Below are 125,774 nucleotides of genomic sequence, written 5' to 3'. Positions count from 1 at the left end.
TTCTGGCTTCAATCCACAGTACTAAACAATAAAATAAGAGATGCCTCTGCCCCAACTCCCTCCATTCCTGCCCCTGCCCCTGCCTCAGGCCATTAGGGGCAGACCCCTAGGAGCTATAGTTTGAGCAAGTTCTTGAAGGTGGTTCTGACACAGACATATACTTGCCCTCACAACTGCCTTAAAGCAGATATTGGAATCATCTGGAGAGCTGACCAATGCTGAGGACTGACGCTGATGCAGGTCCTGGTTGGGGCCTGAGAGTCTGTATTTCTGATGAGCTTCCAGGTACCACCTGTGTTGCAGTTAAAGAAAACAGGCGTTGCTCCACAGTATTGCAAGTGGTGTGCTGTTTCAGCCTAGTATTTATATACTGTGTGCTTCTATATATAAGAAAAAGATCAACTGAAACTCTTACATGAGTAGCTGTCATTAATTTTGTTATATTTATTAGAGTTTTTATAAGAAAAATTAACATAGAACTCTTTAAATAGTTTTTTTCCTGAGAATACATAAAAACTAGAATACTGTGTGATTTTAAATTCTGGATTTGTAGCATACTTAAGTGAAACCTAGCAACCAAATTTCACTTACAAAGATTAGCTAACAAATGGATATTTGTGAGGTTTTATAATTTGATTATTCATTCCCTAATGATAGAACTTAACTTGTACTTTGTCTTCTCTAAATTATCAGCCTCTGGAGAAATAGTATTTTCATTTTCTGTGAGTGATGAATGAATTAAGACTGAAATACAATGTTATAAGTATGGAGCATTAACCATTGTTCCCAGTTTAACAGAAGACCCAAAGAGAATGGGGCTAAGGATTGGGGTGGCATCCAAGTGCTCCTGTGGCTCCCCCACCTCCCAGTATTGAAGAGTAAATACAGGGCCTTGCACATATTAGGCAAGCTCTCTACCACTGAGCTATATTCACAACCCTTTTTAATGTATTTTGAGACAGGGTCTTGCTAACTTAAGAGCTTGTGCAATCCTCCTGCCTCTGCCTCCCAAGGTAGCTGAAATTATAGACATGCGCCACTGTAAGATTTTTTCCTCCGGCTCATTCAGTCTCCCTTAAGGATAACTTTTTTTTCACAAATATCTTCAGTGTTCTGTTGGACTCACCAAAATAAAATCAGCTTTATTGGGCATATGTAATATTGAGAACAATAATACAAGTCTCAAAACTCTCCACTGGGATCCATTTAAAGGAAGTCCTAAAGAGTGAAATAACCCCAATACCATATTTTCATCCAGGATGACCACGTGGGTACAGCTGCAGGCATATTGCTTACTATAGAACATGGCACAGATTCATGGTCTCTGATTCTCTGTGATTTGCACTTTTACATGTAAGTGTTAAACTGCAGATGAAATAAACTAAGATTTAATATTTAAAATATTCAAGATAATTTAGCTATAGAAAACTTCCTCCTCACCTGAAATTGAGAGAGATTTTAATGTAAGCAGAGAGGGGAAATAAAACCTAATCCTTTATTTTCAAATTTTAGTACATTCTGGTAGGTTCAAGTAAGACATGACTCTTAAACTGCTAATTCACTAATTCTTACTGAGAGTTTAAGTAGTGCTAGATTTTGAGACATTATTTTTCTTTCTTAAATAAGGAAAACTGTGCCACCCAAAGAGAAAAGTAAATATGGAAACATTTTCATAGTTTTATTGCACAAAATATACACATTGAGTCAAATGACTTGAATGTATGGTATCTTTGGGTAAACAACATTTTCACATGGCTGTTAAGTCTTGGTTTTCTTTTTGTTTTTTGTTTTCCAAGTAAAGTTTTATTTCTACATTCAGTGTACTGTAAGTTTTAAGACTAAGGAAGAAAAACAGACATGGTGGCACACAACTGTACTCCCAGCAATTTGGAAAGCTTTGGAAGGATGGTGACTTTAAGGCCAGCCTCAGCAACTTAATGAGACTCTCCGCAATTTAGCAAGACCCTGTCTCAAAAAGAGTTGAGGATGTAGCTCAGTTAAGTGCCCCTGGATTCAATCCCCAGTATCAAATAATAAGTAAGGAAAATGTATGGTTATATATTCCTCAGTTTTCAGATTTCCTTTTATGTTCCAGAAAAATTATTTTCCCTTTCCTAACTTTAAGTCTATGTTCTTGCAAATCATTGATTCCTATATAGTTGATGAATTATCACCAACACATTTGGCATACAATTAGCAAGTTATAACAAACTAGATTGTATGGGTGGTGCCTACACTGTTCAGGAGTTAAGTGTTCCAAGCATCTTGTGTATTTAATCCACAAAAAACCTGTTTCTGTCCCTGTTTCATAGACAAGGAGAGGGGCACAGAGAGGTTGAATGACTTACAGAATATCTCATGATGAGTGGCAAAGCTGGGACTCTTAGTTTATACCCATCTTAGGAAAGAAAGCCCTCTATAGGTGATTTTATCTGAATCTTCAAGAATTGTTTCAGTTTAGCTGAGTGTGACAGCTCACTCCTGTAATCCCAGCAGCTTGGGAGGCTGAGGCAGGAGGATTGGGAGTTCAAGACCAGTCTCAGCAACTTAGTGACCCTATCTTAAAAAATAAAAAGGGCTGGGGATGTGGCTCAGTGGTCAAGCACTCCTGGGTTCAATCCCTGGTACCAAAAGGGGAAGAAAAAAGATTTCAGGAAAAAATTCTTAAGTCCTCCTTAGTGCATTTTACCACTTCACTTGATTTTTCTTTGTTCCCACTTATAATTTAAATACGATGTAAACCTCTTACTTTGTTAATCTTTAAATTTTAAGTATTGGCTGTATAAGGATTTGGTTTTGAATGTGATAAATATCACTAAAGATTTTAATAGTTGACTAATACCTTTTATTTAGTAGTAGTCATAGAATTGCCAACCACTATAACTTCTGTGCAAATCAATTTGAAATGCACTTACATATTGTACTATTCAGTTTGTTAATCTACACATCAATGTACATCTGCATTGTAAGGTGTATTCTAAATGGTATCTGTTGTGCTATTTGCATATATAACTTCTGTTAAAAAGGTAAGAACAGTTAGAAAGTAGTAATAGTAAATTTGTGTGTGGAATAAGAAACTTCTAGAGAACTATTTTAGGTAAATATTTGACAAAATTTCTGCCCAATGTTTTATTGTATTTCAAGGAGCTTTAAAATCAACTGAAATTAAAAACATATATTTTTTCAATTGATAGTATTTTCTCTTCCCTTTGATAACATAGCAAGCATTAATCATTGACTTCAAGGAAGCCACACTTGCAACTCATTGCTTGGCCTTTCTCACTTTTGTGTTTAAGATAAAATGATAGAACAACTAGGTAATTGTGGGAATAGTAGTTTAAGAGGAATGCCTCTCATATAGACATACCAGATTTTCTTACAGATGGTTCCAAGAATCAGTCTAAAAACATCATAGTTATGTGAATTATTTTTCTTTTTGTGATATATTACTTGTAATGAGATGTATGCTCTTATATTTTCTTAGTAAAATTTTCCTATGCATAAAACATGCTTGATGACCTCATTTTTCAAAGACTACTATGTAGAGGACTTTTTAAAAACTTGGCATTATCCCCTTAAAACAAATGCACACTTGACCTGGGAATTTATTATTAGACTTAAATTCAGACATGAAGTATTCCTTGTGCTCCTCATCTTTTCTCTTTATTTTCTTATGTTCAACTTCCTACTCTGTTTGTTTCCTGGCATTTTCCTATCAGGTGAATCTGAAATCTTTGCTGTCAAATCTCTAACATTTCTTCTGCAACCTCAAGCTCAGCAGATGCCTTGTTTCCAATTTCCAGAAAACAGAATCATCAGAAGAGAACTCAGGCTCTCCCACCTGCACTGGCCCAGCTGCCTTGATAGAGTGAAAGGCTACAACCCTGACAGCACCAGCCGCCCTCACTGGTGATGAAAGCCAGCTTGAAACTTGGCTGGGCCTTGGTGTCCTGTTGAGTGTGAACCATCTCACAGAACACCAACCTCAGGCTATTCTGACCAAATGGGTTCAGATAAAAATGGCCACTCTGGGGCTGGGGTTGTAGCTCAGAGGTAGAGCTCTTGCCTAGCACATGTGAGGCACTGGGTACGATTCTAAGCACTACATAAAAATAAATAAATAAATGTATTTTTTTTAAATAGCCACTCTGCAATCCACATCTATAGATAAACTATGGATGCTGTCCAAACCACAAAAGTAAACAGCATCCCCAGAATCCTGACTAGTATGATTGACTGCTGATTTTTACCAATAACAGTTCTAGCCTCACTCTAGTTAGTAATCTCTATAGTTTATTGAATGTGATAAATATCACTAAAGATTTACCAGTCATAGAATTGTTCCTAGTCACCCACTAGTCCGTTCCAAAATAAATGTCAAATTCCATGGCCCCTCTGCAAAATCACTAAACCAAACAAATCCAAATCCCACAAAAGTATTTTCTAACACCCACTTACAGAGATGCCCCACATTTCCCCATGGCCTGTATCCTCCTCTGCTGCAATAAGTAATAAATACCCAACTTGGTGATAAACCCAACCTTCAGCTCTCCCATCTCCAGCATTCGGGGGTGGAACTCAATGTCCTAACCCTCTAATCCTGCCTTGGTCTTTCCTGTGATAGCCCCTATCCTTAAGATACCTTGAGGCTATAGGTCACTTTGCAGGGTCACTTTTAGCTCATTATTTAACTCATTATTCTAGCTGAAGTAGGTAGACCAATAAAAACCTTCCATCGCCTGTCAAAGTACTAACACTCAGAAACAGTAAGAATGGTGGCTCAGTTCATGAACACTAAACAGTGTGGATCTTAAGTACCATCTGCTCTGGGTCTCAACTGGAAGGCAACTTTGAACACAAATAATTTTCTTTCTCAAGCTGGTCTAAAAATTATACATAAGGATCAGATGTGGTGACACATGCCTGTAGTCCCAGTGACTGAGAAAACTGAGGTAGGTGGATCATAAGTTCAAGACCTCAGCAACTTAGTGAAACCCTGTCTCAAAACAATAAAAAAGCTGGAGATGTCACTCAGTAGTACAATGCCCCTGGTTTCAGTCCTCAGCAACACACACACACACACACACACACACACACACACAAATACACACACACAGTTAAAATTACACTTAAGTCACTGAAAAGTAAGCAACCATAAGAATATGCCTCTCTAATCTCTGACTCCTAGGAATGTAACTTACTACCAGCCTAAAGTGCTGTGCTCTGAAACCCATCATCACATCAACTAGGACACCAAATAGCACCACAGGCCCATTTCTGGAATCCAGGGGATTCTTTCCAGGGTCACTTTTAGCTTGAGGCCTTCCTGTGGCCTTGTGACTCAGAACTGTACTTCTATCTAACAGTTCTTCCTTCCCTCTCTCCTCCTCTTTGAATCTGAACTCTGAAAGCTTCCCTCTTGATTCTCACATTTATTTTCTCTAATAAATTACTTGCATGTTTAACCTTACTTCCTTGTGTGCTTCTGGGGAGACCCAGACCAGCACAGCAGGTTATTCAGGATGTAGACCTGTAGAGTAGAAACATTGAAATTATTAGAGCTATTGGCCAGGTAATTAGATTGTCTGGATTCCCAGATAGTGTTGTTTTTGTTTTATTTTTTTCTGGATACAATTCCCAACTCTAGATCATACTAGGAAATAATTTCAGCTAATTTGGACACATACCCCCCAAATAGGTACTTTCAGCTCATTAACAGTACCAAAGAGGTTTGAGGTGGGCAAGGATTAGCTACTCCCAATAACCTTACTATTAGGTCTTAATAAAAACAAGACTCAACAAAATTCTGTCATATATGCAAATATTCAATAAGCAAATGTTCTGTATACAAGCAGACACAAAACCATTCATATTATGCTACTGTCTTAGTCTTCTATCCAAGACAGGAATTTATTTTCTCACATTCTGGAGGCTCGAACTGTAAGATCAAGGTGGCAGCATAATTCTGGTAAGTGTTCTTTTTGGCTTGTAAAATAGTCTCCCTTTGTCCTTGAAGATACATTCCAAGACCCCAGCAGATGCCTGAAACTGTGGATAGTACCAATTATCCATCTATGTATGCATCTATTTCCCTCCTAATATGCCCTGCAGCATTGTCCCATGATAACAGAACAATTCTGTCCTTTCATGGTCTATGCTCTGGTTGCTTCCTTCATATCACTCTCTTGTGCTTTGGGGCCATCACTAAGCAAAATAAGGGTAACTTGACCACAAGCACTGAGATATCATGATAGTTAATCTGATAACTGAGTGACTAACAGGCAGGTAGCAAATTCAGCACAGCACAGACACATTGAACAAAGAGATGATTCACATCTCAGGTGGGATGGAGTGAGACAGCATCTGATTTCATCGTGCTACTCACAATGGCTTGCAGTTTAAAACTTATGAACAGCTTATTTCTAGAATTTTCTATTTCATGTTTCCAGATCGCATTTGGCTGTGGGTAAGTGAAACTACAGAAAGTGACGCCTTGGATAAGAGCACTACCATGTGCTCACTATGTGCTCATGACAGTTTTCTTGATGTGTGCATGCAGAGAAAGAGAGAGAATAGGGAGAGGTACACAAGAGCAAGCATACTCTGGTCTTTCTTCCTCTCCAAATGAGGATATTAATCCTGGGTATGAGCCCTGTGCTTGTACCCTGACTTAATCATCTTAATTACTTCTGTAAAGGCCCTATCTCCAAACAGTCACATTGATGTTTAGGGCTTCAACATACACATTTTGGGGAGATACAATTCATTCCAGCATGATGACTTTCTAGCTCTCTGTCCTTTTTAGGGCCACTGACCACACCTTCTAGGAAAGGTCCACTCAGGAAAAACATTTAAGAGACCAGGAATTTGTGCCCTTTAGCTGGTATAAAATCAGAAATGGCTCCACCCAGGAAAGATAGGGAATACTGTCTCAGGTGACATCCTAAGAGTATAGATTATAGGTATATGTTTGTCCAAGTGTGGAGGGAATCTGAATTAATCCAGCCAATCTGCCCATATTGAATATCTTGCATTTATCAGTGACATCCCATTTCTAATATTCATCATGATAATTAACAAGTCACTAGAGTCACCAATAAAGTCCATTTCTTATATTCAATATGATAATTAGCAAAGTGTTGGAGTTTATTTTGGTGTTGGGGGTAGTACTGGAGATTGAACCCAAGAGTGATTTACCATTGAGCCACATCCCCAGCCTTTATTTTTTATTTTTTGAGACAGGGTCTCATGAAGTTGCTTTGGGCCTTGCAAAGTTTCTGAGACTGCCCTTGAACTTGTGATCCTCCTGCTTCAATTTGCTGAGTCCCTGGGATTACAGTCATGTGCCACTGTGCCTGGCTATGTCTATGTTTTTTTTTTTAATTAGTGCATTATAGTTATACATAATAGTGAGATTCATTTTGACATATTCATAAATGCATGCAACATAGTTCCAGTTCTTCCTCTACTGGTCTTCCCAATTTATTTTTTAATTTTTTTAATTGGCACATTACAGTTACGTATAAAATTGGAACACACTGTGATATGTACATTCATGCATATAGCATCATTTGGTCAACTTCGTTCCCCAGTTCTTCCCCTTTAAATGGTATTATTTGGGGGTGTTTCCTATGATGAACAGTGTTGTAGGGGATGGGGCGTACAAGTATGGGAAAGATCCTCCTTCTCCCAGCCTCATGGCAAACAAGAATAGTGGCAATGGCCAAAAAAGGTCCTTGTCTAAGAACTTGGCTGTGATTCCCACAGCCCCCATTAACCCTTGTTTTCTGGTAATTCTGTGAGCTAACTAATCTTCTTTTAGTCTGCTTAAATTAGCAAAAATTAATTTCTAGCTTAGTAACCAATAATTGTACCTGACATCCAAAGATGTCAGCTACTTCTCTCTCTGTGTGTGTGTGTGTGTGTGTGTGTGTGTGTGTGAGTGAATATATATATATATCCCCATCTAACAACACTAAGCAAATTCAGAAGTGGGGGTCAAGTCTTATTTAGTAGTCTCAAAATGACTTTCTCACCATGTTCAGGACTCTTTCTCTACATAGGTATAGAAAGCACTGGTTTCACATAATCAGACAGTCAACAAATGTTTTCTGAATATAATTTAAAAAAGGAAAATGTAGTTATGTTAGCACTTTGTTGACTCTGAACTTGCCCACTACCTTCTACTAATTTATAATCATTGGCACTGTCCTTCCCCCTTAATTCCAAGTCTGTTACTCCTGTGGAAGAGGCAATATGTAGAAGACCACTATAATCATATATAGATCATCTCTAGGAAGAAAATGAGAGAAAAGAAAAGGCAGCTCTTTCTGTGGTATTAGGTGTGTGGGTATCACTTAGGAATGAGTCACACTTGAATAATAATAAAGAATTTTCAAAAGGCAGCATTTAGTCCTTGTAACAAAAGTTTGAGACAAGAAAAGCACTATTTTCCTAATTTTTTAAAAAATATTTATTTCTTAGTTGTAGTTGGACACAATACCTTTTATTTTATTTCTTTATTTTTATGTGGTGCTGAGGATCAAATCCAGGGCCTCGCAAGTGCTAGGCAAGCGCTCTACCACTGAGCCCCAGCCCGAGCCCTATTTTCCTAATTTTATCAAAGAAAAAAACAGAAGCTGGTGGGGGGGGCGGTGCTGGGGTTGTGGTTCAGTGGTAGAGTGCTTGCCTCCCACATGTGAGGCACTGGGTTCCATCCTTAGTACCACATAAAAATAAATAAATAAACAAAATAAAGATATTGTGACCACGTATAACTAAAAATATATATATATAAAAAACCCAGAAACTCAAAAAGTTCAATGGCTACCTGATCACCCCAAAACAGACGGATAAAATCAAGATTCCTGCTCTCTTTGACTCAAAAATTCATGTTGTTAAGCAATGAACAGAGACAAATGAAAAACTGGGAAACATATTTGCAAAGAGTTTTTATCCCTGACATGTAGAAAGTGAGAAACTAATGTGACTCCATTTTTGAGAAACCAGACTCTACCTCAGAGCAAAGCCTGTCCAAGGAAGGGGGCGTGATCCTTGTCCTTGGAAAAGGACAGAGCTCTCCTAAGCACATACCCACCCTGCTGAGTTGTTTGTAAATAACAGGAGAGGTCTGAGGCTCCAGGTGTCCCTGACTCAGCTAGGTTAGGTGAGGACCCATAGCAACCCCCCTAGCAACCTCCAATCAGCATGAGACAGGGAAAATTCCTGGGATGCCAGATGACCCCCCAGTAGTTTATGGTGGTTGATAACATGTTGGGAAACCATGTAGTTCAGCATGTACACCCCTCGTGGCCTAAACCAATCAGTTCAAAGGAACCCCCCCTCTTGTACTAGCCAATCACCCCTACCCAACTTGTTCCCGCCATTGAATGTGCTAATCAATGTTAAGAGTTGTTGTTTGACGTTCCCGTATGGAATGATTTGCTGTGTGATGTTGTGACGCATAGAGTATCCCCCCAAAACCTATAAAATCTCACTTGTCAAAGGACCAGGACTCATTCCCTGGGACCGCTGTGTCCGGAACGGTTTTGAGTCCAGGCTCGAGCTTGCAATAAAGACTCTAGTGTGATTGCACCGGATTCGGCTCCTGGAGGTCTATTGGGGTTCCATGAATCTAGCATAACAAAAGCACCTAAAAATCGAGAAGAACAAGCCCACAATGTAACAGAAAATTGACCAAAATATAAGCACAGCAGTTCACAGAACCCTTGATCCCTCTTATTCTGGAGCTTCAGCCTCTTGGACTGCACAGCTACTGGCTCTTCCAGCTCTTCAGCCTACAGGAGGCCATTGTGAATTATCCAGGTGCTGGTCTATAAGCCAATCTAATAAATCCCCTTTTCATAATCATACTTCCTGTTGATTCTGTTCCTCTAGAGAATCCTAATACAAGGCCCTATAAAACTTAAGATTCTCAACATAGTTCATTTACCAAAAATAATTGCAAATTTATACTACACTAAGATATTAGATTGTCAAGAATCCAAAAGTTTGACCATATGACTGGTGATAAAGCATTGAGGGAAAAAGTGCTCTCATAAATTGATAATAAAAGTCAAAGCCAAATTATAACGCATGGCTATAACTCAGGAGGCTGAGACAGGAAGATCGCAAATTTGAGGCCAGCCTCAGTAACTTAGGGAGGCCCCAAGCAACTTAGCAAGACTCTGTCTCCAAAAAAAAAAATAAATAAATAAATAAAAAGAGGTTTGGGGATGTAGCTCAGTGATAAAGTGTCACTTGGTTCAATCTCCACTACCAAAAAAAAAAAAAAAAAAATCAAAATTTTAGTAATGGCTAGCAGAATTGAGTGTGTGTGTGTGTTTGTGTGTGTTTACCTTCAGCCATCAATCCTACTTGTCCAGAATCAATGCCAAAGATATACTTGTAAAACATAATTTATGCACAAAGCCATTTGTCACCTCACTTTGACAAAACAACAACAACAACAACAACAACAACAACAAAAACTGGAACAACTCAAAGGACTGATTAACTAAACTATGGTATACAACCGCACAGAAAGTACTAGATAGCTATAAAAAGGAATGAGAAAGACCTTTGTATACTGATACTGCGTTGCGTCAGCCAAAGCTGTGTGTTATCTGGAACTTCCTTGCTGCAAGGAATGCACATTTATTGTTTTTTTTTTTTGTTTGTTTGTTTGTTTTATTGTGGGTTTTAATTACCATCTGGGGTTGCTCACTTTTAGGCTGAAGAGCTTTATTTAGTATTTCTTACAAAGCAGGTCTGCTAGCAGTAGATTTCCTCAGTTTTTACTTGGCTGGGAGAGTATTTTGCCTTCATTTTTGAAAGGTAGCTTTGCTTAATATAGGCTAATCATTGACAGATTTTTTTTTTCCTTTGGGCACTTGGAATGTGTCATCCCACCTGCCTCCTGGTTCCCGTTGATGAGAAGTCAGTATGTTGATCTTCTAGTTCTCTTCTAAGTAGTGAGTGGTTTTCCACTTGCTGTTTTCAAGGTTTTCTCTTTGTCTTTTTACTATGATATATCTGTGGGTCTCTTTGTGTTTATCCTGTTTGGAATTTGTTGAGCTCCTGACGAATGTAGAAATTATTGCTTTTCAATAAACTGGGAAGTCTTTCACGCATTATTTCTTTTTGATATGCTTTTAATATGTTCCTTTCCCCCTCTACTTCTGATTCTCCTCATATACCCCTGTCAGTATTCTTTTTCGTTGTTGCTGTTGTTTGTTTGTCTTTTTGTTATGGGGGTGGGGGGTATTGAACCTAGAGGTACTGAACCACTAAGCCACATCCCTAGCGGTTGTTTCATTTTTTACTTAGAGACAGGGTCTCCTAAATTGCTTAGGGCCTGTCTAAGTTGTTGAGGCTGGCCTTGAACTTGAGATCCACCTGTCAGTCTCCAGAGCCAGTGGGATTTATAAACATGTGCCAGTGTCCTAGGCTCTTTGTCTTTTCCTACTCTACCCAGCTCAATTCCTTCCTCTTCCTGGCTAGTGATCTCCCTTTTCCTTGTCTTTCATTTTCATGTGTGTTCCCACCTGCTAGTGATGAGGGCTGAATCCAGAACATCTCACATACTGGGCAAGTATTCTACCACTGAGTAACACCCAACCCCATTCCCATATTCCCTCCCTCCCTCCCTCCCTTCTTTCTTTCTTTATTTCCTATACAGTGATTTAACCTTGGCTACATCCCAGCCCTTTGTATTTTTTTTTTTTTTTAATTTTAAGACAGGGTCTCACTAAATTGCTGAAGGTGGCCTCTAACTTACTATCTTCCTGCCTCAGCCTCCCTAGTCTTTGGGTTTCCCACCCACCTGCCACTTTCATAAAATCTTAACCACTCCTTTGCTTTTTTATTTGTTCCTCATATTGTTATTGCTTGCCAAGGCATTTTAAAAATTCCCTCAGCACCAAAATTAATACAAACCACAGATTTGGAACTTCATTAATACATGAATAAATAAATCTTCCAAAAGTCCAAAAAGTTTTGTTTGTTGGTATGGAAGATAGAATCCAGGGGCACTCAACCACAGAGCCACATCTCCAGGTCCCTCTCCCCTCTTTTGTATGTTATTTAGAGACAGGATCTCACTGAGTTGCTTGGGGACTCGCTAAGTTGCTGAAATTGGCTTTGAAATCCATCCTCTTGACTCAGCCTCCCCAGCCACTGAAATTACAGGGGAGCTGGTTTCTGAATGAAGTGGGGGATGGGAAAATGGGAGTTCTTGATCTTTCTCTTCTGGTAGTTTCCAAAAGCTCTACAATTTTTAAAAACCCCACTCCTATTACTTTTTTTCTCTGTGGTTTGTAATCACTATGTGACCATTCTATACATTGCGGACTCTGGCTTTTTACTCCCGCGTGACGAAGAGAAATGTCTGCAAGGCGTGGGACAAATACACACAACCAGCTTCAGATTCTAAGCAGATGCTAAGGTTTAACGTTGAAATAAAGGTACATGATCATTCTGTTAATGAACTCTGGTTCAAAGGTCCCTGAGTCTTCTTGAGTTATTACAAGCTTAAATTTTCAGGTTTAGTGTTGAAAGATTTGTCCCAACCAAAGACAAAAATTACACAAACACAAGTTTGGGCAAAACATCAGGAAGCACATTCTTGTCTGAAAAACATGACACGGGAAACAAAAGAAAAAAAAAACAGAATAAACATTTTCACTTTTGATGCAGTCGTTTTGGCCTTCATGCGTCACGGCCACCATTTTATAGCGACCTTGACTGAAGGCGGGCACCTGCTGGCATTTGCCCGGCGACCCCGCCAGGAGCGAGAAAGCTCTAGGAGCTTGGCCCCGGGTGGGCGCCATCGAGTGCGGACCTCCCGCGCGCCCTAGAGCGGCCGCGTGGGACCCTGTCGGCGGCGCACTTCCGCCCGCACGCGTCGCTGCCCCGTGGACTGCTGGGCCTCGGAAAGGGCCTGCACCTCCCTCGGCTCTTGCGCGGGCCTCGGGGAGAGGGTGAGTGTGGTAGGGTGCAATGGAGCAGGGCGGGCGCGCTTCCTCGGGACTCGCGGGCTCGGCTCGGCTCGGCTTGGCCTGGCCCAGCCTGGTGCTGAGGAGCCGGGCCCCGGTAGCGAGGACGCGCTTCGTCACTATCCCCGCCGGAGCCTCGGCTGCCTAGCTGCTACCGCCGCCCGGCTCGCCTTTTGCGAAACTGACGCGCTCTGGTAGGGGAACCTGGGCTCGCTGGTGTCCGGAGGCCTGGCCTCTGCTTGGCCACTCACTCTCCCTCAGAGCCACAGTTCTCCAACTTTAAGATGGAGGACGGCAGTATCTGCCCTACCTACACCACTCGGTGATTGCAGGGGTGACAGTGACTGCCTGGAAACTAGGGAGCGCTGGTTCTCCACTGGGCAGCCAGTAGAATCACTTGGGAAGCTTTCCCAGTGTGAGCCCCATCGTCTCCAGGGATTTTGATCTGCAGCCGGGACCGGGAAACGCGGGCCCAGAGTGTCAAATGACAACTGTGATCACCACCAGAATGTACACTTCGTCGAAGGTGGTTCACAGTCTTGACAAGGCCAACATCTGTTTTTGTTTTTGTTTTTTGTCCAAGAAGACGGCGACCTAATCTGATTTGGCCGCCTTTAATTCCTGGTACCTGGAATGGCGCATGTCGCAGAACATGCATCATTGATTACATGAATTTCTAATTGCTTTCTGACCTAGTGGGAGGGTTTTGATTATTTGGTTTGTTTTTAAACTTTTTGTTATGGAAACTTCTAAATATACATGAAAATAGAATAATATATTCAACTCCTAACTCATGATCAATCTTGTTTCATCTCTTACCTCCACTGTATTATTTAAAGCAAATCTGAAATGTATCATTCCATCGGTTAAATAATGAAACACATATTTTTTAAACATAAAGCCATTATCAGTCATATTAGCATTTCATATTATCATCTATCTATCCAGTGTTGACATTTCCCCGATTGTCTCTTCCCTGTCTCTCCCCTTACCAGTCTGTCCAAATTAGGATCCAGACAAGCTACACACTTTACATTTGATTGATGTCTCTAAGATCTCATTTAATCTTTTTTTATTTTTTTCCTTGTTTTTCACTTGTTGAAAAAGACCAAGTCATTTGTCCTGTAAAGTTTCTTGCAGCCTGCATGTTGCTTTTCCCATACTGTGGTTTCCTTTAATAAACTGGTATTTAGACCTACAGGCTTTTTCAGGTTTTGATGCTATTTTTTGGCAAGAAAACCTCATGAAGGCTGCTGACTATATTTCATATTGCGTCATCAGGGGTTAGATAATATCTTGTCTCTTTGTAGACCTTTTGTGTACAAATTACACTGCAGGATAACTAGTTAATTGACCAGGGATTTATAGAAGGATACCAGCTAATAACTGTAGAAGGAATAAGAGAATAATAACACCTTTTGGCAACTCCTAATGAAATGATGGATCCGATGTTGATGTCAGAAAGCCAAATGAAAGTACCTCATACCAATTATCAAGTGTTCTTGGAGCAGTGGGGATAGGGTGGAGGAATAGATGAATCAAGATTGCCCATGAATTGATAATCGCTGAGGCTCAGTGATGGAAATGTGACAGTGCATTCATTATGCTGATATATTTCCATATGTGTTTGCATTTTTCTTTTCTCATTTTTAGTTCTGGGGATTTTATCCAGGGGCACTTTACCACTGAGCTACATCCATTTTATTTTATTTTTTTATTTTAAGACAGGATCTTGCTAAGTTGCTGAGGGTATTGCTAAGTTGTTGAGCTTGACCTTGAGCTTATGATTCTCCTGCCTCAGCCTTCCAAATTGCTGGGATAATTTTTCTTAATAAAATGTTTTTTTAAATTAAAGATTAACTAATGAGTTTAGGTCAGCATGATCAATTAATTATAGTTCTCCTTTGTCCTTATTTCTAAGTTGTTAATAAATCTGACTCAGAATTACAGGGGAAGAATATCCCTGCCCCTTTTAAAAAATATCAAAACACATGTCTCACAGAATTTACTGTTAAATTGTTCTAAGATGGAGCCTAATCATTAATATGTTTTAAAAGCTCTCCAGGTGATTCTGATATGCTCTCAGTTTTACATACTACTAGGTGCATTGTTTATTAGGGATTGCAAAGTGACTATATTCTGTTATTCCTTCTACATTTTATTAACTGTAAAAAGTTTTAATTTTGTATTTATTCTTACCTTTTACAATCTGTAGTCCAGTAGGGAAGCTGCTTAAGTGTTAGATTGAGGCTTAATCTTGGAGGTGAAGACGTGGAACATACAGACGGCCACTAGCAATAACCTCAAGGCTTTGGTCCTGGATAAAATGTGCTGCCTTGTGTGTAAAGGGTAAAGGGAGTAGAGAGCTGACTGTTTCCTAAAATGAAAGGAAAACGAAATGCTGTCTACTTAGAAAAATATGTTTGGCTATATTACACATTTTAAAAATAGAATCACAATTAAATACAAAATAAAAAATAAAATACTGTCAGTTGTAACTGAAAAAAATCCAAAGATTTGAAAATTAGTATCTCCTTTCTCTGCCCCAGCATTCTAATCACCCTGGAGATAACCAGTATATGTGTATCCTTCCACACCAGACTTTCTGTCTTACATAAATATAAGGGTTTGGAGAATATATTACAAAAATGAGATTATACCATAACTTTAACTTTTATCATTCTTACCCTTCTAAGATGATAGTTACAGACCTGAGTTTTTATTAGCTATGGAATAAATAGTTAATCATATATTACTAGGAATATTAATAAAACCATTTCCATAATGGCATATATTTAGATTGCCTTCCTATTTTAGCCACCTAAAAGCACCACAGTAAATAAACATTTTTTTTTTTGGATATAGATCCTTTATTTTTGTAGGGTAGAAATGAGATAACTGGGTTTGTTATCAACAGCAACATTATTATCGATAATATGTATTCTCCCATTGTTCTCCCAAGTCTTAATTGTCATTTACACCTCCACTGTCAGTAGCTTCTGAGAGCACCCATTTGTCCATCTCACTTCATCCTGGATAATGGATATCAAAGCCAGCATTGCTTCCTTGATATCTGCCATCTTCTATATGGAAAATGGTGTCTCTTTATTTCTTTAATTTGCATTCCTACTACCTACCTAGAGACTGAGCATTTTTCATGCTTATTGGCCATTTGAATTTCTTTTGGGATATGTCCTTTACCGGTTTTTCTTTTGTGTCAGTATTTTTTTTAAAAAATCCATTTGTATAAACTCTTTAAAGGGACATTAATCCCTTGTCATAAGATATGCAAACCAATTTTCCAGCCACTATTTTTCCTTTGACTTTTTGAGTCTTTTCATATATAAAGTTATAAAATGATATAAAATGCAATGAAAGAGCTGGGGTTGTGGCTCAGTGGTAGAGCACTTGCCTAGCACATGTAAGGCCCTGGGTTAGATCCCAGCTCTACATAAAAATAAATAAATAAAGATATTGTGTCCATCTACATATAAAAAATATTTTTAAAAATGCAGTGAAAATATCTTTCCTTAAATTTTTTGGCTTCTTGTCTTGGTAATAAAAGGCTTTCCCATCCCCAAAGTTATATATATATATATATTCTCTTGTTCTGTTTTTTTTTTCTCCCCCAGGTGCTGGGGATCAAACCCAGGGCCTTATACACATGCTAGGCAAGTGCTCTACCATTGAGCTATCCCCTCAGCCCTTTCCTAATTTAAAAAAATATATATATTGGATTTTTAAAGGTTTGAATTGCTAACCCATGTGGAATGGAATTTTATATACAATGTAAAACAGGGACTTTGCTTTTTTCTGCAAGAACAGCCAATTTTGTTGGTGCCATTCAATAAGTAAACCACCCTTTTATGCCTTTGTTACATATTGATTCCTGTACATATTAATTTATGGACTTCCATTTCCTTTTACCTGTGTTTTTATGCCAGTATTATTCTTATTATATCTGTTTAACATAATAAATTATTATGAAAAGACAAGTCACTCCTCACTACTTTTTGCAATTTTGTTTCCCATTCTCAGACATTTATTCTTTTCCAAGTGATCTTTGAATTGTTTTTGTTCTAAGACAATCTCTTGGAAATCTGATAGAAATTACACTAAAGACATCCACATTAATTTTGAAAAAAATGAACATTTATGTAATATCAAGTCTTCTTATCAAGGCACATTTATTTGAATCATTTAGGTCCTGGTCCTGCTAACTATTTCTGGTGATTTATAAGGTTTGGTTTTTTTTTATGCCCTTATGACTGGGATTTTCTCCCTCCCTTGTTTCTGTTTTTATCTGATTATTCCTAGGACCAAGAAAAGCTATCAATATTTTCTTACTGTAGTAGTTTTTCTTTAAATTATTTGTTTTCCTCTCCACCCAACAATGTGGATTAATGTGGATAATCTATATTTGGTTATGTTTAAGTGTCAATATTTATTCTATTTGACACACATCTTCCATAATAGAAATATATCAGAGATGGCAGTTATGCCCATAAATAGTGAAAGCAATAGTACCAGGAGTTGGTAGAAATCTAAATATTCACAGGTTATTGATCACTTAAAAGATCAGAACCCCATAACCAGTCACTTACGGAAGTGAGACATTTGCTCAGCATTCCAATGAAATATCAACATTACTGTAGAGTAATATAGAACATTACTGTTCATAATAGTTCAGAGGAAGGGCTGATCACCATGGGCACCAGAAGCACTGCTTGTGAGTATATTAAATACCACCTCTTAACCCAGAACCTCAACTAGATTATTATTGTTTAGTGTTTATTAGATCTTTAAAAAAATGAATGGAAATTACAGAATTCCTATAGGCCCTCTCACTACTCACCCCTCAGTTTCTCTTGTATTAATATCTTGCATTACTATGACATATTTGTTACCTTTGATAAATCAATATTGTCACACTATGATTAACTAAAGTTGGCTTTATTCTGTGTGGTACATTCTGTGTACAAGTGACCAATGTATAATGACATGTCTGTTCTTACTGTAGCATTCAGAATAGCTTTGTTGTCCTAAAAAAACCCCATGTACTGTATTTATTGATCCTTCCCTCCTTATTCCATTGTATTGGCAAGCACTGATCTTTTTACTGTCCCATAGTTTTTCTTTGGAAATGCTATGTAGTTGAAATTCAGGTGTGGTGTTTGATTGTTTTCAGTGCTAGGGATTGAACCCAGGGCCTCATACATGCTAGGCAAGCACTCTACTAGTAGGCTATACCTCCAGCCTCTTAGTTACAGTTTTGAATTGATTTACTTTATCTAGGTTTAATTTTGTATATGTAAACAGTCAATATAAGGTTTGTTGACTTGTTTTAGTTCAATTAGGAGTTATAACCAGGGCTTGGGATGTAGCTTAGTGGTAGAGTGCTTACCAAACATGTATGAGGCTCTGAGTTCGATCCCCAGCACCACTCAGGGTAGGGAGGGCTCATAATCAAAAAAACAAATAGGATTTGAGCATATAGCTTAGAGAGCGGAGCAACTTTATCGAGTGCAAGGCCCTGGGTTCAATCCCCAGCGCCCAAAATAAATAAATAATAGTAAATCACATGGAACAGTAATTTGAAATAATCAGGTGAACTTTCTGTTGCAGGGTGGAAGATGTCTATGGATGTGACGTTTCTTGGGACTGGTGCAGCATATCCATCCCCTACTCGGGGTGCCTCTGCTGTGGTCTTTCGGTGTGAAGGCGAATGCTGGCTCTTTGACTGTGGAGAGGGGACACAGACACAGCTTATGAAAAGCCAACTGAAGGCAGGTTAGTGTGCAGTCAGTATCTCATCAAGATTATTTTTTGTTCTCTGTCATTTTCTTAGTTCTCATTGGGCCTGTTGTTCAGAAACAGCCCTACCAGTTGTGATCCTACTTCGCGCTAGAGCTCTGGCCAGACTTGGGAGGCCCCCAGGCACCCTGCCATTACCACTCCATGTACTTGTTTATTTGCTTTTCATTTAGTCTATAAATGTCAAGAGCAAGAATTTTATAGACTTGGGGGGTGCAAGATGGAAGAGCTACCTGAGACATATTAGATGGACACTGCCCTGGCAAGGAACAGTGGACATATTCAGTTCCATGAGGGGACAGTTGTCATGAGAAAATACAAAGGGCAGTAGGTGTTCAGAGGAGGAAGATGCTCTCAGAGGCTTTCTGGACCTTCTGGGTTAAGTATTCCCTCTCTTACCCCATTCTATTATTTCTTCCTCTTTTTATTAACTTCTTAGCATCATCAGTATCTGAAATTAAGTTATTGAAATAGTTTTTTTTCTGTGTTCTTTATCTTCTATATAATAAACTAAGTTCACTGATCACTTATGTACCTAGTAGATGCCCAATAAATATCTGTTCAGTTTGTGAATGGATAAGACATTGAGCAACCTACATCTTATTTTTTAGGTCTTGATAAATAGTTAGTGCAGGAATTCCCACAACTCATCACAGGGTGTGGTAACTTGATGACAAAAGGAAAGATACTTCTAGTGTCCCAGGATCTCTTAGTGACAGAAGTGGAGTGACAGAAATGGAGATGCAGATAGTCATCAACCTTGTAATTATAATAAGTAGAATAATGGAGGTATTTTTCAAGTACTAAATGTGGTAGAGCACATGCTTAGCATGCAGGAAGCCCTTTGTTCAATCCCTAGCACCACCAAAAAACTCCAACAGAATAAAATAAAATGATCATAAAATAATTATTCAAAAGTATTACAACTGGGCACACAGGTACATACCTGTAATTTCAGCAACTTGAGAAGCTGAGGCAAGAGTATTGCAAGTTTGAAGCCAGTCTTAAAAATTTAGCAAGACTGGGTCTCCAAAGAAAAAATAAAAAGGGCTGGGAATGTAGCTAAGCAGTAGAACACTCCTAAGTTCATTCCTCAGTACTGTGGGAAAAAAGGATTTCAAAAACATTTCTTTTAACATGATTATAAAAATTTAAAAGGAGTTGTGGACATAGCTCAGTGGTGGAATACTTGTTTAGCATGTGTGAGGCCCTGGGTTCAATCCCCAGCACCAAAAAGTAAATAAATAAAATGATAATAATAAAACAATAATAAATGTATAAATATGCTTATTGTACAAGTTTAAACAAAACAGTGTAAAGAGGAGAAACCCAAGTCCTCTTCCCATAGGTAAATTTTCTATACATACAGATATTGTAATGGTATGGGTATATTTGTATGTATGTATGTATGTGTCGTTTTGCATACATGGAATCACACTGTACTTTGCATAACCTTTTTTTTTTTAGCTGAGCAATATATACATACAATCTGTTGCAGAACTTTTCCTGTGAAAATTAATGACTTTGATTGCTGTAAGAATAATTATTTCAGAGAGTGTTTATTATCATTATTTTCTGGGGATGCTTTGTATTCCACTACTGTTTTTGGCAGTATTTCTCCATCACTTCCTTGTTCTCAAATGAAAGGGAATGCATGTGTTCTTCATTTGATAGCTTCCTCATACCTCTGATAATTGTGGTTACTGTTACTTCTTCCTCTAAAATCAAGTTTCTTGAAAAATGAAATGTTTATCTTCCCTGAAATGGTGATAACCGTGGGAAGCAATTTTCCACTTACTTAATTTGTCTTGCTTGCTTTGGGTTCACAGGCTGTTTTGGTGTTCCACTCTGGCTTTGTTTTGGAGTAGATCAGGAGAGGACCCAGAAAGTCTAATGTTAACAGTTTTGAGGCCAGCGTGTGATCTGGGCTTAGCTGCTGCCATCCTTATGTCTGTGTAGTCTTCAGGTCCCACTTGGAGGTGGCTTGGCAGCCTAGACAGGTAGTTGAAATGAAAGGATTCATTTCATAAACAGTGACAACAAGGACTAAAAAGAAAAAGGAGCATTTTGAGATTTCTAGTTAGAGAGTGCCTCCAGGGGGTTCTCAGGGTCCAAAATCAACTTCTGCCCAATCCATTGTTCTCTGCCACTACAGCCTGGGTTGGGCGGAGCCGTTCTAGGAAGACTCTAGAATGGAGAAACTGGAGATCATTTGCTGATGTAGCACAAATCACATTGCAATAAACAGTTCCTGTTCTTTTATAATATCAATAAAGAGATCCTGTACTTTTATGGTATCAAATGTTTAAAATAGGTGGGTCTTGAAGTAGACCCAAAAGCCTGTTATACTGGAAATGTGCTAGTTGTGATTGTTACTTTCAAAATGCCTGTGGTGCACCTCAGAAAATGGTGATGTGGCATCCTGCCACATACCAGCAATAAATTCAGTTTACTATTGGCTAAATAAAGTTATAACCTAGCCAATAGTGCACTGAAAAAGCTATTGTATTAGTTCAGACTAAAAACAAGAGATAGGTCCAAGATATAGGTCCAGAGGACCTGCTCTCCAGTCTACATTGTGGCATCTATAGTTGCCCACCTTCTTCTCCTGTTTCTCACTCGGTTACTCTCTTCCTCCGTTTCTCCCCCTCCTGTACCCCCCACCCCCATCCTTTTTCTCCTTTCCTACAACCTCACCCACATAGGCAGGCCCTGACTTGGTTGGCTAATCCCTGTCCAGTGTAGAGTCCTTAAAAGGCAGTTTTGGGTTCGGGCACTGGTTCAATCATTCAGAGTAGTCGGTGGAACATTTTGTTTTGTTGGAATACACATTCCCTGTTCCCAGAGAGGGCAGTAGGGGGCAATGTGACTGCCAAATGCTTTTGACACTTAGTCCCATCTAGTTAAGTGAATTATTTTGGTACACATTTATATTTCATTTCTTTCTTGTTTTTAAATGAGATAACATATATAGGAAAATACTGTAAAACTTATGTAATTTGAAAATGTTTTGTGGAAAAAAAAGTTCATCTTATTTAAAACCATCCAGTGAAATAAAGACTGTCTTACTTCTGGAATCATGTTGCATAATGTAAAGGAATAAGTTTATGATGGTAAATAGAATTGTAAATTCAACTTCCTGCTTTTATGTAAGTCGTTTGGTTTGTTTCAAATAGTTTTGTCTGAGGTTTTACTTCTAAAAATTTCCAAATATATTTCTTTGTCTTAATCAAAAGGGAGAATTACCAAGATTTTCATCACGCATCTTCATGGAGATCATTTCTTTGGCCTTCCCGGCCTCCTCTGCACAATCAGCCTGCAGAGTGGCTCTGTGGTCACCAAACAGCCAATTGAAATCTATGGCCCTGTAGGACTTCGAGACTTTATCTGGCGAACTATGGAGCTCTCTCACACAGAGTTGGTGTTCCCTTACGTGGTCCATGAGCTGGTGCCCACAGAAGATCAGTGTCCTACAGAAGTACTAAAAGAATCTTCACATGTGGATAAAGCAACAGAGAGCCCCCCCTCTCCCAAAGAGGGACAAGGAAGAACTATCCTATTAGATTCAGAAGAAAACTCATACCTTCTGGTTGATGATGAACAGTTTGTTGTAAAAGCATTTCGCCTCTTTCACAGAATTCCCTCCTTTGGGTTTTCAGTTGTAGAAAAGAAACGCCCAGGTAAACTCAATGCACAGAAGCTGAAAGACCTTGGTAAGTGGTTTGTTTTGCTTTGTTTTTTCTTTCCTTCTTTCTTTAGCTGTAGATGGACACAATACCTTTATTTTGTTTATTTAGTTTTCTTATGTGGTGCTGGGGATCGAACCCAGTGCCTCACATGTGCTAGGCAAGCATTCTATTACTGAGCCACAACCCCAGCCCGTGTTTTTTCTTTTTTTATCAATTGAACTGTTTTTTACTGAAGCCATTAGAAGTATCATAGTAACTTCCTTTCCTGTGTCTCAGGCCTGAAACTTACATTTTCTGTACTCACTTCCTTTGCCCAAAGTTTGTTTATTAAGGAAAATCCTTGGGGCCATAAGATTTTATTCAGAATAAAAGTCAAATATGTAGTATATTTGAATCCTTCTCTCTTTAACTTTCTGGATCCATATTCCTTTGTTTTTCGTTTTGTTTTATTTTGATACTGAGGAATGAACCCAGAGTTGCTTTACCACTGAGCTACATTTCCAGCCCCTTTTATTTTTTATTTTGAGATGGGGTCTTTCTAAGTTGCCAAGGTTGGCCTTTAACTGCCTTAGCCTCCTGAGTTACTGGGATTATAGGGATCTGCTACCATACCTGGCTGGATCCATACTCTTAATCTGTCTTGTACTATCTTGGTTGGTAAGATGGTTTAGGTGGTGGTAATGGTGATGGTTTTAGGTCTCTTGTCTTCAGTTTTTCTTTTTTCTTTTTCTTTTTTTTTTAGCACTGGGGGCCTCCCATATGGTAGGTAAATGCTGTACACTGTAGCACTAAGCTATTCCCTAACCCTCATGGCTTCCTTTTGAAGTATGTTTTCAGTGACATCTTTGATCTGAGAATTTTTTTCCTTGGTTCTTAACCTTACAACTTAAACTGCAACCAAGTACTTCCGTAGTTTCCTGCTCAATCTGCTTTGTCTACTCATTCAACCTTGATTAATTTGGTGTTTAGCACATTGCACCTCAACCAGTTTTACATACCAGGGTTCATCATAGTGGGGAGGATGGTCTTAGGGCCATGGAAGTCTTCACACTTCCTCCACACTAGCCATCATGCATGAGGGGATCCTTAGTACCTCTTAGGGAGCAGAGGCCCAGTCCATTCTGCCTCCATCTCTACCTTCCTTAACATGGTGTGACCGTGCCCATAAAAAGCATGGTGATTTTTATTTATGTTTGTCTCTTTACATATGCAGTCTCTTCTCCACTCTAAACAAAATGCTAGATAATGAGGAAAAGTAACTTAGGTCAAAGGTATTTTTATTATCTAAAAGCCTATGAAAATACTGTTATATTTGGAAATTTTAAACATGATCAGTTTTGGAATTGGTTATCACTATCATGACACTTGTTGGTAAGCAGTTGTCCAAAATAATGATCAGGTGTTATTCTAGACTGATGTAAGATTTAATTCCAGGTTGGTAAACATAGGACTTCACCAACTTATGAAGAAGATTGATGTGTACAGTTGTCCAAATGCTCATTGATCTTGTGATCCAAACAGTTCTAACACATTTTTATTATGTTACTTTGTAGGTACCTGTCTTGACTAGCATTGATTATGTCATTATTTAGATGAATTTTCTAATTTTACCCAAAGATGACCTTATTAAATAAAATACCCTGAAAAGCTGTAATTCCTATGCACAGCAGAGAATCAAAACTTTATCTTGACTATAACAAAATCTTAGAGGGACTTAGGAGTTTAAAAGTCATCTGGTACATGTGCATGAGAAATGTTTTAAATATAAAGACATTGAATTAGGAGTCAACACTGAACTTTTAAAATGTATAAATATTCGAGTTTCCACAGTAGTAAAACATTTATAATAATTATGAAAAGAATTTGATGCCTTTTTCATCTTCTATTTGCTATGCTATTAAAATAGACTCTTAAACAGTCATAAATTCCATATCCATGATGTAACATTGTCTGCCTTCATCATTAGGTGTTCCGCCAGGTCCTGCCTATGGGAAGCTGAAAAATGGAATCTCAGTTGTTCTGGAAAATGGGGTTACAATTTCTCCCCAGGATGTCTTAAAAAAGCCTATTGTTGGAAGAAAAATATGCATATTGGGTGATTGTTCTGGGGTTGTAGGAGATGGAGGAGTGAAACTGTGCTTTGAAGCAGACCTGTTGATCCATGAGGCAACCCTGGATGACACCCAGATGGACAAAGCAAAGGAGCATGGCCACAGCACACCTCAGATGGCAGCAACGTTTGCAAAAATGTGCCAAGCAAAGAGGCTGGTTCTTACTCATTTCAGTCAGAGGTACAAACCAGTTGCCTTGGCCAGAGAAGGAGAAACAGATGGCATTGCGGAACTGAAAAAGCAAGCAGAATCAGTGTTAGATCTCCAAGAAGTGACTCTAGCAGAAGATTTTATGGTGATTGGCATTCCAATCAAGAAATGAAACAGGTGTACATATTGAGATGTCTGTAAATGTTACTGAACCTACAGTCCAGATTTTTTTTTTCTTTGGTTTTTGTTTTTGGTCTGAAATTATTTTGGCCCTGATAATCCTAAAAAGGATGGAGCTGCATTATTGAACTGACTCATTAGTGAGAGGGAGCAAGCTTTTTGATAATAAATCATTTTTAGAAGAAGAAAAAAACCACCCAGCATCCTTCTTAAAGTGCATATTTGACAAAAAGATAGATTTTGCAGGTATTCTTCTCATTTTCTGGCTACTGCCACAGATGTAAGCCAATACTCCATGCAGTCCTGGGCTTAGCTTTTACCCAGCTTTATTGCTGTAATTGGCAAAGTACACTGGAATCGGCCCTCTTGGCTAGAAATGGTATTTTGTCAGTTTGTGTTGAATCTGTTCATGTTATTAACAGAAGAGAAAGAGCAAGTCACAAGACTTTGTACATGCAATATTAACAATAGCATGCAGTGGTTTTACTGGATTACTGAATTCAGGGCTGGGCTAAGTGATTATGTTAGTGCTTTGCTAAACTTTTTGGTTTGCTCTTAGCCCACAGTTCTCTCATCTGAGTACTGTCCTAGGAATTTGGAAATTGTGGGAATGTTCTCTTGTCACAATGACAGAGGGGTGGTAGTGATAATATTACTGGTATTTAATCTTCAGGAGTCAGGAATGCTAGATGCCCTGTAAAGTTTGGGTTAGTCCTGTAGAATAAAGAATAACCTCATCCCCAAATGCAAACTGCAGGCCTGTTGAGTTATATAGCAAGTTAAAATGTATACTTCCAATGTGAATATGCTTTACCAAAAGTGACATATTGAGTTGAATTACTAGGTAAGTTGATCCAACAACAGATCCTGAAGATTGAATATGTCAGAATTGGAATGCTCTATCAAATATTTTTTGAAAGAAATGAGTCATCAAGTGAAGCTTATGAATCTGGAGGTAAAAAGTGGTATTTATTACTGAAATTTAATTTATATGTCCCCATTAATAAAAATTCTTTGAGCACAAACTTAATAAATGTTCCTTGTAGAATAGCCTTTCCTTATGATCTTATGTTCTGTGGAAAATTAATATAGAATGCTGATTCATTCAAAAGGGCTCCCTAATTAAATCAGTGTGGGGAATGTTTTATGCTCTATGTCCCCTCTGGGACTGGCCTTGTGCCCATCAACCTATTAAAAACAGTATTCTTTGAAATGATCACAAACCAGGTTGGGTGCAAGAAAGACCTGATTTTAGAATCCCATTTTGTACTTTGTGTAGCACCTCTGTGTGGTCTAGAGCAGATTACTTATTCTCTTTTAACTTCTGGAGCTTGTTTATCTCCAAAATGAGGATGGAGAGGCTTACTTGACAGGATTGTTGTGACGATTACATGAGACAGTGCAGATAAGGAGCCCATTGGGTAAAGGCATTGAGGAGGCCCAAGGTAGAGGGCTGTCAACTTTTTATGAACTCCTTTCTCAATGCTGTGTATTAACATCACAAGAACCTAAAGAGCTTTACGCTACACAAATTTAGAAACATTGTCAGAGTGTGTTCTCTCAAAATTCTTTAGGTTCTGGGGTTTCGCTGGTCAAAAATTTTGACTCCTGCATGGTTATGGAGATGGCATAGTAGTGATGATCAAGACAGCTCTGCTTGGGACTGGGGCTATAGCTCATTTGGGAAAGTGCTTGCCTCACATGCACAAGGGCCAAGTTCAATCCCCAGTACCAAAAAAAAAAAAAAAAAAAAAAAAAAAAAAGCTCTGCTTCAGTTTTCAGGCATCTCTAGAATGGTTGGATTCTGACTACACTTTTTGCCCCCCAAAGTGCCCAAATTTGATCAGCATAGTGTATCTTTGTTTCTAAACAAGCATTAATTAGACATCTACTATGAGCCCAAACCTGTACATAGGGAAAGCCTAGGACTAGGATCTCCACTGCACGAAACCCTTACGGGTAGAGACTATGTCCTGGTCACCTCTATATTTTTAGTAATGCTTACCTACAGTGAGCGCTCAGAAATGTTTTCTGAATGAATAAAGCCTTGATGTCATGATAGTGCACAATATAGAAAGTACTTACGTGCCAAGCTCATCTCATTACTGTACTTTTCAGGAACTTAAACCACCTGGTAGGTGCGCCCACTTCACTGAGTACCAAACAAGTGCTAAGCTTTATTGTGTTGGGTGTACATAAAATGAGTAGACAAAAGGAGACACATTTCTAGCCCTGACCTCATAGTGTAAGGGTGGATAATAAACAAAAGTAAATATCTGGTAGCCTGGTGCTTAGTTTTGCTGCTTCTGGGCTTTATTTGGTAGCTGGCTTGAGCGATGCTCTTAGACTCAGGCTTTATAAATGTATGTGGGCTGAGCCCTCCAACACCAAGGAAAGGAATTGAGATGTTGGGGCAGTATCAGTCCATGGTGAGAATTCTTTCTAGACCCTTTTTTGGCCTTGAGTTTGTTTTTAATGCTAGGAGAATTCTAAGAATTTTTGGAGCTAGAATTAAGAATGAAGTGTATGATAGACTTCTCAGAACCTGTAATCTACTCCTGGTGATATATTACTAGGAGGGAAGAGGGGTAATAATGTGCCATGTTCCTTCAAGCTTATTTGATCACGGAACCCTCTTTTTGCCAAGGAACATCTTGGGATATTGAGAAATACTATTCCTTATTACTTCTAAAATGATTATAGTTTTATGTTTTACCAGCTCAATTTATGGAGGTAATGATTTCCATATCTACACTTGGTATAGTGCTTTCTTTCTCCTACATTGACTTTCAGTTGCCAGGAATTCATAGATATCTACTTATTTTAGGTTAAAAAAAATGCACTTTCTAGTTCTCAGAAGTTGTTTAGACTTGTTCAAATGGAACCTAAATCAACTGTTGCTAATACTCATGCCTCATTAATGTGCTTTGAATAAACTTTGAATCATAAAAGTGATGTTTGCTCAGTAAAGAATTGTTTATTAAGAATCAAGAAAAAAAGGCAATTATTCATAATTCCACTGCTCAGAGAGAGCTAGTGTTTTGGGTCCAGGGGTCTCAAACTGAGGTGTGAGTTGGGTCTATAGGTAGACAAAGATCCTTAGGTTCTGCTTCCTAAGTCAATAGGGAATTTTCATTTTTAATAAGCCCCCCAGGTGATTCTGAAGTATATGGATGGTGGGCCAGCCAGGAGAAAAAAGTTGCCTTTTTCCTATGAACTTAAGTTGGGGTGTGTATAGATATTTTATATATACTTATACATGTATTTGCATATGTGTATATATTATATACACATGCATATTTTTACATGTAGGCTGACCTTCCTTAATTTTTTTTTATTTATTAATTTTATTTATTTATTTATTTATTTATTTATTTATTTATTATTGGTTGTTCAAAACATTACAAAGCTCATGATATATCATCTTTCATACATTTGACTCAATTGGGTTATGAACCTTAATTTTGTTTTTCATGAGCATTTTCCCATAGCATTAAGTATTCTCTGAAAGCATGAATTTGGTGATTTTATATAATTGGATTCTACAGATCTAGTATCATTTAACAATTTTTCTATTTTGGTACATAAAGATTGTTTTCCATGATTATAAATAATACTACTTGTGAATGTTCTTGTCCACAAATCTTTGTATTTCTGAGTATTTCCTTCCTTGGAATTGGTTTCTGTGAGGTTCAAAACATCTGGCTTAGGTTTTTAGGCCCTAAGTAGAAATCACTTGCTTGTTTTCATGTTCATTCGCATTCCTAGAGACATATAGCTGAGGCCTGTTTTCCTTGCTTCATTGATAGATTACATGGATTATCGTTGACCATAACCTCTCTGATACTTCCTTCCCAAGACATCAGTCCTACAAAGATTACTTTTGCCCTCAGAGCACAAATAACTTTGTTATGTCTTTTAACTAAGCACATATAATTTATTGTGATTTCCTTAAATATTCTTAAGCCAACTTAAGATTTTGCTAGTTTTTACTATACTAAAAGGATAAAAATGCTTTTATTGCTTCAGGTATATTGATGAAAAATGTACAGTGATGGTACTTTTGTCCTCACAAAGATATGAATTTTTAGTGAAATATACTAGTTCTATCTTTACTGATTGATGGATTTTTCAGGTAATGAACGAGTGAATGTTTTTATTAATGTGGACATACTAAAAAGGAAGAGCTGATTATGGTTTTATTGATAAAGTAAGAATAGATTTGGGGGGCTGGGGTAGTGGCTCAACAGTAGAGCGCTTGCCTCACATATGTGAGGCACTAGGTTCGATTCTCAGCACTGCATATAAAAATGAACAAAATAAAGAACCATCAACAACTAAATAAATAAATAAATAAATAAATAACCAAGAGTAGATTTGGGGATGGGAGTTGGATAATAGAGTGAAACTCTTTTCTTTTCTAATAGGAAATAAGTAGTGTCTGAAAAACAAATAGCACTTTTAGTGTATTATGTTCTAAAAATCAAGGGGAGGGGCTGGGAATGTAGCTTAGGATGCACAAGACCCTGGGTTTTGATTCCCAGCACTACCCCCTCCCCCCTCAAAAAATAAAAAATTTTAAAAAAGCAAGAGGAAGGGAAGAGAATACCAGTTTATCAGATGAATGGTTAAGAGTGGAGGGGGGCTTTTTTCCCCGCCCTGGACTGAATTTAGGGGCTTGCATGGTAAAAATCCCCAACCCCTAAGAAAAAGGGCTTTTTAAAGGAAGGAGAGGCCATGCACAGTGACACATGCCTATATTCTCTGCAACTCAGGAGACTGAGGCAAGAGGATTGCCAAGTTCAAGGTCAGCCTCAGCAACTTAGGCTCTAAGCAACTTAGCAAGACTTTGTCTCAAAAGATAAAAAGTGCTGGGGATGTGATTCATTGGGTAAGCACCCCTGGGTTCCATCCCTAGTACCAAAATAATAAATAAAAATGAGGGAGAAAGGGGCTTGAGGAGGCCTGGACTGCTGTTTGGGGCGGCGGGGGTGGGGGCAGGGATACTGGGGATTGAACTCAGAGGTACTTGACCACTGAACTATATCCCCAGCCCTATTTTGTATTTTATTTAGAGACAGGGTCTCACTGAGTTGCTTAGGGCCTTGCTATTGCTGAGGCTGGCTTCAAACTCACAATTCTCCTATCAGTCTCCTGAGCCGCTGGGATTACAGGCATGCGCCACCATGCCCTGCTTGGACTGCTGTCTTTTATAAGGCTTACAGTACTAGTACTACTGGATAGTTTGAATTATTTGTATATATTCATTTACTGTAAAAATTACATTAAAACACATGTAAGACGCTGCTCTCAATAATCATCAATAATCATTCCTTTCTCCGTATGGTCGCTCTAGGCAGTTGACAGTTCCTCTCAAGTTTTGTAACATTCCAATCCATTCATCCTGTAGCCAGAGGGATTTTTTTTTTTTTTTTCCAAAATGCAGATTTGAGCCACCTCACTTTCCCTGCTTGAAACTTGTTAATGGTCTTGCCTTACCCACCTTTCCAACTTACTCCACAGTGCTGCCCATGTTTGCAGCCCCAGCCACATGGGCCTTCTGTCAGTCTTTTGTCAGGGCTTGCTGTTGTCACAAAGCTTTGCATGGCCTGCTTCCTCAACCTGGAATGCTCTTTCCCTTCTTCCTATGGTGACTTTCACTGGGTCTTCAGATCACCACTCTGCTGTCACAGTCTCACAGAAAGCTTGTCAGGTCCTTTACCAGGTAGTATATTACTCCACAGCACCTGCACTTGACCTTCCTGGTGCTCATTGCACATAACTTCATTTTGCTTCTGTGAATATTTGACTGATGTTTCTCTTTCCCACCAGCTCTGTAATTCTCACAAGAGCAGAACTATGTCTGTTTGTGTTTCCCTTGGTGCCTGGAACAAATTAGGCGCTCAATAAATAGTGTTGACTGGTTCAAATTTCCTTGTCATTCTGTTATTCTATCAATATGCAACACCTAGGAATTTTTTTCCTGATTAATATTAAAAACAAACAAAATCCACATCCCTAATCTCTGAACTAAAACTGAGGAGAAGGAAAATGGTTGCCTGTGACTTTATGGGACAGATCCTTATAGTTTAAAAACTCTAATTTAGTGTCCTAAGATAAACAAGACAGAACTAGAGCTGGGGAGAGAATGGGAAAATGTTTTCCTGCCTAAAAAGTTGGATGTTGACTTTTGCTATGTATGGGAATATCAAAGCAAATGTAAGAAAGGAGTGGAAAGATTTGGGGCCTCAGTAGGAATTTGGAGCCCTAGGTGGTTGGAGAATTGTGGGAGAATCTTTATACAAATTAGATTTTATGCTGGTCCTATTGCCTGGAAGTAAGTCCCCATTCCTCATACTTTCTCCAAAGTCTGCTAGGCACATGATTTGGGGCGGGGGGATACAACACTGAACATCACCAAATGAGAATAACTTCTGAATTCCATGGCTGGGTTGATCTGAAGGCATGGACAGCAGGAGGGAAGAGTGGATAATTCCTAAAGGCATACAGTTCACAGAAGCTGAAGCCAGCGGTGACCAAGGAACTCAAGACATTTTCAGGAAATTGATAGGAGGGCACTGAAATTTATATAGCCCATGGAATGAAGGGGAGTCGAGTTGAGCCAATTTTAAGTACATCTTTTTTTTTTTTTTTTTTTTTTGGTAATAGGGATTGACCCCAGGGGTGCTTTATTCTTTATCACTGAGCTACAACCCCAACCTTTTTTTTTTTTTTTTTTTTTTTAATTTTTGAGAGAGGTTTTCACTAAGTTGCTTAGGGCCTTGCTAAATTGCTAAAGCTGATCTTGAACTTGCGATCTTCCTGTCCCTCCCAAGTGGCTGGGATTACAGGCATGAGCCACCTCGCCCAGCTCATATTCATTCTAAAGGACAAAATAACTCCAATCAACACAGATCACAGATCTGTTTCCTTGGCATATTCCAAGGGTTAAAATTCTGTCATATTCAGGACAATAAGGAAGTTGCAGGAGGGGTAACTAAGTTATGCAAAGTAAAAAATATTTCCACCCCTAAATAAAGCTCACTGAGAAACACGCTGCTCAGATGTCAGCATGCTAATTATACACTCAGCAGACATGGCAGGTACAAAGATTAAATTCACCCATGAAAAAAGTAAAAGCAGAAAGGCGAGCGATTGAGTTTTTCAGCTATATAAATCCCCCTTTAATTGCCAGAAGCTTCAGGCAACCTCAGGCAGAGCTAAGCAACATTTAGTTCAGTGTCATCAAATGAAAATGAGGTTATCTTGTCTAGGTTGTTTTCTACATTGTTGTGGCTTCCAGAGATGATAGGCTTGTCTGACCATATGTCTGTCACATGTTTTGAACTGGAGCTGACCTTGTAGAAATACCCAGGACTGGGGATGCAACCTGAGTGCTGACGCTAAATGACTTGCCAAGCGGCAAACAGACTAGAACATGATCTGTTTCCTCCCCATATGCCATCCTGATGGACAGTGCAGCCTAGTGCAGTGGGCTTCAAACTTGCATATGTGCTTCTAGCAATGTGCAAAGTCTTTTTTCTAAGGATACACAGGCATACTGTCATATAGAAGATTTCCTAAAATTGATCTTCCTGAGAACTTGTGTAGTCAGTATCTTGCTGATACTATTGTGCAGCATTCCAGAGTGAAACACCTCCAGGATGTCAAAGAAAGGGATAATTGAAATACTGGTATTGAAGTTGAAAAAAAACGGAATGATTATGTAACAAATTCTCATGCAAGTTAGACAGTTTTCAATTTGTTGTTGTTTTTTAATAACTTTATTTGTTTATTCTTTCTTTTTTGTGTGGTGCTAAGGATAGATCCCAGGTCCTTACACGTGCTAGGCAAGTGCTCCACCACTGAGTCATAATGCCAGCACCAATTTGTTGTTTTGAACAAAACTGGGAGAGGAATTTATCCAACAATAAATGTTTTATTTTTTATTTTTATTTTTTTGCGGGGGAGAGGGTATTGGGAATTGAACCCATAATGATAGATTTTTAAAATAACTTTATTCAGCTATAATTCACATACCACAAAATTCACTGTTTTTTCATATATTCACAGAGTTGTACAGCTATCACCACTACTAATTTTAGAATATTTTTATTATCCCCCACAGATATCCTCCATGCTCTTTGGCAGTCATTCCCATTCTCCACCTAGCCCTAGGCAACCACTAATCTGCTCTTTTGCCTCCACAGATCTATCTATTCTGGACATTTCATATTAATGGGATTGTACAACATACAAGCTGCTCCTTTGTAACTGACCTTTTTCATTTATTAGAATGTTTTTAAGATGTATCCATGTCGTATCAGTACTTTGTTTCCTTTTATGGCTAAATAATGTTTTATTGTGTGGATATACTATATCTATTCATCAGTTGGCATCAGTTGATCCATTGATAGATTATTAAAAATATTTTCTTTAAAATACCCATACTGGAGCTGGGCATGATGGCACACACCTGTAATCTCATCAACTCAGGATGCTGAGGCAGGAGTATCACAAATTCAAAGCCAGCCTCAGCAACTCAGCAAGGGCCTAAGCAATTAAGCAAGACTCTGTCTCTAAATAAAATATAAAAAAAGGTTGGGGATGTTGTTAGCGGGTAAATAATCCCTAGGTTCAATCCCAGTACCCTAAACAAACAAAACCCCCCCAAAACAAAAAGCACAATTTAGCCAGGAACAGTAGTACACAGCTATAGTACAAGTAGCTTGGGAGGCTAAGGCAAGAGGATTTCTTGAGTCAGGAATTCAAAGCCAGCCTGGGTAACACAGTGAGACCCTATTTAAAAAAAAGAAAACCAAAACACAGTTTGCCAGACTGTTACAAGAAGAAAAAATAGTATACAAATGTTCTACTTAATAATTGAATTTGTAATTAATAACTCTTTACACACACAAAAAAGTCAGGAATGTTGCCACACACCTATAATACAAGCAACTCAGGAGGCTGAGGCAGGAGGATGGCAAATTCAAAGTTAGTGTCGGCAACTTAGTGAGAACTTGTCTCAAAATAAAAAACAAAAAGGTCTGGGAATTCAGCCCAGTCTTAAAGTTCCACGTAGTGCATACATAAATAAATAAATTCTCCATCCCTTAATTAGTAAATCATTCTAAACAATTCAATTAAGGAAAAAAACACTCCTCCTACAGACACTTCCGGAAAGTAGAAAAAGAGGGAAAATGATCCAACTCATGAGGTCAGCATAACCTTAATTACAAAAGTTGAGGACATTAAAAGAAAGAAAAATTACATACAAATCTCTCATAAATCTCTAAAGAAAATAATTAGCTAACTGAATCCAGTGACATAAATATAAAAATAAAGTGTAAAACATTTTATATTTTATAAATATAAAAGAATAAAACATTTTCATAAAATTTATTCCAGGATTTTATTCCAAGAATGCAAAGTTAAATTTTAAAAATCAATATTATTCACCACATTAATAAAAATAAGGGAAAAAAGTGGTAGGATAATCTCCACAAATACAGCACATTTTTTGATAAATATGATACTCATTTATAATAAGAACTCTTACATTAAGAGTAAGAGGGATTCTTCACCTTATTCTGATATATATCTGCAAAAATAGAGTAAATGTTATACTTAGTAATATTGAAAGCTTTTCCTCTGAGCTAGGAAAGATGGGGATGCTCACTCAGCTCCACTTAGGTAGTATAGTCCTTGAAGCTTTCAGTAAATGCAACAAAGCAAGAAAAATGAATGAAATATACAAGGATTGGAAGGGAAGAAATAAACTCACTATTAGCAGTAATATGATTATGTACATAGAAAATCCAAAAGAACAATCATATAACCTGTCAGGATTTACAAATGAATTTAGCAAGGCTGCTCAATACATAGTCAACGGAAAGAAAATGAATGTTTTCAGACACCATGGCACATGCTTTTAATCCCAGCTACCTGGGAGGCTGAGGCAGGAGGATTCCAAGTTTGAAACCAGCCTGCAACTTAGTGAGACCCTGTCTCAAAGTAGAATTAATGACTGGTGGTACAGCTCGGTGGTAAAGTCCTTTCTTTATATGCATAAGGTCCTGGGTTCAATCTCTGTATTTCAAAAATAAAATAAAATTTATTCCTATACCTCAATAATAAACATTCAGGAAATTGCATCTTTTGCAACAACTATGATTTATGATGAAAAGTATGGATCATCACCTTTAAGATACCTGGGGTGGTCTATATTTAAAAAATTCCTTCTGAGGGCACATGCACAAGAAGTGTAAGGGCCATTAGTGTAATAGATTAAAATACAGACCGAAATAAGACTGTAATGGGACCTTGGAAAAATCTCTGGGTTTTTTTGGGGGGTGGGGTGGGGGTGGGTAACAGGGATTGAACTCAGGGGCACTCTACTGGGCCGAATCCCCAGCCCTATTTTGCATTTTATTTAGAGACACAGTCTCATTGAGTTGCTTAATGCCTTGATTTTGCTGAGGCTGGCTTTGAACTTGTGATCCTCCTACCTCAGCCTCCCCAGCTGCTGGGATCACCGGAGTGCACCACTGCGCCCAGCTGCTTTCTCTCTTTTATTTTTGTGAGTGTGTGTGTGTATATGTGTGTGTTGCTGGGGATTGAATCCAGGGCCTTGTGCATGCAAGGCAAGCACTCTACCAACTGAGCTATATCCCTAATCCCTGCTTTCTCTCTCTTATGCTTCAATTTCTTCATCTGTAAATCTGGAGTAGTAATAGTATTTTATGAATAATTTATATGACAATCAAATGATATATCTATATATAATGCACTTAGAACAGAAAGTGCCATATACAGATTGAACATTATCATTATTCAGTTTTGAATAGTTTTGGATAGCCTGGAGTATTCCTTCATCATTTAGATGAGTTTTAATTCATGGAGTTTTGGAAACTGCTCTTACAATGTTCCACCAGCCCAAGTGTGGTAGGGAGTACCTATAACCCCCCAGCTCTGGGAGGCAGGACCAGGACACATGGTTTCTATATGTGTTAAAGCCATCAACTACACCACATGTGGCTACTGAGCACTAAAAATATGGCTGGTTCAAACCAAGATGTGCTGTAAGTGTAAAATCATCACTGGATTTCAAAGACAGTATGAAAATATGAATGTAAGATAGTTTAATCATTTAAAAATATTTATTATGTATTAAAATAATAGCTTGGATACATTAAGTTAAATAAAAATACTTTATTAAAATTGATTTCACCTGTCGGTTTTTAGGTTCTTCATATGACTACTAGAAAATTGACAATTACGTGCGTGGCTCACATTGTATTTCAACTGGACGGTGCTGCTTAAGATGCTCTGTCTCAATGGTAGTAGTCCAGAGTGCTCCTTGAGAACTATAAAATCATGTCACTATTCTGCTCAAAATCCTCTGCATCCCACTCACTGCATCTCACTAGTAAATCAAAATCCCCACCAAGTCTATTAGGTCCTACAGGATCAAACTTTGCCTCCCCTGCGTCATACCCATCTGCCCACTCATGGTCAGATCCAGATTTTGGTGAACCTGAAGCTTATACCATGTGGGGAAAGAGGAGAGTGATGAGGGCCCTTGCTAAGGAAAAGAGGAATTATGAAAATAAAATTATGAATATAAAATTAGGTGAGTAAATGAATGTTAATTTAGGATGAGAAAAAAAAATTACGGTTTACTGGACTCTTTGAAGTTCAGACCCTTTCTTCTGATCACTCTCTACGCAATTTACCAGACATATTCACGGAGAAATGCTTCCAGTTTTCAACCTGGCTCTCCAAACTCATCTAGAACCCTCTGCAACCTCAGGAACCTTGGCCTGGACTGAGAGAGCCCCCAAAGCTCCCTTGGCTTTGATGTAAAATTCCTCCTTACTCCCCTACTCAGACCTCACTGCCTATTACTTCTCCCAAATCAGGGTGTTGTGCCTGGGTCTACCACAGAGCTGTACTCCCAGGCCCTCCCCACTCTTTTCTTCCTCCTTGCTCTTCCACATAGCATCACATGGGTGCCCACCTTAGGTGTTTCCATTTGCTCTTCTGGTCTTGACATATTCCATCCCCATTTATCCAGAGAGCTCACTCTTTCATCTTCAGGTCTCTGTTCAAAAGTCTCATCATCAGAGCAGCCTGGGCAGATATTCCTATAAAAAGCACTTATTCCTCCTGCACTTCCTGTTCTCTTTACTCTGTTTTAATTGCCTCCACAGCACTCACCACAATGAACTTATGTGTTTACACTTCTGTTTATTGATTGTTTGTCTCTCTTCTTTAGAATGGAAAATTCAGAAGGGACTTGTTTCGTTTCTGATATAACTGGAACAAGGCCTATCCCTTGATGGACACTTAAAATGTACTGGTTGAATGAATGTGTGAATAAATATGTGTTGCATGAAAGCCTTATTATTTTTCAGTATGGAATAGATTCTTCAAGGAAATAATTCACATCCCTAGCCTGTATTCTCCAATTATCATTCTCAAGAACGCAGTTGGTACATAGTAGTTATTGTTTTGGGCTGCTTGGTTGGCATTCTTCTATGTCATCCTTTCACCTAACCCACTTGGTAGGAGACTCTCCGCCCCCAGGGGTGGGCACACACTCTAGGCAAGACCAACTGGAATTAGAATGCGTGGTCAGAGTTGAGCTGTTGACCTACCCTTGGCCAATCCATGACTTCCTTTGGATCATTCTCATCAGAGCTGGTGGAGGGGAAGTAGTCCACTGACTTGTGTCACATCATTCACCTAGAAGGCCAAGGATTAAGGGTTCAGTGTGTGTGTGTGTGTGTGTGTGTGTGTGTGTATACACGCACTGCACACATGCACGCTGCCTACATACCTGTTTTCCCAGGCAGAGAAAATTATGAACTGATGGAAAGGCAGTTCCAGTAGTTTGGAACCCAATTTCCAGAGCACCACTGCTTCCCACAAGTCTTGCTCTTTCTTCAACCCACAAGCTCCACCAGCATTCTTCAACCCACTCCCTCTGCTTTACCAAATGCTAGCTGGAACTCCTCACTAATAGGATGCATTGGTGCTGGGCTAGTCACTGAGGATGCAGTGATGACCTGGAAACTCCCCTTGTCCTCAAGAAGGGAAAATGACCATACGGTGTTGAGGGCCACAGCCAAGTCGAGATGACGCATGGCATTTTTGCCAGAAGTAGTGGTTGAGAGGTGATGCCAGCGAGCCTTTAAGATGATGACTTTTGAGTTCTTGCGGAGGTCCGGATGAGTTCCGGTTGAGCTCCTGCGGGGATTCCTGAAGAGTTCGCATTGGTTGGGGAAGTGCCGGAGGAGGGATTTTCCGGTTGGTGGTTCCTGGAGGAGCCCCGTGGCATTTGGGAGAGTTCCCAGGGAGTGTGTGTGGAGTGTGCTGGTGGAGTTCAGAAATAAAGTTTGTTCCTGCTTGAGTGGCTTGTGATTTGTGCCCAGCCGTCTGGGCACAAATAAACTGGATAATATAACTATAATATAACTGCGGCAATACGGTACAGTATAAATACATGTAACAGGCAGGGACTTGCCAGAATTCAGACTTATGGCGCATCTCTCATGACTTTGGTCATCTTCCATAAGTTTTTGTGGTGATTTTATATTCAAAGTAACCTAAGTATCCAAAATAATATCTCCATGATCAAATAGATAGATTCTGAGCATCTACCATGTGCAAGGCTCACCATAAGTGCTATGATACAGACCTGTAGAGCATTATAACTTGAGTATGTTACACTTCTAAAAAATAATAAGGAATACATAATAAGTATAAAATGAAGTAAAAAAACATTGCATTCCTTCCTAGCTCTGTTTCTTTTTCGAAGAGTAGCATCATGATTAGGAGCATGGGCTTCAAAATTCCAACTCTGTCATGACCCATATGATTAGAGGGCAAAGACACTTAATGTGTGTACACGCACATTATGAGAATTAATACTTTCTAAATAAACTGGATAATATAACTATTTTATAGAGTTGTTGGGAAGCTTCAATGAATTGAGAAGTCCTTAATAAGTATTCTTAAAGACTCAGTAAGTATTAGTAAACATTATTATTTCTAAATTGTATACATTATAAATTCCTCAAAAGCAGAAATGCTTGCATTATTTGTAGCTGTGCTAACATGTATAGACCCCTTGAGATTTTTCTACTTGCTTGGCTCAGCAGTATTAATTTATTAGCAGATGCAAGCATTGTCTTGCTTGCTGGTTTCTCCATCTGCTCTAAATTTAGTACTAAGTAAAGACAGTTGTGGGGGTGGAGGGAATTTTAGAGATCTGTGGTCCAAATCTATTGTTTTTTTTTTTTTCTGTTTTGTTCAAAAGCTGTAATTCAGAGAGAGTTTTGAAGCATCTGCTGAAGAGCATTTTTAGTCATGTTTTGCAGAAATTTGTAGCATCTATTTAGATTGTTATGTGCTTCCCTACTTTGAATCTTTAACCGTTTGCATATAGTAGTATCCTAATGTTACAAATTTACTGTTGCTGAATATGTAGGTTTGCACAATTCTTAACTTATAATGTATGGATATTGATTAACTGGTTTATAAGAAGCATTTCTTTCCTTCTTTCTTTTTGTAGGGATTGAATCCAGGGACACTCTATTACTGAGTCACATCCTCAGCCAGTTTTAAATTTTGTTTTGAGATAGGGTCTCACTAAGTTTGCCCAGGTTAGCCTTGAACTTGCCATCTTCCTGCTTCAGCCTCCCAAGTTGCTGGGATTACAGGTGTGAGTTTCCATGCCTGGCTCTACTTTTTCAATCTTGGTAAGTAGGAAAGACACAATACTATAGTCCCAGGCTTGAATAAAGATGTCTAGGACTAGGGCATTATAATTTTACCTTACATTTTTATAGTACATAATAACAACTTACATTTATGTACTTTGTTTAATTTTTACACCACTCAGTCAGTTAAATAGGCAGGGGAATATCACAAATTCCATTTTAAAGATGAAGAAATTAGAAGCAATAGGTATTAACTGACCTGTGTACATTTACTAAATTGTGATAAATTGTAAATTGTGATAAATCATGATAAACCTGATATATTTATGTGTCCTGATTAGTCGCCAAGTGTCCTTTCCATTTTATTTGCAGAGGGAAATAATAGGAATTTCCATTTACTTTTACCAAGTTTTACAGCCCAAATCAAGAAAGAACTTGATAGTACTTACAAATGGTGGTCTTAGCAAAGACCGCCTTTAATAAAGTCTATGGTAAATCCCACCTTGTATGTGCTATAGGCCCATCTTCCTGGAAATGAGGATTTACACCAGGCAAATCTTTTAGATAATAGTGTATGATTACCTGCATCTTCTAGAGCTGAGAAACTTTAGAAATGAAAGACAGGCAAGAATCATCAATGAAGTAACTGGAAGTTACTAGATGTAAATGGGGGAGAATCTTCTAATTAATACTCAACCTTTTTACTACTCACTTCAAGCTAAAGATGCCTATAACCCCCCACAAAATGTAAAACAGAAGGTATTTTGTAGAACAAAACCTTGAACAAAAGAAATCATGGGTTTTGCAGCATTTGTTTTCACTGGAAGAGAATTTCAGAATTTCTTGTCATCAAATAGATGAAAAGGAGTAGAAATCAGAAGAAGAAAGAGGGGCTGGAAATGTAACTCAGGGCTAGAGCATGAACCTAGCTACACAAGGTCCCTGTTTTGATCCTCAGCAGCACAAAAGAAGGAGGAGTAGAAGGTAGTAAAGGAGGAAGAGAAGAAGTCAGCCTGAACATGCAGTTGCTGGAAAGTGTATGTGGTTGAGCCAGAAAGAGTTCTGTAAAGGCATTAGAATGAGTGGCAGACACCAAAGACTAAAATCTCTACGTAATTTGTATATACATTCTGATAAGACTAGGGTACACTAGCACAGTCAAGGACGAAGTGGTTGATGTTGGACACAGAAGTAGGTGGAGAGAAAGGCAGACTAGGTGAAGTCTTTACATTTCAAGGAACTAAGAACCAGTTCAATGAACATGAATGATAGCAGGGTTTATTGATTTCTCATAGGTCAAAAGAATAGGGATAGTATCAGTAACACATGCAACTGGGTCCAGAGGATCAAAGGACTAGGGTTTTTCCTCTCTCTCTCTCTGTCTCTCTCTCTCTCTCTCTCTAACATTGGACTCTGCTTCCCTCTGTTTATTATCTATCTTCTTTCCCACTGCAGATTTGCTTTCTCCATTTAGTCAGAGAAGATCACTGCCAGGCACAGCAGACAGTCCTAGCATGGCATCTTTGAGTCTTCAACCAAATTCCAGCCCAAAGAAACAACACTCATCTCTTCTGACTTTCAGATATAAATTCCCAGAGAAGGCTTGTGATTGGTCAATGTGAGCCATAGGTTCATATGTTGACCAGATTCAAGCTCCAGGGCAATGGAGTGCCAGGGTGGCCAATCACATCTCCATACTTGTAGCCAAAGCAGATGGAGGTCTGTTATCAGAAAAAGCAGTGGTGCAGAATTTGGCTGGGGTTATAAAACAGATGACTGTACTCCCAACTCAGACCTATGGGTTCAGAATTTACAGGGGAGAGGGATGAAAATGCTTATATGCAATAATGAACCCCAGGTATATTAGTTTTCTATTGCTACTATCACAAATTACAACAAACTTAGTGACTTAAAACAACATGAAAGCCAGGTATGGTAACACACGACTGTAATCCCAGTGGTTTGGGAGGTTGAAGCAAGAGGATCATGAGTTCAAAGCCAGCCTTAGCAACTTAGTGAGGCCCTAAGCAACTCAGTGAGACCCTGTCTCCAATAAAATACAAAAAGGGGAAAAGGGGGGGGTGCTGGGAGCTAGGAGTGTGGCTCAGTGGTAGAGTGCTTGCCTGTCACATGTGAGGCACTGGGTTTGATCCTTGGCACCATGTAAAAAATAAATAAATACATAATAAAAAGGTACTGTGTTCATTAAAATTTTTAAGGGGGGTAGGCGCTAGGCATGTGACTCAATGGTTGAGTGCCCCTGTATCCAATTTCCAGTACCCCTCCAAATAAAACCCAAAACCATGGAATTTATTATCTTATTGTTCTGGAGGTCAGAAATCCAAAAGTAGTTTCACTGTCCCAAAGTCAACTTGCTGACAGGGCTGCTTTGCTCTTTAGAGGTACAATTTCTTTGTCTTTTTTCAGCTTCCAGTGGCTGCCTGTATTCCTTGGCTTATGGTCCCTTCCTCCATCTTTGAAGTATATCATATCAGTCTCTGCTTTCATCACCATATCAAGTCCTTCTCTGACTCTGACTCATCCTGTGTCCTTTTTATAAGAAGTGTTTTAGAGCTACCCAGTCCCAGCATATGAGAACTGTTGCCAGGTACTGAGATCAAAGAAAGAGGCAGACAGTTCCAGAATTGTACAGAGTGCAATATACTGGGGACTTACTGACAGAAGTGTGGTATTCAGTGGCAGCAAGATCAGTTAATTCCTATGCCTTGGGTCAAAAGGAGGGAGCTTCTAGAGACTGGGTGTGGTAGCACACACCTCGAAATCTAGCAACTCAGGAGGCAGAGGCAGGAGGATAGTAAGTTTGAGGCCAGTCTGTGCAACTCATTGAGACCCTTTAAAAAAAAAAAGCTGGGAATATAGTTCAGTAGTAGAACATTCCTGGTTTCAGTACTGCATATAAATAAGCAGATAGATAGATAGATAGATAGATAGATAGATAGATAAAAGGAGGGTGCTTCTAAAGTCATCAGGATAAAAGCACATTTAAGTTAGAATGTACTTGGTATATTTCAAGCTAATATCAAAGATGTCAGGCACATTCCTGGCACTGATGGTGCCAGGGTACAAGTGTAAAGTTCCACTTGCCATTCTAGTGGTATATTTCTTTTTTACGTACTGGGAAACTGTGGGGAAATAGACTAAAGTTATACAGAGGCAATCATGGTGGTTAGGCATCAAGATGGCTGCAATGGGTCAAGCTGAACCCCTATATTCCATCCCTTGTATCTGACTCTTACAATCTCATGTGCTTCCTCTTCTGTGATGTGCCATGAGTCTGCAAGGGATTTCAGCATGAGGCCATTTGTCTGGCTTGTAGGGTCCACATGGGAGTGAAGAGAGAGGACAGCTACACAAATGAAAATAGCAACCAGTTTTTCCCACCAGGAGATCCAGGAACTAAACAGGCCTCATATGTCCCCTATAGAAAGGGCAGGATCAGATAAGGAGTTACTTTGAGTTTTTATACCTGACATAAATCAAATATATTAGATTCGGTCTCAAGTTTATGAATACAATATTCAGTTTTGATAAAAGCATAGGTTTCAGAGAAAATGGCAAAAACGGCAAAAAGGCTGCAGCTAAAGATGGAATAATAAATGTTTATTAGGGCCTTGTAAAGGTCCATCTGCACCATCCAGCAAGATAAATCCTAGTGTCATCGTCTCTGTTAGACCACACGGTGGCAGCAGCTGGGGGCTGATGTGGTGGAGCATATTTACATGTTGGTCAATGACATGGCCAACATCCACAAGTGATTTCTAAAACTGTCAGCCAATGGCATGACAGACCAAGAGGCTGGCTGTAATGCCCTGTGGTATTTTCTTTAGCCCACAGGTGTGACCCTCCTACCTTGGTCCCCATTGATCCTGTTGGACTCTTGCTTAAGTTGTCCAGGCTGGACTCAAACTTGTGATCGTGTGCCTTTCCTTTCTGAGTTGCTGGGATTACAGGCATATGCCATTATTACCCATCTTCTCAAAAGCTTTGACAGTAGCAGTTTGGTTAGCTCTCTTGCTAGGAAAGGCTTGCATAAGGCCAGGAACTCCGCCTACATATGTCAAAGCATATTGATGTTCTTACTCTTTGGCAAAGGGTCAATATAATCAATACAATCACTCTGAAGGAGTAAAAACACAGATGCCATCAACCAAGGCACTATGTTTTTGAGGCATTCCTGTCTCCTAAACTATGTTCCATCCTACTTTAGCACTTTTATGTTTACTCTTTCCATATACCTGTAGAGTTAGGTCCTCTGTCAGGGCATACAACCTAGTCAAAGCATCTGCCTCCATATTTCTAGGGGTGAGGTCTTAACATAAGCCAGTACATAATATACTGTCAAATGTTCTTAATAAGGGGATGGATCTGTAGCTCAGTGGTAGAGTGCTTGCCTAGCATGTGTGAGGCCCTGGGTTTGACACCGCAGCTCCACATAAAGATACATAAATAAAATAAAGGTGTTGTATTTATCTATAACTACAAATAAATATTTTTAAAAAATGTTCTCAGTAATGCCAATATAATTACTCATTGCTTTATTCTTTTCTACACACTAACACTCACTAAATAACAATATCAAAACTCTACCAATGATATTATAAAAAGTTTTATATATATATGTATATATATGTATACACACATACATACATATATATATATGAGAGAGACATATATGTATATGTGTGTTACCATTCTTTTGTTCTTGGGTATGTCTCACTAGAATTGTAGAGTTGAATTATTTGTTTTAAAGTAATTTGGAATAGCATCTCTCTATGTACCGCCAATGTGATATGGAGTTTTCACTTATTTCATTTTGTTCTATTTATTTATTTATTTAGTTGTTTTGATATTGGGGATTGAACTCAGGGCCTCTAGCATAATTTTCACTTTTTAGGGATTGCTTTTCAATTTCAGTTTAATTTTTTGTGTGTGTGGGTGGGTACTTAGGGGTACTCAGCCACATCCCCAGCTCTATTTTGTATTTTATTTAGAGACAGGGTCTCACTGAGTTGCTTAGCACCTTGCCATTGCTGAGGCTGGTTTTGAACTCTCCGGAAAACCAGCCTCAGCAATGGCAGGTGCCTAAGCCAACTCAGTGAGGACCCTGTCTCTAAAATAAAAATACAAACTAGAGCTGGGGGATGTGGCTGAGTACCCCTAAGTACCCACCCACACACACAAAAAAATTAAACTGAAATTGAAAAGCAATCCCTAAAAGTGAAAATTATGCTAGAGGCCCTGAGTTCAATCCCCCAATATCAAAAACAACTAAATAAATAAATAAATAGAACAAAATGAAATAAGTGAAAACTCCATATACATTGGCGTACATAGAGAGATGCTATTCCAAATTACTTTAAAACAAATAATTCAACTCTACAATTCTAGTGAGACATACCCAAGAACAAAAGAATGGTAACACACATATACATATATGTCTCTCTCATATATATATATGTATGTATGTGTGTATACATATATATACATATATATATAAAACTTTTTATAATATCATTGGTAGAGTTTTGATATTGTTATTTAGTGAGTGTTAGTGTGTAGAAAAGAATAAAGCAATGAGTAATTATATTGGCATTACTGAGAACATTTTTTAAAAATATTTATTTGTAGTTATAGATAAATACTTTTATTGTGTTTATTTATTTATTTTTATGTGATGCTCGGGATCAAATCCAGTGTCTCACGCATGCTAGGCAAGCATTCTACCACTGAGCCACAACCCCAGTACCCTATCTTCTGATTTTGTTTTTCCTTTTTATTTATTTATTTTTGAGATGGAGGTCTCACTATGTTGTTAGCTGGGCTCAAACTCAAGGTCCTCCTGCCTCAGTCTCCTGAGTAGCTGAGATTACAGGAGTGTGTTACCACCACTCTTGGCTGTACTTCTTTATTGCTTTTCTCTCCCCTGCCCTAGTACCTCATATCATTGATTTTTTTCCTTTTTTATTTTTTACTTCCCATTTACTTCTTTGGGATGTTTGCACTGACCACTTGGCTCATTTGACTTGAGAGATTTTTATTTGATAAATAAACATATGCAATGTTATAAATCCCCTTTATATACAAACTTAAATACACTTTGACACATGAAGATTTCAATGTAAGAATGTATTTATTATTATTTCTTTATTTCAGTATTAAGTGGTAGTTTTTTACATTTCCACACATTTTTGAATTTTAAGCTATTCTTTTAAATTTTTTTTACAGTTGCCTATTTGTTGTTTTTCAAAACAAAACAAAAGGAGAAAAACATTCAAAGTTTTTAATTTTTCTATTGCTTTTCAAATTTATTACATGTGGTCAGAAAATATGGGCTATATGATGTTAAGATTTTGGGATTTTTTTGAGATAAATGACTAATATAAGACTGATCTTTGTGATTATTCCATGTGTTCTTGAAAAGGAGAAATATTCTTCATTTGAACCACCCTGGCAAGCAGTATGGAAATTCCTCAGAAAACATGACCCAGTTATCCCACTCCTCAGTTTATACCCAAAGGATTTAAAATCTGCACACTATAGTGACTAAGCCACATCTATGCTTATAGAAGCTCAATTTTCAACAGCTAAACTATGCAGCCAGCCTAGGTCCCCATCAACAGATAAATGGATAAAGAAAATGTGGTATATATACACAATGTAATATTACTCAGCCATAAAAAAAGAATGAAATTATGGCATTTGCCGGTAAATGGATGGAACTGGAGAATATCATGTTAAGTGAAATAACTCATCCCCTAAAACCAAAGACCAAAATGTTTTCTCTGATATATGGATACTAACTTTACAATAAGAGTGGGGTGGGGATGTTAGGAAAGAATAGAAGAACTTTGGATTAGACAAAAGAGAATGAAAGGAAGGGAGGGGAATGGGAATAGAAAAGGGAGTAGAATGAACCAGACATTACTTTCTTATCTTCATGTATGAACACACAACCAAAATAATTCCACATCATGTACAACCAGAAGAATGAAAAGTTATACTCCATATATGTATAATATGTCAAAATACATTCTACTGTCATGTATAACTAATAAGAACAACAACAACAACAAAACCAAAGGTCTTTTAAATTTAAAAATTACATTTTCTCAGAATGAAAAAAAAAACCTATTAGACTGAACTTACCAAAAGAGTCATTCAAAAACATTTTATCTTCACTTTTAAAAACTGATCTGTTAGTTTCTAAGGGAGTTTATTAATTTCTCCAGTTACACTTGTTGATTTTTCTATTGGTGCTTTATATGTTTTGAAGCTCTATTATTAGGTGGATATAGTTCATAATCTGTAATGTATATAAAGTTTTCTTTGTCCCTTATGATGTTTTCTACCTTAAGGTCTATTTTGCTCTCACCTCCTCCCCAGCTCCTTCTCTCTTGACCTTCCCTCACCGTGTTGTCCTTTTTCCTGGTTTGTGACTACACTGAGCTTATTTCTACCTCAGGATCTTTACATCTGCTCTTTCCAAATTTGTGCATAGCTCACTCCTTTACATCATCCAGGCTCTTGCTCAAATGTTACCTCAGAGAACCTCCCCAATTGTCCTATATTAAATAGCACTCTATTCTTTCTCCAAATATAATAATCACTCTATGGTCTCAAAAATGGCAATAGTAGATGATTAGTTATATTTTTCATTTGGTTACATGCTTATCATATGTATTGCCCACTAGAATGGAAGCTCTTTATAGGTAGGGCATTTGCCTCATATGCACTGTCCCCATCTAGGGTAGTGTCTGGAAAACAGTAGACACTCAATACATTTTTGTTGGGAGTGTCATTTAACCCCTGGCGAAAATAAATTAACTCGTGTTGCGATACCCACTTATACAGATGAAGTCACTGAATCCGAGCTAGGGTCAGTAACTTGCCCAGGAGTACACAGCAATGGAGCAAGGATTTGAGTGGCTTCGTCCATTGGACTTCAAAGCCTATGTGTAACCTTAGCCTCTGCACTACTGTCTTCTAATGAAGTAGAATACAAACAGATAAGACAGTGCAGAATCAAGGGCCTGAGGAGTGGCTTGTGGTTGTTTGGATGAGATCAGTGGAAGGAGTTATCGGTAGGAGGAGAGCTGGACCTCATGGATGAATAAGACTTGGACAGATGGAGGAGGGTGGAAAGACAATTCTCCTCTCCCCACAGGCTTGGGCCTGTGATTGTCCTCTGTGGCTTTGGCCTTGGCTGAAGATTCCCATCTGGATTTTCCCCTCAGGAGGGCAGTGAGGATGGAGAGTAGGCTGTAGGGGCAGGACTCCTAAACCCACATTCCCGGATCTTTGTGTCAAACCCTCCAACAAAGAATATTTTCCAAGGAGGCTGGACTGCGGTTCAGACTGGAGTCCAACCTTGCATTTTAACTGTTAAGTTCAGACCAATTTCACAACTCCTTGGTGATGTCAATTATCTGTGTGCTGGGAAAGGGGGCTTTTGACCAGGGCATTTCTCTTAAAGAGGTTCAGTGTTATTGTTAAACCAGGTGGGAGGTGACCTGGGAATCAGCCTCCCTGAAATGGAGAGAGGAAAATAGCCACAGTCAGTGGCCTTGGAGTGGAGGTGGGGACTGGGGGTATGTTGTTCTCATTTCTTCCCTAGGCCCCAGCTCTTCTCAGGACCTGGCTCCCTTGGATGGTACAGGCGATGGCAGCACAGAGGGAAGGAAGTGTGGGGACAAGTTCAAAGGCAGCAGCTGGTGAAGCTGGTCAGAAGTGCCAGGGAAGTGAAAGTCAGCCACGGAGAGGAAAGGGGAAGAAGCAAAAGCAGATAGGCAGCAGCTGTGGAGAGAAAGGGACAGAACTCAGAGAGGTCAGTGTCCTGGGGGCTCAGGGAGGTGAGGGTTCTGCAAGCCACCTTTTCTTGAGGACTCTTAGAACCACCCATCACCCTTCCTGCAGTGCCTGCTGAGGAGGTGAGATGTAGAAGCCTGCTCGGATGCTCTCAGTATCCATCTCTCTTCAGTGCCTGTCTGCTGGGCCCAATTTCCACTGCTAAAGTGTGGCCCTGGATTATCCCTGGATCTTTAAAAAAATATGATTGTGATTTTGGTCCTAAGTTAAGTTAATTATTTTCCTCAGGTTTATCTCCCAAGAATAACATTTTAAAAATATGAAAACAGCCTGGCGGGGTGACACACGCCTATATTTCCAGCTACTTGGGAAGTTAAGGAAGGAGGGTCACAAGCTTCAGGCCAACCTCAGCAATTTAGCAAGAACCTGTCTTAAAATATAATTTGAGGGCTGGGGTTGTGGCTCAGTGGTACCGTGCTTCCCTAGCATGTGTGGAGGCACTGGGTTCAATTCTCAGCACTGCATATAAATAAATAAAAAATAAAGGTCCGTTGAAAACTAAAAAAAATTTTAAAAGGAGCCGGGGGTATAGCTCAGTGGTAGAGCTCCCCTGGGTTCAATACCCACTGCTGCCAAAAAAAAAAAAAAAAAAAAGGAATTCGGTAGTGTTAGGATAGTTTCCCCCTGAAAGTTGAAAACAAAAGAGATGCAAGACAAATCCCCATTAGAAGAATCTTTTAATCACTAACGTGATTCTGTTGCACAATTGCCAACTTTTAATTTTGTGTTGTTGTTCTTGATGAACTTGTCATTTCAGCACTCCCTGCGTGCAATGTTCTCTCTTGTGACTGCTAGTTGCCAGGTTCACTCGTTGGGCTAAAAACTGCTTGGAGACTGATTTGGAGACTCCTGGGGGAAGGGAAAGATTGGCTGAATTATAACTGGTTCAATTAATGTTTGTCACCATCCGGTTCTGATTCTAAATTATGCACCTGGGGGGCTCACTCTGCATGTTTATAGAATGATAGAACATATGAAAAAGGAAAGCTCGGGGCTGGGGTTGTAGCTTAATGGTAGAGCACTTGCCTAGCACCTGTGAGGCCTTGGATTCAATTCTCAGCATCACATAATAATAAATAAATAAAATAAACCATCTGTAACAAAAAAAAAAAAGAAAAAGAAAAAGAAAAAAGAAAGCTCATCATCAAAAAGCATCTTAAGTGGAGTGTCTCCTGTATCATTCAATTTCCTTTCCTTCATTTCCCTCCCCAATACATTTTGTATTTTAAGCCCTACAGGTGTAGGCCATAGTCTAGAGCCTTGCCTCTGGAACCACATGGTCCAGGGACCAGCAACATTGTCCTCATTCAAGGAGCTTGTTAGGAATGTAGACTCTCGAGTCTTAATGACCTCCCATTCACTGCATCAGAACCCACCTTTCAACAAGATTCCCAAGTGATTTGTGTGCATGTTAAAGTTGGAGAAATGCTGCTCTGAGGCACCTGTCAGAAGGCCCTCTGAGACCCTGGCTTCATGCTACAGTTATTTGGGGTACAGAGTAGAAGGCTGGAGCTGTGCAGAGTTCATTTCCAGCTCTGGGGCTGGGGATGTGGCTGAGTGGAAGGTGTGGGCTTTGCAGGAGTCTTTGGTTTGATTACCCCAAAAAGTGACCTAAATTTTTTTTAAGTTGAAACTTAAAGTTTGCAAGAATAGTACAACTTCTGTATACCCTTAACCTTGATTCATCATTTATTAACATTTGCCACATATGGTTTAACATTTTCTCTCTCTGCCTCCATCAATATTATTATTGGACTATTTGGAGAGCCATTTGCCTATACTGGTATGACTTTACACTCAAAACCCCAGTGTGTACTTTCTAAGAACAGGACATTCTGTGACAACCACACCACCCAGTAAGAGCCAGAGGAGGCAAGGAAGGTCTCCATGGGGTGCTTTGATTCTGCACCTGAGGAGTCTTTCTTGTCTCTCTGCAGTCCTGGCACTGCCCGCCACAGTTATAAAATTCATTCAATATTATAATTTAACCTATAGTCCATTTTCCAATTTTCTCAATTGTCCCAATAATGTCCTTTACAGCAAAAAAAATGTTTTCCCTCAGACTCACTGCAGAATTATACAGAGCATTTAATTGTCATATCTATTTAATCTTCCTCACTCTGGAACAGTTCCTTAGTCTGTCTTTATCTTTTATGGCACTGACATTTTTGAAAATTATAGACCAGTGATAGAATGTCCCCCAATGTGGAACAAGTTACTTTTTAATCTCTTCATGGTTCAGTTTCACCACCTGTCGATTGAGAATAGTCCCTGCTTCAGGCTGGATCAAATAAGACATGTGACAGGCCTGACATATGGCAGGTGTAGGTGGCTTAAGGAGTAGCTGCTACCGATTAGGCACTTGTCAGTACCATGTGGAGTTAGTTGCACGCATCCGTCCCCTCATTCAGTCCTCACCACCCCCTGTGAGATGGTCTCTATTTTTACCATCATTTTTCCAGATGAAGAAATGGAGACTTAGAATTTTTGCCAGGTTCTCATGAAATACGGACCCCAACCATGTCAGTCTGCCTCCAAAGACTGTTTGCTCAGTAATCATGCTTGAATTTTTTAAAGATAAAGTCTATATATCATAGAACCCACCCTTTTAGCCATTTCAAAAGTATATAATTCAGTGTCTTTTTGTATATTCATAATGTTGCATAACCATCAGCACTAGCTAATTCCAGAACATTTCCATCAACCCAAAAAGAGACCATAGGGCTGGGGGTGTGGATCAGTGGTACAGCACTTGCCTAGCATATGTGAGGCACTGGGGTCAATCTCCAGCACCAGAGAAAGAAAGAAAGAGTGTCATGGGGAGACTGTATCTCCCATTTCCCTACTCCCATTCTCTGACAACAACTAAGCTATGAATCTGTTTCTATGGTTTGTATACACATGCAGTGGAATACTATTGAGCAATAAAAAGGAGCTGATACACACAGCATTTTGGATCTCGGAATGAGTTAAAGAATGCTGAGTTAAAGAATCCAGATGTAAAAGACTGCGTACTGTAAGACTGCATTTTTTGTGGAATTCTAGAAAAACTCAAATCTTAGGAACAGGGAGCAAGATCAGATGATGGGGTTGGCACTGACTGCAAAGAGACATAAGAAGCTTTTGGGGGCGATGAAGTGCTCTAGACTTGATTGTGGTGGTGGTTACATGGCATATTCATTTATTGAAATGCAATAAAATACTGAAAAAGTTTTAAATATGTAAATTATATCTCAATAAAACTCAAGATGTGCAAATATATCTGGCCCAAGTGGAGTTCAATTCATCATCATGTCTTCCCCCAAAGCTGTCTTCCTAGTCTCATCTCCCATTTCTCTGCTCCAAACATTCATTCACTAAGCATTTTTCTGACACTGCTGCACACAAGCCTGGTGTTAGTACCTGGAGAAGGTGGAGAAGGAGGACCTGTCATTAGGGAGCCAGAGTCTGGAGCAGGAAGAAGGGTAGCCAACTCTCATAAACATCAGCCATTCCTGAGACTCTCTGAGTCTTAACAAAGAGGAATAAGAATATGTGTTGCCCTAGGCCAGACTCAGCAACTTACAGAGGCCCAAGCAACTTGTCTCCAAAATTAAAAAGGGCTGGAAGTGTTGCTCAGTGGTTAAGTCCTCCTGGGTTCAAGCATCAGTATCCCCCCGCCCCCGCCAAGAAAGAATATGTATTGCAGACAGTCTGGAACTTTGAATTTCAAGTTTGAATCAAGTTTCCATCAATTTTTAAAAAAGGTAATGCATTTACATGGTTTAAAAAGAAATTATACAGTGAAAAAATTTTTCTTATACCTTCCCCATCGGCCAGATCTTATCCCACTTTGTACAACTATAGTTGTTATAAATAAATATTATTTCTCCTCCTTTTAAATACAAAGATAGCATAATATCTGCATTATTCTTGGACTCTACTCTTTCAGTTGGTAGTAAAACCTTAAAGGTCCATCAACAGCTAAAAAAAATATATTTAAAAAAAAGACTTTTCCATATGGTAACAGAAAACATCTTTATCTTATGTAGTGTTCTGTTTATAGATATGTCATATTCAAGTATAGTTCCCTTTTTTGATAAACAGTTGAGCTTTGTATATCTGTTATGGCAAATAATACAATGTGTAACATTTTATAAATAGTTTTATTGTATATAAGGGCAAGTATATCCATGGCTACATATTAAAAATATTTTTTTAACCATCCCTCAAACACACCAACCACGTCCATATCTCCAGGCTGTTTCTTTTGCCATGAAAGTTCCCACTCCATTCTCTTCTGCTGGTCAACTCCTATTTCACTTCAAGATCCAGCTGGAATGTTACTATCTCTGAAGACTTTTGAACCCCCTTGGGCCAGATTCCTTCTCTCTCTTCCCCACCCCCTTTTTACTTCTGGAAATATTCCACTCCCACATCTTCAGAAATTTTTAATTTTTTTAACATCCTTCTCTTTCCCAACTAGACTGGGAGCTGCCTAAGGACTTATGCTGCAGGAGATTTTTCTCTGAATCCCTCAGAACTTGGCACCTGCTAGGCACTGGTATTGCATGAATGGAGGGACTGGGGTCCACCCAGGGGTGTGGAACTGCAGCATCCTTCACTGTCATTGGCCTCCCAGCCTCTGTGAACACTGAGGACTGATGCAGGACAAAGGTGGGCTGGGATTTTCTCTCCCCACCCACCTAATTCCTTCCTTCCTGGTCCACCCCTTTCCCCCCTTGGGATTCTGTCCACAGCTGCCTTGCAGCCTCTGCTGGATCTGGCATTAAACAGCAGCTCTTATAGCTTTTTTAAAAAAGAATAAAAATAAAAATAAAAATGGAGACCTAGCTCCACCCATGTTCTCTCAATCAGATCTGTGGCCTCTAAAGTTAAGAAGACAAATAGCTTTATGGTCAAATGTACATCAAAGTTATGCTCAAATATTACTTCTACATGTCAAGCCAAAGGTGATGACAGTTTATTACTTTGCTTTTAGGACTGTGGGAAAAACTCTGAAGCATTTAGTTAATCAGTGTTATGTGTTAACATTAAAATATCATGAGTGCCTGAAGCTGTCAATGGATAGGTGGGTTCCACAGAATATTTCATTTTAGTCCTGCCTAGATGGGCAGGGCTGGAGATGGGAACTCTTCAACCCTAGGATGAAGAAGTTAATGCCAGGCATTCCCCTCACCCTGGGAAAGAAAGCTCCTACTCCTGGGAGGTGGAGCCTCTAAAGAAAACAAAGGAAATGAAAGCTTTTGAGCCTCTGCCTGTCCAGGTCAGAGAGCATGTGGGAATCCAGATGTTCCATTTGGATAAGCCCCAGGACAGAAGGTAGTTTGAGGCTCACTTCCAGTGCTTTGGATTGTGGTCTGCAACATTTCTTGCTTGCATTCCTCCTAAAAGAAATCTGAAAAACTTTGTTTCTTCTTGGACCTTTAAAGGTTACATCTAAAATGTTTCATCATAGGTTTAAATAATGGCAAGCTATTGTTATTTCTGTCTTAATCTAAGTATTGGCATTTAAAAATAAGATTGTTACATCATTCTTTAAGTGTATCCAAGGGATTCTAAATATCCTAATGCATCTATCATCCACTTAAAAAATACATGAACAAGCTGTTCTTTAAAAGAAATTTCATATCACTGTTTCATCTCTTATCTTGTATTTTCATTACACTTGTCCCTGAGTATGTTAGTATAATATTTTAAGCTGGAATGTCTTTTATTGATTAGCCTATCATATTTCTCCACAAAATTCTTTTTTTAAAATGGAGTCTCTTAAGCTTCAGAAACCTATCTTGGTTGTATAATTAATATAAAAATTCCTAACCAACCTAAATCATATAAAATATTAAAAATTTTGATATACTGTTAAAATTAAAAGTATAGAGTATCTTTGCCCAAGGGTAATAGTATCCAGTCAACTCTACTCCTAGTTTTAATTTTTATAGATAGAAGTATAAAAACAGTCTTCATTCATTCCACAGATTTATTGAGGACCTCCTATATGTCAATAGTTACTGTAGGCACTTGGGATACATTAGTAAACACTACAGATGAATCCCTGCCTTCCTGGAGCCTATATTCGAGCGTGCAGGAGTGGTAGGCAATAATAAATAAGTTCCATGGGAAAAGAGAGAGCTAGGTAAGGCAGATTTGTGGCACAGAGTGAGAGTTATGAATTGTGATTTTCAGAAGGTCATGATGGATCGCATTGAAAGGTGGACTTTTTACCAAAGGAGGCAAGGAGTTAGCAGTGAAGGTTTCTGGGAGAAATGTGTACCAGAGGGCCATGGAAACATATGTGGCATCCTCCCATGTCAAAAAAGGAGGTCAGAAAGTCTGGAGCAGAGTGATTCACAAAAAGGAGAGGAGAATAGGACTGCACAGGTAATGAATGATCTGGGTAAGGTGGTGGTGCTGATCTTACAGAAACTTTTGAACTATAGTAAAGAAGTTGATTCCTACTCTGAATGAAATAAGCAGCATTTAATGCAGGGATGACTTGTATTTTCAGAGGGTCATTCAAGCTATTAGATTGAGAGGGGGCAAGCACAGAACAGGGAAAACTTTGAGAGGACTAATCCAGGTATGAGATGATAGTAGCTGAGACAGGAGGTAGCAGGGAAGGGGTAAAGGATGCTCAGATTTGGAACAAAACGTGGAATGTAGGAGAAAGAGGGATGATTTTAGGGGTAAGATTTTAGGGGTCCTAGTTTGAGCCACATGAAGGATGGGGTTGTCATCAACTGAAAAGCTGGTGGATTGAAAAGGTTTGAGAGAATATTGTTCAGTTTGTGATATGTTAGGTATTGGAAACACAGTACACTGCTGGATATCAGAGTCTGGGATGTGGGTAGGTTGGAGCTTGATATAAAAATTTGGGACTTGTAATCAAAATAATGATAATGTTACCGCTGTTGACTGGTGAGTCCTTGTGTAAGGGACCGGCGAATGACGGAGGAAGAGACCACCAAGAGACCGACTCATGCAACCGCAAAAGGGGGTTTATTGAAGTTCCAGCTAGCTGGGGCTCCATGCTCACTCAAGAAGGGAGAGCGGCCAAGAGCCCCGAGCAGGGGTTAAGCAGTGCTTAAGTACACTTTTTGGGGAGGGCGGGGGCTTTGCATACATCAGAGCAAATCATCATGAGGCGCGGGAAAATCAAACAACAACTCTCAAACATGATTAGTACATTCATTGGCGGGAACAGGTTGGGCGGGGGTGATAGGTCAGTCCTAAAGCGGGGTATACATTCAAACTGATTGGTTTAGGCCCCGGAGTGCATACGTGCTGAGCTGCTTGGGGTCCGGGTTGTTAAGCAACTAGGTGGTCAAGGGGGGGGAATTTTGACACATATCTAATGGGCAGTTCCGGGTATTGTCTTTAACTGCCACAGGAATTTCAGGTTCTGAGTGCAGTTCAGAAACTTTACAATACCTGGTCCTTTACATTTTAACTCAGGCTTTGCAGCTTATAGAAGCAGCTTTACAATGCCTGGTCCTTTACATTGTAACTTCAGTTTCTTTTATCCTTTCACTTGCTTCCCCAATGCTGAAGAATAACACCAGAGAAGCACGCCAAGGCAAGGTCAGAGTAGAAATTAGAAATTTATTAAAGGACAGCAGAAAAGACTTCTCCCGGAGGAAGAAGGGGACCCAAGAGGTGGAATCCGTGGAAGTGCGGTTGTCTCTCCATTTTATAATTTTCTGTGATGGAAGGTAGGTGGGAAGGCCAGAGGGGTGGGACACAGGTGGGCCAAAGAAGTAATCTGGGCAGGAAGGCCTTTATTAACACTTCTTTGGGATGGGCTGTCTTCAAATCTGCTGGGGCTGTTCATTAACATTTCTTTGGGATGGGCTATCTTTAAATCTGTTGGGGGCTGTTTCCTGGACTTCATTAACATTCCAGGAGTTGCTCAACTTTTCGGGAATTCATTCTCAGCATGGCCTCTATTTTAGATTTCACTCGATATTAGAGATATTAGACCCGATTTACCTAAACTACACTGACCTAATTTTAAATCTGGCTTCAATAACATATATCTTAGATGGCACTGGAAGTCAGGTGTCTAGAGGAGATCACTAAGGAAGTAGGTATAGATTAAAAAAGACCAAGGAATGAGTCTTGGGTCACTCACTATAAGACTAAGGGGTGTGAGAGAAGAGGAAAGGGAAGGATGTACCAGGGAGGAGGAAAACCAAGATGGTGGGGGAGGGGTGAATCAAGTGATTAGTTACGTCAACTGTTATAGACAAGTCAGTTGAGATGAGAGTTGAGACCAGGTCATTGGATTTAGCCTATGATTTTTGTTGTCGACCTCGAAAAGAGTAATATTCATAGAATAGTAAGGAGGAAACCATGATAGAATGGGTGAAGAGATGGTGGGAGACCTACCACTTCACCTGATAACTTATAATATGTTCCATATGTAACCTCATATGATTTTATTACATGTATGTGTGGTCTGCATGTACAAATAGTGTATGACATGTTTTTGAACTTTATATAAACAGAATCATATTGTGTCTATGTTGCTTCAGAGTAGAAGAACTAGCACAAAATATTAGAATTCCTATAGAAATTTTGTTGCAAAGGAAGCAGAGAAATGGGTAGTAGCTGACAGTGGAAATGGGACAAAGAAATCTTTTAGGACTGGAGAAATAACATTTGCAAGGTTATGGGAATGACCCAGTAGATACGGAAACAGTGTGAAGGTGATGATCTGGATTAGACAAGAAGGATAGGAACACATTTTCTTAGTGGAGGGAATGACCTTAGGTAGCACCATGGAAATTCAACTATGTAATGGAGGGGGAGGCTGAGAAGAGGCTGACATCTGGGTAGGGGTGGATGTGATTGTAGAATTGTGGTAGTTTTTGTATCATTGCTTCAATGCTGTCAATGAAACAGGAAGTAAGGTTATTCTTTGAGAATGAGATGGAGGGGAGGATGTGTAGGTTAGAGGAAAGAGAAAATATGAAATCTAGAAAGAATGGAGGATGGAAGTAAGATTGCCGGGTAGCACTAAGGTTCAAGGTTCATGGTGATGATATTCAAGTGAAACAAGTCAGTATGATTGTCTTTCTCTAGCCATATTCAGATCCATGGGTGCTGGTGTGGAGTAAATCTGTGGAGAGCTGGCTTGAATCAGGATGGTGGTTCTGCCAAGCAATGAAGACACAGGGAGGAAGAAGGGGGGTTGAGGGTAGGTGTAAGAGTTATTACAATGATTGGCCAGGGATTTGAGATGGATAAGAATGGTAGGCAGCAGAGGTGAAAGCTGAAGGATTATTGTACTACACAGAGTGACCTAGAAATAGGAGATGGTGATCAGAGTGTGTGATGTTTGGAACTATGGTTATGAAAAAGCTGCAGAGTTTGATAAGGCTCTCATGGCTATAACCTAGGGAGTGAGTGGCTGAGTTAGGCTAGAGGGCAAGATCCTTGGAGAAGTCAAGGAATTGAGAGACCGGGGCATTAGGAATATCAATTAAGTATACTTTATTTTATTTATTTATTTATTTAGAGTGAGTGTGTGTGTGTGTGTGTGTGTGAGAGAGAGAGAGAGAGAGAGAGAGAGAGAGAGAGAGAGAGAGAAGGAATTTTTTTTTTTTAATATTTATTTTCTAGTTTTCGGCAGACACAATATCTTTGTTTGTATGTGGTGCTGAGGACTGAACCCGGGCCGCATGCATGCCAGGCGAGCACGCCACTGCTTGAGCCACATCCCCAGCCCCTTAAGTATACTTTATAACTACCCTAGGATTAGGACAGAAGTGGCACCTAGTAACTGAAAGCAGCAGATGGTGAAAAAAGGAAGGGGAATGAGGGAGGGCACTGGTAGGGGTCCTGGATAACAAGATTGTTGAGGAGCAGAGACTTACCTGACCTCTAGGCATTGGCTAAGAGGCTTAGCCAAAGGTTGAAAACATTTCAATGGCTGAAAACACAGTTGCTACTATATAAGCAGTGGAAGGGGCAGCAGCCATCTCAGGGGAAAATCCAGGTTCCCTTAAGTAAAAAGGTACAGGGAACCTGAAAGAAAACACAGTACACTGCTGGAGAAGAGGCTGAACTTGTAGGAAATATAATTTGCATAAATAAATAGATGATGTGGTAGACAGATTTTAACATAGACCCATATGATCCCTACTTCTTAATGTTCATACCCTTGTGTGGTCCTGTCCCCTTGAGTGTAGATGAGACCCGTGATTTGCTTTGGGCCTTGTGTGCTTATGTGTACATGATTATGTTACAAAAGACTGTAACCAACCCAGGCTTAGTGATACCTGCTTATAGTCCCAGTTCAGGGTTGAGGCAGAACTTCTTGAGTCAGGGCTGGCCTGGAGATACTGTCCCTTAATTTTTTTTTTTTTTAAAACAAGTAACCAGTGTCCTGATCAGACTATCTGGTTTACTGATTCTGAAGAAGCAAACTGCTATATTGTGAGCTTCCCTACAGAGAGGACAACATAGCAAGGAACTAAAGGGGCCTCCAGGTGACAGCTGTCAAGGAACTGAGGCCCTCAAACTTGCAACCTGCAAAGAACTAAATGCTGTCAACAACTACATGAGCTTCGGAACAGATTTTTTTCCCAGTAGAGCCTTACTTTTCAGAGGGCCTACCTAAGCCTTGCCTGGACTCCACAGAAATTATGGAACAATAAATGTGTTCTTTCAAACTCTTCTATTCATGGTAATATTGTTATATGGCAGTAGATAATACAGATGGAACAGAAGACTTTCAGTGATAGCAATGTTATCCAATTTTAAAAACTCTTCTGAAGTATAATACTAAGGAATCACATACTGATGTCTTACCAAATCATTTTTAATGATCTGTCAGCTGACAGATCTTCCTTCAATTTTGTTGACAGCAAAGAATTGGAAACATTGGACTTGCAAAATAATTTAATGCCCGTTCACTAAGGTGATTTACTTTCTCAGCACAGACACCAATTTTTGAAATATCCCTTTGGATTTCCCTGGAGGTTTTACAGTCTTGGGTCACTTTAGTAACCGGTGAGAATTTTGATTTTCTTTGCTAAGGTGTGAGGACAGTTTTGAAAGATGCAGTGTCCCCAGCTGCCTTCTCAAGTTGAGCAATTTTAGAAAATAGTACATATGATAATGGACGATCCAGAAATGAATTCCCTTAGAGGGAACACTAGTTTGAAGACTATATGGTTTTCTGGTAAAAAAGGGAAAAGAATTCAGGCTGTGATGGAGGACAGAATGCGGCAGTGTGTGTGAAGAGCAGGGTGTGTGTATGTAGTTGTTTTTGGGCAACACAATCTAAGAAATGACTTAGAACTGTCTAAATTAATCTTGGAGGGACCCCGACAGAATTATTTATTGCCAGGTGAAAACAAAAGAAACAAATACCCCCCCACCCCATATAATTCGTGTGTTTTCTGGAACTTTTAAAAGATTTATTATTACTATTTTTTGCGTTGCTTAGGATGATCTCAGGCCCTTGAGCATGCTAGGCAAGCGCTCTACCACTGAGCGACACCCCCAATCCTGAAATACAAAAGAAATGCATTCATCTTATGAAATTGCCAATACAGAGAAGTGTAAGATCAAAAGTAGAGTTTATGGCCTTCCCCATCCAACAGCAACCTGATTAATAGGAAGTGTAGAGGTCTCCCAGGTCGCTCCCAACAACAATTTACATTTCGTGACACCTGGCAAGGTTTCTGAACGTGTAATTCCTTGACACTGTCCTGGGCACCTGTCGATTTTATATACCGTTGGAATTCGTGATTTGGGGCTGGTGGAAAGGGAAAGGGATGGAAGATACAGACGGTCGCCAATTTCTTCCCAAAGTAAACGGCTACGACTACCCCGAGTTAGTGCTTGGCTGTTAACGTCTCTTAAGTCCTCGCAGGTCTTCGAAACAAAACCAAACCCCAAGAGGCCGTGCTGACCGCTCACCATAAGCAACTTACTGGACGCCGAGATCTCTCGCGTGGCTTGGGTACTCTTTTGCAAAGAGATGCCACACTCTGATGACCAACCCCTAGAGCCGCCTCTCAGTCCACCCAAACAGCGCAGCGCGCTCGGCCAGGGCGGGTCCTCAACGGGACTCGCAGCCGCTCGCGGACAGGCGCTGCCCCGCGGGCGCCTGCGCAGAGCAACTCTCCCCTCTCTCGGGGCGGGAGGCGGGGGCAGCCGGGAGAAAGGAGAGCTGCAGGGGAAAAGGGCCAAACCCTGAAATTACCCGGATGTGGTCTCCGCGCGCGCATGCTCAGTGTCTTCTCGACAAGTTGGCAGCAACAACACGGCCCTGATCGTCGTCGCCGCTGTGGTAACGGAGCGGCTCGGGTCACTGAGCCCGCGTTCACGCCCGCCCGCTCTCCTCAGGAGGGTCTTCCCACCCTCGGTTCGGCTTCGCTGCCTCCCAGGGGCAGGAGCGAGTGAGGGGAGTCGGGCGCCCCACGAGAGAGAGGCCCCCCGCCGCGGGGCGGCCCGGGAGCTCGCGGCGGCCCGGCCCGCGCGGGCAGCGGCGCGGCGCCGAGGAGGGCGGCCTGCTCCGGACGCCTCGGGGCGGGGGTCGTGGAGCACTCCGGGCCGCCGGGGGAAGCGACGGGCGCGGCACGTCCGCTGACGAGCAGCGGCGGGAGAGTGAACTCTCCTCGCCAGCGCCCGAGCCCAGGTAACCGCGCCATGTCCCCTCCCCTTCCCCCGCCGGGCCCGCGCGCCCCGCCCGCGGCTTCCCCGCCCCGGGGCGGGCTCCGGGCGGCGGCGGGGAGCGCGCGGGCCCGGTAGGTCCACCGCGAGCGCGAGCTCTGCCACCGAGGTGGATCGCGGAGCCGCTAGTCCCTCGGGTTTCGAGGTCGGTCCTGCGGCCCCGAACTCCGCTCGCAGTTTGTCGGACTATCTATTTGCACTCGAACGGGGACTCCTGCGGCAGCCGCAGCTCCTCTTTGTTGTTCTTGAGTAGTTTCGCTGTCGCCTAGGCGCAGCACGTTAGGTCAGTTGGAGTGTTTGTTGCCCCAGGTCTAAATGAAAGTAGTAAATGGTTTATCTTTTTAATTTTTTTTTCTCAAGCAGATTTTTGTTTTCTCTTTGTCCCTTACTTTCCCTTTCTGGTTGTGTCATTCCAGTTTACATTTCTAGCTTTGATTTGTTTACTTTTTGGGTATTGTGGGTGATGGCGGCATGCAGGAAACATTCTTAGCACCTTAACCGAACCTCCTCCCGTCTCTAGTAAAACGTGTCTTCTAATAAATGACGCAGTTTATCTTATTGTTAGGACCACATGTACAGAGCGCAAAAGTGGTGTAGGATAAAGGGCGTTGGCTGTTAGGATTTCTCAGGCTAGATTTCAAAGATAGGAGTGTGTATAGTTAAGTTGAAAGGTTCCTTTGCAGGTGTAGAGAGACTTCAAAAGCCCTGTCGTAGATTGATTACCCATCCACCCACCCACCCCCCTAGAAAACTTTTTTTTTTTTTTTAAGACACGTTTAGTTTAATTCATTTTGAAATCAGTTTCTTAGAGCCTTTAGTTTTTGACCATAGTTTAAGGTGGAATTGACAGTTTTTTTAAAAGCGATGATAACTATAACAAGATAAGAAAGTAATCATTTTAAGCATCCTGAATTCTGCATGCTTGTAGTCTTGGCTAATTTTTAACAACCTTTGGCTTTTGCCAGATTTAGCATCCTTTTGGTCTCAGTAGCAGCTTGATTATTCCTTGTTTTAAGAAGTAGGTTCAGTACTTTTTGCTGGCAGAAACGATGTAGTTTTAATTGAAAAATGCAGGAATGCATAACTTCATAAAGCAATTGGATGTTGAACACTGTTTTTGAATTATTTTTGTTGTAAATTTCACGAATTGTCTTTGCCATGCAGTACTAAGACTATAGATTATATATTTCAGTTGACATGTAGTGTATGAAGTTCTAAAGTGTACCTTTTTCTTTTTTTTCCGCCTGTAAGGACTTTATGGAAAGTTCTGATATGGTTAGTACATGATACTACAAATTGTAATTAACATTTTAAAAATGTAGTTTCTACTTTTCTACTTACTGTTTCTTTCATAATGCTGTTATGATTTTGTTTCCTTGGATGTGTTTGTTACAGAACAAATGTAGTAGAGGCAGAAGATCAAGAATTTATGATTTGTTGTATCATTAGGTGGTGATGAATTATGTAGGTTTAAGTTATTGGAATTAAAACTAAAAGCCTTTCTAGAAAAATTGATGTAACATTTTATGAATCTATTAATAAAGTGGCCTTTTTTTTTTTTGCTTTCAAGGTTTTTGGGTTGAGTTTGCTTTAAAGAGGCATTATATCTTTCTAAAAAATTTTGCAGTCTACTTCTCTGTTTTTCCTAAGTACCCTCAATGTAAATCTTGAGGTTAGAAACAACTGCAAATCTGTTTTAGAATTAATGAAAATTTATGCTGAGAAAGTCACCTTGAAATATTTTGCAATAACTTTTATATGGACCATTGACCTTTTATGTTGCCTTTGCTGCTTAAAGCAATTCTGCTTACATTAAAATGCATCAAGTCTTTTTGGAAGTCAGTGCTTCACTGAAGCTACATTTTAGTTGAGGTGTTTCTCTGTGTAATTTCTTTTTCTGCATTTCCCTTCAGACTCCCCCTGCACTCTCCCCCTCCCCTCCCAAAAAAGTAAGTAGTAGACATTAAACTAATTTATGCACCTCAGTCACACTCCAGCTTTTCCATTTGAAAACCCCCCATCCCCCCATCCCCCCATCCCCCCATCCCCCCATCCTCCCATCCTCCCATCCCCCCATTGAGCCAGTATTAGTGACATTGTTAGACATTATTCTAATTGAACTGAATTTCTGGGGCCTGTAGTTGGGCTGTTAACTCTACAGAATTTTCAGGGTTCATTATATTTAAAAGGCATATTTAGTTTTGCCAAAATATTTTGCCTAATTTGATGAGAACAAATGCTATTTTTCTGTTGTTTAAACTTTATCTATTTTTCACTTCTATTTTGTTCATGCCCCCCCCCATTATTAATTTAGTGATTTTAGACTTTTTTTTTTGTATTGGAGATTGAACCCAGGGGTACTTTACCACTGAGCTTCATTACCGTCTCTTTTTATTTTGAGAAAGGGTTTGCTAAATTGCTGAGGCTGGCCTTGAAGTTGTGGTCCTCCTGCTTCAGCCTCCTGAGTTGTGGGGATTATAGGCCTGTGCCAATACAAATGGCTCTTTAAGCATGTTATAGTGGCCATTTTAGTACTTGTTGTACATATTTGGGTTTCTTTTTTCCTTAGAAGATTGTGTTGTTAGGTAGAGTTTTGTTTTGCTTAAAATGATGAGGAATGGTGACTGAAGTGACCCTTAATCATGTATAAACTAGTTGGACAAAAATGGTTTTATTGATTTGTTTTCTATGCTAATAAAAGGTAAAGGAGCTAGGCCAGGATAGTGCAGCATTTTGTACAATTTTGTTAAATTACCAATTTTTAGGCTTTTTGCCCAACAATTGATATGTATAGATAGTTTATTTGAGCTACTTTGAGTATGATATTGTGTGTATCATGATAACGAAAACATGATAATTACATTTAGAATTTTTGCATTTTTTTTCTTATTTTAAAGATGTGTAATTTGGTGATAACTGAATTCCAATTTCTCAGGAACAAGATATTTTAGGTTATGTCACCTTGATATTATTACATGGCGTAATTGGCATCTAGGAAATTTTATTTTAAACACAAAAGTTAAAATTAGGGTAGGCTTTTATAAGATGGTAGGTGGTCAGAGTCTTATAATTAAAGTCTTGGTGCAGCTTGGTAACTTGGCGCAGCAAATAATAGGTTAGACAGGTAACTGGTTAAGATGGTCTATTATATTTTAATCAATTTAAAGTTGGTTATAACCCAATGTTAGAGATTGAACCCATGTCCTCATGATGCTATGCAAGTGCTCTACCACGGAGCTATATCCCCAGCCTCCCCCCGCTTTTTTTAAACCCCAAGGTTTAGGGCATTGGCTTTCAATCTTGGCTGCACTTTGAGATTTTTTTGGAGAGCTTTACAGAACACCGATATCTGGGTTCATCTCTTAGAAATTTTGATTTGGTTGAACTTGGTTATTTTTGAGAAAGCTCCTGCTAAGTTGTTAGGGCCTTGCTGAGTTGCTGAGACTGATTTTGAATTTGGGGTCCTCCTGCCTTGGCCTCCCAAGCTGCTGACATTACAGGTGTATGCCACCCTGCCTGGCCAATTCAGGTCTTTTTCAAGTAAAAATGTATTTTAAAATTTTAAATTGAATTAAGGATATTTAGCAGTGATATTTGCTAGTGAATTTTAAAGCATTTTATAACAAAAGGTGTCTGGGAGGTGTAACAATTGAGTCTTTTGACTGAAAGGGTTACAGTAGTGCTTAATGAGCTAAACTAAGCAATGAATCATTGAACATAACCACACTAAATGCAACTGTGCCATAGATATCCCCTGCTAAAATTAGTTGATGGAATAATTTTTTGTATATCGATGTTGAAATGATGTGACTGACCAATTGTAAAGAAAAATGACACGATTTCTTTGTGATCATTTAAATTAGTTGTATATATTCATGATATTGTAATATGTTTCACTGTCTTTTTGATAATTTGTAGAAGTGAAGTTTGTAGACCAGATAAGTGCCTTGTAAAACTATTAATATACTACTGTTGTTTCCAATTACATATCTGCATGAGGCACATTTTCTTTATATACTTTAACCAAAATGCCTTCACAGCAGATTGAATGCTGAAGCATACAGGAGAATCCAGTTGTCTTCTCTTATGCTAGACACAAGAAATTTGAAAGATGTAAAACAGTGTCACTCTTATTACTAGTTTTTTATTTGTTTTGGAAATAATTTTTCATAAAATTTATTTGTATTAACATAATGGGTTTATTATTTTTAAGTGGACTATAAAATCAATACCTAAAATTTTGTTTTAATTTGTAATATGATAAATAGCAGTGTAATTTACATAAAAAATAACTAATTTGGATCCTTAATAATTATGAATGTAAACAAAGGGAACCTAGACCAGAGTTTGACAGGTGCTGTTTTAAAGTAACTTCTTAAAAAAAAAAAAAAAAGATAATACTTCTATGTTGTCAACTAAATTACTGATTAGGAATGTTAGTGATTCAATTTTTTTGTTTAGTTATTGTGTATTAGGAAATATGTGTTAGTCAAACTTAAGTAAAAAGGGGACATTTGCTTGGCCTGGAAATAGAGCTAATTTCAGATTGCTAGATCCAGAGTCTGAAATAATATCAAGACTTGTCTGATGGCTTTGCTTTCCTCTCTGTAGTTTTAAATCTCAGGTAGTTCCCAGGCGAACTACTCCCAGTTTCAAGTTCTGTATAAAGAGGTCTTCTTCCATCCCCTTCTGTAGTTCCATCAGAAGTTCTTGAGCTGTGTCATCTGACTTGGGGTTCTTTTCCATCTCTAGGACAACTGTACCATCAAGGATTGGCTCTGGAGAGTCAGATTGGGAATTGTCCCACCCGGCCAGATGGGGAGACTCTTGGAAAATTAGACTTTTGTTACAAAAGAGGAAATTATGCTGGCAGACAAAAACAGATGCTAGCTTTAGAACTTTTAGCAACTTCTAATTTATTAATCAGAAAGTGATAATTTTTAAATAAGGTTACTTAAAGTAAAGCTTGTATAATGACATTTAGATCTAAGACTCTTGGGTAAGGAAAAGCATACCTCTCAATTTGTCCCTTGTAGTTTATCTTAAAAGTTACCACAGGGCTGGGCATATAGCTCAGCTGGTAGAGTGCTTGCCTCACATGCACAAGGCCCTGGATTCAACCCCCAGCACCACCAAAAAAAACAAAAACAAAAACAAAAAAGTTACCACAGAAACATTCTTTTGATTGCCTTGCTTGTATTAATTTTTTGTGCTCTTGGAGGTTCTTGCCTGCCCTCCATTTGGTGAATCTCAATTGTCTAGAATCTACGCTGTAACTTGTGCTTTTTTTTTGAACAGCTTTTTTTTCACTGCTTGTAAACCTAGGCTTAAAATTTTATCCTAGTGCTATTTCACCAGGCAGCCTTTTTCCCCCTCCTTAAAAACTCTTTTAAGCACTTTTCTCAAATTTTCCTATATTACATGGTTTCTTAATTACTGATTAAAATCCTTATGATTTCTAGAAAATAAAGTTTGACAAATAATACAGTAAATTCAAGAGGAGACTAACATTTGAGAGATGTCATCATAAATTAACTAAAACTTAGGAATTTTCATGAGAGCCTCTCAGGCCTGTACTCTGCCTTTTTAATTTTATTGAGTCTCTTAATGAGTTTGATTATCCAGCTTCATAGTCCATGAATTAGTTTTTATACCTGTGGTCAACAATTGACAGTTTACAATTAATACCGCAGTGAGAGGAAGAACAAATGATAGGAAGATAAAAGAACAAACTTCTCTCTTTTGCTGTCTTGACTTTATTAATCCTTATCATGATTTTGTCTTTTATTTTCTGTCTCATCTTTGTCAGTGGCTTTCAATTAGGCCTAACTTCTCTACTAAGCTCTTCAAAGTCAGCATATCTAAAACTGATTTTGTTATATACCTTCTTTAAAAATTTATTTTTTCATTATCATTTATTTAGCCTATCTAGGAAATGGTTTGTCTTTTGAAAATCTCCCATTTTCACCTCATAGTCAATTTGTTAAAGAATCCAGTCTGTTCTACTTATAAGTGTATCACTTTGTTTCCACTGCTTATGCCCTTGATCTAGGCTTTTATTACTTTTTTCATCATTGTCTCTTGTTTTTCTGATTCTTTTTCCAAAGCTATTTTCCATGTAGTCACTTGTTTCCTTTCTTCTATAAATCTGATGCTGTTATTCATCCTCTTTCCTAACATGAACCTACTCTTGACAAAATATTTGACTCTTTTTCCTCTATGCTTTTTTCTCTGTGATTTTCCTTTAGCGTGGCAAATTCTTATTCACATATGGTAGTCATTAGTACTCTTTGACCAATATTCTGATGGCTTTCTTCTGGCACGTGTTAGAATTGCACTTCTTTGTCTCCCTCGCCAACCCTTCCACTTGGAAATTAGTCATGACCCCAAGTTTCTTATCTTGGCACTATTGACTTTGGGCTGCCCGGTGGGGAGCCGGGGGTGCCTGCTCTCTTGGTCATTCCCCACTAGGTGCCTAGTAGTACTCTTGCCTCTCACCTCTCCCTTCCAGTTGTGACTCTCAGAGTGTCTACAGGTACTGTCAGATGTCCCTTGTGTGACTGAGTTGCCCCTAGTTGAGAATTACTGGCATGGCCATTTGACTAACCAGTCAAATTTGAACATAACTAATAGTCTTTAAAAGATTGTGTATGAGCTGTCTTATTCCTTCCCTCCCATTTAAGGACATATGTAGAGTTGGAGCCTCTATCAGTGTAATCCCTAAAAGAGTTGACAGTGAACAGTACCACCAGGTGATCTGTGATGAACAAATGGCATAAGCAGAAAATAAAATCTTTATTTTAAGATATTGATGATTTTTTTTTCTCTTTTGCTATTGATGAATTGGAGGTTGGTTGTAACTAACAAAGCCTGCTCTATCCTGATATTATGACAAGACTTAGTTTACCTATAACCCTTTTATGCTTTCTCATTTATAGTTGCAAATCACTTGAATTATACATCTCTTTTAGCTTTTTTTTTTTTTTTTTGTGATAATATGTTTAGATATTCTAGATAAGGTTTTCTTTCCTTTGGGTGTGAAGATGGAACACAAGTTCTTTGTTATTCAAAGGACACATTCTACCATTGATACCCCCATCCCCAATATCAGTAGCCTGCCTTTCCAAAAAAAAAAAAAAAAAGGAATCTTATTGTATTGTTCATACTGGTCTTAACTTCTGGGCTCCAGGAATGATTGTCCATCCTCAGCTGCTTGAGTCCCTGGGACTGTATGCTTACATCCATGCTGATCAGCATCAATAATCCTTTTTTTTTTTTTTCTTTTTTAGTACTTGGGATTGAACTCAGGGGCACTTAACTATAGAGCTACATCCACATTTCCTTTAAATTTTTTTTTTTTAAATTTATTTTTTTAAAAATTTGAGACAGGATCTTGCTGAGTTGCTGAGGCTGTCCTTGAACCTGTAATCTTCTGAGTTACTGGGATTACAGGTGTGAGCCATCATGCACAGTCAGGATCAGTAATTTTTAATGGAGTTGTAATTTGTCCTGAAGGGGCATTGTGGTCATTTGTGAGAGGAGCTTCTTGGCTGGGGTCTGGGGGAGACAGTGAAGAATTGTCTTGCATCCCACAAGCCTTTAAAATGTCCCAGAAATTTGTGTAGGAGGAATTAGTCTAGAACTCAATTCTGTCTTAATATATACCCAATTTTCTAGGAATTAAATTTTCTTAATTCATTTCCTTTTTTTATTTTTCATGGTGCTGGGGATTGAACCCAGGGCCTTGTGCATGCAAGGCAAGCACTCTACCAACAGAGCTATATCCCCAGCCCTTTAAATCAGTTTCTTAATTAAAATTCTTTTCTTTGGAACTTTATCAGAAGTTCACTGTTTGGGACAGTCTGTGTCACCAACACATCATTATATTTATATATATATATATATATATATATATATATATATATATATATATATATACAATTTCAACTCAAATCTGACCCAACAGAATGACCAGTTTGAAATGTGAAAGACAAAACTCACTATATATCTTACAAGGTCTGAATTTGTGGCTGTCATATTTATGATTCTGTATTTAAATGTAAGCATTTAAACTTCCTGCTTTCTTTTTTCTTTTTTGGTGCTGGGGATTGAATCCAGGGCTTTGGGCATGCTAATCATGTACCCTACCCCAGAGTTACATCACCAGTCTCTAATTTCTTTAGTATACATTGTAAGTTAGTTGATATGCCTGCATATTGGAATATACATTTTTATTGTATATTGATCTTTTCATCCTTGAACTTACAATCAGGACATTGCTAGATTTTTAAAAATAGGTGTAAGAATTTTTACATTTTTTTTGGAGGGGGGTGGGGGAAAGGTACCAGGGATTGAACTCAGGGGCACTAGACCACTGAGCCACATCTGTAGCCCTGTTTTGTATTTTATTTAATGACAGGGTCTCACTGAGTTGCTTAGCACTTTACTTTTGCTGAGGCTGACTTTGAACTTGTCATCCTCCTGCCTCAGCCTCCTGAGCTGCTGGGATTATGGGCTACCATAAGAGAGCTACTGAGGCAGTATAAATATTTTGTTACAAAAATGGGATATGGTCTGATACAGTTAAGTATCACTCTCTGGTTTTGTTTGCCTATCTTTGTGGTGTTTTGCACATGATAGATACAGTGTTTGTTGGGTTGGTCAATTTATGGTTTCAAGATTGCTTTTATGTTGTATTTGATTACAATATTAAGTCTTGTAAAGTGGGCAGGGCAGATTTTGTTCCCATTTTATAGATGATATAATGACAATTGAGAGATAACACATCTATTCATGGTGCTAGAGCTTTAATTGGAACATACAATTTTGTTTATAACAGTATTGTGTTTATGTCTACCATAATTCAGAGCTATAATGGAGGGATACATCCTCACAACCCTGCTGGTATTATTTTTCTATATAAAGAAGTTTTAGGGCTGGGGATGTGGCTCAAGCGGTTGCGCGCTCGCCTGGCATGCATGCGGCCCGGGTTCGATCCTCAGCACCACAAATAAAGATGTTGTGTCCGCCAAAAACTAAAAAATAAATATTAAAATTCTCTCTCTCTTAAAAAAAAAAAGAAGTTTTAAAATATGTTTCAAGCACCAGAACTATAATGAAGTCACATGTGGAGACATCTGTATTTAAGAAAACAATGTCATTTTCATTTGTCTTGAAAGAAACTTGTAATTAAAGCACACCTTTGCAGTATCATTAAGCCCCCAAATAGAATAAATTTTAGAGATGGTGACTTTTTTTTTTTTAAAGAGTGAGAGAGGAGAGAGAGAGAGAGAGAGAGAGAGAGAGAGAGAGAGACAGAATTTTTTTTGATATTTATTTTTTAGTTATCGGCGGACACAACATCTTTGTTTGTACGTGGTGCTGAGAATCGAACCCGGGCCGCACGCATGCCAGGCGAGCATGCTACCGCTTGAGCCACATCCCCAGCCCCGAGATGGTGACATTTGATGGTGAAGTGTTTATACTGAAATACTTTAATTGTGTTATAAATCGGTACAAATGTTTTGGGATATAATATGAATACAAAAAATAATATTTTCAATATTCAAAAATTATTTTCAGAAAATACCACAGAATAAAAATGATGTAGTCAATTTACAAACACTAGCCTTGTATATGTCAGGCAGGAACTATACCTATGGCTAGGAATTTCTAAGATGAGAGAATGTTTTCTTGAGCTTCTAGATTTGTAGGATATAATAAAAAATGCATGTTAAACTGTAATAGGGTGTATTTAAAGTTGAAGATTAAATTACACAGCAAGGAACACATACATAATGAACATACTGGGGAAGCAAGTAATTTTGGGGGATTGAGAGGAAAGGAGACAACATGTAAGGAAAAACTTGGAGAAATTTAAACAAGCTGCACTTTGAAGGATGGCTAGGATTTTATTGAGTGGATAAAATGGGACTAGATATTTTAGGCAAAAGAAATAGCTGACTGAGTGTGGTGTGGTGGTACATACTTTCCAGCTACTTGGAAGGCTGAGGCAGGGGAATCATGATTTTGAAGCCAGCCTGGGCAACTAATAAAGATCTTGTTTCAAAATAAAAAGGATAGATAGATCAGTAGTAGATGGTTTGCCTAGCTAGCATGTGGGAGGCCTAGCTAGCATGTGGGAGGCCCTGGGTTCATTCACCAGTAACCGGTCAGTGCCCAAAAGCATGAGCAAGCATTTGAAAACACATACAGAAATGGAATCATTTGACAACATAGAGCACTTACTTGTCCTAGGAATTGGGCATTTAGTGGTGAAGACAAGTACAGTCCCTGTTCACTAGACTGCGATCTAGAAATAAAATTCTAGTGAGTTTTGTCTTTCACATTTGAAACTGGTCATTCTGTTGGGTCAGATTTGAGTTGAAATTGTATTTTGTTTGGCATTCATGGTAGTTTCCTTATGCTTCCTCCCCCTCCTTTTCCCTGTGATAAATTACTATTGCCTGAAAGTGAGATTTCATATACCTATGGGCATTTTTTTTTTTTTTTTTTTTTTGGTTTCTCTTTCAGTTGAAGATCTAGCAGCTGTGGGCTAACAGTCTTAAATACTAATGTGTCACAATTGGCATACCCTTGTAATCCTCAATACTTTTTCTTTTTTTTTTTTGGTACCAGGGATTGAACTCAGAGGCACTTGACCACTTAGCCATATCCCCAGCCCTATTTTTTGTAATTTATTTAGAGATAGGGTCTCACTGTGTTGCTTAGTGTCTCGAAGTTGCTGAGGCTGGCTTTGAACTCGCAATTCTCCTGTCTGAGCCTCCCAAGCTGCTGGGTCAATACTTTTTCTTTACACCTGGCACATTTTGTTCATTTATATGATTTGCCTGGCTCCAATATGCCTTTGAGTTGTCTGGATCAGTGGTTTACTTCTCTCATTCCCATCCTACATTTTCTTTGACAAGTTTTAATAAGAAGAAAACATAATGTGTTTTAGGATAATCTTTTAAGACAATTAAATTATTGCTTATTAAATAAGCAATAGGTACTTTCTGCTGAGCACTATGTGCCGTACACTTTACATAGATTTTTTTTTTTCTCCTTGGAGCTTTGTATACTCCAGTTAAGAGAGTTTAAGTTGCTTCATTTGTCTGACTGCTCTCAGTGTGAAAACTGGGATTCTAATCCAGATCTCTGACTCCAAAACCCCCCATGCAAGTAATCTTTGATTAACTGGCAAGAGTGCCTTCAAAATTTATTTGTTGAATATGGTTAAGTGATAAGTATTCAAATACATGAAAAGTTGCTTCTTATGAGTTGAGGAGGCAGGCATTTATTAAAAGAAGTAAGATTAGAGGGAAGCAAGTATTAAATACCAAGTGATAATAAAAATTCTAAGAAGACTTAAAACTAACAGTGACAGAGAGAATAGAAAGGAGACATAAATAAGTCACAATTTTACTTTAGGGGGTTGGGTGTAGTTCAGTGGAAGAGCATGTATATAGCAGGTTCTGAAGACCTGAGTTTGATTCTCAGTACTCCCTCCCCCCCCAAAAAAAGATTTTACAACTGACTAGTATGTGTGATAAGACTTGATTAAGCATGACTTTATACTAGGGAGAAGGCCTAACTTTAATATTTTGGAATGTCAAAAGCAGCAACGTTGGGGCTGGGACTGTAGTTGGTAGAGCGCTTGCCTAGCATGGTGAGGCACTGGGTTCAATTCTCAGCACCACATATAAATAAATAAAATAAAGATCTATCAATAACTGAAAAAAAAAAGCAGCAACATTTTAATTAAGCTATTTAAAACTCTTAGCATCAGTTTTTAATTATGTGCATTGTCTTTGACTTAACTATAGCAGTTTTGTCTTTTCCCAGATAAATGAATCTACCTTTGAGATGTGTTCTCATATCTCTTTATTTATTTTTTCAGGTTATCCTGAACACCAGATGTCTAACAATTTTCCTTGCAACGTTAGCCATTGTTTTTCACTGCCTCCAAAAGATCAAAATTGCTCCAGATATTGGAGAGAGATTTGATTTAAAAGAAAAAACTTGAACAAATGGACAATATGTCTATTACAAATACACCAACAAGTAATGATGCCTGCCTGAGCATTGTACATAGTTTGATGTGCCATAGACAAGGTGGAGAAAGTGAAACATTTGCAAAAAGAGCAATTGAAAGTTTGGTAAAGAAGCTGAAGGAGAAGAAAGATGAGTTGGATTCTTTAATAACAGCTATAACTACAAATGGAGCTCATCCTAGTAAATGTGTTACAATACAGAGAACATTGGATGGAAGACTTCAGGTTAGTCTTAGAGTTTTTCTATGTCTTCTGTGGTGGTGGATTAAAAACTTTCTTGTTTCCTCTTAGAGTTACTGTAGGATATTTAATGTGAGGTCCATTTCTTTAGATACTTCACATTCTATACCAGTATGCATGCATTATGGGAATGTATGAAGGGTATATTTAAAAAGTTTTTAATTAATCTTACTCAAAAATAGTTCAGTGAAGGGCTGGGGATATAGCTCAGTTGGTAGAATGCTTGTCTCACACGCACAAGTCCCTGGGTTTAATCCTCAGCACCACAAAACAAACAAAAAAAATTGTTCAATGAAGAAAATTTGGAATATACAAATAGAAGGCAGAAGAAGTCCCATACTCTGAGAGAACTGCCGTCAGCACTCTGATATTCATTCTTATAACCATTTTTGGTATTTTATACATATTTAAAATCTGAATTATACATTATCTTTTTACCATTTAGAGATCTCGTATCATGTTTTAGTGGTACCACATTATTTCACTGGACAGTTTTCATATGGAACTATATAATATATACTTTAAGATACTTACAGAAATCTTATACTGTTAGATTTAAAAATTTTATTTGTAGATTTTGGTCATAGTTTCAATAACAACTTTTGTACTATTGTATTTCATTTTATTATTGGGGTACTGGGTATTGAACCCAGAGGTGCTGTACCAGTGAGCTACATCTCTAGCCCTTTTCATTTTTTTATTTTGGGACAGGGTCTTGCTAAGCTGCCAAGGCTGGCCTGAAACTTGTGATTCTCCTGTCTCAGCTTCCCAAATTGTTTGGATTGCAGGCATGTGCCATTGCACCCAGCATACTTTTTTGCATTTTAAAAATCTGAATATAAGTCTTAAAATTATATGTAGGATTAAATTCTAACTGATGTGTGACCATGACGGAGTTATTTTGAGCTGTGGTTTTCTCTTTTATGAAATGAGGGTTATGATATTCTGAATATAGGGGAAAATACTGCTCAAACTCAGATTTTCTTGTTCTCTGCTCACAATACTTAATCACTTCTGTGACCCAAAATTGTGTAAAGGGTTCTTCACACCAGTAAGCAAACAAACAATTCTTCAGGGGACATCAGCTGGGTTTCCTTTAATTCAGTTTAATTCTTACATTTTCTTATCTGGAGATAGTGGCAGACCCACAGGTTGAGGATTCAGTTACCAAGACTTGCCACCCTCCTCTCTCGGCTTTAGATGCTATCACAAACCTCACGTTGTTTTACTTGTGCTTCTTACCAACCAGCTATAAATCAGGTTCCTATAGCCCCTTCCTGGGGTTTGATTAATTTGCTTTGAGTGGCTCACACAACTCGGGAAAACACATTTACTGGTTTGTTGTGAAGGATGAGATGCATAAGGTGAGGTAAGCTTCTAAGCCCTCTCCAGGCCCACCACCTTTCAGGAACCTCCACATGTTCAGCTTTTCCAACCCTGTTCTTTTTTTTTTTTTAAATGGAGACTCCATTACTAAGGTATGATTGATGAAAATCATTGGTCTATTGGTGATCAATTCTATTTATAGCTCTTTTCTCCTCTCAGAGGTTGGGGAATGGGGCTGAATTCCAACCCTCTTATGCTGCCTTAGTCTTTCCAGTAAACAGCCCCCATCCTGCAGCTACCTAAGTCTTCCAGTCTTCAGCCAACTCATTAGCATATGAAACCCATCACTTTAAAGATTCTAAGACTTTAGGAATTGTATGCCAGGAAATGGAACAAAACCAAATGTATATTTTACAGTGTTATAATGCTGACTTTGTTGGATTTTGAAAATTAAATGAAAACATCTGTAAAGTTCCTTTCTTTTTTTTCTTTTTTTTTTATTGGTTGTTCAAAACATTACAAAGCTCTTGACATATCATATTTCATACATTAGATTCAAGTGGGTTATGAACTCCCATTTTTACCCCAAATATAGATTACAGAATCACATCGGTTACACATCCAATGTAAAGTTCCTTATATAACCTGGGGCACACAGCTGATTCTTAATATATAACCAATGCTTAATAAATGATTGTTTATTTTCCCCAGGTGGCTGGTCGGAAAGGATTTCCTCATGTAATCTATGCCCGTCTGTGGAGGTGGCCTGATCTTCACAAAAATGAATTAAAGCATGTTAAATATTGTCAGTATGCATTTGACTTAAAATGTGATAGTGTTTGTGTGAATCCATATCACTATGAACGAGTTGTATCACCTGGAATTGGTAAGTAGACTTTACTTCTATCCTTAAGTGCATAAAGGGAAAAGACCCCAATAGGGTTTTAGTTCTTCTAAGTTAAATTAAGTACTTACGAGTTACTAAGAACTTTAAGGTTAAAGAATCAAATATATTTTTAAAAATATTTATTTATTTTTTTTTAGTTGTAGTTGGACATAAAACCTTTATTTATTTTTATGTGGTGTTGAGGATCGAACCCAGGCTCTTGGATGTCCTAGGCGAGCGCTCTACCGCTGAGCCACAACCCCAGCCCCAAGAATCAAATATTTTTAATGAAATATAAGTATTTAATTTTGAACTTAGAAACAAAACTTGTATTTTGAATGTGAAAACTAAGTATAGTTTATATTTTGCCCATTTAGCACATTGGTTTTGAAAAATAAGAAAACATTATAAATTCAAATAGTTAGTTTATATATTATTAGATGTCACTTATGAAATTTCCTGAATTGAAATGTTTATGAAGGTTTGTAATCTCTGACTTAAATTTACATTGTATAATGGAACATATCTTCATGATAATGATTAATGTTTCATTTTTTTTCCCTTTAAAAAATAAAGATCTCTCAGGATTAACACTGCAGAGTAATGGTAGGTAATCTGTTTCTTGTAACTTTCTTTGTTTTCTTTTTGCCTGTCTGCTCTTTTTTTTTGGATTGCATGTGAAGTAGTTTGTATAGGTGCCAGTAATATTAACAAGAAAAAAAGGAACTGCTTTGGAAATGTAGATTTTTTTTTCTGTATGTATCAGTGTTTAAAACTGGATTTAAATTGGCTATTGGCTCTTTGAATTTGAAGTGGCACCAAAAACATTAATACATCAATTTAATATTTTTTGAATTTGATAAAACTGACTCTATTTTGTAAGAAAATTTGTAGAGCCAGTTTAAATGGGTGTAAGTATACTTATAATATGCAATAATTGGAAGTTATGTGAAACATATCCTTTAAAAATACCAGTATCTTAGTTTTTCTGCATTTCAACATAACTTTCATGAGTGATCAAATGTGGAGAATGATTTAAAACTACATGTTAGAGTTTTTTTCAATCTTGTTATATTTCAAATATGTTATGTATCTTGAAATATCTTGTTTTATATTTCACTTGTAACTAAAACAAGGTTATTTGAAAGTATATGCTAATCACAGATGATCTAATCCTGTATTAAGAAAGAAAAATTCCCTCAAGGTGAGAAAAAAAAATCCAGTTGGAGTGTGTTTTTGATTTTAAGTGTTGATACATATGGATATATCTTTAGCTCTGTTACTTAGAACTTGTTAATGAAATAAAATCTTATAAGAGCCACCTTCATCTTAGAAGGTATGCTATTATGGAGGCATTTTAGTCACTTGGAACCTCTTTTGTTGTAAAATTTAGTGATAGTTCAGAAACATCATGTGACATTAAAGTTTGGGAAGAGCATGTAAGCCTACTTGTTTTTAATTCTTTACTTTTCTTCCATGTCATTAATAATAGAGGAAGACTGTAGTGTCCTGTGGTGTGCCATTGTTAACTGTTATACAGATTTCTGAGAAGTATGGGTTGGTAAAGGGAGCTTTGTGGCTTGGTCTGGCAATGGTTGCTTTAAGATTGCTTAATGCCTTGCCTTTTTGCCACATAGATGTTATGTCAATTCTCTTCTTTGAAAGTGAACGTCTATCAGATCTTCACCATTCTCCCATCATTTGGAGAACTAAAACATTTAGCTCAGTGCATGTGAGGCATTAGAAGACTTCAGTGAAAACTTTAGAATATCTCAGTGGGTGTGGTTGTGAGGGGGTTCAAATTTTGAAGCTTTCTCTGTCCTAATATTAATGTTGTTCTGAGTTGCTTGCTATTGGTGGGGTTGTGTGGATTGATGCCTTTTTTTTTTAGTGACTCTAAGGCTTATTCAGCCTTGTGGAGCCCTCTAGTGGTATGTAAAGGCTGTCTTGTGGCTTATTTCCTCAGAAAATGGTATTTCTCGGAAAAAGATATTTCTCACAGTTCATTCTAGTTTTGGATAAAGAAATAATACATGGCCAGGTAACTAAAAGTTGAGAAAATGGAACAGTTCTTTCACTTGTGAGTTGGGAGTTATGTGATACTTGTTTCTAGCCTGTCTCATCTCTTTCATGAAGTTTTCCATGACTATATTGACCTGTGTATTCATTTTATAAATATTTAATGAGCATGTATTGCCTGGTACTTGTTAGGTTCCAGGAACACTAAGATAAATAAACCATGTTTTCTCCAGTTCATAGTCTGGTTGAAAAAAGAAATAGTAACAGAGTTGACAGTAACATGAGACATTATTGTGACCTGCCTGCTAAAGATAAAGATCGAAGACCTAGGGCAAGTCCACTGGCTTCAGCCTCTCTGTCATCTACAGAGAGTACATTCTTTACCCCTCATAGAACATTTTGTAGTCACTTTATATGTACAAATATTCTAAAAATATGATTGAGTAATAATAGCAAATACTGAGTACTCGTTTATCAGGTACTGAGCAAAATAATTTGTGAATATTGTGTTATCATTCTCTCAGTGTTCCCACATTATAGATGGGATTATCTAACACTTTACTAGAAGAAGAGACTGGTGCCTGGAGAGGTCAAGGATGTGGCCCAGTATTAGAAAGGAGGAGGTGGAGTAATAGGTGCTTGCTATTAGATATTTAAAAAACAGAAAAGTATTACAAAAGATTGTTAGCTCTATAAAGTAAGGGATATTTGTTTTGTTTATGGCTATATCCTTAGTGCTAGAATAGTACCTGGAACATAGGTGCTCAATAAATATTTTTTTCAATTAATGAACTTATTGACTGCTAGCCCATAAGAGAAGTACTTAACAGTTTGGTGTCTGTTTTTCTGGACTTTAAAAAATATATACTATATGTTTTTTTAATTTTATTTTTTTGAATAGGCAATACATGGTCCATAAATCAAAATACTATAAAAAGGTATACAGTGAAAAGAAGTGCTCCCACCCCTGCCCCCATTCCCCCCTACCTCAGGTAATCACTTTTATTAGTTTCTGGTGTTTCCTTCTAGGATTTCTTTATGCAAAAAATACATGTATTATTTCCCTCCTTTATTACACAAAAAGCATACTGTACTCACTGTTCTGGACCTTGATTTTTTACTTATAGTGTATGATTTTTTAAAAATATGTATATGACCACAGCATTCAATAATGATTTGAAACTTTCTTTTTTTTCTCTTGGCAAAAATATATCACAGATACATCTATCCTTGTTGATACTATCGTTTTACCTACGATATATATATTTTAGGTTATTTGATTAAAAAATCCATAGATCTGTAGAAGTTCCAAACTTACACTTAGGAGAGTTGAGCCACCATAGTAAGGCAAGAAGAATTTTTAAGACCTAACTATCTAAGGGGATGTTATGATTGCCCATTAAGCCATTTCAGGGTCAACTGAAAAATGAGCAGTGAGTAGCAAGTTGACTGGTTATAGCCTCCAATCAGTAATGTTGTCCTTATATGCAGGATCAGAAAAAAGATCTCAATCATGATAACAAGAAAAATGCTGAAGTGTCCAAGAATTTAAATAGAGATGTTAGGATCTGTATGAAGAAAATTACAGAACTTTGTCGAAGGGTATAATAAAAGGCTGACTAAATGTGGACAGTAGCCATTTTATGCCACATTTTTTCTTTGTCTTATTTTTATACTTTTGCCAACATTAATTATGAGTGGTTACGTCCAATTTTTTGCTGATACATGATGATGTGTTAAGTATCATTTTGATTATCTTTTTATTTCCATAGACTTTTCTAAAGAGAAACTTTGGAGTGGAATTAATGGGTCTTAAAAATACCAACATCTTCCTTTTGATACATTAAAATGCTTTTTAAGAGGTTGTACATAGAAATTTGAACAATGGATTATTCTTACTGCTTTGAAATAGTCTAAAGTAAAAAGAAAAATAGTCACATAATTAACTGAAAATTTATGTGTAATAGATTTTTTCCAAAGATTGAAAGATGGGGAAAGATAAGTGATATGCTGGTTCTTAGTGGAAAGGGCAATGTCTTTGTGGATTATAACTGATTGCTCTAAGAAGAGACCAGAGTTCACTGGATTGTAACATTCTGGAGTAGTTCAGAGAGAGTAAGGGATGGTTTTGCTAGAGAGAAAGCAAACCCCAAAACAGTAGCCCAAAGCCAAATGGGGAGTTTCTAGGTAGAAAATTGACATTATGAATACAATTCAATTTTTCTTCTTTTTTTAATGCAACAAAGCATTCCTTAGTTTGTTAATGCATTTTTTTAAAATAGACACAATACCTTTATTTTATTTATTTATTTTTATGTGGTGCTGAGAATCAAACCCAGTCCAGTGCCTCATGCATGTGAGGCAAATGCTCTACCCCTGAGCCACAATCCCAGCCCGTTAATGCATTTTTTTAAATGCAAGTTTGTTAATGGAAAAGGATTATGCTTTTTCAACTAGAGTCTAGTTTACTTATTAAATTGTAACCACACAAGTGAAAGATATTGATAAGTGAGTTTTTTCATACCACACGTTTATCAAATTTCCTTTTATGGATTGGGTTTCTAGAAGGAAATTTTAAAGGATTTTTGTTTGTTTCTAAACTTACTGGGGATATTTATATATTTCAATTTTAAGAAATATGTTACTTAACAGTAATACTAGATCCTGAAATTGAATAAGCTATCAGGTCCCACTCATATCTTTACAGTATGAAATTAAAAAAGAGCTAAGTAATTGGTCTTTTCAGTTGAATAAGTATTTTGCCAGGCATTTGGTTTTTACCTTCTTCATGTTATCTGTTTAGATGATTATTACTTCTGGATTTACTAAGAAACTGAGGATTGCCTCTTTAGGACCATTGCTGTGGAGGCTGTTGGAATATAGTCTAGCTTCAAATGTCAGAGACAGATTGATAAAAGATAACTGATCCTAATATCCTAATACCTCTAAATGGTTTTTGCTGATACAGTAGTATGCTTTTAAAATATGAAAAAGTAATAGTCATATAGCTAATTGGTATTTATATGGGATAGATTTTTTTCAAAGATTGAAAGATAGAATATTTATAGAATAGTTGATTTTAGGGTTGTCATATTATTTGCAAATATGTTTCTCCCCCTGGGAATAGAAACTTGCAAAATTAAAAAATATTTAATTTTCTGCATAGCTCCACCAAGTATGTTGGTGAAGGATGAATATGTTCATGACTTTGAGGGACAGCCATCATTATCCACAGAAGGACATTCAATTCAAACCATCCAGCATCCACCAAGTAATCGTGCTTCGACGGAGACATACAGTACCCCAGCTCTTTTAGCCCCATCTGAGTCAAATGCTACCAGCACCACCAACTTTCCCAACATTCCTGTGGCTTCCACAAGTAAGTTATATAATCTGATGTAGTCAGCAAGTTGACTTCCTAACCAATGAATATTTATACGTTGTCACTTAGAGGAAAACCCCAAGTAAGTAAAAGTTAAAAGTACTGTGGTATCTCTCATAGGTGGACTTAGGGATCAAACCCATGGCCTGGTACGGGCTAGGCAAGCATTATACACCACAGAGCCAGACATACTCTCCTGCCCTTAGATAAACAAATATTGGACAAGTATTTTGGTTGGTCCTGGAAAAAATGGTGTTTATAATTTATTTAAAGGTTTTTATATTGACATATATATATAATCATTTGGAAGTTGACTGATGGATTTGATTATGACACACATTTATATTAATGATCAAATTTGTCTTTTATTTACTAATATATGCAAGAGTAAGAAGTATCTTAAGTTTTCCAGATATTTTATTTATTATATATTATTTATTTTATATTTCTGGGATTATAGGTGTGCACCACTGCCCCCAGTTCTCCTGATGGATTTTAGAGAAATATTTAAGTAGTTAACAAGTAGTAGTTAACAAGTAGTTTTGAACCAAGGTATTTATGAAGGTCTTATTAAGGAATTGCAATCTTTCGTTAGTCCAGTGTTTTCAGTTTGCTTTATCTGGGAGAATATTGCTTTAAAATAGTCCTCTCAATTTTCCATTGTACAAACTTAGAGAAAAAGGATTAAAAAAAATTTTTTTTTGTAGTTATAGGTGGACAGCATGACTTTATTTATTAATTTTTTTTTTTTTATGGCGGGGGCGTGGGTGATGCTAAGGATTAACCCAGTGCCTCAACATGTTGGCAAGTGCTCTGCCACTGAGATACAGCCCCAGCCTGAAAAAGGGATCTTGACAAACTTTTTTATAACATATATGCCACCGGATAGACATTATTTTAGTCAATTTTTAAAAATTTTTTGTTGTTGTTGATAGACCTTTATTTTTACTTATTTATATGCAGTGCTTAGGATTGAACCCAGCGCCTCACACTTGCCAGGCAAGTGCATTACTGCTCTGCCCCAGCCCCAGCCCCAGCCCCAGCCCCAGCCCCAGCCCCAGCCCCTATTTTAGTCAATTTCAATGTAAAGCTAAATTCTATACCTTTTCCCCTAATATCTTATAATTACTACTTCTCTTTTTAAAAAATAAGTCTTTTTCAAATGGAGTTTTCCCATGATAGCGTTGTTACCTTCTCTGCCATATTGTAGGAGGCAGAGGGGTGTTAGGTTCAGATTTTCCTTTTTCTTTTATCTTTTGAGGTGCTGGAGATTGAACCCAGGACCTTGAGAATTAGCAAGTGCTCTACTGTTGTGTTACATCCCCAGCCAAGGCTCAGACTTTTTGGAGGCCTAAGATAATATGACCTTGTTCTTTTAGTGTTGCTATTTAGTTTCATATCACCAAAGGTTGAACGGTTTGCTGTTTAGAAAGTGAAACAGCTTTTTTAAAAATATTTTTTTAAAATGAATTACAGAACATTGTCGGTATCTGTATGGTGTTAATTGTACCTGGATACTAAGGGGATTGTGTTTAAGCCTACATGAGCAGTAGATATTTGATAGATTGAGACTGGTAACTTTGTTAGTTGCTATCAAAGGGACTATTATTCTGTTTACTTTAATATCAGGTCAGAGTCAACATTGAAATTTGATCTTTGGAATAAATGGGAGATTGGTATCTATGTGAGTTTTCAAGTAAAGTATACCAACATTTCTCTTTGATCTATTTCGTGATATCAAAGCAATATCTTTTGTTTTGCTACACAAGATGTGAAAATCTCACTGTGGATATTTTTTTTGGGGGGGGGGTGGTACTAGGATACTGGGGATTGAACTCAGGGGCACTTGATTACTGAGCTACGTCCTCAGCCCTATGTTGTATTTTATTTAGAGACAGGGTTTCACTGAGTTGCTTTGTGTAGTACGTCACTTTTGCTGAGGCTGGCTTTGAACTTGTGATCTTCCTGCCTCAGCCTCCTGAACCACTGGGATTATAGGCATGCGTCACTGCACCTGGTTGGATAGTGTTTTTAAGTAGGCTATATGGATTCATTTTAAAACTTGGACCTTTAATCACAGATAACTGTCTACTTTTTAGTTACCAATTTGTGAGTATGGTTGACAAACAAATGGAGAATAAAAGGAGATACATGACAGCTGCTTGAGCATAGATTAGTGTTAGAGCACAGCTGTCTATCTCTGTTTATATAACCTGGAGATTAAATTTTGGTACCTTTGTTAATGCTTACTAAAGTGACTTCATTTCAGCTGTTTTGCTCCTTATTTGAAGACCAGAAAAAGTGTTAGGAGTGAAATGCATCTAATTTTGTATTTTGGGAGTAAATTTTTGTTATTAAATAGTAACTACTGTAGTCAGTGTTTCCTAACATCACAAAAAGTATATTGAGAATTGCAGAAAAGAAACTGGCTAAAATAGAGGAATTTGAGGCTATTTTATATGAGCCAATTTCATTATATTCATTATGTTGTTTATCTGATGCACTTGGAACTATGTAATGTAAATATTCAATACAGATGACTGTAGTTTGTCACTTTATAATTTGTTTAGTTTGGCACTTGAATCTTCAGAGTTTCTTTTTTAGATACTTCTAATGAAAATAATTTAATTTCTCCAGTTTAGTGACAGTTTTTGTAAGTTAGCTAAGAGCACATAGTCTGTACAGGTGTTAAAACCAAGAGCAAAAATATAACTGACCTTTAAAGAAAACTTAAAGAGAATTTTTTGGGATGATTTAGGAACATCTTTAAAAATAAACAGGTTGAGGGTTATCGAAACATTTTCTTTAGCATTTGATTTTATAGTTCTTAGCTTTATAAAAATGTGATATGTAGAGAGGAGGAAAATATGCCTTTTTTCTTGATACTTTGAGTAATGTTGACATTTACTCTCTTCCATTTGATTACATTTCCATCTAAATGAGAAGAGTGAGGTGATCCAGTCACAAATAACAGGGAATTTCAAAGCTTTCTAAATAGGATAAACAATTGCCTTAAAATTAATTTTGGTACCTTTGTTAATGCTTAAAATTAATACTTGCTTTAAGAAATAATCTTTTTCACCTAAGGTGGGGGAAAAAGCCTTAAAAATTCCAGACAGTAAACAATATCTTAGAATGTTTTGAGTACAATAAAAGCCAAGGGAAGCTTAATTTTTCCTGGTATGATGCATTGAGAGAGGGCATATAAATATGGGAATTATGATGGTATTTATGAAAATGTATAATTCTTGGTTTTTAAAAGCACATGAAAAAAATTTCAAAGTAGATGGATAGGGTTTTTGTTTTGTTTTGTAAGCAAATACTATATTGACTTGATTGCACAGTAGAGTTAGATATTTTTAACTTCTTCACTTTCCCCCATTACATCCCATTTAAAATATTTGTCTGCTCTGCTTTTCTTTTATCAAACTCTAGCCTTCTGCCATTACCAGTACTAGTGCTGATAATAATTAACTTTAGATTTCAACATTTTCTTGAATCTGGGTTTTAGAGGTCCTAATTAAAAAATATCCAGAGAGAGTTATGTGGCTAACTGATGTGTTTCTTAACTTATTATGGTAGTGTAGACAAGTAGTAGGATTTGGCTAGCATTTGAAGAATATTTGTGAAGAAATCGGCCATTAAAATTAGTCAGACATTATCAGATGAAATAATTTTGAACTTCTTAAAATTAAGGATTGCCTTTAAAGCTGACTTTAGCTTATTTATTTATTCATTTGATAGGCAATGGGTGAGTTCCACTTTTGGAACTCATCTTTATAGTTGTGGATTATCAGATACAATTGGTCCTTCATTAATTGTATAAAATCATAGGATTGAATCTGTACGTGTTCCATGTTAATTTCTTCTTGTTTCTCTAGGTCAGCCTGCCAGTATTCTGGCAGGTAGTCATAGTGAAGGACTGTTGCAAATAGCTTCAGGGCCTCAGCCAGGACAGCAGCAGAATGGATTTACTGGTCAGCCAGCTACTTACCATCATAGTATGTACATGCTTTTTAAAATCTTTTAAATAGTTGAGAAAAATAGGCAGCCTTTATAAAAGCAAATTAATCCATGTGGGCCTTAATTTTTAGACAGCACTACCACCTGGACTGGAAGTAGGACTGCTCCATACACACCTAATTTGCCTCACCACCAAAACGGCCATCTTCAGCACCACCCGCCTATGCCGCCCCATCCCGGACATTACTGTAAGCTCTTGTTTTTGTTGTAAGGACTTTTTATTTTGTAGGACTTTGCTTTCAGTTTATTTTTTTTTAATGTTATTACATCTTTTATTTATCCTACAATTTAATTTCATTAAATAATTAGTGCTTTCATTACTTTTTTCAGCATTTTTATTAAGTAGGTTTTTTTTTGTAGTTACCATACTTTGTTTTAGAATGATGTATACTAAATATGCATTTCTCTGTTGCTGATGTTTCATTAACACAACACCACATTGATTCCATTCATTTGTTTGCTTTCTGTTTCTCCTTAAACCTCATGTGTATCTTGTATATCCACCCATAGTGTATTGAAACATCTTGAGTGCTACATTCTCAACAGTCCCTTGCCATAGTATTCAGTGCCATATACTTAGATGTTTATAATCTGTCAATATTCTGTGCAGGCATGATTGGGAGGGGTACCCTACAGATAGCCTATGGTTTCAGTCAGAATAGGAACATCTTACATGTGGCTTACTAAAACTAGGAGTATAAATCTTTCATATATATAAAATCTCTTTCCTCTTACTTAAAGATTAGTAGTACCAAAGGAAACCTCTAAAATACCAAAAGGTATAAGTAACAAAATTAAAATAATCCAAAATCCTACTACCTAGAGATCTCTGCTTCTGATATTTTGTTATTTTTCTTCCAGTCATAAAAATGGGTATATGTAAATTGAAGGGTTGGTCACATTATATGTATACTGTTATAATTTGCTTTTTTTCCAATTATATTACTGTTTTTCCATGTCTTAAAATAATATAGTTTTAATGGCTGCCTGGATCAGCATAGTGTTTAGGAGTGCTGGATTATGCTGTATGATCATTGGCAACTTATTTAACCTCATTAAGCCTTAAGGGTACTCAGTAGTGTTGTAAGAAAATGTAATAATTCACCTGTGTTTTTTTGCAGTTGTTAGCTACTATTCCATTATATAAATATCCTTAATAAACATAGTCTTGTTTTTAGAATAGTTTTAATGATTTAAATTATTACTATATATTTTCTTATAAATTATTCTATATTACATGTTACATGAATAATTCATTTATAATCTGCATTAAATACTGCATGAAAAATTATTTGCAAATTGCTTATAAAACTTTTTGTAAATTGCTTAACAGCATTTGGCAGATAGCACTAAAGTGTTAGTTATTAAATATCCACAAAAGTAATTCAGAAGTATTTGCTTATAATTATAAAGTAATCTAAACTAAGCTTTTAAGTTTTAGAAATTGTTTAAGCTTGATTTTAATAAATCATAAGGTAATAGTAAGATTTATTAAAAGTTTTAGCATTGGGAAACTTTTAATGAATAAAAATGGGATTTTTATTGTCTTTTCTTTAGGGCCAGTTCACAATGAGCTTGCATTCCAGCCTCCCATTTCCAATCATCCTGGTAAGTGTGTTTCAAAATTGATTCCCTATGTTTAGATTTCCATTGTGGTAATTGGAATACACATACAGGTGTTACCGTAATTACCAGGTAAGTTAGCTTTTCAGACAAGTGTAATACTCATTATGTGAGTTAAGTATTTATGAGTAGCTAATAAAATCATATATAGGCTGTATTTGATAATTTTTTTTTTCTCCTCCTTGAGATGGGGCCTTGCTATTTTGCCCAGGCTGTCCTTGAACTCAAGATCTTCCTGTTGTGCCTCAGCCTCCTGAATAGCTAGATTTCAGATGTGGACTATCATGCCCAGCTATATTTGATTCATTTTAACTGTCTTGGAAAGAAAACACAACACCAGGTGCAGTGGCTCATGCCTCTAATCCCAGTGGCTCACAAGGCTGAAACAGGAGGATTGTGAGTTCAAAGCCATCCTCAGCAATGGCGAGGTGATAAACAACTCAGTGAGACCCTATCTCTAAATAAAATACAAAATAGGGCTGGGGATGTGGCTCAGTGGTTGAATGCCTGAGTTCAATCCCCAGTACCTCCCCCACCCCCACTACCAGAAAAAAAGGTAGGGAAAAGAAAAGACAAGAATTCTGTTTGCAACTAAAATATAAAGTACAGAAATGCTGGTTTCAGCATTGGATACATAAATATACAGTAGAATAAAACTAGGTTTTGAAATAGAACCACTGTAAAACTGTAGCTTTAAAAGGCAGGAAAGAATCTTAAATAGATGCTGAAAAGAAAAATAATTCATTGTATCTTGTCTTAGAAGATTTCAAAAATCTTTCCTTAACTGGAATTTAGAAACTATATGATTAAATTATGTTCAGAAGACTAAGTAGCTAAGTGGCTTTCTTTAATTGAGCTTGTACATGATTTTTTTTTTCAATCATAGAAGTTATAAAACAAAGTAATAAAATAAATATTGAAGTTCCCCTATAATGCAAACACGGGATTTTGTGTCCCCTCCCCCTTCATCCCTTCATAATGATTTTTCTTAGTTTAAAAAGATGAGAATGCTGTTGTGTCTTTGTATTTGTAGAAGGTTGGTTCCAAAATGCCCCTCAGATATCAAATCTGCAGATGTTCAAGTCTCTTATATAAAATGGCATAGTGTTTGCATATAACCTACACATGATGACTTAAAATATACAGGAAGATGATATAAGGGACTTGAGCATTGCAGATTTTGATATCTACAAAGGGCCCTGGAAACAATTCCTCATGGATACTGGAGGACAACTGTATAGATTTCCAATAAAGATTCTAAAAATGTATAACCATAGTGACCAAAATGATTAATTTAAAGGATAACTTATAGTTCATGTAGTTCTACATAATTTTATTTGTGTAAATAGTGTGCTGTTGCTGATTATGTATGCTGATTCCATTTTTTTTCACCTGTTTAAAAATAATTGAAGGGAAGATTTTTTGTTTATGACTATCCTTGTTTAAGAAATCTGGACCAAAGGTCAAATTGCTTTATAGTGACAACATCAAGATTATGAGAATTAGTTTAACCATGCTCACTAGCAGTAAATTTAACTCGTTAAATCGATGCTTAATGATTAATGAGGTAAATAATATTTATTTTCGTTAGGAGATGGTGGTGGGACAGAAAGATTTTTTTTTTGTGGCTTTTGGGATTGAATCCAGGTGTGCTCTTCTACTGAGCTATATCCTCAGACCTTTTTATTTTTATTTTGAGGCAAGGTCTCACCAAGTTGCCAAGGCTGGTCTTGAATTTGGCAGTCTTCCTGCTTCAGCCTCCTGAGTAGCTGTAGCTGTTAGCCACTGTGCCTGGCCAAAACCAGTTTTTAAACCTTATGTATATACTAGTTTAATTATCTTCTTTAATAGATATTCTCTGTAGGTGTTATGGTATTTTTGTTATGACTTTAAACATTTTTTGTGGATCAAGTGACCTTGCCTTTTCTTTAGCAGTTTTTGGAGAAATGTAAAATATAGAAAAGAACATAACATTAGCATATCATCTAATGAATGATATTAAAGCCAACACCTACATAACTGCTGCCCAGATTGAGAATTAAAATACTGCAGTACCCCAGAAACCCTCCTATCTACATTTTGAAAATTTTTTCTCTCTTCTCCCTAGAGGTAACCACTATTCTGCTTTTTATGCATATCATTTTTTTCTTTTTGCTCCTTTAAAGTAATAAATGTGTGCTTATTGGGCACAGTGGTATATGCCTATAATTCAGGAGGCTGAGGCAGGAGGATTGGAAGTTCAAGTTCAGCCTCAGCAATTTAGAACCTGTCTCAAAAACTAAAAAGGACTGGAGCTATATACCTTAGTGCTCTTTTGTTCAATCTTCAGTACCAAAAAAAAAAAGAAGCATCCCTAAACAACCTAGTTTAGCAGTTTGGTTTTACTGGCTTTTGAAATTATATAAATTGGATCATTTTGTCACAATCTTAATTTTTGTGTAAAGGAAGTATATAATGGTAAGCAGAAAATGTTGAGCCTTAAGAATGAAAATTTTTGCTGGCACTGAGGTAGCATCATTAAAAATCAGTAGTGGTTCTTACCACCTTTGGAGACTCAGTAGCTTAGTGGGAGATGGTCTCCAGGAACATGGATAGTCGGGGATCTAGAGAAGAACCTACCCTGGATGGAAGAGTGGAGTGGGAGTAGTGGTAGTAGTATTTAGCTAGTGATATAGACTCCATTGCAGATTGATTTTTTTTTTAATATTTATTTTTTAGTTGTAGTTGGACACAGTACCTTTATTTTGTTTACTTGTTGAACTCAGGGCCTCGCATGTGCTAGGTGAGCACGCTACCGCTGAGCCACAACCCCAGCCCCTTCCTTTGACCTTTTGATAGGTTGACTTTGTTCTTATAATGTTTAGGCCATACCATCTCTGGTATTTAGAGAATACCATTTACTAGAGGAGGATATGCATCCATAGCAATTTGCATTGGTGTTTATTGCCTTTGTCTTTCAGTAGACTAAGGAAGTGACTTAAACCTGAGCCCTTCTTTGTCCTGCTAGTTGTAGGAGGAGATTAGCTCTGCATATACTGACTATTTATTGCAGTACTGGGGATTGAATGTATATACATTTTAATGAAGTCAGCAGATTAGAACTGAGATAGATGGTCTTTGGCTATGGATACTAATGGGTCCCCAAGGAGTTTTACTTCATAACTGTGACTCTTGATGTCTCTTCTTATACTTTTAGAAAGAATATTCACGCTGGTCTCTCTGATAGGAGAGCTTTCAGTCTTGGTACCCTCCTCCTTACCAAGTAATGCTCAAGAGAAATTACATAACTAATTTTAAATTTTAAAAGTATTGAGTAGCAGTTTATTACCTATTCATTGCTTGGCCATAGGATTAAAGTCCACATTCCTTAGCAAAGCAGAGGAGAGTTTCTGGTCTGGTCCCTGCATACTTCTCTAGCTCTTTCTCTTCATACTTTAAACATCTTGCACTACTTACCTAATTTTGCAGGGTATATCATTCCTCTCTACCTTTTTACTGTATATGTTTTGTTTTGCATATGTATTATATGTTCTAAAGTACTATATTTTGCAGTGCAACAAATTATACCAAATAATACCAAAACTTGAGAAGTTAAAACAGTAATAGCAATTTGTTACATTAGTTTGTTTAGCTGAGTACTTCTGGTTTGAAGTCTCATGAAGTTGCAATAAAGTTGTTGTCACCATCTGAAGGCTTTTTAGGGGCTGGAAGGCTCCTTTTTAGGGTGATTTACCACCATACCTGTCTAGTTTGTGTTATCATTGGCAGGAAGCTCCAGTTTCTCTCCATATAGACTTCTCTGTAGAACTGCCCTCCTAAATGTAGCTCAAGCACACCACTCTTGAGAATACTAATCCTTTGTCCCCTGCTACCTAGTGCTTTCTAATAATGCTAAGTAATAGTTTACATGTCTTCTGTCCTCGTTTAGTGAACAAACAGAAAAGAAATAAAAATTACATATTTGGAAAAGGTTAATCACTCCATTTCTTTTATTTTTCTTTTTTGGTACTGAGGATTGAACCTAGGGGTCTTAACCACTGAGCCACATTCCCAGCCCCTTTTTAATATTTTATTTGGAAACAGGGTCTGGCTGAGTTGCTAAGTGCCTTGATGAGTTGCTAAGTGCCTCGATAAGTTGCTGAGGCTGGCTGTGAACTCACAATCCTCCTGCCTCAGTTGAGATATGTTCATCATATTGATTGCAATTTAAAGTAAAATGTTTCTTCAGTGTCTTTCAGGTTGGATGTGTTCAAATTCACAAATGGATTTGAAACCCTTAACTTGACAAATTCAGATATGTTTTGGCACTTTAGAGCAATCCACCATTCCAGAGAGCACCTTATATATTCATAAGATTCTCACAGGGCATCTCATTCAGATATGAATAATAAAAGGAATAATTCATAACGTGACTCTTAGGTATTCAGATTTTGAACTTTGTCTTGAATGACTTTATTTTTATTTATATATTAGAGATAATATCTTGGAAACATACTTTCCATTATAATTGAACAACATTTACTTGTTAAAACTGAGTTTTATAATACATTTCCCCCTTACAGAAATATTTAGTAACATATATTACATTCTTAATTATAAAAAATTTATGTTAACTCAATATCTTTTTATCACAGTGCTGAGCATTGAACCCAGGATTTTGCAGATGCTAGGGAAGCTCCCTACCACTGACTTATATATCCTCAGCCCAACTCAGTCTTTCAAAACCTTTTTTTTTTTCCTGGCAGTGATGAGCACCCCACAGACTAAATGAGACTGGCTAACTTCGTTAATTTAAGGGGAAAAAATTAAAATACCAAAGTAAGCACATAAAATTCTCAGTCCCTTTCAAATGAATTGGAACATTAAGAATAATCTCTTTGAATTGAGTAATTCCAGCCTTCTATTCTTGCTGGTTTTGACAAGCTGCAGAGCTGATATTTATATGGCATTTATTCGTTGGGGTGAAAGAGTGGAAAGAGGCTGTTTTAGTCAGCTTTGATCACTGTGACCAATACCTGACCAGAACAGTTTAGAGGAGGAAAAGTTTATTTTGGATTATTGTTTCCAAGGTTCACTCCTTGGTTGACTGACTCCATAGCTCTGGGACCAAGGTTCCAGAATATCATGGTAGGAAGGGCATGGTGAAAGGATGTTCATTTCATGACAGTCAGGAATCACGGGAAAAACTGGGTGCCAGGAACAAAATATAAACCCCAAAGGCACCTATTTTCTTTGGGTACACCCCACCTGCCTACAGTTACCTCCTAGTTAATCCATTAAAGTTTAATAGAGAGGATCAGTCAACTCATAATCTATAATCATTTCACCTCTGAACATTCTTGCATTTGTTTTGAAGGTCACCTCATACCCAAAATATTACAGATAAACAGAAAGGTTTAATGGCAATTTTCTATTACCTTCTACTGTTTTAAAAATAAAGATGTTCCCTTCTGACTGTTTAGCAAATTGAGAGTGGAAGAGAAGTAAGTTTTTCATATAGTATTTTGTAGCCTAACATCACAAAAATCTCTGGAGCCCACTTAGATTACTTTTAATCCTCTGTCCTGGTTTCCTAGACCTTCAGTTTTCATCCCTGGTCTGTGGTACAACATTAGTGGCAGTTTCTTTTTATTCTCAAGTCTCTTAAAACTCCTCTTTTATCTATAAATACTTGATTGTATTTGCAATCCAGATCAGCTCATTCTTATTAAACCTGTTTGGAGATGCAGTTTTGCATGATGATTGTTGCTATATAGTGTCTGAAATATTAGGCAAATAAACAACAAAAAGTTTTTTGGTGATGGGGAAGAAATTAAGTTTAAGTGCTTTTGTAGATGTTGCAGTTGATATTGGTGAAAGAATATTTTCTTAAACATGGAGGCTACAAATCTCACCTTTTTCCCTCATTGAGTCGACTCTCACAGAAAAAAAAGGTTGTTTACATGGGACTTTTACTTCTGGGTAATACTCTTCAGTTGAAACTAGGAAATTCACTGTACCTGAACCTTTTTTTCCTCCCCTGTGTAGCAATATAAACTTTTGCAACATTTACTTTTTGGACTAATTACTTTAAGACCACTTTTAAATACTATTACAGTTAATTGCTGCCAGAACATTGGGTAATTGTTATCTTGGTCCTTTCAGTTTTAGCTTCAGCCAGTAAGCTACCAGTTGTGTGCTGATGTTTCTTGTTTACAGCGTAATGTGTTTTCCTCAATAAAGAATTTTATTATAGAAAATAACTGTATAAATATTTTAAGATTGGCTTTTTAAGAACATACTTAAGTCTATCACTGGTGTTTATGTTCTAAATATAACAAATATATTTAAATAAATGTTTATATTTGTGATGACTTTGTTAAATTGATGTGGCAAAATATTTGAACATTTTTTTTTTTTAGTCACTCAATCTTCATGTGTTTTGTTTTATTCTTTATTAAAAGATACTCTTGCTTAACAGAATTTTGAAAAGCAGTTAGGTATAGCTAGCCTTCATAAGTTTCTTAAACAATTTTTTTTTCCTTTTTAAATTTTCATTTTAGGATTTCCCTGACTGGGGAGGGAGGGTGTTTGAAATGATTTTTTTCCTCCCATACTGGGTATGTTTTCAGATTGTTGAAACTTTTGTAGGTTTCTAGTTCAGAATTCATAAATAACACATTGAAATGCAGATAAATTTGCAGGCAAAACTATACCACCCTCATTTTCATTGTATAGTAAGTGTCCCTAGACTTTTTTTTTTTTTCCTCACTCTTGGGCTTTTACTTTTACTTTTACTTTTACTTTTCTCTCTGAAATGCTCTTTCCACAGTCTTGACAGAAAGACTTTCAGTTAGAATGTCCTTCACCATTCAGGCTGAAGTGTTCTTCTTAGTCTGTTTTCTGTTTCATGTTGTCGCTCTTTCTCTTGAACTACTCTTCTGGATATTTATCATTACCTTAGCTGTGTTGTTCATTTGTTTAGTCATTTTTCCTTGAAAATAGGGACTAAACATTTTTTTTTTTACTACTGTAAATGCCTACATGATCCCACATGCTCTAGATATCAAACTAAAAGAGGCAAACCAAATAATTTTTCATGCATATGGCTTTAATATAATTGTTGTATTCAGATAAACTTAGAAGTACTTGATTGTATTTGCAGTCCAAACTAGTTACTCCTTTTTCTGCAAGTTATTTAAAATTATTTGAAATCATTTATTGTTGTTCAAATGAATAGATGAAATACACCTTTGAAGTTAAAATGGTGGTGGATAACTTGAATTCACTTCACAAAATATTCCTGGCTATGGGATATTTATATACAAATGGGATAAAGATCTTTCACACATGAGGCACTTGAGAATGCCTGTGTACAACAACATTAAAATAAACATTATTGACTTGGGGCTGTGATGGCTCATTTGCCTATATATTTTCTCTTAAGGATCTATAAAAATATACCATAGATTGATGTTATTCAAAAATACTTTTTTTGGAGTATGTATTAGGGTCAGTGAGTGTATTTTTTTAAAAAATAGAAGTTCAGACCACATAGAAAATATGTGCAGTTAATTGAAACATCATGGCAAAATAATTTATTTTAGATTCTATTGCCTTATATTTTCAGTTGATCTGATCCTAATCAAACTCCAGATTTTAAAAATGACTTTAGGGTTTGAAGAACAGTACTGGGTACTGAGCTGGAAAATAGAAGACATGGAAATTGCTACTTTTAAATGCACTGTGTTATTTTAATCCAATTCTTTGGGTTGCTTTTTATTTCCCTCTCCCCTGTTTTACCCTTTCTTTTTGAAAAAGCTGTCTGTGGAGTGTAAGTAAAGGCCTAATATTCAAATGGATGGATGTTCTTTTTTATTTATTTCCTATAGCTCCTGAGTATTGGTGTTCCATTGCTTACTTTGAGATGGACGTTCAGGTAGGAGAGACATTTAAAGTTCCTTCAAGCTGCCCTATTGTAACTGTTGATGGATATGTGGATCCTTCTGGAGGAGATCGCTTTTGCTTGGGTCAACTCTCCAATGTCCACAGGACAGAAGCCATTGAAAGAGCGAGGTATTGATTGTATAGTTCCATAGTTATTTTAAAAAATTGAGCATAGTACATTTGTCTTTTTAAAAATGTTTATTTTATTTATTTACTTATTTATTTTTATGTGGTGCTAAGAATTGAACCCAGTGCCTCTACCTGCTAGGCAAGTGCTCTACCACTGAGCTACAACTCCAGCCCATACATTATCTTTTGAGATAATGTTTATTTCTTTATTTATATTTAATGAAGATGGAAAAATATTATCTTGAAAATTCTGAATTTTTAAGCATTCCATTTTAATTTTAGATATTTGTTTAATATGTAAGGATAAAAGATAGGTTTCTATTAAATGCTAGACCTTTGAAAACTAGATTCCAAATTTCAATTTCTTTGATAATGTATTATTTTCTCCAAATCTATTGAGAGGAAATAATATATCATGAGAATAGATATTTCTGAAGGTTATGAAAAATCAAAAAATTGGTAATAAAAGGGAAATGGTTAAGTAGCTTGTGATAAACCTATTTTTATGTAATCATTACAATTTTTTTAATCATTAAAATGTTTATATAATGAAACAGAAAAGATGATGTGAAAATGCATAATTTGGGCTATTTGATTTCACCTGTTAAAGGATATGTGTGTGTATGCACATTATCTTGGTTTTACATTTGCTATCTAACTTTGGCAAGTTACTCTCTACACTAATACTGGCTGATAGAATTTTCTGTGATGTAGGAAATAATTTATATCTGCATTGTCCAGTTCAGTAGCCAGTAGCTACATGTAGCTTTTGAGTGCTTAAAATATGGCTTGTACAAAGGTGGCATACACCTGTAATATTAGTGGCTTGGGAGGGGGAGGCAGGAGGATCTCAAGTTCAAGGCCAGCCTCAGCAACTTCATGAGGCCCTATCAACTTAGTGAGGCCTGTCTCAAAAAATAAAAAGGGCTGGGGATGTGACTCAGTGGTTAAATGCCTCTGAGTTCAGTTCCTGGTGCAAAAAAAAAAAAAAAAAAAGGCTCATGTTACTAACTGAATTTTTAATTATAGCCATATGTTGCTGGACAGTATAACTCATAAAATATAGAAATTATAGTATGTACCTTATTTAGTTGTGAAGTTTAATTATAATTTATGTTAAGTGTTCCTGACACATAGCAAGCACTATGTATATTTTTATTATATATAAATAGGAAAAGAAGAAAGAAATATAAAAAAGTTAACCATGGTTATCTTTTGATAATGGTGTTGTATTATGTCCTTTCTTTATTCTTTTTAATTTTTCAATATTGAATATGCAGTATAATCTAAACTAAAATTTATTTGTGAATACTTAAGATATAATGTTTGTCTTTCTAGGTTGCACATAGGCAAAGGTGTGCAGTTGGAATGTAAAGGTGAAGGTGATGTTTGGGTCAGGTGCCTTAGTGACCATGCAGTCTTTGTACAGAGTTACTACTTAGACAGAGAAGCTGGACGTGCACCTGGAGATGCTGTTCATAAGATCTACCCAAGTGCATATATAAAGGTTAGTTGCAATTTAATTTGAATATTTTAGGCTACAAACCTCTTTGTTGCTTAAAGAATTGAAGTGGAGGTGAGAGGAATAGAAAAATGTCTTACATCAATACATAATAGAAACTTGTGCCAGGTGCAGTGGCGTATACCTGTTAAGCCAGCTGCCTGTAATCGTAGAAGCTCTGGAGGTTGAGGTAGGAGGATCATGAGTTCAAAGACAGCCTTAGCAAATTAGCAAGGCTCTAACAACTCAGTGAGTCAAATATAAAAAAAGGAGTGGTGATGTGGCTCAGTGGTTAAGCACCCCTGGGTTCAATCCCTGGTACAAAAAAAAAAAAAAAAAATTGTGGGTTTTGTGGGTGTATATGTGAAAACACCTTTCATGGAGGTGTTTATTGATATATCAGTTATATCTAGTTTCATGGCTTGCCTTTGTGTCTTTCTCTTTTTTTAACAGATTTGTTAAAATTTTTTGGAGTAACATAGACTTGAAAATATAGAATGAAACCTCCAAACTTATATTCCTTTGACATGGAAATTGGCAAAAATCCAGACTGCAATTTCAGGTTTTTGAGACATGGTCTCACTAAGTTGCTGAGGCTAGTCTTGAATTTGTGATCCTCCAGCCTCAGTCTCTCAAGTCACTGGGATCATAGGTGTGCGCCACAACACCTGGCATTAAAAAAAAAAAAAAAAAAAAAAAAAAAAGTTTATTTTTAGTTGTAGTTGGATGCAATACCTTTATTTTATTTATTTTTATGTGATGCTGAGGATCAGTCATCCTGAACATCTCTTTGTTATCAGCTGTTGTACATTAGTGGAATTAACTGTATCTTATGACTTATTTGTAGGAGGTTGCATAAGATACAAATACTATAATTAGATAGAAACTATGAAAATGGGAGTGCTTAATTACCTTACAGTGGTGAACCTAATATACCATTTTTGGTTATGGTTCAGTTAAAGGATATTGTCTTTTTTTTTTTTTTTAAGTGTGAAACTTTCAAACATAGCAAATACAGAGAAAATAACAACCTCATGTACCTATCATCTGCTTTCAACAATTACTAACATTTTACCAATCTTTGTTTACCCATGTGATTTCCCCACCCTTATTCTCCTGGAGTAATTTAAAACCAATTCCAAGATTATACTAGTTGGCTTATAGAGTAATTCCATATGAATTTCTAATTCATGAAGACTTCTAAAAACATAATCACAATGTTGTTTTTAACAAAATTTACTGTGATTCCCTGTTAAAATTTTTGACAATAGTTTTGGTATATTAAAACGATAGAATAGAATAATAAAATATTGTTATATGTATTGATAGGATAGTCAGGGCATATAAAAGTTGGTTCTTAACATATGAATAGTGTATGATCACATTTTTGTTAAAATGTCTGTGCAAAATGTCCTACCAGGAACTATCTCTGGGAGTTACTTTGTTTTTTTCTAATTTTTCTACAAGGAATTTTTATATTTGATTATATGTCCCTTGTTAGTATTTTTAATGCTTTGTGTTTCCTTATATACTTTGTAGCCCATTTTGTATTTGTTGGCAAGTTTGTTTTGAAAGAAATAATTCAGTTTTTATTTTTTCCTGTGTAATTGCTTTTACTCATAGGGCAATTTTGCCTGGCATCTGGCATCCACATTTCAGAATCAAATCTTATAATCACAAGGTAGGGGGACTTTGAAGAAATTGCATTCCAATCCCCAGATATGCTCAGGGCCTAATTCTCATTGTGTAGGTTTCTCTGATACTTAACCTCTGCTATGGGCAATTATTTTTTTCCTATGTGCATTTCTACCAGCACTTGGTTGATGGGCAGGTGGCTAGTTTTAGCCCTCAGAGTGCTTGGCTGTTGTCCCTTTCCATATTACTTCAAGAAGGTGAATTCCTGTCTTTTACCTCTGCTTATGGTCTTGTTATCCCTAGTGCCTTTGTCTTTAGTCTCTGATCTTCACTGTGGGTTTTATCTGTGGGTTGTTTCTACTTTATGTCTATTGCAAATATTAATGCTATATGAACATTTGTTTCTAAGTTTTGGGGTAAATGTGTATTTTCATTTTGTTGAACATGTACCTAGAAGTAGAATTGCTTTATTGTAAGGTGACTATGTATTTACCAAACTCTTTTCTAAAGTGATTGTCATTTAACATTTTCACTAACAATATATGAGGGTGTCAGTTTCTCCACATTCTCATTAACACTTGTGTATGTTTTTTTTTTTTAAAGACTGAGTGAGAGAGAGAGAGAGAGAGAGATAATTTTAATATTTATTTATTTTTTTAATTATCGGCGGACACAACATCTTGTATGTGGTACTGAGGATTGAACCCGCGCCGCACGCATGCCAGGCGAGTGCGCTACCGCTTGAGCCACATCCTCAGCCCTGTATATGATTTTTGATTTAGCCTTCCAAAGGATATGAAGCAGTGTCTCAGTGTAATTTTGATTTACATTTCCCCAGTGGGTAATAATGTTAAGCATCTCTTACTGTTGGCCATTTGTATATCTTTGGAGAAATGTCTGTTCAAATCTTTTGACCATTTTTCGACTGGGTTCTGTTTATTGAGTTCTAAGAGTTCTTTTTATATTCTGAGGTACTAGTCCCTATCAATACATGATTTGCAAGTATTTTCTTCCATCCTTTGGGTTGTCTTTTCATTTTCTTTCCCTTCCTCCCTTCTTTCCTCTCTTTCTTTTTTTATTTGTATGCGGTACTAAGAATCAAACCCAGTACTTCACACATGCTAGACAAGTGCTCTACTACTGAGCCACAACCCCAGCCCTCCTTTCTTTCTTAACAGTAAACTTGTATTATCTCATATATTTCTCTGGGTCACAGGTGGAAGTAACTTAGCTGGGTATCTCTGGGTCAGGATCTCTCATAAGACTGCAATCAAGGTATCAGCTAGAATTAGAGTAGTTTTAAGACCTGATATAAGCCATAGAAATTAATACTTTGCCTTGTAGGCCTCTCTGTAGTGCTGCTGAGCACATGGCAGCTGACTTTCCCTGGACCAAGCTTCGGAGTGAATGAGAGAGACAGGGTGAATAAGAAAGATGCCACATTTTAATTTTTTTAAGTAATCAAATCTCATGATTAACATTCCATCACTTTTGCGCATTCTTTTTATCAGAATCAAGTCACCAGGTTCAGCCCACATTTAGGGAGAGACTTGTATTATGCAAGCACGTGAATGCCAAGAGATGAGAATCTTTGGGATTCATCTACCACATGTCCTCTGGCTCTTAGTGGTTCATGTTCCTCTCACATGCAAAATGGGCTCACCTTCTCCCATAGTTCTCCAAGTTTCATCCCATTACAATCAGAATATGCTAGGTTGTAAGGCAGTATTATCAGTTCTAAAATTTTGGTGACTTCAAATAGCATAGTTCTATTTCTCAATCATACTGCCTATCATGTATTGGGTAAGGATTCTTCCCATGTTGTCCTCACTCCGGGAGTCTCCAGCATTACTGAGCCTGGAGGAAAGAGAGAGCAAATTAATTACTGGCTAGTAAAGGCTTCTACATGGGCATGACGTATCTTACTTCTCATATCATATGCCTGCATAATTTCAAAGACACAAGGAAGTTCAAAGCTTTAAATGAAATAAATCTTTGACTTTTGTTTTCTCTTTATTGGCATTAAAATATTTTATATTCTGAGTACTAGTCCCTATCAATACATGATTTGCAAGTATTTAAACCCCTTGGAGGTTTAAAGGACATTAATAACTGCAGTGGGGAGCTTTTGAGCCTATTACTTCTGACTAAGGTTGTTCAATGCCCTCCTTCTCTTACCAAAAAACTGCCAGTGAAAGCCGAATTATGGGAAAAGATCTGGAAAGCTGACTGAGGGACCAGGCTGTCTTACAAAGATTGTCCCTTTTCTAGTTCCTTAGGAATTTAACAAGTCAGTCTGTGGTTCAGTGTGGTTTTGATATTCCAGGTTTAACATTAGGTTTAGGTGTTTTGGTCTGAAGGAGCAGCTGCTACCAGTATCTTGCTGATTTCTTTGTTAATGTCAAAAGTGCAAATGGAGAAATCCTTTCACTTTCTTAATAATCTGATTTGTAGCACCAAAATTTTTTTAATTTTTAGTTTTGTTATATTTAGTTCTATTTTGGTTGCTTTTGATGTCATATTTAAGAAAGTATTATCTAAATAAGGTTTGATGAAAAATCAGTTCATAATTATTAGCCCATAAATGTAAAAGTGTATTTCTGAACTCTCATCTTTGTTTCATTGATCTGTATGTCTAGCCTTATGCCAGGAGTGCTGTATCTTATTACTTAGATTTGTAATAACTTTTGAAATTGGGAAATATGAATTCTTTCTTCAGATTGTTTGGTTACTCCCAGTACATTGTACTTCTGTCTATATTATATGATTGGCCTAGAAAGGATATCTATTTTTAATAGTTTTTCTGTTCTAAAGTTTTTGGAGCAGAAAGAGAAGGGGCTTTTATATTCCTCCGCATCCATCTTGATTGGAAGTCTCTGGATTATTCATGTAATTTAAAGTAAGTGGCAGGGAACTACAATATTGAGCATCTACTGTGTGCCAAACAATATTTATGAACTTACCAGATATGGAGTAGTATTTAAAATAATTGAGCTTAAGTAATGCAGAGTTTTGCATAATTAATTTATTTGTCAAAAAGACTTTGAATGAAATAAATATTTGACTTTCCTTTTAGGTGGCCTTGTTCTTTTACTTTCAAAAATAAAGTCTGTTTGTATTGCTTTAGCACTGGGAAATCTGGTTTTCATGAGCTGTATTGAGATGTGAGCCATAATTTTACATGCCATATACATCATCTATTTGAAGTTTATGATTTGATCATTTTTAGCATATTCACAGAATTTTGCAACCATCACCACAAAGTTACATTTCCTCATCCCAGAAAGAGACTCCATGTTCTTTAGCTGTCACCCCCAGGCCTCATTCCCCATCATTCTAGACAATCACTAATCTTTCTTTTCTTTCTTGTTTTTTTTTTTTTTAGTTGTAGATTAACACAATACCTTTACTTTATTTATACATGATACAGAGGATTGAACCCAGTGTCTCACATGTGTGAGGCAAGTGCTCTACCACTGAACTACAACCTCAGTCCCAATCACTAGTCTTTTTATATTCTATCCAGGACATTACATATAAATGGATTAATAAAATGTCTTTTTTTGGCTTTCATCTTTTACTAGGCATAATGTCTCAAGCTTCACATATATATATATTATATAATATATATGATATATGATATATATATCATGTATGATATATGTGTATATATATTATTTATTTTATAGTTGAATAATTCCATTTTGTTTATCTACCATTTGATGGACGTGTATTTCTACTTTCTGGCTATATTATAACTGAAACTGCTTATGGACTTTTTTGTGCAAATATATGCATGATCATGTGTTCTTGTTTGTCTTGGGAATATACCTAAGAGCGGCACTACTAGATCATAAGGTACATGTGATTTTTTGAGGATCTGCTAGACTGTTTTCCAAAATGGCTACACCATTTTAAATTCCCACAAGCAGTGTGTGAAGGTTCCAGTTTTTTAATATTTTTTTATTTTCTCATTTTTTATTGGTGCATTATAGTTGTACATATTAAGGAATTTATTGTTACATATTCATATATACATGCAATATAACAATTAATTTGGCTGATATCACTTCCTGCTTTCTTTATATTAGCCATCCTAGTGGCTCTGAAGTGGAGACTCATGGGTGATTATGATTTGCATTCTTGGATGATATTGAGTCCAGTTATGTTAGGGGAAGGAGGGAGAAGATGCTTCTAAACCATAGGTGAGCTTGGTTGAAGGGTATTTTGAACCCCACTTAACTTTATTCCCAGTTACTACATACTGTGATTTTTTTTTTTTTACTTCTAAGTCAGTTTACTTAGCAAGTCTTTAATGCATTCTTACATTCAGGTGCCCCAGATACCAATACCACTATCTCTTTCTCCTTTCAGATTACTAGTTTCTCGTGTTAATTATATAGGATTGCAATTAAGCCTTGTGAAAGAAAAATGCCAAAATTTGACTCTTGATTGAAAGACAATATCCTGAAAATGTTGGCAGTGATATTTGTAAGACATTCATCTGTTATATAATAAGTTTGTAGTAAACTCGTGAGAGTCACTAACTGGAAACATGATTAATTAAATGAAAGCAGAGTCAAGTTGTTGGTTAGCTTAGGGTGGTGATTGGAAGTATTTTTTGGATCTGAGCCAAAAGAACATTTAAAGCCTTTGATTACTTTGAGTTACCATTATCAACAGCTTAGTTAAATTCGTGAAAGGAAGAAGGTACCATTTCAATGATAGCCTGAATTTTACTATCCAGCATAACAGATTTCTCTTGTGTAGTGTATCAATTATGGTGTAAAATCAGGAGACCACTCAGGTCTCAGTAGTGTAGTGCTGTTTAACTGAATAATTTTAAGTCTCTGGTTTGAACATAGTAATTATATAAATAGTCCAGTATGGAAGGAAGGTTTGCTAAGGTGCCTAGTGAATCATTCTTACTACATCTTCATGGAGAAGATGTACAATTACTTTACTACATACATGGAGAAAACCCATTCCAATTGGGATCTCATTCTTGTGTTTGTATATATTGTGGACTTAACACTAGTCGTGTATTCATTTATGAGCAAAGGAAAGTTATGTGTGACTCATTCTACTGTCTTTCTTATTACTCAGAATATACAAACTCTTAAAATTCAACCATAGGGAAACAAAAAAACTTGATTAAAACATGAGCAAAATACTTGAATAGATGCCTCACATAACAGATAAAAGTCCTCAGGTTTCTTCTTTGCTTGTAGTATATACTGCAGGTGTTAGCATAGATCTGGCTAAAACAATCCTAGTTGTGATTATTTATAATATAATTGTAGCATTCCTGTCCGGTGATTTCTTTGTATTTTTAATGATTTCATGGTAGGGGAGTGTTGAGAACACATTTGAACCAAAAAGATTTATAGGTAAGTTTTATTCTCTACTCCCAAATAATATTACATGTGTACAGTATTTGATTAGTGATGTTTATAAAAAAGAAAAAGTGGTTATAGAGACTTACATTTAAAATACAAACTCTGAAACTCCTATAAGGAAATAAGAGAAAACCTAAATGACCTTGGTGATGACTTTTTAGATATAACTTCAGTGATATGATTCAAGAAAAGCATTTGATAGCCTGTACTTCATTAACATTAACTTCTGCTCTGTGTGAGGCAATGTCAAAAGAATGAGAAGACAAGCCACAGTTAGGAAGAAAATATTTCCCAGAGGCATTGCTGATCTACTGATAAAGGACTATTTTTTAAAATTTGTTGTTTTTAGATATACATGACGGGGGCGGGGGCTGGGGTTGTGGCTCACCGATAGAGCAGTTTTTTTGCCTCGCACGTGCGAGGCACTGGGTTTGATCCTCATCACCATATTAAATAAAATAAAGTTAGATATATATGACAGTTTGAGTATATTTGGAGATTGAACTTGGGCACTTGACCGCTGAGCCACATCCCCAGCCCTAGTTTGTATTTTATTTAGAGACAGGGTCTCAATGAGTTGCTTAGTGCCTCACTTTTGCTGAGGCTGGCCTTGAACTCAACGATCCTCCTGACTCAGGCTCCCAAGCCACCGGGATATGCCACTGCGCCTGGCATATTTTGACATACATACATGGAGAAAACCCATTCCAATTGGGATCTCGTTCTTGTGTTTTTACATAATGTGGACTTAATACTAGTCATGTATTCATTTATGTGTGACACATTCTACTGTCTTCCCTGTTACTCAAAATATACAAATTCTTAAAATTCAACAATAGGGAAACAAAAAAACTTGATTAAAACATGAGCAAAATACCTGTCTCACTGAAAAAGTTACACTGATGGCAAGCAAGCATCTGAAAAGATGTTTAACATCATAAGTCATTATGAAATTGAAAGTCATATGAGGGCTGGGGATGTGGCTCAAGTGGTAGCGCACTTGTCTGGCATGCGCTGGGTGCTGGGATCGATCCTCAGCACCACATACAAATAGAATAAAGATGTTGTGTCCACTGATAACTGAAAATTAAAAAATTAAAAAATTCTCTCTCTCTAAAAAAAAAAAAAAAAGTCATGAAATACCACTGCATGCTTATTAGAATGGCCAACATATAAATCAAATGCTGGTGAGATCATGGGACTCTGATTTGTTGCTAGTAAGAATGCAAAATGGTATGGTCATTTTGGTAAATGGTGTAGCAGTTTCTTATAAAACTAAACATATTTCTACTATACAATCTGGCAGTCACATTTCTTGGCATTTACTCAAATCAAAAACTTAAGTCCACACAAAAACCATAACCTTTTTCATAGTTGACAAAACTTGAAAGCAACCAGGATGTTCTTCAGTAAGTGAATATATAAACTGTAGTGCATCAGACAATGAGCTATTAATCAATGTTAAAAAAGAAGTGAGCTATCAGGCACTGAAAAGACACAGAGGAATTACATACTATGATTCCAACCAGATGATATTCTGGAAAAGACAAACTATTGAGATAGTAAGAAGATCAGTTACTAGAGGATAGTGGGGAGGCAGGAATTAATATAGACAGAACATAGAGGATTTTTAGTACTGTGAAAGTGTGTGACAAACATCATTATAAGTTGGTGCAAACCCATAGAATGTACAATACCAAGAGTGAGCCTTTATGTTGTGACTGTGGACTTTGGGCAAATAATGTGTCACTCTAGATTGATTTATTCTAACAAGTGTGCCACTGTGGTGGGGATGTCATTAGTTGGGGAGGTTTATGTGTGTGATGGCAGGGACTCTGTAGATAAACTAGTGAATAGTTTAATGAAATCCAGAACACAAAACCCAGATGAAGTAGTTAAGATTTTATATTTCCTTTACTTGATCTTTTTTTTTTCTTTGAAAGAAGAATTTGAAAATAAGCCTTAGTTATCATGTTATTCTACTCCTACATACTAGAATAGGCATTTAAAAAAATATATATGGGTGTTTTCTCTTTTATTTTCCCCCAGGTTGAGGACTGAATTCAGGGTCTTGCACTTGAAATCTCCAACCCTGCCAGGCATGGTGGCACCCACCTATAATCCCACCTGTAATCCCAGCAATTTGGGAGGCTGAGGCAGGAGGATTGAAAGTTCAAAGCCAGCCTCAGCAATTTAGCGAGGCACTAAGCAACTTAGTTGAGACCCTGTCTCCAAATAAAATATAATAAAAAGGGCTGGGGATGTGATTCAGTGGTAAAGCATCCCTGGGTTCAATCCCTGGTTCAGGGGTGGGGATGGGGGAAATAAAACCCCAACCCTGATGTTTCTTATGTAGTGACAATGCTGTTTGTTAGACTCCTTCAAATAGCAAGAATGTTAAGTGCTCAGTTTTGTTCTGAATCTAAAACTACTCTAAAAAGTAGTTTTTTTTTCTTTCTTGAAGTGTTTATGTATCTATTCAGCTCTTAAGATGTTTATGCCTGCTTTGTGCCATGCTAGGTAACATGCCTTCTAATTGTCATAGCCCAGTAGAAAAGTTCACAATCTAATGAAATCTTGAAAAAGTCCTGCTTTTTATTGGGGGCATTGTGAGATTTCTGATTTCTAGAACCCAACTTTATCATGATCTTTGTTTTGAAGTTTTTTTTGGGACTTTGTAGGTTTGTCAGATAATACATGTATATTTGAAAAATTCATATCTCTTTAAAGAATAAGATAGTCCTAAGTTTTGTATTTCATTGATACTAATCAAGAAAGACTTTTTGATAAGATAGATATTGAGTAGAAAAATAAATAGGAATATGATTGCTACTTGGAGAGGATTTACTATTGTATATTGTTATGGTTTATGTAATACTGTGGTTGAAGACCATCAGAACTTGTTCAAGCATTTGAAAATTTATAGTTTGGGTTCTAAAGCTATTGTCTATCACCAAATAGTAAGTTATGCATTCTGTTTCTTTTATTTTAATCATAATTAAGTTTGCTTCTATGCAGCTCATTTAGCTGCATACCAGATAATTTTTTTTAATATTTAGTTTTTAGTTCTAGTTGGACACAATACCTTTATTTTAATACCTTTATTTTATCTATTTATTTTTTATGTGGTGCTGAGGATCCAACCCAGGGTCTCGCACGGGTGCTCTACTGCTGAGTCACAACCCCAGCCCATCAGAGAATTTTTAAACAACTGGTTGACTTTTGAATAGGGAATGTGACTACATGGTTTCAGAGATTAAAATGATTTAAAAAATGATTGACATTGAGCAGCCTTGCTTCTACTCTCCACCTCATCTTCTTTTCCTAGATGACAGCTTTTGTGTAATCTTCTGGTGCTTTTTAAACTTGCAAATAAATGTATTATTTTAGGATGTTGGCTTTTTCCCAGAAAGAGTGATATGAACTATTATCCATAATTTGTTGTGTATTGAAAGGACATGTCAATATTTTCATGATAAAAGTGATATCAGTCTCTTTCTTACTATGCTAGTCCTTGGCTTCCTTGAAAGAGAACACTGGAATTACTGGTCAGCCAGCTCCTCCTTAACACATACCGAAAGATGACTACTGGTGAGGCCAAGAACAAAATAATAAGTAACATTTATTGACAGTTTACTCTGCCAGGTTTATAGTAACCCTATGAAAGTATGTACACTTAGTACTCATTTTACAGATAAGAAAATTAAGGAGTCTCCAGAGAGGTTAAAAAACTTAACACGTATAATAAGCAGATATGAGGGATGGGATTCAAAGCTGGTTTTTTTTTTTTTCTTTTAAAATCATAAATATTTTCAAACATATAAACTAGTTCAATGAACTCCAGAAATGATAAAGAATGGGAACAAAAGATGTTGACCAGGAGACTATAGCCATCAACTCCAACCTAGAGACAACTCATCAATTTGGTTATGAAGAGGGGGTAATTTCACAGATAGGTGGCTTTTCACAAGGATAGTACAGCGGACCCACACTTAACTAGGTAAAGGATGCTGAAGTTTGTGGCAGCCAGATTCCTGATACTAAAATGTTCCTCTTGGTGAGTTCTAAGCCAACCTTCCTAACTAGTGTTATTCCAGTTATCATCTATATAGAAATTAAAATTTTTAGTTAAATCTCATCTAGTGGGAGGTAAAATGAAGCTGTGAATTTTCAATAACTTACTCATTGGATTTTGATGTATTAAATCTTTTCCAATGGGTTCATAACATTAAACATATATATATATATTTTTTTTTTGAAAGGTCTTTGACTTGCGTCAGTGTCATCGACAGATGCAGCAGCAGGCGGCCACTGCACAAGCTGCAGCAGCTGCCCAGGCAGCAGCCGTGGCAGGAAACATCCCTGGTCCTGGATCAGTAGGTGGCATAGCTCCAGCTATCAGTAAGTATGCTCTTGATTTTTTTTTTTTTTAAATATAATAGTAGCATTTTATCTTGATTCACTCAGTTGATCAGTTCCCTTAAGCAGTAATAGAATTTTTTTTTTTTTTTTTTTCCTGGGATGATAATAATTGCCCTTGTCTAGGATAGAGCCATTTGTGTTTTTTTTGTATCAAAAGGGAATTTGGGATAAAGGGGGCTATTATATTGTTCTGTCTCCCCCTTTTTATTGATGTTTTTTATGATTTCTGCCTCACCAGTCAGGGTGGGTTATAATCATTGAAATGCTTGGCATTATTCTACTAAGAAAAGCATATTTCAATTTCGGAATTGGACACCTCTCTGATTTTTTTTTTAAAGTATGCTAAGCATGGAGAGAAAACTGAGTGAGGGTGGTATTTTGATAACTTGTAGACTTTTTTTTAATTTTAGGGTAAAATTGAACTGTGTGCCAGGTTTCACACTGATGGGGAATTTTTTACTGCAGAGTTAAACTCCTGACTATAGACTTTTATGATGGAAACACGTGGCACCCATCTTCCACGTCTGAAGGCATAACTAGTGATTCATTCAACCCCTGTTCTTAACCTCTTCAGTGTGGTAAGCAAATCACACTGGCTAAGAAAACTGCAGTGGCCCTGCAGGTTTCTCTACAGTACATGCAAATTCTTCCCATTAGTTTCATGGTAATATTGATATATGCAGATGACTATATGACTGTGTGTTTTGACTGAAAAATTATATGCAGAGTCTCCATTGTGTTCAGGAGTTTACAGTTTAGACATAGATAAGACATTCATTGAGAGTTTCATCTTTAAAAAAGAAATCGAGCACCTGAACGATTAATTTGCTAGCTTTGATGTTATAAACATGTTTTTTCCTAAAGAATTCAGAACTAGTATTCACTTTCTTATTCTCATCTAACTGCCCCCATTGCATATTTTATACTGCGAAATTGCAAGATAAACATCATCTGGGTCATCTAAGGTGTATTAGTGGAGCTAGGCATATTAACTCTCATTATTAGTCATGTCTTACTGTAAAATAGGCTGCTTAGATAAACAGTAAGGTTCCTAGAATCAACTTGTTTATGTATACTACCTCTTAAAAGCAAGTTTCTTATCCTTTCACCTCCATTTCTAACGAGAAAAATAGCTGAGGTGTTATTGGATTATAATAATTTACTTTATAATTGGAAATATGTAGAAGACACTTGTGGAATGTAAACTGCCTTAACCAAAAGTTTTCAGTTCCTATTGATAAGGTTTAGCTCTACTGTTACCTTTTGCCACTTTGACAGAGAAATTTTATACTGAGGAAAATAAAGTAGAATGTAAGGAGAATGGGAAGAGATCACCATGTTCCTCTAACGTCTTCCAAACTTTTTCTGTTAGGTCTCTCAGCTGCTGCTGGCATTGGCGTTGATGATCTTCGTCGCTTATGCATACTCAGGATGAGCTTTGTGAAAGGCTGGGGACCGGATTATCCAAGACAGAGTATCAAAGAAACGCCTTGCTGGATTGAGATCCACTTACACCGGGCCCTCCAGCTCCTAGATGAAGTACTTCACACCATGCCTATTGCAGACCCACAGCCTTTAGACTGAGGTCTCTCACTGTGGGGGCCCTTAACATTATCAGGATGGTGGACTATAAGATACAATCCTGTTTGTAACCTGAAGATCTATTTCATTTTTGTTCTGCTTTATCTTTTCATAAAGGATTGAAATGTGTTTGCTGCCTTGCTCCTAGCAGACAGAAACTGGATTAAAACAATTTTTTTCCTATTTAGAACTTTTCAGGCATGGGGCAGACTTTGAAGATCAGGAAGAACTCATTCTTACTAAGTCTTTATCAGTTATGTATGAAGGAGTCATTCCAGTGCTGGAAAATTTAGCCCTTTAAAATGTCTTGGAACCTTTTATGTGCAGAACATTGGTATGTGTGTTATTCTACAGAATAAATTCAATATTATTGATTTTAAAGGCAGAGAAGTTCTCAAAGTTAATTCACCTATCTTATTTTTTGTGCAAATTATTATTGTTGAACATACTTTACTCCAAAATATTGTGCCATTCAGGTGAGTTAATTTTACTGAGAGCAACTTTACTCTGTATTTTAAAAAATAAGATAGTAATGTATTATAACCTTTTATCCAAAATATTTTTTTGCAAGTTAAACTAGTGAAGATGATTTTAATTCAGATTGTCTTGCAACTTCGGTTTTATTTTTGCCAAGGCAAAACACTAATCTGTGTGTATATTGAGAATTCCTTAAAATTACCAGACAAAGAAATGTAACAGATACTGAATTTGTTATCCCTATTGGGTGACTGTTTATCAAGAAGTATACTTTTGCCCTGTTAAACAGTAGTCATATTCTTCTGTATATCTAGGCACAAGGGTGGTTTCTAAGAAGCCTAGAAGAGGAATTTCTTTTTCTTCATTAATTCATAGGGAAAGGTTTTGTATTTAAAAAAAAAAACAAAAAACACTAAAAGCAGTGTCACTCTACCTAATATCTCACTGTTCTACAAAGGTGCAGTGCTTAGACTAAATAATGAGTGTGTTGGAAACTGCTAAATTCTCTGTTAAATACTGTGCAGAATAATGGAAACATTGCGGTTCATAATAGGTAGTTTGGATATTTTTGTACTTGATTTGATGTGTGACTTTTTTTGGTATACCGTTTAAATCATGTATGTTATGATATTGTTTAAAATTCAGTTTTTGTATCTTGGGGCAAGACTGCAAACTTTTTTATATCTTTTGGTTATTCTAAGCCCTTTGCCATCATTGATCATAACAATCGGCAGTGACTTTGTATAGAGAATTTAAGTAGAAAAGTTGCAGATGTATTGACTGTACCACAGACATAATATGTATGCTTTTTACCTAGTTAGTAGCATAAATAAAACTGAATCTCAACATACAAAGTTGAACTCTAGGTTTGATTTTTAAAATTTTGTTCTTTTGCACTTTGAGTCCAATCTCAGTGGCAAGACACCTTCTACTAAGTGACAGGCAACAGCCAATTGTATTGGGCAGCTTTGGTTTTTCCTTCACACTCTACCAGGACTTTCCCATGGATGTTGTTATCGTGTGTAGAATATTTTTTTGTTTTGTTTTGTTTGCTTCATTTTAAACTTTTACTGTGGCGCAAAAAAAAAAAAAAAAAAGCCTGTTTGTCTATAGAAAACAGATTGTCTACAAGATAAAGTAGTATGAAATAAAATCAAGGATTATCTTTAAGATGTTTTTAGTTTTTGCTTAGAGGACTTCTGTAAGCTTTAAGGTGTATTATACATTTGAGCTCTAGTTCTTAGGCATAGTGGCCCTCCTGTATCAGCTGAAATGAACAAGTCTTTGGCCTTGCTCAGAAGGTCTTAATAAGACAGTTCTAGAAACCACTGTTTATTGCTGTGATGAAATATAGCTCTTGATCAAAATTACATGTCCTATTTTTAAAACAGCTTCTCTTAAGTATTCACAGGTACTTTTGGTAAAGACCCAATTTTCAACTGTGTAAATTTGGTGATTTTTCAGGGTTTCTTTTTGGGCAGAATTATAAAAGAATATCTTCTCTATAAATTTTATCTGTAGGTCCATTTTCCTATGAATGAGGAATAGGAGTGAGAGGAGACAGTTTTAGAATAACAGATTTTTTAAAAATCCAGATTATTTAATTAGAATCTTAACCATGCAGTGGTATAACCTGTGGCTTCCTTTTCTACTTTAAGGAAGGTTTTCATGTTTTATCATCTTCATAAAATATGTGGAAAATATTTGCTGAGAAATATCTCTTCAAAGCCAAGCTACCATTCTTGGTTTCTTTCTACTAAGAGCCATAAAATATAGAAATACTTTTAGTTATTAATTGCTTGTATTTGTACCTAGATTGTCACATGCTTTTGAGAAAATATTTAATATGTTATCAATTATTCCTGACAATGTGGCTGTTAAACTGTATTTCAATTTCTTAGAGGTGGTCATCTCTGAGTAAGACTAAAGACTCTCACTAGGCTTAAAACTTTACGTCTACTTTAGGATAAAATAGTTTCTACAGTTCTTAGAGTTTGATTATAATGTGGGTATGATTCTAGCTGGGTTTCTGTAGCTAATTCATATCTCAAAGACTTTCAGAATGTTGAATTTCAGTGAAAGCTGAAAGAGATGAACCAGGTACATCCAGAGAAACCCATTCTACTTTTGTCTTGTGCCTTTATGTGCATTATCAAAGGGAATTCTTAAGGGGATTGCCTTTTTTGCCAGGGAGCAGATGTTTTTGTGGGTTGAGTCTTTTTTTTTTTTAAATAATTTACTGCCCTGGTATACAAAGATAATGATGATAAATCACTGCCATATAACCTTGTTTTTCTAGAAACATGGCTCGTTTGGATTGCTGTAACCACTAACTAGGTTGCCTATCCTATTCTTCCTGTAAATGGTACAGGGTTACAGATTGAAGGATCTTGCTTAAGTTTAACTATACCCGAACATCCAGATAAACAACACATTATTATCTGTGTTGTAAAAAAAATACTTGGAATTTTAAGCAAACACCACATTATTGGCTATGTCTTATTTCAAAGTTAAAAAACCATTTTTATGGGGGAGGATGGTATGGTTTGTAATAGCAGTTTTGCAATTTTGGAGGAAAAGTAAAATATCCTGTCTTATGATAAATTCTTATTTTAAAAGTTTATTGTTAATTGTAGGAAGGTGAATTGCAGGTATCTTTTTGATTATGGCCATCTGGGAAACGAAAATTTACATTTTCCCCCTAATACTCCCTAAATATCTGTGGAGGCAAAATATTTTTGCTCCTGATCTGGTGGTAACTGGTTAAGAGTCACTAGCTGTTTTATGCAAAGTCAGTTAAGTTCAAACCCTTTTTGAAGGAGCAGTTTTATTCTCTGAATAGGGAAGCATTCTTTTTAACTGATTTTATAGTTTGCTTCCTTCATCAGTCATTTTATTAGCATTTGATTTAATGACAGTAAATTGGTAAAATGGTGAATTTAGATTACTGAAGTAAATGACTACGTGAGAGCAATTACATGTGGAGTTGGCTAACAACGTTTGTAGGTAGGACCTGGCAGAGATTAGCAGCTAACACTGCATGAAGAAATGCCTTTAAAAGTTAAAAAAAAAAAAAAAAAAATTTAAGGCAAAACTCATCTTGTTGCAGGTAGCAGTCTGTAAATAATCTCCTAAATCCTGCTTTGCAAGATTATTGAGAATAGGCTGGGAGGATCTTAGGCAAGTCTTTCCATTCTTTTCCTTCTGAAAACTACGTAATTTCTTCTCTTAATTAATATACTAAGAAGGATGTAAAAAGTCAGTGGCCTTATTCTTATTAGCATCCTTGGCCCAGCCTTATTCCTAGCATTTGTCCCAGTGTTGCTAGGTTGTTTATCTGGTATCACTATGGGATGAAATTTTCCACAAACTTGCCTTACTAAGCAGTAAAACTTTTTAAGCTATTTTTTTGATGGAGATATTCAATCTGTATATCAGAGAATATACTGAATGTAACATTTCTTTTGTACTTAGCTGTCTGTGTAGACTTCAGGAGCTTCTAAGATTAGACAAACTGTTTTCCCTTTACTAAATGGACCCAGACTGCTCTGGTTTTGAATTTTCAGTCATTTTAACCCTCCTTTTCTCTTCTGGACTTTTTCCTTTCTGATAGCTGCCATTTCCTGTGTGCCTCTCCTTAGTATTTTCTTCTTTCCTTTCTATTATTTCTAACTGCTTGAGCAAGGAAACCAGATAACCAAAATTTTTAGATCTTTCTTTAAAATGGAAGTACAAATTCTGGGACAGGACTCAAAAGACGTTCTTCTGTCAGGTGTTGAAAAGGACTTCAGTGCATTGGCGTTTGACATCAGTTTGACTACTTCCAGTCTTCTCTGATTCTTGCTGAATTTCAGGTGGTTGAGGGAGAGAGAAATGAGTCATATTCATATTTTCCCCCTTAGAGTAATGTTTTGAAAGGTTTTATTGCTTCCAGTTAAGTGCTGCTCATACAAAAATGGGGTTACAAAGGTTCCAAAATTAGCATCAACAGCCAGAGGCAGTACTGTTGCTTAGAGGACACCAGCAAACTAGACACACAACACAAACCTCAGAAATTAAGAGGGTCTTTTTTGTTTTGTTTTGGTGTTCTCTCAGCTCTACCTTCCTCCTCTATACTTTTGACCTACAGGTGCCTTTATGAAAATTGAGTGACTGATAGATAACCTGCCCCAAGGAGTAACTAAAGTATCGGCTGATGTTTTCAGGGATTTTAACATCAGACTTGAATGAATGAAAGCCCCCCCCCACACACACCCCCTCCCTTAATGTAGGAAGACTAAGGAAAAAACTTAGGTGAAGACAATCATTTCTCTCTGTGGATATGGGTACTTTTCACACAGTTAAAGAAGCATTTTCAGTAAGGCCAGAGTTCATGTTCATGTTCAGTCTGAAACTAATGGTTCCTGGTTAGGCCAGACATTTGCACTCTTTAGTTTGTGCTCTGCCACTAATTTGATGTGTGATCTTGGGTAAGTCATTTACCTTCTCTGGGCCTCAGTTGCCTCATCTGTAAAATGAGGGAGTTGGACTAGATTAGTTCTTCCAGCTCTGAATTCTAAGTGACCTTGCCTACCTTGCAGCAGTTTTGTATTTCTTTCTTACCTACTCTGCTGTTTGAGGTGTGTGTCGTTCTCCCCCCCCCCCCCGCCCCAGTTATTCAAGTAAGATTAGGTTTGCTATGTTATTACTGTTCTCCTGTGGACTAGAGGTTTCATAATATGTTCTTAAGACTTAATTTTAACCAAAGGCCTAGCACCACCTTAGGGGCTGCAATAAATACTTTATAAGAACAAAAACCTGAGAAGGGGGAAAGCCTTCATTTTTCCATCATCTCTGTTCAAAGTTTATAAAGGTTTTTTTCTGGGTCATGACATTCTAGCTTCTAAGAGAGTGTGTGCATGATACCATCCTTATAAGTGTTCTGTACTGGTAGTTTTTTTTTCTAACTAAAATGGATTAAAAACCTATTGTTAATGCCTAATGATATGAGAGGCCATTACTTTGGGTCTTTGGTTCCTTAACTCTTCTGTGTTCAAAGTGGTAATTCCTCTGAACTGCATTTGTTAAAATGGTTTATATGATTGAAAACATTACCAGTGGGTGATAATTCACTTTTATTTTGGTTCTTTCTAGGTCCATTTTGACAACTTGTGACTGGGTCATTCCTTTCTGAGTTCTCTTCCAGTTTATTCCTGGATGAGGATAGTTTATGAACTTGGCATTTTCAAGGACCTGGGAAGAATTCTTTGAGGGTGGGTTGAAGGTGGGGGTTTGGGGAGTCCTGGTAGAGACCAGCTCTGGTAGCTGGAGAGGTTGGGATGAAACCAGCTGCTATTGCTAAGGCTGCTTGCCATTGATAGAAGGACTCATGGGCTTGGATTAGTTAAATGGCTAACCATGGAGTTGGCAAACTTCCTCCAATTTGGGGTTTTGTGTAATGCATTGAATATGTGATTTAAGGAAAAAGTGTGAATGCTTATGGATGACGAAAACCTGGTGGGCTTCAGAGCCCATTTTGGAAGAAGTGACTAGGGGGTTAGGGACAGATTTGGTGATGGTATTTCCCAACTCTGTCTCCTCCCGCAAAGTCCAAGGAATACAGCTATGCCAAAACCCAGAGAAGAGCCACTCTTAGCTTCTGCTTTTGGGAAAACTGGTCAGCTGAAGCTCCAGTTAGTTCCTTTGTGGCTTTCTGTATACTTTTGCTGGGTTGAAGTCTGTGGCTAAAAAAAATAGTTGAATCTTCTTGAGAACTCTGTAACAAAGTATGTTTTTGATTAAAAGAGAAAGCCAACCAAAATCATTATGTGCTCATTCTTTTTTTTTTTTTTTAAAGCTTGTGAATGTCTTGAATCTAGAAAGAGTTCCTAATCACTTTAAAAATTTTCAAACTTGAGGTGAATGTTTTCCTTTATTGCTCTGTGGCTACCAGAATGGGAAATATGACATTCCAATTTTGACCTTGGAATAACAGTCCCCATTCTTTTCTTATTTCTCTCTAAAGGAGGAGGTAGAATTAGTGATTGGAGAAGATATAGGTGCTGGGAGATTATGAGAATCTGGTTGCTTAAAGAAGCAGAAATTGGAGACCCTGTCATTGCCTATCTGAAGATTAAGAAAAGCTGTTTCCCTCCCAGCTTGCCTCCTCTATGAGATGGGAATCACTGAGAGAGGTGTGTCAGGTAAGGTTCTATGGCAGTGGCTTATAAATATCATGACCACATCAATATTTCTGATCTTGCTGACATAGAGTTTCAGAGATGTTTATCAGGCCGAGAAACTCCTCACCTAAAAAGTTTATAGTGTTTTAGGGTAGTACTTGGAGAGAGTAATAGACTGGCATTCAATCACTATTTTTGAGGAAGAAAAAAATCCTTTGTGGAGTACTGCAGGAGAAAGGGAAGTTTGTATAGTCTTCATTTCTCTTTGCCCTTTGTTCTTGATTCTTAAATTGTTTTTTACATCTCCCCTATCATTATAATTATCACAAACGACAGTCCCAGAAGTTGAAATGTTCTCAACCCCCCTTCAAGCCTTTTTAATTCCCATTGTCTCACTGATAAATTACAGCGCCCTTTTCCTTCAACTCTAAAAGAGTAATTCCATTACTTTTGATCCTACTTTTGGGTGTCTTCTAAATCTCTATTTTGATATAGTTCTATTGGGCACTATTTATTGTCAATAGATGGATAGGATGGGTTCAGGGAGACCACAGAGTAATTGCTAGAAGATCTACCCTAAAAGAATGGTTAAAGGAACTTTTTTTCTTTCTAGGCATAAAGGAAATGATAAAAGAAGGAAAGTGGAATATCAATATGAAAGAAAAAAAAAGGGTCAGTAAAAATGTGGGTAAATAGCTTTGTGTGGTGGTGCACACCTGTAATCCTAGCAGCTTGGGAGACTGAGGCAGGAGAGTCGTGAGTTCAAAGCCAGCCTCAGCAAAAGCGAGGCACTGAGCAACTCAGTGATACCTTGTCTTTAAATAAAATAAAATATAGGGGATGTGGCTCAGTGGTTGAGTGAAGCTGAGTTCAATCCTTGGTACCCTGCCCTCCAAAATCACATACAAAAAGACAGTGCACCACGATCCAGGGGATTTCATTCCAGGGATACAAGGTTGGTTCAACATATGGAAAGCAATAATTATAATTCACCACATAAATAGGCTTAAAGACAGTAATCACATGATTATCTCAATAGATGCAGAGAAAGCATTTGAAAAATGAAAAAGCATCCATTCATGTTTAAAACATGAGAAAAATTATGGATAGTAGGAATATACATCAACATTGTAGGAGCAATATACAACAAACCTAAGGCCAACATTTTTCTAAATGAAGAAAAACAAAGCATTTCCTCTAACAACTGGAACAAGACAGGGATGTCCTCTTTCACTACTTCTGTTTACTGTGGTCCTTGAAACTCCAGCCAGAGCATTTAGGCAAAAGAAAGAAATGAAAGGGATATGAATAGGAAAAGAAGAGCTCAAACTCTCTTTTTGCCCATGACATGATCCTATATTTAGAAGACCCCCAAATTATTCCACCAGAAAACTTATAGAACTTATCATTGAATTCAGCAAAATAGCAGGATACAAAATTAACACCCATAAATCAATTGCATTCCTATATACCAGTGATGAATCAGCTAAAAGAGAAATTAGGAAAACTATCCCATTCACAATAGTAAAAAAATACTTGGGGATCAATCTAACAAGAGGTGAAATACCTCTACAACGAAAACTACAGAACACTAAAGAAAGAAATTGAAGAAAACCTTAAAAGAGAGAAAGATCTCCCATTTTCTTGGATAGGCAGAATGAATATTGTCAAAACGGCCATAATATTAAAAGTACTATACAGATTTAATACAATTCCTATTGAAATTCCAATGACATTTTTCATAGAAAAAGCAGTCATGAAATTCATTTGGCAAAATAAGAGGCCCAGAATACCCAAAGCAATCCTTAGCAAGAAAAGTGAAGAAGACAGTAGAATGAATCGGACATAACTTTCCTATAGGAATACATGACCAGTGTAATTCCATATCATGTACAACCACAAGAATGGGAATTTATACTCCATGTATGTATAATATGCCAAAGTACATTCAACTAAAAATAATGAAGAAGAAGAAGAAGAAGAAGAAGAAAAAAGCCATGAAACAGGAGAAATCACAATATCAGACCTTAGATTATACTGCAGAGCCAGACCTTAGATTATACTACAGAGCTGTAATAACAAAACCAGCATGGTATTGGCACCAAAACACACATGAAGATCAATGGAATAGAAGACACAGAGAAAAACCCACATAAATACAGTTATCTTCAACTAGACTAAGGCACCAAAAACATATATTGGAGAAAAGATAGCCTCTTCAGCAAATGGTGCTGGGAAAACTGGAAATCTATATGTAATGGAATGAAGTTTAACTTCTCTCATCATGCACAAAACTCAAAGTGGATCAAAGAGCTAGTCATTAGACCAGAGGCCCTGCACCTACTGGAAGAAAATGTAGGCCCACCACTTCAACATGTTGGCTTATGAACTGATTTCCTCAACATGACTCCTAAAATGCAAGAAGTAAATTAAAAAATCAGTAAATGGGGTGGCATCAAATTAACAAGTTTCTTCACAGCAAAGGAAATGAGTGCGAAAAGAGAGCCTACATAATGGGAGACAATCTTTGCCACCTGCATTAATTTCCAGGGTATACAAAGAACTCAAAAAGCTTAACACCAATAACACAAATAATCCAATCAAAAATGGGCAAAGGAGGGCTGGGGATATGGCTCAAGCGGTAGCGCACTCACCTGGCATGCGCAGGGCGCTGGGTTCGATCCTCAGCACATAAAAATAAAAGATGTTGTGTCCACCAAAAACTAAAAAAATAAATATTAAAAAAACTCTCTCTTTTAAAAAAAATGGACAAAGGAACTAAACAGACACTTCTCAAAAGAAAAAAATATGATTGGTCAGCATCTCTAGCTATTAGAGAAATGTAAATTAAAAGTACATTGAGATTTTGTCTCACTCCAATCAGAATAGCAATTACCTCTTGGTAGTTATAAGTAGAAATGTTGGCAAGGACTTCTGGAAAAGGGTACACTTATACATTGCTGGTGGGACTGCAAATTGATGCAACCACTATGGAAAACAGTATGGAGATTCCTCAAAACACTAGACTGGAACCATTTGACCCAATTATCCTACTCTACAGTATGTATTCAGAGGAGGTAAAATCAGCATAATACAGTGACACAGCCACATTAATGTTTATAGCAGCACAAGTCAAAATAACTAAGCTATGTAACCAGCCTAGATGTCCATCAACAGATGAATGGATAAAGATTTCGTGGTATATATACACAATGGATTATTATTCAGCCATAAAAAAGAATGATTTTATGACATTCATCAGTAAATGGGTGAACCTGGATACCATCATGGTAAGTGAAATAAAGCAATACTCCAAAACCAAAGGGCAAATGTTCTTTCTAATAAACATTTCTTGTACAATTATAATGCACAGATAAAAATATGGAAAATATAGTCAGACAGTAAAAAGTGTGTACAATTATCCCATAAAAGTATTACAATTATGTAAAAAAAAAAAACTAATAAATTTTTTTGCTCTGTGAAAGACTGTTAAGATGATGAAGTTTGGGCTGGGGATGTGGCTCAAGCGGTAGTGCGCTCTCCTGGCATGCACGGGGCGCTGGGTTCAATCCTCAGCACCACATAAAAATAAAAATAAAAAAAATACAGAAGTTGTGTCCACTGAAAACTAAAAAATAAATATTAAAAATTTCTCTTTCACAAAAAAAAAAGATGATGAAGTTTCATACAGAGAGAAAATATTTGCAAGCTATGGATCCAATTAAGGACTAGTATCTAGAATATAAAAAGTATTCTCAAAACTCACCAACAAACTCTAATTAAAATAGGCAAAAGGCATGAAGAGGCATTTCACCAAAGGATATACAGATGGTAAATAAGTACACAAAAAGACGTTCAACATCATCAGCCATTAGAGAAATATAAGTTAAAAACCACCACAAGGTATCATCACACACCTTTTGGAATGGCTAAAATGAAAAAGTGACATCATCAAACATTAGTAGGGATGCAGAGAAATTGGATCACTATACATTGCTTGTGAGGATGGAAAATTGTGCAGCCACTCTGGAAAACACTTTGGCAGTTCTTTTAAAATCACCAAACATGCACCTACCATGCAACCCACTAACTTGTGGGTAATGAAACGCAAAGACATAAAAGCATGTCTGAAATGTTATAGCAATTTAACTTGTTAATAACTAAAAATTGGAAACCATTCAGATGTCATTCAACAGATGACTGCTTCAATAAACTGATATATCTGTGAAACACTATTCAGCAATTAAAAGCAAACTTTTGCTTTATGTTTTTTTTTTTTTGTGTGTGTGTGTGTGTGCCGGAATCATATCCACGGTCTCGTGTGTGCTAAGCACATACTCTTCCACTGAGCTGCATCCTCAACCCAGCATGTGTTTGAGTGTGTTTCTGGATTTTCATTGTCTGTACATATATTCATGTACAGGTACCACACTGTGTTAATGGTTGATACAGTTAATTCTCTTATTGTGCTTTTCTCAGAATGGTACTATAGCACAGAATTGGCATCTCAACCAACAACCTGGTCACACTTCTAAAATTCCCACTTGTGGCTCTTTCTGAGTTTTCTATTCAGTTCCATTGATCTGTTTGCATATTCTTATAAAATTACCTTACTATTTAAATTTTCATAGTGTTATAATTTAATATTATAAAGTATAATATACATATATTTTAATATATATATTCAATATGTGATAATACTATCTAATAATGTGTAATATATAGCATTAATATATGTAATAAAATATTAAATCTCATAGGATCAGTGCATTTTTTGGTAAAAATTCAGAAACATAGAATACAATGTTAAAGCTTTCTTTACTGATCACATCTCACCCCATTTTGCTCCCCCAAGATAATTCTTCACAGATGATTTATATCCTTAAGACTTAATCTTTTATTTATGCATTTAATATCAAAACACTTATATATGTGTATCAGACACGTATATAAGTGTATTGAGTTCATTTTCTGATAACACTAATGACATCATAATACAACCTTTTTTTAAAATACAGGATACCATCAATAATAATATGTACCACATGCTGCCAAGAGAATATACTGCCTGTTAAATATGACCCAATGCTATCTTTTCACTAAATTTTTATTTTACACTTATTGAAAGAGTTTTAGACTGTTTTACGTGTAGTTTTTTCTTTCTTTCTTTCTTTTTTTTTGGTGTGTGTGTGTTTGTGTGTGTCCTATCTCATGTTCCTATGAAATGGAAAATATAAATGAAATCAGTTAATTGTTAATTAATAATAAATTTGTTAATGTTCAAAATGGTACTCTCCTGAGTGACTTCTGGCCAGAGTAGCTAAGATCCATATTTTCATACACTGTATTTTTAGCAGCACCAGGAATTTTGGGATGCAGCATTTCTTACAGGACTGCTTCACTACTATCTCCACATTGCTAATATTCATTCTGCAATTTTCTTTTTTTGTTGTTGTTTTGCTGGGGACTGAACCCAGGCCCTTGTGCATGCCAGGCAAGCACTTTGCCATTGAGCTGTATCTCCAGTCCTTCTGCCATTTTTGATTCTGGCATTTTCTTGGTCTTACAAGATATTAACAAAGTTTTCAGACAACAGATGGACCCATGTTCCTTCTTCACATTATCTTTAAATGGTTTGTTAACTAAAATTGTAAGGGGTCACATATTCAGGCAATATAGCTACATTTTTGACTGGCAGTGGGCCAATAGGACTTAAAAGATGCCATTGATTGTAAGCTGCCTTCTGATTTTCAAGAGATGATGAAAAAGTAACAAAGTATGTGTCTTAGAATACATTGATAAAATATGGATTTGCTATAAATGTTGTTCTGCAACTTCTTTTTCTTACCTAATGATGATACCTAATGATATGTACAGGAGATGTAAAATTGCTATAATAAATATCTTTCACAGCCTTTTTGAGTTATATAGGACTGATATTTAGAAATGAAATGTGAATGAAGGGATGTGCCCACTTAAGACTTATCATTGTTCCCCCAAAAGGCCTTATTTTGCAGTCCTACCACTGTGTATTAGCATGCTTATATGTTCCCTTACCATTGCCCATATTGGATATTATAAACTTAGGAGTTGGTATCAATCACATTGTGTTAAGAGTGATGTCGTACTGTTATTTTAGTTTGCATTTCCCTGAAACACTTCACATACAGAGCAGACTAAAATAACCCCCACTTACTAGCTCACCATTTCCATGTTAGGAGTCTAAACCATGGCATCTGGGTTCTCAGGGCCTTACAGGCTGAAACCCATGTGACTGCCAGCTGCACCTCATCTGAGGGCTTGACGAGGGAGAGAATCAGCAGAATTCACTCCTTATGGTTATAGAACTGAGTCTTGATAGCTGTCAGGTGAGAACTGCTCCTAGCTTCCAGGGGTCACTCTCAAGTCCTTACCATGTGGCTCTCTCCTCAGCCTGTGTACCCTCCTACATCAAATTCCTCTCTCACTTTGAAGCTCTCAGTCTTCCCCTTCTGTGACCAGCTGCTTTCAGAGGACTTGTGGGATAGGTCTGGCCCATCCAGATCAACTCCCTGTTTTTGGAGCATTGTGCTATACAAGGTGGCTTAGTCACAGCCATAAAAATCCATCATATTCATGGACCTGGGGTTATTCCAGGGCATGTACATGTGGGGTGCAGGAAATCCTGGGCTATTATAGAATTTTGCTCCTCATAGTCCCTGAAAGGAAGGCAAAAGAGAGGCCTTTTATATTGGACAGGAAGTTGTTTGAGGACTGCATGTGCTAGGCACGTGTGTGTGTGTATGTGTGCATGGAAAGAACCGTCAAATCAAAAAGCCATGTATAATTTCCATAAGGAACTCACAGTCTGATAGCATCTTAGTAGTTGAAGGAAGCCTGGGGCATGTGACTCTGGAAGGTGTCACTTTTCCATGGAAGTCTCCCCTGCACCCTCAGCTATTTCGTCTATGAGTGGGTATCAGACTTCCTTCCATTACTGTTTAGTAGTGGGAAGGAGAGAAGAGAAAGATAAAAATTTGAAGCATGGGCAGTGCTTAACTGAAAGTCAACTAAGGCCGCTAGTGTTCTGAGGGGTGAAGCAGGAGGATCAGGGATGTTTCCCTGGAGGAATTGGTCTTTGAACTTAGCCTTAAGGAGGGGGTAGAATTTCAATAGGAGATACTGGATATGAAAAGGCCTTCCAGAAAGGACATAGCAAAGGCTATTTCAGGGAAGGACAAGCTGCCAGTACCTGGAACCCCAGGAGTTCAAGAATGGAGGAACAGCAGGAGAAACACGTGTTGGCTAGAGGGTGATGGCACTAAAGGAACAGGCAGAGGAGGGTGGCTTCTATACAAATGCAAGGTCAGCTTGACTTATTTTGACATTAGAATGTTCTCACCACTCCCCAAGAGGGAGAGGCTATATTCTGAGTTAATATCCCATTTTAACACCTAATATGAAAAAGAGAAACATGGGCATTTAAGCCTGGGGTAAACACAGTCATTATGGTGACCATAAAGAATCCCTGGTGGACCAATAAAAAGGGAAAGGAGTCATAGGAGAACCAAGTACATCTCCAGAGTGTGTAAAGAACCACCACTCCAGAAATGCAGTTGATCTTTCCTGTGACAAATGAAGCCTTTAAACTTTTGTTTTAATTGAAATTTGACCCACAGAACAAATTGCTCTTCATACTTGTTAAGGATTGAATTGTGTCTCCCCCAAAGATGTGTTGATGTTCTAACCCCAGGTACCTGAGTGTCTCGTTATTTGGGAATAGAATGTAATCAAGCAGGGGTCATCGGGGTGGGCCCTAATCCTATATGGCTGGTACCCTTAGAAGAAGAGACACGGAAGACCCTGAGCTGGGCAAGGTGGCCTATACCTATAATCCCCGCTACTCAGTAGGCTGAGGCAGGAGGATCACAAGTTCAAGTCCAGTGTCAGCAACTCAGTGAGGCCCTAAGCAATTTAGCAAGACCCTGTCTCAAAAAAGGGCTGAGAATTGGTTCAATGGGCAAAGTACCCTTGGGTTCAATCCCAGGTTTAAAAAACAGAGGTGGGGAAGAAGACCCGTGACGATGGAGGCAGAGATAAGAGTGCTGCAAAAAGTTGTGCTGTATATGTGTAATAAGAATTGTAATGCATTCCACTGTCATTTATTTAAAAAAAAAATCAATATAAAAAAAAAAACCAAACAAAAAAGAAAAAAAATTTTTTTTAAATCCTGAAAAAAATAAAAATAAAAAAGAGCTGCAGTTACAAGCCAAGGAACACCAAGGACTGACTACACCACCAGTCGGGAGAAAGGTAAGGAAGGATTCTCCCTTTGGAGGTGCCAACACCTTGAACTTGGATGTCTGGCTTCTAAAACAGAGAATAAATTTCCATTGTGGAATCTATCCAGTGTGTGGCACCTTTTTATGGCTCCCCTAGACAATTAATACAGCATTCATTCATTTTTCAAAAGTATAGCATATGCCCTCTCTGAGAAAGCCCTATACGGGGGCTTCAGGTGACACTCTGCTAAGGGGGATGCTGGTGGCACATAAGGACCTGAATGTGGCGGATTTGGCAGGCAGCTCTCCTCTAAGGAATTAGTATCTGGCCAGGACAAGCAAAATGTCTTGGGGAGACCGACTGAGAATGCAGAGCCTCAGGCTAGGAAATTCAATGCTGAGGGGGACAAGGGGCCTTTAAATACTCAGGGCAGGGTTAGACAGGAGGACTTCGCTTGTCACCTCCTTGGGTCCTGGAGCTGTCTTATTACACTGAGGAGAAACTAAAAGACTGCTCAGACAGGAGGGGGAGTAAAGGTGCTAAGTGTCCTACTTCTCAGTGAAAATACTATTGCTGCAGGAATCTTTCCGCACATTCACCTAAATCAGGAACTGTCACCTGGACAAGGTGTACAAGACACCTGGAGGTTAGAGGGTCTTGGCACTGGGTCAGCTAGAGGACGGAATGTGGCCCTGTGAATCTTTGTGTGGGACTTTTGGCAAATTCTTGAAACTTTGGTTTCTTTTTCTTTTGGAAATCAAAAAGAATACATACCATCTTCGGTTTTGTGTTAAGAAAGATGTATATAAAATTCTTAAGGAAGGGCCTCGGGAAAGCCCAATGAAACACAGCTACCATCATTAGGACACCCTTCATGGGAAACCAGAATTTTGTTGGGATGATCCTGGCCTTTGAAAGAGATGGGCCTGATTATGCACTTGGCAGAAAGGGGTCGTTTTTGTGTCCTGTTTGGGGATTGGTGGCATCCTTCAGTCTCAGATCTGGTTTAGCTGTCCTGATCCCCCTAGCACCACAGACACTCAGAGCTTGGGCGCAGGTAAACCCTTCACCAGGCAGAGGTCACCTCAGTTCCTGGAAGGCTCTAATCCACGGAGCCGATGACCCTAGACCGGAGCCAGGCAGGCCCACTCTGAACAGAGTTTGCTTCTCAGGAGGACGAGGGATCTGGGCGGGCAGCACTGAGGGTGACTGGGAAAAAGAGGCTGAAGCGCGGGAAAGAGAAGCTGAAAGCCAGGGAGAAGAGTTGTGGCTTGGGAGGGTGACAGGCACCCACGGGGGTCTGGAAGCCCTTTTCCTATGTTCCTGCGGCCACCATGGGGTGTCGCTGTTGCTCCGCGAAGGGCGCGGGCGAGCGAGTACTCGGAGGCTCCTTTTTCTTTTCCTTCTGCGGCTGAGACGCGGTTCCGGGATTTGGGTACCCGGAGAAAGCGCGGCCGGCAGAGGCTGGAGTCGCCCACCTCAGTGCCCCTG

At 37.4% G+C, this 125,774-nt stretch overlaps 2 protein-coding genes across 3 annotated transcripts; both read left to right on the top strand.

Moving 5' to 3' along the window:
* The first annotated feature begins 12,823 nt into the window (after positions 1-12,823).
* On the top strand, positions 12,824-28,187 carry Elac1 (elaC ribonuclease Z 1). Its single transcript, XM_076837091.2, has 4 exons — positions 12,824-12,980; positions 18,621-18,785; positions 22,046-22,522; positions 24,465-28,187. Exons 2-4 carry the CDS (start codon positions 18,629-18,631, stop codon positions 24,929-24,931), a joined length of 1,101 nt encoding a protein of 366 aa, XP_076693206.2. The 5' UTR covers positions 12,824-12,980; positions 18,621-18,628; the 3' UTR covers positions 24,932-28,187.
* A 32,561-nt stretch (positions 28,188-60,748) lies between these two features.
* Positions 60,749-110,714, top strand: Smad4 (SMAD family member 4). 2 transcript variants are annotated; one of them, XR_013089075.2, is made up of 13 exons: positions 60,749-61,203; positions 73,138-73,516; positions 75,569-75,743; positions 76,320-76,349; positions 80,929-81,141; positions 85,026-85,145; positions 85,239-85,355; positions 86,725-86,775; positions 94,662-94,845; positions 96,184-96,352; positions 107,643-107,781; positions 108,268-108,380; positions 109,175-109,255. XR_013089075.2 is itself a non-coding variant. In XM_076837298.2 (12 exons), exons 2-12 carry the CDS (start codon positions 73,268-73,270, stop codon positions 109,384-109,386), a joined length of 1,659 nt encoding a protein of 552 aa, XP_076693413.1. In that variant the 5' UTR covers positions 60,788-61,203; positions 73,138-73,267; the 3' UTR covers positions 109,387-110,714. The 2 variants fall into 2 exon arrangements, 1 of the variants encoding a protein (XP_076693413.1); XM_076837298.2 differs by lacking the exon at positions 108,268-108,380 and having other exon boundaries at positions 60,788-61,203; positions 109,175-110,714.
* The last annotated feature ends 15,060 nt before the right edge of the window (positions 110,715-125,774 follow it).

This window comes from Callospermophilus lateralis, chromosome 17 (genome assembly GCF_048772815.1).
Source record: "Callospermophilus lateralis isolate mCalLat2 chromosome 17, mCalLat2.hap1, whole genome shotgun sequence".
NCBI lineage: Eukaryota > Metazoa > Chordata > Mammalia > Rodentia > Sciuridae > Callospermophilus > Callospermophilus lateralis.
The sequence above is the reverse complement of the archived record's forward strand: the minus strand, read 5'-3'. Positions and strand labels throughout refer to the sequence as shown.

What these genes read in the sequence shown, in the direction of transcription:
- Elac1 (XM_076837091.2), top strand. Translation starts at nt 18,629, where the DNA reads ATGTCTATGGATGTGACGTTTCTTGGGACTGGTGCAGCATATCCATCC. An exon ending in GAAAAGCCAACTGAAGGCAG is followed by an intron (nt 18,786 to 22,045) that starts GTTAGTGTGCAG and finishes CTTAATCAAAAG; the next exon opens with GGAGAATTACCAAGATTTTC. An exon ending in ACAGAAGCTGAAAGACCTTG is followed by an intron (nt 22,523 to 24,464) that starts GTAAGTGGTTTG and finishes CTTCATCATTAG; the next exon opens with GTGTTCCGCCAGGTCCTGCC.
- Smad4 (XM_076837298.2), top strand. Translation starts at nt 73,268, where the DNA reads ATGGACAATATGTCTATTACAAATACACCAACAAGTAATGATGCCTGC. An exon ending in ACCCAAGTGCATATATAAAG is followed by an intron (nt 96,353 to 107,642) that starts GTTAGTTGCAAT and finishes TTTTTTTGAAAG; the next exon opens with GTCTTTGACTTGCGTCAGTG. An exon ending in TGGCATAGCTCCAGCTATCA is followed by an intron (nt 107,782 to 109,174) that starts GTAAGTATGCTC and finishes TTTTTCTGTTAG; the next exon opens with GTCTCTCAGCTGCTGCTGGC.